General features: G+C 42.5%; 1 pseudogene; it reads right to left on the minus strand.

The window, feature by feature from the left end:
* Positions 1–133,504: 133,504 nt before the first annotated feature.
* LOC126472040 (5S ribosomal RNA) lies at positions 133,505–133,621 on the minus strand (annotated as a pseudogene).
* Positions 133,622–144,179: the final 10,558 nt, after the last annotated feature.

The following is a 144,179-nucleotide window of genomic DNA, read 5'->3' on the forward strand; positions in this document are numbered from 1 at the left end:
CCGAAGAATTTAGGACTATTTTCTGTACTGTTCCTCAAAGAACACAGTTACTTCTTCTGTAGCTGTAATTCTGTTAAGAGGGAAGTCTGCAAATTCACGTTTCTCAAATCGTCCACTGAAGTAGGCAAACAAAAGAAAATTAGCTATCGTTATTCAATGCTCATATTTCAAATTTTGCATTGCAGTTTTTCTAATCTTCCTCTCAATTATATAAGTCTATACTAAGTTTCTTCGTTCTTCCTCGCTTGCAGTACAAACAGTTGTTGTCCACAATTACTGCTTTCAAGTAGAGTACTTCAAATAGGTTTTCTTGACAGTTATTTGTTAAAAAGTTTCTTCGCTCTATCTTCTTGTAAACGCCTTAGTGGCTAGTAATTTTGATATTTTCAATTCAAATGATGGAGGTCAAATCAGAGATAACGTCCCATCGACGTTAAGATAATTAAAGAAGGCTTGGTTTCTGGAAGGTTAGCCGGCCGCTGTGGTCCAGCGGTTCTCGGCGCTTCAGTCCGGAACCACGTGGCTGCTACGGTCGCAGGTTCGAATCCTGCCTCGGGCATGGATGCGTGTGACGTCCTTAGGTTAGTTAGGTTTAAGTAGTTCTAAGTCTAGGGGACTGATGACCTCAGATGTTCAGTCCCACAGTGCTTAGAGCCATTTGAACCATTTTGTGGAAGGTTAGGGGAGGAAGTCGACTGTATCATACTCAACAGACCAACTGGACATTCGTCTACAATGATTTCGTGGAACCACAGCAAACATAAATCTCGAAGGCCGAATGGAGCATGCAGTCCTAATGAATAGTTGTCGAGTATCTTAACTTGTACACCGTCTATTTTGGTACTTCCAATTCACGGCTTTGTCAGAGACACTGACTACATGTAGGGAAGAATGTTGCATCTGGAGAAGAGTGTACCCAGGAATACATGATATTTCCTGGTTGGTGCTTTATTCTAGTGACCGATTTTGAAATTCTGTAATGGAACGCGCAGTAGAGATTACCATAAGCAGGTTCCGACACTTTCCTCTGATTTTGTTCTTTTGAGGCATAAGTTTGTGGTGTGTGCTGCGTTTGAAAGTATTACGAGTTCTACATATTTAAGTGTAGTATAATACATTAAAGCTATTTTGAGGATATTGTTAATTGGTGAATTACAAAGTTTTATGGCGAGTAAAATTCTACATATTTTTAAAACTAGTTACATAAAGTGTGGGCGAGTAAGCCATACTTCGTCAATCGTACACCATCTTGGACCTTGAAACAGGTCTTCTGCCATGGAACACGTGATATTTGCAAAATATGAGTTTCTTTAACGTATTAACAGTTTTCCCTCTCTCGAAAATGTAAATTCGGGTTTCTTTCCAGTAGTTTCTATTAAAAAAATTATTTAGTTTTTAACAGGATTTAAATGATGGGTACTTCTTAATTTGATCTCACTTATTGATTATTGGTTTATATTACAGTAATAACGTAACACATAGACTATTAAATAAGGTATTGAGAAGATTTTCTAGACTGCAGCATTTTCAAATTTGGAGAGACTATCGGTTTCTAGGTACATGACCATGTTGTACCTTGGAACAGTTTTTCACATTTTGAAAAATCTTAATTTTCTGCTGTAATTTTTGTAATTTTAGGAAAAGCTTGTGGCACACAAAAAGTGAATTCTGTCATTACAAAACAGAATCATAAAATATATTAAACTACTATTGCATGGCTGAAAAGTGTATCAAGGGAGAACACTCTCCCCTACACACAGAGGATGAAGTAACAGATATAACCAATGCTTAAGTACATACTAGTGTCCTGCAATTGCATAAACTATTATTTTAAGCATTTTGCGAAGCAGACATGTATACATACGTACGTCAGCACTTCCTGGCGCACGCGTCTGTTAGTGAACGCGTAGTATCTTTAAATGTCGTTAAAATTTACTCTGTCTGTGTGGGACAAAGAGGAAATGAAACATTAAAATTACTGGAGAATTTATTCGCTGTTACCAGAGTAGTTACCAAAATTTGGCCACATATTACAAGTGCGTTGGTGGAATATGGGTCAAAGACAGTCACGTATGACATAAATGTGTCCAATTCCAACAATACAAACGACAAGCTTTTTTTCCTTGCTTCCTTTTTAGATTTAATTTAATTTATCTCAAAAAGTATTTATAATTACATTTATAATAATAAACTCAAAAGTTAGATGTAACATATGGACGAAGAAGAAATGTAAATCTCTCTGTAGCTAAGCTACATGGCATGCTTCTTAAAAGATTAGGGATGGTAATTACACTCTTTCCACGTCTAGCAATAAACAAACTCATTTACAGCTGCGTCAGTTGTGAATTTTAAGTCAACGTTTAAGGAGTTATTCCCATCTTTTTCGACAGTTTCGCCTTTCCGGAGATAATTGCAGAAAAGTTGTACGTTGCAGGATCGATGATAGAGGATTCATTTTTATGGAAGGGTGTCACCGTGAAAGACACGAAAATAAGTGCATTACTAGCGACATCATTACAACACATCAAACATCATGAAAGGAGAACTAACAGACTGCGTCTCTGAGCTACGATTCCTATTTGTGCTCGTGGATAAACTTTGAAATTCTTGCTTATATCATACCGATCTCAATAACATAGATTTCTGTGTGTGACGTGTAAATTTTAATAAACATATATACATATAGAAGACAATTAATAATACAATAACATATTTTCTTTTAAAAGTTCCAACTATTTTTAATGTCACCAATCGGCTCCATTATTTCTGAGCCCAAGACTGTAGCACAATGTCTGCCAAAATAAGGTGCAGCTACCACTGAGGCCAGATGAAGACGGGTACTGCTCGTAGATCATATGAAACGCGTAGATGTTGGAAATGAGTTAGTAATTCTAGTATTGGCATCTTCTGTAGAAGAGTCGAGCACAACACATGTTGCGGATTACTGGCAGAGTTTCTGCAGAGACAGATACAAGAGCACCCTAAGCAGTCAGCGCCACAGGTGCCCGTCTACACTCTCTTGCCATCAGGACCACACTGCTTCTTCTTAGCCGCTGTATCCTTCCTGCCCTGTTTGTCTCGGTATTCGAATTTATTTTCCAGTCGAGCCATTTCCCGTCTCTGTTCACAACCGCATTTATCGTCTTTACGCATAATGCCCATTGACTAATCAGTGCATACAAATCCATTTCATAGACTCGTTGTCATCAGCCAATTTTTGGTTCCAAGATGACGCCTAGATTATCTCGGCGTTTCGGTATGTTAAATAAAACCGTGTTGTTCATTCAGAAACGGCACTTGCCAGTTTACTAACGTTACGACAGTAATAAGGTTAAATTCGGAATCAATTCAGTTCTTGGGTTCCGATATATATAATTATTCTAAACGTTGCGAATAAATTTCAGATGTATTCAAGAGTCGAACTCTTTGAACAAGACTTGCTCTCTTACTTGATAGTTATTTTAGTAACAATGTAAGCACTACCGTTCTAGATGATTCTACGACGCAATTCTTCTAATGTTGCTCCAAACATTGAAGAAATTTAAGATCACAGTAAGTGAGGCAGCCCAGCAAAAGTACTTGATTATTCCCATTAAAGTCGAAATAAGTATTTTCATAATAAACATATCTCATATCACCTACCGTTTTCCAGTACATGCTCACAAAATCACGAACTGATACACGACCCCCGGCTACGTCTTGAAACGATGTTATTTTTAGGTCTACTCCGTCAGAGTGAAATGACAACGCCTTCCATTTCCCAGAAGTCATCGCGACCAGGAAATAGGAGCCGATTGAACCGTAACGCAGGGAATATAAAACGGAAAAATGGCGTTTTCTGCTGTTCCCAACAATTCTCTCTCCTCGTAGAACAGCACAGACTTGCTGCAAAAGATACCATGAAATGTAAAAGAAATAATCCTTTCCAGTAACACAACTCAACAAAAATAAAAGAGACCCGAGGAAAAAATGTTTGTAAAATATCGATAAGTGATCTCTCATGCATGAAACGATAATGTTTTGTTAATTTCTTCCATTACCTCCTTTCACAGGCACATTAAACCTGTGAGAATGAGCTATGCACCTTTACTCACTTATGAAGCGTTAAATCCCATCATATCTACATAATTTCTTCTTAAAGAGTATAATGTGAACTTCTCTCGCGAGAAGAAGACGTATAATGTCAGTATTAGAAAACATGACAAAATCGTAATGTAGTTAAATACGCATGGCAAACTGACTGAATAAAAAACTTTTTCTCGTTGTTGTACATCTTTTGTCTATACGAAATCACTGTACTGAAGTTGCTGCCTGCCATGATACTATAACGCTTTGACCTCTAGTTTGCTAGAGGATGTCGCGTAAGACGCAACTTATTTCTGAAAATGTGCTATGCAAGAGAGTGTCGTCATGAAGTCAGACCTACTAGGGCGAATATTTCCAATTCAACGATAACGAACTCCTCGCTTTAACCATATAGCAACTGCTGTCGTCGAATTTCTCTTAACACAAAAAACTTAAATCCATCTAAGTAGGTTGTATCTGAGAGGTTAGCTTAGGACAGTCATTGTTGCTTGGAGTATGCAAGAGAGGACACCCACCAACCTTAGCGAAGCAGACTGCTCGAGAAGACACCAAATTCCTATCATGGCAGCTTCTTGTCAGGGCAGCAGAGGTGATAAGAAGATCCAACAAGTGTCCTCGACCAAAGACCAACGCCGCTGAGCAACATTACGATCACCAATTGTGGGTGAAGAGATCACTATGGGGTTCCAAGCCAGGAGACATCTGCTACAGAACAACTGCTGCATTTACTCGTATTTCTCACTCTGTGGCACTAGTGGGAAGCTCTATTTTACCCCTCATGAGAGAGTATAGCCATATCTTTAACCTTCTTAATTTTTCTTTTTCTATAATTTCCTAGTGCAAGTTCTTCAACTTGTAATGAATGTGCAGTGCTTCTTTTTAAAATTTTCCCATTTGTGAAGTATATGTAAGTAGTGGAGCAATGGAGTTCCAACCCCAAATTTGATATTAAATAACTTATGAAAATTGATTAATAAATTAGACCCAACCCCTGATGCTATCATGGGATTTCCCCAGCTTGCACATGGGTCCCTCCCCTTCCATCCCCACCCCAACCTTTCCCTCCTCACCGCTCCCCTCCCCTCACTGCCGTCCTCTCCCTTCCCTTCCCCCACCAATGGAAGTGGCTAGAAATTGTATTTTTAGCAGGAAATTAAAAAAATAGTGGGAAAACCAAATTTATTGGTGGGAATATCAAATTTTGTGTGTTCACCTCCAGGATTGGAGACCAACTGACCTACTTCACAACAGCACCACCAGAGGGTGCTGTTGTCCCTCCCCCACTCCACTCCCCACCTCACCCCACACCACACCACCCCTCCCCTGAACTACCTTTGCCCTACCCTACCCTACCCTACCCTACCCTACACTACTCCACCCCACCCCATCCCACCCCACCACATGCTACCCCACTCTACCCTACCCTAACCTACCCTACCCTACCCTACCCTGCCCTACCCTACCCTGCCCTTCCCACCTCTGCACTGCCCTGCCTCCACTACCCTGGCCTCCCCACCCTTCCTCTTGTCCCCACACATCCCTCTCCTCCTCACCCCTCCAGCAACCCAACATAGATTCCTCAGTTAACAAAACCTGAAACAGGGATGTTGTGAAAATCCTGTACAACACTATGCCATAGGCTACATTTCCTCTAAATATTCTGTCATCAGGTAGGAAAATATGTTCTGATCTGCCATGTTTTGCGTCACAGGATTAGAATATTAAACTCATTTTTGGCTCATGACAGAGTGCTAACAGCATGCTATACCTTTGTCACAGGATGCCTCCTCACTTTCGAACGCTCTTAAAGTAAACAAATGTCACATTAGATATGAAGTCTCTCAAGGTAACAGCACAGATAAATTGTAAATACTACGTTTATACTACATATCGCTTTATATATTCAATAAAATAGCTGACTTTATAGCGATGATCATATCTCCCTGTGTAAATTGGAGATTGAAATTCCATCAAAAGAGGTTGCCACAACGAAAAACGTCTAATTGCCACTCCAACTCTTGAATCAATTTGTGGTACTCTCGTACTCAGTGCCACCTACCCAGTGGCATGTCACCGGTATTGAATAGATAGGTCCGCAGCTCGTGGTCGTGCGGTAGCGTTCTCGCTTCCCGCGCCCGGGTTCCCGGGTTCGATTCCCGGCGGGGTCACGGATTTTCTCTGCCTCGTGATGACTGGGTGTTGTGTGATGTCCTTAGGTTAGTTAGGTTTAAGTAGTTCTGAGTTCTAGGGGACTGATGACCATAGATGTTAAGTCCCATAGTGCTCAGAGCCATTTGAACCATTTGAATAGATAGGGTAATTAATTAAATTGATCATGAGTGTCTCTTTGCATGGTGAGTAATTTTTCTTCCTGCACTCGGATTACACTCGCCAGATAAGCATTACAGACGCTTCCGTGACGTCTCTATAGGTTTCCCACAAGCTAGGTAGTCGTTTTCTCTGATACCAAAATGGGTGGTAACTGTTGTCAAACAGCTGAATACAGCCAACGCTAATTACATGTCTCAGTTGTCTTCTCATGCTGGTGAAAGTAAATCACTTAGACTTCTGATATACTGCTCCAAACTAACCATGGTGAGACAGTCGGTGTATGGAGGGTTGTAGGATGTTTCACTGTCATCTCCACCCGCACGACGCGTCCGCCACCGGATTGCATGTGAACAGCTGTCACTGGGTCGCGAATCTCCGCCTACGTGTCAAGGATGTATCGCTCCCAGCCGACAACCCACCACCCGCTGTGCAGGACAACTATTAATGATTCCAGACTCGCAAAAGTTGTCCATTCCTTCTGAGAAGGTCTGGGCGTTTAAATGTCACGGAGTTAAAATACCAAGGTGTTGAGTAACATGCTTCCCCTCATTCCTCCTGAAAACCGAAGCCTTCTGAGATTTGTTTACGAAATACGCTGGAAAGGCTGACCCAGTGACTAATAACAAAATATGCAAAGGTTTTTTTTTAAATTACCGCTACCAGTCAAATATTGTATTATTACTTATTTAGCGACATGTTTCTAGGGTTATACCTCATCTTCAGGCTAAATGGCATTACAAAAACAACTTCATAATAAGGTCATACTGATGTTACATAGCCTTTTCGTAAATGCTGTGATCATCTTTGTTCTTCTGGCGTGGCAGTCTCGTTGTGATGCGTTGAGGTGTTTCCATTTCCGTGGCTCTCTTGGTCACTGTTCACAAACTGTCACTAGCATAGCAGTAACTTGGAAATACGATCGCAAACAGCTCTGTAGTGCAGTGGACAAGATGGCTGTCGAAATACAGCTGTATTTCGACCGCCATTTTGTCTACTGCACGCCATGCAAAGGGACTCTCATAATTAATTTAATTAATTACCCTATCAATTCAATACCAATGACATGCCAACAGGCATGTGCAAGTGAAGGCGAGAGTACCATTGACATGATTCAAGAGTTGGAGTGGTAATCAAGTGCATCTGCGTTGCATCGAGATCTTTTAATGGAATTTCAGTGTCCTACGTACACAGGGAAAGATGATCATCGTAATAAAATCAGTTATGTTATTGAATTTATATAAAGTGATACGTAGTACAAACCTGATATTTACAACTTCTCTGTGTTGTTACCTTGAGAGACTTCACATGTGACGTGACATCTGTTTACTTTAAGAGAGTTCGAAAGTGAGGAGGCATCCTGTGTCGTAGGTAGCACTCTGTCATGGGACTAAAATAAGTTTAATAGTCTGGTACTGTGATGCAGGACGTGGCAGATCAGACCAGATTTTTCTGCCTGATGAGAGAATACTTAGAGAAAATGTACCCTATTCCTTAGCGTTGTATAAGGTTTTCAGAGCAAGTAACAATATTTTAGAAATGTGAAAATGGTGTATTGTCCGATTTTTTCTATCTTCGACAGTAACTCCTATAAACGGGAGGGATCTAAGTGTCACGTAAGAAATTCTATGCATATTGACAAAACAACATCCCTGTTTCACATTGTTTTAACTGAGCAGTCTATGTAAGGGGTGAGGTTGCAGTTAGTCCGAGTCGCGCTACATTGTGCTGGCAGCGGGAGTGGTCGAGCGGCCGGAAGTAGAGGTTTAAGAAGGCTGTGACGAGCGTGGTTTCTCGGCTGCCGGCTCTTCGGGTACACAATACACTCGGTAGGTGATGCTGGACTAGACTAGAGGTGAAAGTAGGTGACTGGTCAGTTTTCTTTTTCGTCTTCAGACAGCATGTACAGGTAAGTTAATGAGCGCTACATTCGTAAAATGTCTTGTACAATATATTTCCCATACTTCTGTTGGCAATTCGCAAATACGTATAAGTGTTTCATTCACAAATAACGTTGCTACAGGAGTCCTGCATGTAGGGGAAGTATGTTACAGTTGCAGTGGGATAGTGGGTCGCTGTTCTAATATTGTTCTTATCACCTATCCTTTTATTTCTCCCAGCAGTAGCTATCCACTTGCAGGTCGTCAGGAGGCCACTCCCCTGTACTTCAGTGATAGGTTGCGACACTATTACCATTATTATAACCCAACCTGGGGGTGGGGTGGGGAGGGAGGGAAGGGGAGAAGAGTGGAGAGGAGTGCAGTGGGATGGAGTGGAGTGGGGTGGGGTGGGGTGGGGTAGGGTGTGGTGGTGTGGTGTGGGATAGTGTGGGGTGGGGTTGGGTGAGATGGGATTGGGTGGGGTGAGGTAGGGTTGGGTGGTGTAAGGTGGTGTGTGGGATGGTGTGGTGTGGGGTGGGATAGGGTAGGGTGGGGTGGAGTGGTGTGGAGGAGATGGGAGGCAGGTGGAGTGGAGTGGGGGAGGGCCAGCAGCACCCTCTGGTGGTGGTATTATGAACTAGGTCAGTTGGTCTCTGATTCTAAAGGTGAATGCACAAAAGTTGATATTCCGACCAACAAATTTGAATTTCCTGTTATTATTAATGTTGTGTACATAGTTCTGCATAGTCAGTACTTACACAACTTTCCCCCTAGAGCGCGCCCTGCTAAGCACAACAGCGCAGGCGCAGCGCTCATCTATCTCCACACTACAAGATGGTGCTGCCATAGAGACGGACCGAATTCTGCTTCCGCTGATCCATGTATTAATATGTAACGCAGCCAATGAGATTGCTGCTAACGTAGAACCTTTTCTTCTTGTGGGTCACACTCGCGCAGTGATACATGAACGCGCGAGGTATTATAACGAGTGTACAGACCTTCGATTAGTCAATCTGCATTTGTTTGCACCAGTCTGCATTTGTCTGCACCAGTCTGTACCAGTCTGCATTAGTCTGTACCAGTCTGTACGAGTTCTACCTTTGTCTGTACCAGTCTATAGTCAAGTTTCAGTCTGCGCCTAATAAGATTACCATAGTCCTGTACATAGCCATGAAGATAAATGTATAGACACTTTTGTCAAGTATCAGAGATATATGTGAGAATAAGATTAACGTACCAATACCAAAGGAACTTCAGATTGTCAATTGTAAATAGCATCCAGAACCAAGTTCAGTAATTTTTATGCTTGTTATTATTTTAATAAATGTGTGTGAAAATTAATCAAGTTCTGTTTAAACTTGGTCACTGTCAATCTGCTAATCTCGCGTGCACGTGACATTTCTATCGTCTGACCTAACGGCAGAAGATAAGCACACCACGATAAGACCACGAGACATATTGCTGACACTCGCCTACTTCGTTAGAGTGACAAGTTAAATAATCTGATGGTGTGTGTACTGAAGGTCTTACAGTACGCACACCACAATTAATTTTCCACCATTTTTGATTTTCTCACTAAAATAACAGTTTCCCACCATTTTCGTGGAATGGGATGTGGTGGAGGGGAAGTGTGTGGGAGAGAAGGGGGAAATGATCCACATGCCAGCTAGGGAAAAACCATTATGTCATCAGGGGATGGGGATAATTAATTGATCAATTTGCATAATTGGTTTGATACCAACTTGATATCAAATTTGGGGTCCCAGCCCCATTGCTCTACAACTTATGTACTTGTAAATATCATTTATACTTCATTTATACTTTATATCTACTTTTTATAACCGAACAAAATCAAAGAATATTACTGTAACAGGTTAAGTTATTTTAATACCTACAATGTAAATTTGACTTTTTAATAACTTTAGAAACGTATGTAAATGTCTCACCTTTTTAGTTATATACTTCCCTCCTGCAGTACCTCTATATTCAGGAGGATGAAAACAATAATGAAAAATTATCTTTGATATTAAATCGTCTTTTCTACGTCTGTAGTGTCTGACGCCATCTCTCATTTCGAATGTCCCTACCGTATCTGGAACAGATATATTTTCACCTCCAAGGCGTAACAGCATGACGGAGCAACTACAATACCCATTTTCACCAGCATGAAACTCACTCTCCCTCTGAAAGCAAGTATTTTTATAACCATCAACTGTACACATTCAACTTTATTCTTTACCAGCATCGGTGGAAGAAAAGTAGTACATCAGATGAACAAAAAATTCACACTTCTCATACAAGACTCGTTAGCATACCAAATATAACGATGTCTTGCTGTGGTATGTAAAATACACATAAGTTAGCCAACGTTATACATCACAAAGACCGGTTGCATACGTACTAGTAGCCTTTATGCAACACATCTTTGTGATTTATGACATTGGCTAAATTATTTGAATTTTGCATACCACAGTAAGACATAGTTATATTTGGTATGCTAATTATTCTTGTATGAGAAGTATGCATCCATCTGATGTATTTTCTTCCAGCGACGATGGTAGTAAAAACTGAAACTGGTAAAGAATGAAGTTGAATGTATCAATCCCATGGCTATAAAACTGCTTTTCTTCAAATATTAAACAGCTGTAGCAAGTTACCTATACAAATTTTTTATCACTCCCACTGTCTACGCGATCATGGGCCAGGTGAGCCAGTCCCGACACAAATCTAAGTAGGTTTAGTCCGTTAGCGTGATATTCTGATCATCTTAGGTGAGCTTTTTAGAGGATTACCCACACACGCTTAGGGGAATATCGGTGTTGCTTCCCGTTTCCGCTGCAGAAACATTACACGCAAACCGTGGAAACACACACTTTGCAGACAGATGGCGTGCGCGACATTCTTCCCGTTGTATCAAGATGACGTAGGGTAGCGATCCGAGGCAGTAACTCCCAGATCCTAACTGAACAAAGGCTCGTCGGCTACGGACCCTTTGGTGCCAACAGGAAGACAGAAAAACAAAAGAAAAACACTTAAGTAAAGAAATTTACAAACGTTTCTGTGTTATTTGGTGACGTTGGAAATAATTGCTGTGTATACTTGACAAACACAAAGCATCTCTTCAGCCTATAATTAATTATAAACTGCAACCTTTCGAATCTGCAGATCACTCTACGCAGCAGTTGTTCTAAAATTGGGTCACACGATAGTAGTGGATTATGACGACATAAATGAGGTAAGAGGTGAATCTTAGAAATGCTATGTAGATGTGTAATCATGTGCATTGCATTGGTTAACAGAAACTGTGGTTCAAATGGCTCTGAGCACTATGGGACTTAACAGCTGAGGTCATCAGTTCCCTAGAACTTAGAGCTACTTAAACCTAACTAACCTAAGGACATCACACACATCCATGCCCGACGCAGGATTCGAACCTGCGACCGTAGCGGTCTCGCGGTTCCAGACTGAAGCGCCTAGAACCGCTCGGCCACTCCGACCGGCAGAAACTGTGACTGGCGAAGAGTGATGGTAATTCATTTGGTCCAATGCACAAGCAGAGTTCCATGACGTACCTGGACTCGCCATAGAGAAGACAGATTTTACGCTATTTCCTCACTAAAATAATGGCTCACTGTTCCGAAATTAACGCTCCTGCAACTTCCATCCACCTAAGATTTTATTGCTTCTTAAAAAGTATACTGCGTAATTTATATGTGTTGTTTTTAGCACGTAAAACTGTGATCAAAGTAATGGCACTCCACACATTGAAAGTCAAAATGGTTCTACTCTAAACTTGAAGACCACAAAAGAAAGAGGAGGTAAGTCCAGTTTTTGTCAGAGTCATATTTTTCTCCATTCACGTAGCTTAAGGTCTGTTTATCGCACAAATAATTAACATAAGCAGTAGGTTACTCACGTATGTTGGCCGTTCTTATATTCAAGTGAAAGGTAGAAAGGAGGCAAGTTCAGCGTCTGTTGCGGGAAAAGAAGTATATCCATAATTGTCGCACTGCATAACACTCACAGTGGAAATTTTTTATTTGCTATACCTGCAGTTACACAGTCTTAGTCTTAGACTTAAACCATGTGATCATATTCATTGCATTTGTTAGTTTTTTGGAAGCAACGTGTTTGTTGATGCAGTGTTGTTATTACTGAGTCTTGGTGATCTACAGTAGATCTTCTTTTTCTAAGCACCAAAAAGATAAAACATAACGAAAGATTTTAATATTTTTGCTCCCTCTAGGACCAAGAGCACTACTTTTTACTACTACAGGAGTAATTTATTGTCTTCACTACCTAATGAGTGAAGCATTACTATTTATGAAGTTAAGTGGTTTACAATAAGCAAGAATGTAATTTTTTGACGTCTTTTATAAACATTTAAATCACCAAGATGAACAACGTTTTTTGTTCACAAAATTTGATTCGCTTCTCTTTGCCTCTGAACGTCTTCATGTCACATAATTTCCATTGTGAGTATTTATTAATTATAAAAAAGTGCTTATAACAATTAAAATATTTACATTTACCCCTGTAAGTATGTACTAATAAAAATGAAGCAGGGTTTCGGGAACGGTAGATTGGTGTATTTTTTAATTGCTCTCTTGCAAAATATATTCACCTAGTCTAACCCCCTCCCCCCCCCCTACTTTTCTGTAGTCTTCATGTGTCTAACTTACATTTGTTTGTCAACATTAGTGAAACTCAAAGCCAGAAATTATCTCGTTACCTGTTCCCAGTATCCACGTAACACAAGCGTCTCTCTCTCCCGTGCTCGTGTGTATATGTGTGCACACGTGTCGTGAGACGCATGTGCAGCCGCACTTGGCGCAGAGTACTGAAGCGAACAAATTAACATTTCATCGCATTACCGCTGGCGCGGAAGTGTCGGGCTGGCGCGCAGCCAGGCGATATTAATAATGCGCCGGCGATTTCTCCAGATTACGGACGCGGTATGCGGCCAGTAATTAAGAAAGGGACGCCGACGCCGATGCCGACGCCGACGCCGACGCCGAGAAGGAATTAATTTTGGCGAGCGCGGCTATCAGTGCGCGCGGAATGCCGTGTCCGCGGCCGACCGACAAATATGTCGAAATGTTTGACAAGTGTCGCGCGACACGCGCTATGAAAATAAATTAGGCGCCCCCGCTGCCGCCCGCTTTTAATAAAAGCGGCTGCGCCGCGCCGCTGGGGACCGTATGCAAATGGCCGCAGCTAGCCGGGGGCAGTCCGCACACCCGCATCCGAAGTTGCGAGCAAACACTCTCTCTCTAGCTGGATTTTCACGTCGTCTGGCAACGTTGTGGTAATCACCAGATAACATCCGGAGTAGTCGACGTGAGCTGCGCTGACGACGGCTGGGACGGACTCGAAGTGAATACGAGAGGTGCTAGTAGCACGGTTACTGCAACTTGGCTGGAAGACCCTGAGGGGAAGAATCAGTTATTTCCGTAAGTTCAGTGACAGGAACTGCATCTGCCAAACTTCGGTCCACTGTCAGAATATTGCGAAACTGCAGCGTACCAGCAACAGAGAACCGCTCTAAAAGCGTGAGTGACATATGCTGCAGTATTTCTCGAGTACGTGGCTGTCTTTGTGGTGGCAATGATACAAGAAATGGGCGTTTACAGAAAAACTGGCACAAATTTTGAAAGTTTTTTAATGATATAATTAAATTCTAAGCAAGAGTTTCAATGTTGGATACATTGTATCAATACTGCGACCATCCCCTTTACAAGGTGCTTTTTTAACACTTTTATTCTCCCACTAGCTAGTATTGAAGTGATAGCAGTCTCATCGTCAGGTGGTGGGTATTTGCAGACAGTTTATACACTGAAGCGCGAAAGAAACTGGTATAAGCATGCAGAGACATCTACACAGGCAGAATACGGCGCTGCAGTCGGCAATATCTGTATATGACCAAAGGGTCTGGCGCAGTTGTTAGATAAGTTACTGCTGCTACAATGGCAGGCTATCAACATTTAAGTGAGTTTGAATGTGGTATTATAGTCAGCGCACCGGAGATGGGACACAGCATCTCCGAGGTAGCGATGAAGTGAGGATTCTCCCGTACGGAGCGATGGGACACAGCATCTCCGAGGTAGCGATGAAGTGAGGATTCTCCCGTACGACCATTTCACGAGTGTACCATGAATATCAGGAATCCGGTAAAACATCAAATGTCCGACATCACTGCGGCCGAAAGAAGATCCTGCAAGAATGGGACCAATGACGGCTGAAGAGGATCGTTCAACGTGACGGAAGTGCAACCCTTCAGCAAATTGCTACAGATTTTAATGCTGGACCGTCGACAAGTGTCAGCGTGCGAACCATTCGACGAAACATCATCGATATGGGCTTTCGGGGCCGAAGGCCCACTCATGAACCCTTGTTGATTACACAAGACAAAGCTTTACGCCTCGCCTGGGCCCGTCAACACCGACAGTGTTGACGACCGGAAACATGTTGCATGGTAGGACGAGTCTCGTTTCAAATTGTATCGAGCGGATGGACGTGTACGGGTGTGGAGACAACATCATGACTCCATGGATCCTGCATGTCAGCAGGGGACTGATCAAGCTGGTGGAGGCTCTGTGGCCGGCCGTTGTGGCCGAGCGGTTCTAGGCGCTTCAGTCTGGAACCGCGCGACTGCTGCGGTCGCAGGATCCAATCCTGCCTCGGGCATGGATGTGTGTGATGTCCTTAGGTTAGTTAGGTTTAAGTAGTTCTAAGTTCTAGGGGACTGATGATCTCAGATGTTAAGTCCCATAGTGCTCAGAGCCATTTGGAGGCTCTGTAATGCTGTGGGGCGTGTGCAGTAGGGGTCATATGGGACCCCTGATACGTCTAGATACGACTCTGACAGGTGACACGTGCGTAAGCATTGTGCAGTCTGATAGACTTGAGCAATTCCAGCAGGACCATATGATACTCCACACGTCCAGAATTGCTACAGAGTGGCTCCAGGAACACTCCTCTGAGTTTAAACACTCCCCAGACACAACGATTATTGAGCAGATCTCAAGTGCCTTGCAACACGCTGTTCAGACGTACTCTTACGGATTTATGGACAGCCCTGCAGGATTCACGGTGTCAGTTCCCTCCAGCACTACTCCAGACATTAGTCTAGTCGATGTCACGTCGTGTTGCGGCGCTTCTGCGTGTTCGAGGGGGCTCTACACGATATTAGGAACATGTACCAGTTCCATTGGCTCTTCAGTGTATTTTGTGCGAAGAACACCTTGTCGCCGGGTTCGTGTCCCTGGGACGCATGGTAGGAATGTCTACAAATTCTGCCGTTTTGTGCCAAAAATTAAAAGTTTTGTTGTTAATTTGTTACTTACGCGTTAATAACTCCCTAATTTGTAAGTATGGCACTTAAAGAATAAAACGATACATTACTCACCAGCGTAGAAAACGTTCCACTGACGTACACTTGATTTAACAGTTTCTTACAAACATTCGACTTTAGCGCTAAGAACGATAAGATACGAGATATGACAATTTGCCACATCACTTTCTTTGGTCCTTTGGTATCAGCTGTGAAAATAAATTATGTGTAGTTACGCCCATGGCCTAAATCTACCGGAATCTAGAGTGCTGATACGTGTCTTACGACAGCGGTTTCCAATATGCAAATGTCTACGTATACGTCTACATCTACGTCTGCCAGCTTAAGCTGTTCGTGATTGTTATCTATAGACATTCAGTTGAATCTACAATTTCTGGATTTGTGTTATTTATTGTTAACCGAAATTTAATGACTTTTTAAGTAGAAATATGGAGGTGTTCACACTATTTATTGTTTATTGTCAATTGTCACTATTCGCACAATACAAATGTCTCGTATAAAATATTCTGAAGTTGGTTTTGATCTACTGATAAATTTACTAAACTGTAAACGACAGCATCACTTTCAAACAATCTAAGAGGACTTCTCAGATCGTCTTCTAAATCGTTTATTTACGTTACAAATAACAGAGGGCCTGTGTCACTTCCTTGTAAAACGGCAGATATCACTTCTATTTCAGTCGACAACTTCACGTCGTTAACTACGAACTGTGACCACTCTGATAGGAGATCACGAAACCCAGCCGCGCAACATAGATGATACACCATAGGCAGGCAATTTGATTAGAAACCGGTCTGGAGGAACAGTGAGTATATTGATTGTTTTTGCCGCTGATACACTTTACACACAACGACAATCTTTTTTAGCTTTTCTGCCAGGGTCGAGACGGAGTTTCATTGTGGCAGCATTTTAAAGCATCGTGCGTTGAAGTCCGTGATAAATTTCGAGCTTCTGTAAAACATTGCCCTACCTTTAAGTTTTTGCGCAAGAGCTGCAAAGGCTATTTTTTGTAAGATCTGATCGGTTGCGAAATGGAAACCACAGTGAAACTCAAAAATGTTTTATTTGCAACATTGAGCTACACCTTCTACACAGTCGCCGCTCCGACTTAGACGTATGTCGTAGTGGTGTGCCAGCATTCCTATACCCTTGTCATAGATGGTGACCGCCTGTGCTTTCCCCACTTCTCTATGCTGGTCGTCAGCTCACAGTGTATGCCAAAACGCTGTACGCATAGCCAGCGGCTCATGTGAGCAAAGAGATGAAATTACAAGAAGCCAAGTCCGGGCTGTATGGGGGGGTGATCAAACATTTCCCATTGAAAGCGTTTCAGGAGCGCCTTTGTTCCAGCTGCAGTGTGCGGCCGAGCATTGTCATGGACAATGCCTGATGACAAAATTACTCTCAGCTTGTTCTCCATTGCCCTTCAGAGACGGTTTCTTGGAATCGCCTGATGCACTTGCTAAGCAAGATCATCGATCGACATTGTCTTCTTTCCCTGACCGCCTGCATCATGAACGGCTGCACGATTTGCTTCAGAGTTCCTGCACCACTGTTGCATTTCACTGTTACGCGACACAGTTACGTTATGTAGGCTGCATGAAATCGAGTGAAATCCATCAGTATGAAGAAATCGAATGGCAACACGCACTTCACACTTGGCGGGAGTGGAGGAAGAGGAGGAGGCGATTAGTTTTTAACGTCCCGTCTACAAGCAGGTCATCAGAGACACAGCACAAGCTCGGATTAGTGAAGGATAGAGAACGAAAGCGGCCCTCCCTTTCGAATGAACCACCCCGGTCTTTGCCTTAAGCAATTTAGGGAAATCACGGAAAACCCAAATCAAGATGGTCGGACTCTGGTTTCTACCGTCGGTCTCCCGTATGCTTGGCAGGAGACACAATTGTTCTAGGCATGTTTAATGCTCCAGTGTGCTCAGAAATGAAAAGTGCGACGTGACGCGATAGATGGGCATATTAGAGTCACCGCGCAACACATGTGCACATATCTTCATTGGATTTTCACCGAGGTTTTAATTTTGCTCCCGATCTGATATTTTCTTTTTTTTAAAAAAAAGAAGAAAAGAAAAAGAAAAATGTCCCGAAAACCCTCGTAAAAATAGCAAACTGTCGTATCTCATAACTTATCATTCGTCGTGTTTAAGTCGACTAATGAAACGTAAATCGTTCAAACAAGTGGGTCTAACAAGAGGACCGCACGGCAATCGGGTTTTTGTAATATTTTGGTATTTATGGTACGTGAAGCGCCGAACTGAAATATTAATCTCCCAAAATAGTTCGATGCAGTTCTAAGAAATTGACGAAAAAATCGACTTTGAAGTTTTTCGATCACCTTCAATATGTTAAAGAAAGGCCGATTTTTGCTCGACAGGCCATGTGGCTGTGTCTTAGAATGCTTGGCTACCACATATGAGTTTTAGGTTCGATTTCCAGCTAATGCAAATTTTTAAACAGTGGTGCCTGAGTTACTAGAAATTCCGTGAAGTTTAAAATACTGTAGCACTGGAGACTGGTAATCGTTGGTTCGAGTCTCGTTTCAGCCATCATTATTTCGTTTGTTTTGTTCTGTTCCAATGCCTAAATCATTTAAATATATTTTCCGTGCAGGTGTGTAGTGTATCGTTTTAAAGTACCACTCATACAACTTTAGGAAACAAAAGACTTGTAAGTAATGAAATAACACCACAGTACTTCATATTGTGCATAAAACTGCAGAATCTGTATACTTTCCAATTATTTCCACCAACGCCATGATCCCAGCAACCAGCTGCACCATGTACAAAGCATAAAGTGCCAATAAGTTTTCACAGGTTGAGAACGAGCCTGCTATGGCTCGAAAGGTAGCTAATGGAAAAATTAAAATGATTTTAGCAACGGATGTAAAGTGATTGGCCGCAGTATTAAAGCATCCGATATTTTGTCCACAGTCGCAGGTTCAACGTCCATAACTGACAAATGAAAAAAGACTTACAATGCTTGTAAGCAATCCCATTTATAGTACAGCTTTTTGAGGATTCTTGAAATATTTTGTAGTGAGTACGTACTGTTGTGTCTAGACAAGACAGCCTAGACACAATGAGAGGAAGCCGAAAGGCACGCGCTTAAACTCACGCAGGTTGGCGTGAGGTCTGAAACAGGATACGTAATGAATGCTATAAAGAAAAGTACGTAACTTCTGGAATAGTTAACTTTAATCCATAATTGTAGAACATCGCTCTTGATGATACATGCTTCATATAATAAATGTCAATTGAATACGGCGCCTTGCTAGGTCGTAGCAATTGACTTAGCTGAAGGCTATGCTAACTATCTTTTCGGCAAAAGAGAGAGTCTTCGTCAGTGTAGCATCGCTAGCAAAGTCGGCTGTACAACTGGGGCTAGTGCTAGTACGTCTCTCTAGACCTGCCGTGTGGTGGCGCTCGGTCTGCAATTACTGACAGTAGCGACACGCAGGTCCGGCGTATACTAATGGACCGCTACCACCTAGCAAGTGTGGTGTCTGGCGGTGACACCACACGTACCATTCCCGCAGGAACAGCGACAAGAAGACTATATTTATTACAACCCTCAACGAATGAAAAAGGACGCCACCTGGAAATTTACGGTGGCACGCAGAATGGATTTGCAGATATATTCTCGGGATTTCTTGATGCATAATGGATCAACAAAGATTAAATATTCTCGGGATAGTTTGCGTCTATCTTCAAGTGTCTGCCAGTTCAGTTTCTTCAGAGTCTCTGTGACATCGTACCACGCGTCACACATATCTTTGAATGATCTCAGTATGACCTTGGAGCCCAGACGACAGGCATCGTTCGATCCAATGTTCGCTACAATCTGCAGTTGGTTGCATCCTATTCCCTCTGTTTTGGCGTAACCACATGCACCGGAACGAAGACGAAGAAAGCAGGACCAGAGAAGGTGGTGAAACGACGTCGGCCTATGGTGGGCTGATAGGAACCGCGCCACGATAGGAGCGACATCTGCAAGAAGTGAATGTAAGTGCCGCTCCTGCCAGCCTGGCCGGACATTAGTGGAAAGTATTCGCGGAATATTAGCATGGCCTAGCTGAGAGTGCTACAAGAACTGATAGTAGTGATCCACAAACTGTGTGACAGACTTGTTTGAACACTGTGTATAGCAAGGACTCGGATTTATGTTGCATGTCGCCCATCGCTTGCGACACCTTTGTACGTTAAAGTTAAGTATTGTCAATCTGCTTTACAGAAATAAAACTGCTAATGTTAATTGCCCACTTCTGACACCAAATGTAACAGCTATAACGGCTTCTGACATCAAATGTAACAGTTGTGTTACTAAATGTGACACTTCTGTCACTCAATGTAACTGGGTTTTCTCTTTGGATGCTGTCAATTGTCAGGATGAGCATTCTAAAGCATTCTGTCAGGGTGAAAATATTAAATAAATTAACTTTTCTCTCTTAACAACATGTGGGCAGGGTGGGTTCTCCCTTGGCTCGGGTATGAGGTCGAATGAAACATCATTTTTACATCAGATAACTTTTATTGAAGATTTGTACAACTGTATCTTACGGGATGTTCTGGTTCGGAGAGCGGCAGCTGTGTCGTTTGTGAAGTCTTCTGCTGCGGCAGCGGCGGCGGCGGCGGCGGCGGCGGCGGCGTCTGATTACGCGTAGCGGTGTGTATCTCGTGTCGCCGTCTCGCCCAGTTGACTGGAGACGCGCAGCACGAGGTGGCCCGTTTAATTATTGCGAGCGAAATCGTGCATCGGATGATACCTTGGGTGCGGCGTCCCAGTGTTTCTCTTCTCTAAGCGGCCGCGTGTGTTCTGCGTCGGCCAGCGGAGCGGTGCGGCGGGAGAAGGCCAGTGTGACGGACTCGAACCACGGACTCCCGCTTGCCAGTCTTCGGCTGTCAGCTCTTCATCCCAGCTCACAGGTGACTACTGATGTGAGGCCGTCTCCTTCCCGTCCTCACGAGTCACCCGGGTATGTAAAAACCAGACTTCAAATACCTTTTAACTTCTGTCTTCTGGCGCCGCGGCTGCTGCTTGCTATTCCATTACAGCGGCGGACTTGGTGCGTCTGTGCATGATGCAGTCTCTTCTTGCATGACAGTCTTCAGCACCGAAACTGACTGAAAACTACTGCTACTCTTCTTTTCTTCCTTCGTCTCTCGTCTTCGTCTCCGTCCCTGTCTCCGTCTTCGTCTGCGTACCCGTCTTCATCTGTCTTCATCTGTCGGGCCCACCGCGTCTCGCGTATTTATTCACTTCAGTTCACTGGAGGTGAACGACTTCACGGCCATTGCCTCTTCTGTCACATTGAAAAGCTTCTCAAAGAATCTTCTTGATCTCGGTCATTGGCTCTTGGAATGTAGGCGGGGGCCTCTGATCGCATGTGACGACTGAGAAACACGTGAGCCAGTCATTGCCTCTTCCGTCACGTTGAAAAGCTTCTCGAAGAATCTTCTTAACGTCGGTCATTGACTCTTGGAATGTAGGCGAGGGCCTTTGCTGACATGCGACAACTGAGAAACACATGAGCCGGTCGGGCGATGCCCTGACGGCTGAATCGACAGCGCCCGCTTATGTGGAACTTGCTGACTTCATGCTCATTGTCTCTTCTGTTCTGCCCGCTGAATGCCAGTATGTAACTCTCTAAACTAAACCACGTTTTCCATTTATATTCTAATTTCTAGTTCACTTTGATTTCACTAATTTATTTACTTAAGTACCACTCAACAGACTATATTTATTACAACCCTCAACGAATGAAAAAGGACGCCACCTAGAAATTTACGGTGGCACGCAGAATGGATTTGCAGATATATTCTCGGGATTACTTGATGCATAATGGATCAACAAAGATTAAATATTCTCGGGATAGTTTGCGTCTATCTTCAAGTGTCTGCCAGTTCAGTTTCTTCAGAGTCTCTGTAACATCGTACCACGCGTCACACATATCTTTGAATGATCTCAGTATGACCTTGGAGCCCAGACGACAGGCATCGTTCGATCCAATGTTCTCCACAATCTGCAGTTGGTTGCATCCTATTCCCTCTGTTCCGGCGTAACCACGTGCACCGGAATGAAGACGAAGAAAGCAGGACCAGAGAAGGCAGTGAAACGACGTCGGCCTATGGTGGGCTGATAGGAACCGCGCCACGACAGGAGCGACATCTGCAAGAAGTGAATGTAAGTGCCGCTCCTGCCAGCCTGGCCGGACATTAGTGGAAAGTATTCGCGGAATATTAGCATGGCCTAGCTGAGAGTGCTACAAGAACTGATAGTAGTGATCCACAAACTGTGTGACAGACTTGTTTGAACACTGTGTATAGCAATGACTCGGATTTATGTTGCATGTCGCCCATCGCTTGCGACAGCTTTGTACGTTAAAGTTAAGTATTGTCAATCTGCTTTACAGAAATAAAACTGCTAATGTTAATTGCCTGAACTGTTGTATAGTATTCCGACAACGCAGCATCCCTTAGGCGCCCTATACGAGACGAGAGGGCAAGACCTAGCACCCTCAATGACTACCGGAATAGCCTCTTTCAATATTTTGAATGAGGCCCCCAAACATCCATGCTGAATGCACCTGGTCTTCCTTCCAACCCTGTCCTGCCACTTGCGTAAGGGGTACCTTTATTCGCCATATCTCTGAGATGCCGAAGATCAATGGACGACCATCCTTTTGCGTTTGTGTCCTCTTGACAGAGGACACAGCAGGTTTCCCAACAGGTGAAGTGAGACTTATTGGCTTAGTTTCCGTTTTAGTGAAAGGCAGCACCTCAAATGTGTCAGGTGGGTATGGGTGTGACACGCTGTGTTCTCTCTGGTCCCTGTCTGCCCTGTACAACGGTGCCTAGCCATACCACTGGCACGCCACTCACAGTCAAGTGGACAAGTAATGACAGATCCCGCACTTCCTGTTGAGGAGTCTGGATCCACAAAAGTGGCTGGCATTTGAGGTAACTTTGGCATTTTTCGTACACGATTCTCGGGAGCACTCCCAATACACCCTGTCGCAATGCATTCCAATCGTCTGAGAGTACTCAGGGCAATTTGCAGCTGCATATGAACGTCAACTGACTCATTTCGTGTTCGAGAACAGCATTTTCAGTGGGGTTGCATTGTGGGCGCTTCAGTCTGGGACTGCGCAACCGCTACGGTCGCAGGTTCGAATCCTGCCTCGGACATGGATGTGTGTGATGTCCTCGGGTTAGTTAGGTTTAAGTTTAGTTAGGTTTAAGTAGTTCTAAGTTCTAGGGGACTGATGACCTCAGATGTTAAGTCTCATAGTGCTCAGAGCCATTTGAACCATTTTTTTTTTTTTTTTTTTTTTTTTTTGCGTTGTGGATAGTGTAACGCTTTACACGATAATAAACAAGTTTAAAAGAAGCCAGCAGATTCTCTTTTAATTTCTAGATCTGTTCTTTAAGAACTGAAGCAATTACTACCCAAAACGATAATTCTATTAAGGTAACAGAAAACTTGAGACAAAAGTTATAAATTTCGAAAAGCTTTTTTGGTGTTGTAGTTCCTAATAAACTCGAAAATAGCGTTAATTTACGACAAAGGAAGATAATATATACTCCTATTGAAAGTGAAAACTGAATGTAACACGAAATGTTAGTTATAGTACGCACTACAATAAATAAATCACAAACGCCGATTTAGTACGAAATATTCGTAAACTCCTAACTTCCGAGAAATCTCAAAAGCCTACAGATATGAAAGTGTCCTGACGTTGATATACGCTGAAATTCGCGTTGAAAAATTATTTGTACGAGGATACTACTGCTAAAATTTTGTAAAGCACGAATGTTGATTAGCACAAAATACGATTCTCGCGGCACACAACGTGCAAAAATATGCAGAAGTTTACGACACTCGCACATATATGAAGTAGAAATAAAATGCTACAGACTAAATAGAGACACTCAATTACAATGAATATTACATTTCAGCAACTGGAAATTGCAGTGGAACAAGAAAAGAGCGCTTCTAGAAAGACAATAAAACAAAATTACAGGCAACGTCTGTAAATCATATCAACGTGGTTCAAGTAGACATGTAAAAATATGACACTGAAAACAGAACAGTCTGATGATACGTAAGTAGCTCAGAGCCAATCAGCAGCGCTTAAAATTACGACCTCTACCACAGCTACAGCCAATATAGATAAAAAAAACAAGCATTATACGAGTGGACACTGTTCCACAGCGCGTAAATGAGTGCATATGCTTTGAAAGACAAGATGAAATGTGCCTCATACAACAAAAATAAGCGCACGAAGTCACAAGGTCGAAATCGGCTGATTATCGGATTTACAGTAGAAACAATTCGTTTTTCGTACGCCGACGCAAGTGATAAGTTTGTCCTGCATCGATAGCAGGCAGTAGGCGTTGTGAGGGGAGGGACGTGCGCATCTGATACACAGGCAGGACGCACATTTCGTAGCGTGGCATGACGCATCTGTGCGCCCAATTTTTAATGAAGTAGCAAAACCGTTAACCGCACGGCGCAGGAACAGCAGGCCAAAGAGATTACACGCGTCAGATTAGATAAGCGCAGCCGGACACGGTACCAGGAAGCAGCCAGTGCGAGATCGATCACAGATCCCGTTCGCAGCGTCGAATCGTGTGTCACACACATATGACGGCATTCCGACTTCAAACGTCGCCTGCCGTCACATACGTGGCTTACGACACACGACACGTGTTCCCATCGCGTGCGACTGCATCAAAGCCTCTCGTCACTCTCGCGATAACTAGTCGCCCTCACCTCAAGTTCGAATCACGCTCTGGATTCCCAACGGAAGCACAGATGGCGTTTCACACAGTTTTAAATATTTCATGCACTCTGGGGCTCCACGCGGAACGCGATCTTTAGATAACAGTGAATTATCTGCAGCCTGCCAGGTGAAATGGTATCTAGGCCGGCAACTCGTGCGATAACGGGTCTCTTTCGCTACTGAGCGAGTAAGGACAGCACGCTCGTATAAATTATGCAGGTGATGGTTTCTTAGCGCCACCACCGCTCCAAAGCAACAGCGTTACGCGAGATATTGGATGTAAATGATGAGAGTTTCTTAGGTTGCGTGCCGCGATTTCCTCCTGTCTGCCTACTGAACTGCCCTAATGATCTCTGTTCAATTTTATACCGTAACATTTGAAAACAAGCGAAAATAACCATGTAATATTCTTTTATCTTCGATGTTAATTAAATAGTGTAAAAAAATTGAAAAACTAAGTTCTAAAGCTTTGTGAAACGATTCGTCTAAAAGTAAGAAATAAAATAGTTTAATGAAATGTTTACGACGCCTTTGAATGACGCTCGAAATGATTCACAACAAATATCCTCTAGCACTCCTTAAAATTCTAAGCTTCTAAGTTAAACATCGCACTCTAAATTCTCAGTCGGCACTTCATTTGCTGTGCACGATGTCGAGCAGCGTTCAAGGGCGCATCACGTGTTAATCTAAATTATTTTACTTTTTACTTATAGACAAATCATTTGTCATAACATTTGACCGTATATTTTTAAATTATTTTTAATTTAACGTTTTGTCGAAGAGTATGAAATACGATATTTTATTTTTGATATCTCCTTCTCTAATTGCTCTAAATTTAGTACATGATTCGAACTACGGTATTTTGACAGTTAAATATCATACTAACGCCGTTTCATATGCGCAAAACAGCTAGGTCTTCAAGAGATAAATTTATTGCCCCTACATTTACATAGCTTGCAGCAGTTGCTTGTGAAATATTTCAATTCTCCTTCAAATCGAAATTTTTTCTTAATTACCCTGATTACTTTCAAGCAATTAAACGTTTCTTTCCAAAACTACATATCACCATGGTTAGTTTGAATGTCCGTTTGTGCATTTACAACTCTTCGCTTGGCTATAAAAATTCAGACAAAAGTCTATTTTTTAATTTTCCGTCAAATGACTAATTATGTGTTTTTTAGTTGACCTGATTAGTTTCAAGATTTAATATCATTCTTTGGAAAACTAGACTTCACACTGGTCAATTTTATTCCCTATTTGTCCATTTTCCAATACTCATTTGGCTATGAAAATTCGGATAAATATCCACCAACTGAAAAGTGTTTCCATCGGAGAACAAAAAAAGGCTAATATAATCCTGTTTTAAAAGACTGACTGGAAAGTGAGGTCAAGCTTATTCATTCTACCCTCCTCTGCACCTTTAAAAATTTTCTCCAAAATTTTTGCACTGTATTTACTCAGATTCTTGTATAGTTCTTCGTAGAAGCTTTCAGACTCATTTTTCCCCCTTCTTCAGGTGCATATACACTTATAAAGGTGGCTTTACCCCATATCAGTTTCAGTTTTATGATGGGTGATTCCAGAATATGAAATATCCCAGTAACAAACGTTATAGGTCCGTTTGGAGAACCAATATGTAATGAAAATGGAAAATTACTAAGAGATTTTGCCACTTACAACAATTTAAAAATCACACATTCACTTTTTAAGAAAAGGGGTATACACAAATATACTTCAGTCAGCGGAGATCTTAGATCAATAATCGACTACATCTTAGTAAATGATAAGCTAGCGGGCTAAGTAAGGGATAGAAGAGTTCATAGAGGATCAGATAATTTATTACTAATCTCCAGAATAGATCTTTTTACATAATGGAAGAAAATAACCAAACAAGTAACAAACCAACAAGATCAAAGCGTTTATAAGGTATACTTGCTTGAAGAGGACAGTATCAAACACCTGTACCAAAAGAGATTAAATGAAGAACTAGCAAACTTACAAACTAAAGACAATGTAAAAGAAGACTGGCAGACTCTGAAGAATACTATATGCAGAGTAGCAGGTGAAGCTCTCGGTAAAAAGAAAAGAATATGGACAAGAAATGGCCTAAAAATTTGGAATGAGGATATAATGAAAGCTGTCAAAGAAAAACAGGTTGCATATATGGAAAACTTAAGCAACCCCACTATTGAGAACAAACAATACTATAAGGATCAAATGGTTCAAATGGCTCTGAGCACTATGGGGCTTACCTTCTGAGGTCATCAGTCCCCTAGAACTTAGAACTACTTAAACCTAACTAACCTAAGGACATATTGCACATCCATGACCGAGGCAGGATTCGAACCTGCGACCGTAGCGGTCGCGCAGTTACAGACTGTAGCGGCTAGAACCGCTCGGTCACTCTGGCCGGCAATACTATAAGGAGAAAAGAAATAACGCTAAATGCGTAGTAAGGAAAGAACATCAGGAACATTGGAATAGGTTTATTTCTAATATCGAACATGATATCCACAGAAGACAACAAATGGCATATAATGGTTTAGAAACCTTAAACACAGCAGAAAGAGAGAAGATACAAATAAATATTATTGAAGAAGAACAGTGGATAAATTATTACAGCGAATTGTGGTATTATCATACAGCACAAGAAACTGAAATTGAATAACTAGACGAGAAAGCATTACTTGAAATACAGTCTGACGAATTAACATCTGCACTACAATCACTTAAGAACTGAAAAGCAACAGGAAAAGACGGCATTAATGCTGAATTATTAAAGTATGCAGGAATGATGCTACACCAACGACTGCTACATCTCTTCAACTAATGTTGGAAGCAGAAGAGTGTTCCCAAAGACTAGAAAACAGTTAGAGTGATATCAATTTTTTTAAAAAAAGAAATAAAAGCCTAAGGAGTAATTACAGAGGAATAAGTTTACTGGACTCAGAAAACAAGATGTATGCTATGATTTAAATACAACACTTAAAAACATAGCAGAAGCGGTACTGCATGAGTAACAAATGGATTTTAGGAAAGGACGCTCCACAACAGATGCAGTTTTTATTCTACAGCAAGTAATAGAAAAACGGAGATAATATAATAAAGACACGCACATTACTTTTATTGACTTTAAAAAAGCTTTTGAGAATGTCAATAGATGGAAACATTTGGAAATGACGACGAATCGCGGGTGTCCAAAGCATCTAGTAAATGCAATAAAAAGTTTATATCAAGACACAAATATCACTCTAGATCTCGATGGTAGAACAACTAATGAGATACCAACTAACAAAGGGTTACGACAAGGCTGTTGCGTCTCTCCTACTTTGTTCAACACCTACATTAATGAAATAATACATACATGGAAATCAGAATTTCAGGCAGGCATCTACCTAGACAAGAACGTTCTTTTAAATAATTTACTATATACTGATGATGCAGTGATCCTAGCAGATCTGGAAGATGACCTTCAGGAAGGAATCTACTTACTGAAACAAATAAGTGCAAAATTTAACATGGAAATTTCAAAACAAAAAACTAAGATAATGGCCTTCATGGGGAAAGAACCAATCAGAACCAAAATAGTGATAGATCAGAAGATTTTAGAGCAAGTGAACCATTTTAATTACCTCGGATGTGAAATGACATATGGCTATAGCAGAGATATTGAAATTAAGCATAGTAAATACAACCGGGTATGTGGAACAATTAACAGAAACCTAAAAAACGTAACCAGGGAAGATACTCAAATTAAAATTTACAAAAATGTTGCAGTTCCCACACTGCTCTATGGCAGTCAAGCCTGGGTGATTGCCAAGAAGCAAGAAAGCCGGATACAAGGAACAAGAAATGAAATTTCTTAGAGGTATTAAAGGTTGCACAAGAAAAGACAGGCTAAGAAATCACGATATTAGAGAAGAAGTTTCATTGTGCGTGCCTTTCAGACTGCTAAACTTGAGTGAAATTCTTTATCGTACGTATTATCGCCAAAGGAAAGTTGTTTCAAGTTTTCAGTACTTAATAAATCGGTAGATGAATTCAGACGTGGCTGTACTTCCCGAGAAGGTAATGTCCCTAAAGTACGATCTCAAGCTGCAACCACAGATGAAAATACGTAATGTGTTAGCCAAAGATCAGTCATTAAAAATTCGTGACATAAATGCATAACGGCAGGAGGGTTACAGTAGGATTATCACGAACAACAAAAAATGAGAACGCTATCAAAAGCTTAATTCGACATTTATTGACTGCCTACTATAAGCTAATGAAAATGTATTTCTGTTTGGATATTTTTCGGTTTCGTGTTTCATCTTATTGATTACATTTTAAAGAGTATAACCATAGTTACTGACAGCTTCGGAAGTCAACAGGTCTAACTAAATTAAAATATGCATGTGAAGAAGTCTGTCTTCCAAACAGAATGAAATCATCTTCCATTCAAACATTGTGAGTCCGCAGTCGGAAAACTACAGAACTTCAAATATGGATTGCTGGTATACCCACCACATTCATATGGTTTGGTACACTCTGGCCTCCACCTCTTGTCACATTTAGAGGAATCTGTACCTGGAAAATGTTTTGAGACCAATTAGGTTTTTATAACAGCAGCCGTAGATGTATAATTTGCAGTAGTACAAAAAATATATTATTCAGATGGAACAGTCACCTCGTAAATACGCTGGACAAACTGTATTAACATAACAATTATTATCTGTTCTGAAAATTACGGTTAACCTCATTATAATATCTCAGATGTAAATACATGCACGGAAATTTAGAAAGTTTTAATAGTTATTTGTACACTAACGGAGAATAAAATCCTAACAACAAGAAATAATTAAAGTAGAATAATGAAATTTCGGGATTACATGTGTCTAGGTAACATATTTCAGTTATTAACGTTGCAAGTTCCTGGTTAATGTGAGCGTGAGAAAGGCCATTGCAAATGTAAAATGCTGGTACATTAACAACCGTGGTAGCCGCCAAATGTTGAATGCAAGCTTGTAAATGTGGATGCTTTGTGGCGTACAAGTGCTGTATATCAGTTTGTGGGATGGTGTTCCATGCCTGTTGCACTTGCTCGGCCAATGCAGGGACGGTTAATGCTGGTTGTAGGTGACGTTGGCGTTGTTATCCGATGATGTCCCATATGTGCTCGACTGGAGACAGATCTGGTGGTCGAGCATACCGAGACAACATGTCGACACACTGTGGAACACGTCTGGTTACGACAGCGGTGTGTGGGTGAGCATTATCCTGTTGGAAAACTCCCCTTGAAACGCTGTTCATGTATGGCAGCACAGCAGGTCGAATCACCAGACTGACCAGGGTACTCCTATTGTTATACGAAATCGCACCCGAGACCGTAATTCCAGGTGCAGGTTCAGTGTGTCTAAGCGGCAGGCAGGTTGTTTGCGGGCGTTCACATGGCCTCCTTCTAACGCACGGCCGTAACTAGTACGGAGGCAGAACTGGCTTTCATCAAAAAGCACAACAGACATTGCTGCAGGTGCAGTACGATTCGCCAGACCCATACGGCAAACAGTTCCTCCCAAGTCTTTCTGCAGTATCACGCAAGGAACATCCACCACCTCGAAGCCTATCACACGATCTCGTTCAGACTCCTGAGCTGTTGATAATGGAATCTTCGTCGTCTTGAAAGCATTCTTGACCAACATTAACGCTCTACATCCAACCTCAATGGAAACTAATTCTCACTATTGTTACAGCGCGTATTTAAAGCAAACCTAATTTGCCTCCTCATAGTGGCGCTACTAGCGCCTCACTTATATAGCTGGTGTGAAATCTGAATAGACGTCATGTTTCAGGTGTAGAAACATGCCTACCAGCTTTTATTTATCTTGAACAGTCCCTTGGTTTTGCGATGGTCTTTCCATCTGTGTATGTATAGTTCCTTGTCGTACGTAAGAGAGGGCCTGAAGGCCGTAATTTTGTCAGGCTAAATAAAAATAAGTAAATAAATAAACAAAAGGGAACCACACTGAAAAATTATTGCTATTTTTAGCTTAAGAACACTGTACATCACTGCCAGAGCGAGAGATTTCCACCTTGCCTACCTGCATGAACTGCTTCGCAAAAGGATCATGAACTATCCAGTAAATCGAAAGTAAATTAGGCTTTCCAAACATGTGCAAGAATAGAATATTCATTATCTATTTCTTTTTAAATTTTCTTTATGCTTAATATCCAGCAGAAATGTAAAATTGCTGTATGTTATTTCCACTGGGATGAATTCAACGCGGCATTAACAACTTTAAGACTCACCGGAAAAGCGGCGTACGTGAGTCTCTTTCAATTTTGTGACTAAATTGACAGGTGAAATTGAATTTAGTAGCTCTGAAACACGTCCGTATATTCAGGATTGCAAAGGTATTGTAGTTTCTTCCATTCCTCTCTCAATTGTAGTAAGAACGAAATTTTAAGAGAAAACAAGTTTCACATGTCGCTAACAACAAAATACCGCAGAGTATAACGGAAGGAAAATGGCATACACAGGCTCCCATGACTATGTTGTAGTCTTAAAAATTAGAAATCTGCATCTAAGGAAAACACTTGGAAACTCGACAGGGGGAAAGAAGAAAGCATTTATGTGTCTACAAAAAATAACATTGTGAATCAGCAGTCAAAGTTTATTTAGGAGATACTTTTTTATTAGAAGCTATGTCAAACGTATTCCAGTGGAGTAAAGCGAACCTGACTACCGAAAGGTCAAGGGATCCAATCCCAATCATACACGGAATATAACAGTCTGCCTCTAACCTAAGTTTCAGCTCTTAATGATGTGATGGTTCGTCCGGTACGACTCGTAGTTCGGACTCCATATCGAATTGTAGCTCCCATTCCAACGGTAGGATTACTGGGGTTGCCGAAGAGGCATCCAATCGAAAGATCTGCAGCAGGCTTTTGAGCCGTGCAGAATTATTGTTGTTGCTATAATGTCACAAATAAAATGTGTGGCGAAAATTCCAAAGTAAAACAGTTCATGAGAGACTTCTCTACCTTGAACGAGGATAGAGCAGAAAGACGATAGTGTCAAAATCAGATGGCCACACTGGGATATATATTTTAAAAAAAATACCGCCCATCCTAAAATCAAGTCCTTAGTCTCAGTCGGCCGCTGTGGCCGAGCGGTTCTAGGCGTTTCGGTCCGGAATCGCGTGACTGCTACGGTTGCAGGTTCGAGTCCTTCCTCGGGCATGGATGTGTATGATGTCCTTAGGTTAGTTATGTTTAAGTAGTTCTAAGTTCTAGGGGACTGATGATCTCAGATGGTAAGTCCCATAGTGCTCAGAGCCATTTGAAACATTTTGAACCTTAGTCTCAGTCCGTGAACAAGTCTCACGGAAAGACCAAGTTATTTGTTTAGTTCAGAATTTGCTGAGTTTTATCAGTTATACCTTAAGTTCATCAAGTACCTGTGATATCTGATATTATGAGTAGAATTTAACTCCTGACCGACCGCGTATTATCGTTGCTACAGGCAAACACTTAGTAAAATCTTTTCACTAATCAAACTTGTCATTGTAATCAAATCAGACAGTGATGTTTTCTCTCGAAACATACCTAACAATATACCCCAAAATATATGTTATAAAGCGCACTGTCTAGGAACCTGCTGCTATAATTTACATCTCAGTTTGCTATGTACACCGTTCATATTGTGCCCAAACGACAAAAACGTCATTTAAGCTACTCTTGGTTCACAATAACTGCAACTGAGTAATTTTGTAATTCTGGATCGAAATACTTCTTACAGGGTGACAATTATTGAACTGTATGAAAAGAAACGTAAATTTATTACAAACTACGACGTGCGCACGCTTTATTCAACACGCAAATGTCACTACAGATATTCAGATTTAAGTTATGACATATTCGATATCCCTGCGATCATTGGCGATGTTGTGGCGAAGACAAATAGCGAAATCCTGCATGACCCGCTGAAGTGTCATAACACTGAAGCCGTCGATGACCTCCTGAATGGCTGTTTTCAGTTTAGCAATGGTTTTGGGATTATTGCTGCACGTCTTGTCTTTAATATAGCCGCACAGAAAGGAGTCGCATGTGCTAAATTCCGAATAATATGGCGGCCAATCGAGGCCCATGCCAGTGGCCCCTGGGAACCCCAGAGCCGGAATGCGGTCCCCAAAGTGCCCCTCCACGACATCACTCTCCTGCTTCGCTACGGACGAGCTCTGTCTTGCATAAACCACATCTTGTCGAAATCAGGGTCATTTTAGACGGTGGGGATGAAATCATCTTCCAAAACCTTCACGTACCCTTCGGTAGTCACTGTGCCATCAAGGAATATCGGACCGATTATTCCGTGCGTGGACATTGCACACCACCCGTTGAGGGTGAAGAGACTTCTCGATCGCGAAATGCGCATTCTCAGTCCCCTAAACGCTCCAATTTTGCTTATTGACGAACCCATACAAATGAAAGTGGGCTTCGTCGCTAAACCAAAGCATGCATGCGCATAGTAATTCTCATAATGCCCCGCGGCCAACCGTGCAGTTTGAAAATCCTAACGTAAACCGTTCAGATGCTATGGCGATTTTATTTAATATAGTTCAGTAATTGTCATCTTGTATGTAACTATGAAATGTCTCTCGAAAATGAGAAGAATCCGAGCGATCAATTGAAATTCTTTCCTTTTCTTGGTCTTTCTTTCCACGACTTATTCCAGTGAACAACCGTAAATTTTTATTCTGCAGCTTTTATATTTTCTGTAGTGGTTAGAAAATTTTCGCAACAATGGTTACTCTGATCCGAAGTACTCACGACATACAGAAGAGGGAATTTGTTGTTTCAACCCCTCTGATTATTCATTCGCTCAGGACACCAGAACATTCCTAAAGAAGATCCCAGTAGAGGCGTTGAATCGTCGCATTTTGAAGTTTGGAGAGGAATATGACACGCCCCAATTTCCTCGAATATTTTACATTCAAAAACAGCGGCTAGTAAGAGGCCCTTCTGGAAGAATAAAAGGAAAGGTCTCTACTGCTGCTGTTATCCCATATTCTCTTACCTGTTTCAGTTCCTCTCGATACAGCTCAGACAGGGGACAGGAAGGCTTATTTAACGACCGTGGTTTGAACCACCTACGTGAAGCTTCGGCTCAGACTGCTCCTTCTTACATGCCACTGTTGTTCGTAGAAATACGGAAATATCTAACACACTACTAAAGCTCAACGAAGAGGGAGCTAGATCAGTGAAAGTAACACAGTTTGGTAATATCAACTCTTTTCTGAAAATTGTTCTTTCACAGGAGTGTCCTGTTCACATGTTATTCTCTTACGCAAGTCGGAATCCCTTTCACATCCAAACTGCACAAGTCTCCTGACTCTGTCTCTTGACCATTACCAAGATCCTCCTATCGAGGAGATAATCATGTATTTTGTGGGGTCTTGCCCACTCGTCTCGTATAGGGTGGATATGGGATGTTGCGTTCTCGGAATGCTATACAACAGTTAAAGCAAATAACATCAGTAGTTCTATTTCAAAAAAGCAGATTGACAATACTTAACTTGGAGATTTACAAAGAGTAGTCGCAAGCGATGGGCGACATGCAAACAGATACGTTCGTCGCTAAGCAAAGTCCAAACAAGCAACTGATATCGATCACTGCTAGCTGCAGTCGTAGTACTCTCTGCTAGGCCGTGCTAACACTCTGCGAATGCTGTCCACTCACGTCCGGCCGTGCTGACAGGAGCGGCGCTTATATTCACTTCGACCAGGTGTCGCTCCTATCGAGATGACGTACTGGTCAGCGTGCTGTTGGTCGATCTCACTTCACCGCCCTCTCTGGTCCTGCGATCTTCCTCTTCGTTCCGGCGCTTGTGGTTACGTCAGAAATATTTCATTTCCAAATATCGCAACGAGAAATTCACAATTAGCGTATAAAACGCAGCATGGAATTTTTACAGATAATTCTTATGAAACAATATGCTTGTCAAACATATGGTCCAATAAGAGCTTGGCCGCAGATTCATACAAATTTAAGTTATAGCACGGGCGAACGGTCTTAAACTGTACGCTAAGATGCATCGCTCGCACTATTGCGCAGCATATTTACATCTGTTCTCCGCAAACCACTTTATGGTGTGTGGTGGGCGATACTAATGGTACCACTACCTGATTCCCCTTTCCCTGTTCAACTCGTGAGTGGCGCGCGGGGGCAGTGATTACCGGTAAACCACCATATTAGCTTTGATTTCTTGGATTTTCCCGTTGTCATTTCGCGAGACGTATCTGGGAGGAAGCAGTTTGTTGCCCAACTCTTCTTGAAAATAATTCTCTCGGAATTTCAACAGTAAACCTCTCTGTGGAGCGCAACGCCTCTCTTGTAGCTTCTGTCACTACAATTTTTAAAATGTCTGTGTCACGCTCTCTCTCTCTGGCTAAACGATCTCGTCACGAAACGCGCCGTTCTTCGTTGGATCTTGTCAACCTCTTCTATCAGTCCTACATGGTAAGGAGGACGAGAAATACTAAAAAATCGTTCGAACAAATGTTCTGTAAACCCACTTCTTCCGTGGTTATGTAACTTTTTATTAAGTTTATTGGTTTGAATCTCAGCCTGGCTTCTGCTTTCTTTACTATTTGTTTTATATGGTAGTTGCACTGTAGGTCGCCCCAGATAGTTATTAATAGGTATCTTGCGGTACTTACTCTTCCCACCGACTTTGTACTATTAGTGAAAGTGTACAGTAGTGGATTTCTTCGCCTCTTTATACGCAACATGTTACATTATTTACGTTCAGGGTCAATTACTTGTCCCTTGACCATTAATCAATCCTCTGTAGGCCCTTCTCCCGTTCGATATAGTCTTCTGGCGTTGCTGTCTTCTTACAGACAAATCACATCATCTGAAAACAGCCACAAGCAGGTTCTGACGTTATCTACCGAATAACTGTACAGACTGTAACAGGTATAAGTGTAGATATTTCTACTGATGACTGAGGATGGTGTGCTGAACAACATTCCATCAGTTCAAATGGTTCAAATGGCTCTGAGCACTATGGGACTTAACATCTGAGGTCATCAGTCCCATAGAACTTAGAACTACTTAAACCTAACTAACCTAAGGACATCACACTCATCCATGCCCGAGGCAGGATTCGAACCTGCGACCGTAGGGGTCGCGCGGTTCCAGATTGAAGCGGCTAGAACCGCTCGGCCACAACGGCCGGTATTTCCATCATTAGTTACGCCATTTGCAGAATAATAAATATAGCTATTACAAGTTGTATGTTTTTAGGTTGGGTATTAACTCCAAGTACACGTGGCAAGAGCAAACCATTAATGTTTTTTTCCTCTTAGGCAGTAGATCAGGTGTTGAAGTGTACACGCAAGAACCAAGAACGGGTAATCTGTACTGACTGGCGTAGCTCATCTAATGGTGCACTTACGACTGTGCAGAGAACATGAAGTCATAAAGTTTGTGATGTGTTTGTGGACAGACTTCAATCCAGAGAAAACAACAACCAAAACACTGTTTTGTGTACATATTAAGTTACCACAAATAAAAATATTTGCGCTTATACCCGTTATACCCTGTATATACTGCAAACAGTAACGCTTCTATCACACTTCGATGGGATAAGGGTAAGGTGCTCTATTTTCAGATGGTGGCCTAGTTCCGGATAGGTGGATGTTTGTCCCCTGAACAGTGCTGCCGATGTGGAAACTAGCTGAACTTTTTTTGCTTCTGCCATTTTAGTATGCTGCGAACCGCCAAGCGCATCCGTCGCGTTCCGTGCTCGCTGTTGATTTTTTCCTTAGTTTCTGACATTTGAGTGTAATACTTTTTAGACACAGCGTAAGCACCACAGCTGCATGGTAAATAGTTTGATATTTTACTCTTACTTATTAGCGATATATCATATTAAATGGAGCTTGTGAGCAGCTTTTGAATGCAATAATTCGTTGCATATTTCGGTAGTTCAGCCATGTTTGCCAAGTGACACATGTGCCAAATTTCAGATAGTGCTAGGGTGCCTAATTTCGACATCCGACAAATGGGCCTCTTTGTAGTTTTCGCTTTTTATTCCTTTGCAGGAGATGCCTGGGAAGAAAAGAAAGTATTGGGAAGAGGAAGGCAGTGGAAGCCATTAGAAATAACGAATTGGGATTCTTAAAGGGTTACGAAGTGTTTCAAGTGCCAAAATCTACACTTCTAGATTATGCAAAGGCAGGAAACTTGGAAAATAAACTGGGCTCTATGATAGGTAGAAAATGTGTTTTTGGAAGTGATCTTGAGAAAGAACATTCCAAATATTCCCAAGTAATGGATGAGAAATTTTATGTGTTATGGAGGAGAGATATTCGAATTTTGGCATATCAGTTACCTGTCCGAACCAATCTTAAACGTCCTTTTGCTCCAGGCAAGCATTTTGTTGGTAAAACATGGTTGAGAGACTTTGTAGAATGGCATCCAATACATTATTTTAGAAAACCTGAGCTTTTCTCAATAACGCGAGCAAAGGGCTTCACCAGAAATAAAGTTTCTGCACTTTTCGATACTTTGAGACCTGAACTACAAAAAGCGAACTTCGATCCGTAAAGGGTATGCAGTGTGCACGAAACCAGTATATGTGTATTTCAGGGAACTCTGTCTAAAGTACAGGGTGTGAAAGGAAAAAAGCAAGCTGCTAGACTGCCTTCAGCAGAGAGAGGCTCCTTGATTACAGTTATTAACCTGTATGAATGCTTTAGGGCCATTCTTTCCACCACTCATCGCATTTCCACTGGTCAGAATGAAGCCAGAACGTTTGAAAGGCACATCACCAGGGACAGTAATGGCCTGCCACCTATCCGGGTGGATACAGGAGCACATTTTCACACACTGGTTGCAGTATTTTATCGGAAGTATGAAATCATCCTGCCAGGATCCAGTTGTGCTCGGTTTAGATAGCCACTACTCGCATACAAGAAATCTGGTCGTTGTTCAATTGGGAATACAGCACGGAGTAATACTGATATGTCTACCACCCCTTAATACCCATAAGCTACAGCCAGTGGACGCAATTTTCATGAAGTCATTCAAAAGTTTTTACTCGCAAGAAATTTATCTCTGGCTTGTCAACCATCTATTTCAAGCTGTGGCTATGACCGAAATTGGGGAAATATTTGGGAAAGCTTACGTGCGAGTCGCAGATATGCAAACAGCTATGAATGGTTCAAGAAATGAGGAATAATATCATTTAGCCAAAACGGTATTGATGATGCCACAGGAAATGAGTTCGAGAAAAAAAAAAAGCAGGTGAATGTGACTGCTGAGAAGATGTAGAAAATTATCCTGCAACCACTGTTCCATTTTTTCAAATGCGTCCACCGCTAGTCTTAACTCAGTCTTCTGCAACTGGAAGAGAAAAAGGAAAACCAGCAGTGTTGACATCCTCAACATATCGGAAAGAGCTTCCTGTGAAAAGTCCTCAGCCTTGTGCTCAAGACAAGCTAAAATGCAAGAGGCCAGTAGTGGGAGAACTAGGAGAAGCTTCAAAAATGGGAAAAACATAAAAGCACCCAAAAGGCCATCCAGAAGAACACAAAGTTGGCTAAGATGAATAAGCGGCAAAGAAAATGGACATGTGAGTTATCATCTTCTGAGGATTCCGAAAGTTCTGTTTCCTTTGTTTCGACAGATGATGGAGACTGCACAGATGAGGAATGCATCTATTGTTCTGTCCCATACCGGGAGGATAAATCTGGAGATGGTTGGATAGGGTGTTTAGGATGTTTGCGTTGGGTACATGAACTGTGTGCTGGGGCCGAGAAACATAGCTGGAAGACGTAAAAATGTGAAAACTGCAAATGAAAGCCTCAAAGTAGTTATAAGTGTATCAATACCGCAATAAAATTGGAAAATCTCAACATTACTTTTGTACTGTTTAAAACAATATTCCTGTAGGCATATAATCTTGAATTTTCCTTGTGAAATACCCTATCCGAAGTTAGGAACTACACTATCTGAAACTGCGCACCCTTTTAGTATAATCTCTAAAATGTAGGAATTTCTTTGACATAAAATATAAAATGCAATCTGTTGACTTTCGCTATAAGAGGTCATTATGTTTTACATACTTCAGTGATTTTCGGGACCTTTCAGCTGATTTTTAACCAATCATATCCTTAGATTTCCTTAGCTAGTCGAAAATAGAGCACCTTAACCTACTCCTCAAATTACCTTTACGTCTATCGATTTAGTTCCTTTAAGCGCTTACACGCATCACCAAGTAACTGCCTTTTTATCTCTCAAATAAACCTTTTATCATAACGTTCCGCCACATCCTCCGAAGAACGAGCTAAGCTTCTCCGTATCTCTTTATCAGGTAATCCCAACACTCTGAATTTACAAAGTAACAACGCTCGATCGCGCACCGAAGTAATAATCACGACGCTAACGGTGGACTATCGACAGTTCTACGCAACGATATGCAACTTATGGGCCACAAAGTCGTTCAGAGAGATAGTGTCTGCTACTAAATTATAAAGATACTGTGTTGTTCTGTACTCTATTCTGAAAGTGAAACGGATCTTACACATACCTGTCACTAGACACCGTTACTCTGGCACTAATATTCATCTATCTACAGCTACGTAATTACTGTGCTATTCACAATAAAGTGCCTGGAAGAGGGTTCAATGAACCACCTTCATGATCTCTCTCTATCGTTCCACTCTCGGACGGCACGCGGGAAAAACGAGCACTTAAATTTTTCTGTGCGAGCCCTGATTTCTCTTATTTTATCGTGATGGTCATTTCCCTCTATGTAGGTGGGTGCCAACAGAATGCTTTCGCAATCGGAGGAGAAAACTGGTGATTGAAATTTCATGAGAAGATCCCGTCACAACGAAAAACACCTTTGTTTTAATGATTGCCACTCCAATTCACGTCTCATGTCTGTGACACTGTCTCCCCATTTCGCGATAATGCAAAACGAGATGCCCTTCTTTGTACTTTTTCGATGTCATCCGTCAATCCCACCTGATGCGGATCACACACCGCACAGAAATACTCCAGAATAGGGCGGACAAGCGTAGTGTAAACAGTCTCTTTGGTAGACCTGTTGCACCTTCTAAGTGTTCTGCCAATGAATCGCAGTCTTTGGTTTGCTCTACACACAATATTATTTATGTGATCGTTCGAATTTAGGTTCTTTGTAATTGTAATCCCTAAGTATTTAGTTGAATTTACAGCCCTCAGATTTGTGTGACTTATCGCGTAATCGAAATTTAGCTGATTTCTTTTAGTACTCATGTGAATAACCTCACACTTTCCTTTATTCAGTGTCAACTGCGGCTTTTCTCACCATACAGATATCTAAATCATTTTGCAATTCGTTTTGGTCATCTGATGACTTCACAAGATGGTAAATGATAGCATCACCTGCAAACAGTCTAATAGGGCTACCAAGATTGTCTCCTATGTCGTTAATACAGATCAGGAACAATAGAGGGCCTATAACACTTCCTTGGGGAACGCCGGATATTACTTCTGTTTTACTCGATGTCTTTCCGTCTATTACTACGAACTGTGAGCTTTCTGACAGGAAATCACGAATCCAGTCGCACAACTTAGGCGATACTCCGTAGACACGCAGTTTGGTTAGAAGAAGCATGTGAAGAACGTTGTCGAAAGCCTTCTGGGAATCTAAAAATATGGGATCAATTTGACATCCCCTGTCGATAGCACATATTACTTCATGAGTATAAAGAGCTAGTTGTGTTTCACAAGAACGATATTTTCTGAATCCGTGCTGACTACATGTCAAATAAATCGTTTTCTTCGAGGTACTTCATAATGTTCGAATACAGTATATGGTCTAAAACCCTACTGCAAATCGACGTTAGTAATATAGGCCTATAATTCAGCGGATTACTCCTACTTCCCTTTTTGGGTATTGGTGTGACCTGAGCAATTTTCCAGTCCTTAGGTACGGATCTTTCTGTGAGCGAGTGGTTTTATGTAATTGCTAAATATGGAGCTATTTTATCAGCATACTCTGAGAGGAACCTGACTGGTATACTATCTGGACCGGAGGCCTTGCCTTTATTAAGTGGTTTAAGCTGCTTCGTTACACTAAGGTTGTCTACTTCTATGTTTCTCATCTTGGCAGTTGTTCTTGACTGGAATTCAGGAATATTTACTTCGTCTTCTTTGGTGAGGGAGTTTCGGAAAATCGTGTTTAATAACTCTGCTTTAGTGGCACTGTCACCAGTGACTTCACCGTTGTTATCGCGCAGTGAAGGTATTGATTGCGTCTTGCCACTGGTGTGCTTTATGTATGACCGGAATCTCTTTGGGTTTTCTGCCAGATTTCGAGACAGAATTTCGTTGTGGAAATTATTAAAAGCATGTCGCATTGAAGTACGCGCTATATTTCGAACTCCTGTAAAACTTTGCCAATCTCGGGGATTTTGCGTTCTTTTAAATTTGGCATGCTTTTTTCGTTGCTTGTGCAACAACGATCTGACCCGTTTTGTGAACCACGGGGAGCACTAAAATCGAAGTTTCTGTGTGGATCCCAGTCCTCTAGCCAAGCACAGTTTTTTTACCTTATAAGTACACCACTGGAGGGTCAACGAAGTTTCAGAAGATTTATTGTCACGTCGACTTTGAGGTCACCGGAGACGGAGCTCTAGTTTTTTTGCAATGGAGTGGCGCAACAACTCGGCCGTGACATTATTAAGGTAACTATCCGTACATTTGCCTCAAATAACTTGTGGAAAGCATGGAAAACATAATCTTCGAGAGTTATGCTTAATTAGCTTTAAATGAGAACAATTCATTTAAGATTTACGTTCACCTGAGGCATAACATGTTACTCACTGTGATCACAGTGACTAAATAAACGTGCTAGTGATAACTGTAAAAAAGAACAAGCATGTGTAAGAGCAGTACGTGTGTAAAATGAGTTACTGAAAAACATTACTTGTAGTCACTAATGGAATTGCTGATGAGTGTGGCAACGGGAGTTATGAACTGGACAGCAGATGCCTGTTATACTCTTGAACATCCGCTTAACAATTAGGAGAACTGTTTATTCCACTCCCGTATAAACCACATCAGTTGAAATGGCTTAGCGGAACTAGAGGATTGCCTAATGCATGCGGAGAAGTAATTGCATTGGAACGGCTGATTGCATCCTACAGGACAATAGTGCAAGATTGGCCTATCGCTTCTGCGTGGTTAGCTGGAATGTCCGCATTCTACTGCCGCAATGCCTGCTATGCGATTGGCGCGCAACTATATGCCCCCCACCGACCGCTGGAGTTAATCTACACAGCATTGACAAAACGTCACCCAGGATGTAATAGGGCAGGTACTCAATAGCCATATATTCTGTAGCTTGGGGTTACAGTATACAAGGCTTTCGAAATTGGTAGTTCAGTGTCACTCTTTGCCCACATATTTCTTTCGTCTTGACATGAACGTTCCATATCGCACAAGTAAATAATTTTTTAATCGACTGGAAAAGTAGATATCCGTAAATATCAACAACAAGAACAGACTGTAATTAAATAAATTCGGAATTACAACAATTACGTTAAGAGATGTTGCAAAAAATAGAATGTCCGAATTTCAATTCGGTTGTGGCATCTATTAAAGTGTAAACTTTTGCGCAACTATATGTGAGTCTGCGAAAACTACGAATTTTTAGGTTATAGTGTAAGGTGCAAGTTCTGTAGGTCTGGGGGCATGGTTTTGGACTTACATACAAGTATATATATATATATATATATATATATATATATATATATATATATATATATATATATATATATATACGAAATGACTGACTTTTACTACCAGCTGTGAAGCCTAACGGAGAATTGCGGAATACAAAAGAAAACGAACGTATCAAGCTACAAACTACACTAAATACAGAAGAACGGTTGGCGGGGGGGAGAGGGGGAGGAACTGCGTGTCTCACCTTTCATTTCCAGAACTACATCATCGTATAAATTATTTGTGTGTATATGGTCACATGCTCATTGCTATATACCATAGCTACTTAACTTAAATAATAAATATACAAGTATTTCTTTGATAATAATCGTGTTGTTACTCAAACCTATTTAAATTAGCCAAACAAAGCAAATCCTTAAGAATTTGTCATTCGTGTACCACATAACTGTTTTGATGCCTGAGTAATTTTCTAGTATATTTTTCAATAATCCTGAGTATTCATCTTATGGAAATCATAATTCTGGACTGAGTCCAATTTAATCCCTACCAACTTAACTCATAGTTACTGACAAACGAATTTTGTAGGCTGAAACCTAATGAAGGCTGTCATTCTAAACTGACCTTCGACCTCCTACAGCGACTTAAGTTTCATTGACATTCTTCAAACTGTCCAGCTGATCACCAGACCGTTTCCAACAGTAGTCTGCCTTGACAGCCATCAATTGTAATTTTCAGGACGCAGTAAACTCCAGCCGCTTCGTTACGACGAAGTTGCTGTGACCACTAACATGCCTGGAGCCTAGAAAGCAGCGAGCGAACTTAAATTATGGCTTAACGCCCTGCCGACATACAAGTCACTGGAGATGCAGGACAGGCTCACACTGAAGAAGGATGGAAAAGGAAGTAAGTAATGTTATTCTCAAAAGAGCCATCATGGTGTTCACTTTAATCGACTGAAGAAAATCACGGTAAATCCATATCTTGATTGCTGTGTGAGGCTTATTTTACGGATTACCAAAGTACCGGAAGAAGTTAGTCGAGTTCTACTCGTTTCGCTTGTGTAAAAGTGTATGATATTTTTTTTCTCTTTTTTTATCGTTGACTACATATGTAATATTGATCGTATAATGTGTTTATCATCAGAAGGCATGAATACTGTTATACAGCGTGGCTCCGTTATGATGTTAGAAACATTCACGAATGATGGAGAAAGGTAAATCTATCAATTTCAGGCAAGGGACCCTGGTTCGGAAACGACCAAGTCGCAAGTATAAGCGAAAATCATCCTTATACCTCTGGCAGTGGAACACATTTAGGGGAGAGTGCACGATTATCGGATACTTTTGACGTAATTTATTCCACGCTATGTTAAAATAAAATACACTTTCACATACCACAAGCATCCCAATAAAATATGTCTTACCAAGATTTTCGTTATTGATATTATTTTATTCACAAATTGTACATTATCTGATTTATGATCATTTCGGTGTTTTTAAATTGGGATTCCTATTATCGGATAGTAGTCAGGATTAAGTGCAATTCGATATAAAAAGAAACATACTTTATCTTTTAAGTACTTTTAATAGATAACATACAAAAACCTTATTTACACAACATAAAGACGTTATTAATTTGTTTACCATGCATCACTTGCTTAATTTATTACAATGGTCACATACAAATATCTTCCATCCCTTCTTGGCAACGCCAGAACACAATTCATGCGCCCAACGAAGACATTTTGTGCAACTGACCCTCTGTTCGTCACTTGTGTCTAATATGTAAGTGTGATTGCAATATAGGCACTCCTCATCCGCACCGTCTTCGTCATCAGTGGAGACGAGAGGAGCACAATCATCCTCAGATGAGGAGGAAGATGAGCAACGCCGCCTTTTTGTTTCCTTTTTCTGTCTTGTTGCAGGTGTTCTTGATGCTGCAGCTGTTGACCTTTTCAGAGATGAACGTTCTGGCTGATTTTGTGTTTGATGGACCTGGTTTAGGCCTAGGCGTATCTGTTGGGCCTTGTAATTGCAACTTTTCTTCAAGCGATTTTTTGAAAGGCGAGTTCGTGATTGTAGCAGCTTTACCAGTGGGACATGCTGTTTGTTGCATTTGTTTGGCTGACTCTTGAAGGTGGAGGCACACAGAAAAGTGAAATATTTTTAACATTTTTTTTTTCGTTTGGCTGGGCTCCAAGAGTTCAGGATCATTGTCAGTATTATTTTCGTGCCCATCGCCCAATTGGATGAAGTCCAGCTCTGAAAAAACATTTCTGTTAAGGGGGATTGTACCGCATTTTTTGAAACCACTCATTGCAATTTCAAGATTTGCGCACTTAGCATACGCCTTCCCAATCAGTTCCACGACTTGATATGCTGTAACTGCCCTGAAGGGGTGGTTAGACAACAAGGACTCTATTTCTTCGCTGTAATATGTTTTGAATAGTCTCATGAAGGCTATATCTACTGGCTGGACTTTGTGTGTTGTGTGTGGTATTAGACGCACAATTATGACACCATGTTTCCGAGCTAGTTCAATCACGTCGATGTTCCTCGTGTGGGAGAAATAACTGGGCTGTCGGTAGATGGTTTTGTAAACTGTAAGAAGTGCTTGAACCATTCTGTAAACATATGGAGCTGAATCCATCCTGAGGGGTGACAACTCGCGGTTGTTACTAGAGGACAACCGTTCAACAATTCCGCTTTCTTATTTTTAAGAGGAAAGACAATCAGCGGCTGAACAAACATGCCAGCTGCACTCATTCAAGTCACCGATGTCATGAGAGATCGTCTTTCTTGTGATGACAAACTTCCTAACTGCTTTTTGCTCTTTAAACTAATAGCTTTTGTACGTCGATTTTGAACGGCGGTTATTCCCGTTTCATCTACTTTAAACACTTTGTCAGGATTGAAATCGATCTTTCCTAGCTCAGGTTCTAGAAGGTCGAAAGAGAAATCAACGTTTTCTTTGAAAAACCTTTAGCTCTAGCCAAAGAAACGGACTACGGTCTTCTTAAACTAAGACAGGGATGACGCTTTATAAAATTTCTGAGCCCTTTTTTTCACGCTGCTCCTTTTGAGCGCGAAAACGGATGTTGGATGTCAATTCTCACAGCTAATTGGAAATCAAGTTGCCTTGCATCACATGACCGTAACCCAATACACTTTCTTTCCATTATTTTACAATAACGTACCAATTCTTCTTCCAAGTCATTTCGTAACACACAAGATTTTCTTGTTTTTTCTTTTTTTTTAACCAATCTTTCAACATTTTCAATTTTTTTCTTTACATAATCTTCTGTGGTTGATTTGGGAACGTGGTAGATTTTAGCTGCTTTCAAATACCCACATTCCTTCTCGCTAACGGCATTTACTGTTTCTAACATTGCTTGCGGATCCAATTGTTTCCTTTTCTTAATTGGTTTCGGCAGTGACATCTACGAAAGAAATATAACGTAAATAAAAAAAAGCTAATCCAAGTATCGGATATCCGGTAATTAGAGCCCTCCCACTATCGGATAAAAGGAACCCTCGCTTGAAAGAAAGACCAGCATATAACAAAGACAGTATTTAACAAATACATTATTCCGAACTATTGCTCATAAGTTGAAACTATAAGCTTTCCCACTATATATAACATAAAACCATAAACACTTACATTTAGACAATGTCTGCATGTATAGTGATCTCTGCAGAATATTTCCAAACTCCGAATTCACTCAGCCAACCACTTAGTAACGTTGTTGCTTTAATTTGTTGTGTAAGCGGTGCTGATAGACAATAAAAACGGGTTAAAAGCTGTGAGTTGTCTGGGGAAGTTAACCTTGCATTACTGAACAACTGTTTCACCAGGTATCCAGGAGTCTAGCTTACCAAATTCCCAACCAGACTAACATAAATTATAATCTTCTAATAGTCATACCACAACCAGTTATATATATATATATATATATATATATATATATATATATATATATATATATACATATGTATATGTATATAAAAGAGAATTTAAATAAAAATAAATAAATCAGTTTATATTTGGAAATTTATTTTAACATTGATCATTGAAATTTCAGCATATTACACTTGAGTCATAACTAAGCTGGTGCCTTATTTACGAATGTGAAAATGTGAGTTTGTAATCTTACGGAACACATCAAATATGGAGCCAAGATTGGGAGACTGCATACAACACTGCATTCATAAAATAACACCTGAAGAACGTTGAAACATATGCCAGAGGAAATTAACCACAACCAACCGATTCAATTTTCACCCAAAGAAATTACGGTCGTAGCGCAATCCTGTCCGTCATGTAATTACCACACACTGGTATACTAAATTCATACTAACTCTCTGTGAAATCTTCCCGAAAAGAATAGCTGAGGGCTACTTTTATGATTACAACACATGCTTCATGTGTTCAGCTTGGTTTACACAAAGAGTGTAACTCCACAATAATTTTGATAATTAAAATAAATTAGATCGAAAAGCAATTTACAAACGAAAAACCTCGAACTGGTTACTATCGGCTTACTATTAACCTGATGGGTCAAACAATTGTATAAGCACGTGGTACTGGTCTCACAAAGTACAGCCCACGTGGGTTGAACATAAAGAAAAGTTGCTATATTGAAAAATATTGTCAAGACGAGACGTTATAAACTCACGCACATTCACATTTAAGATTAATGATCTTAGTTACAGTTACTGATCAACACGTGATTCCACTTTACTCACAAAGTAGTGACAAAGCAACTACTGGAAGATATTCTGAACTTCACACTCGAAATACATTGCGTTGCAATCTAAGATAACATTAGATGTTTTAGAGCTAAACCTGAAATAAAGGTGATTAAATTTTCAGTTAGGATGAACTTAAGAAATCCATTGTCCTACGGACTTAGCAGACACGCGCTTAGCCGGAGATCTTACCACTTCAGACGCTCGCCGCGGACCGACTGCCGTGGTCGCTTCCTGAGGGTGGCTCACAAATACAAAACGGAAGTGGCCAGAGGGGCAGCTTCCTATACCAACATGACAAGGGACAGACAGGACCATAATCAGAATAGAAACCTCTCTGCTTTTAGAAAGCGTAGCTACCTGTTCCGACGTTGGTCCTACTGTTCTCTAGCAGACAGGCTTGTCTGCTACCCTCAAGCATGCAACTAGAAATACATTTGCTCATTCATCCTCTCACACAGAAGGGAAGGGGGATGACAGTATCTTATGATATACAGTATATAAAAGAAAGCGGATGTAGGTTCCGTATGAGATTGTGTGACATGAATTACATATAAACTGTGTTTTAAAGTGTAGTAGTGTGACAGATCGATCTTGTTTATGTGTAAAAGTAACACGTTCCACTACTCAGTCTCCTCCCAGATAGTCAGAAACGCCACAGTAAATTTAGAAGAGGAATTTATGCCGTAAATGACAACAGATTTAAGAAATTTACATGAAAGGAATCCAACTGAGACCTTTCATAACCCCAACGCTCCGGGAAAAGACTGTACAGGGAATTTTCTGGCCATGCTAGGACATTCCCAAGCAGGCTTCTCACACCCTACTTAAACCAAAAACGTAAAGAAAGGGCAAAAGGTCACCAGCTCCTTGCTAAAACACATTAATTTCTACAAATTTTTAAAATCTACCAATTTCAAACGGAAAAAGAACACAATCTGTGACACCTGTTTAAAAGATCGTGTAGACCTAATTCGGTCAGCAAGTAAAAACAATGGTCCCCGTGTCATTAATATGAAAACAATTTCTGGTTGTTACCCTTATGGAGTTGACCAGTATTTGCTCATTGCAAGAGCCAAATGATCACAGGAAAATTTATGACTGTTTATTGACAAGTAAAATTTATGAAAATAGCAAAGGTGCCACAGCAATTAAAAAAAGAACATGAAAATAACATCAGTATTAAAAAGCAGAACATTACAATGCACAATCCGCAAAAGCAAAAAAAATTATAAGAGAAAAAACATGTTTTACAAATTGGTTATTGCAAAAAAAATTCTATATCTTATAAAACTAATAATTTGTAGAATTAAAATAACTTTGTGGCACTAATTTAATCACTCTACTATATTTCAGTTAGTTAGCAAACAATGATCACTGTGTCATTATACTGAAACTCCAATTAATTATGTGATTGTTACACTTAAGGGGTTCCTCATTATAAATATGCCCAATGCAAAGGCTAATCGATCACTGTCCTATGAGCATGAATAGCTATCTGACTGATAAATGAAGCAATGCCACAGGAATGAATTTACGAAACAAAATATCACAAATCTAATACAACACACAAAAACAAACATTTAGAAATAAAACAGCTCTGAAAGTACAGTAGTCAACGTCTAAAAAAAAACAATAAATAAAACACCTGCAAAATACAAGAGTCAAAGTCTAAAAAAAACAATAAATAGAACACCTGCAAAATACAAGAGTCAGTCTAATAAACACCAATAAATCGAACCGCTGCAAGACACACGAGTCAGAGATTCTCTGACAGAAACACACGTATATGCATTGGACTAACAACCGTATAATCACTGTTCACTGACACACTCAGTAGTTCCACTGTTCCGAGGCACAATATAAGGGGAGGGGGGATCCTCGGCGCAGCTGTCAGTAGGGATTTTTGTCCATCTGTTGCGTGCAATCCCTCCGTCTCTGCCCTATGATGACGTTTCTCTTGGTGGCCAGTGTCACGTACATCTCGATTTGGTTCCATGTTTGTGTTGTCAAATTCGTGCGGCATCCTCGTTTGATACGCCAGGTTGATATTCCTGGGCAAGGATGACACTTAATGGCTCTTCTTTGCGCCACCCTTAGCTACCAGCGAACATCGAACTATGATTTACTGTCGCTTGACAGTGGGCATCCGCCAGGAAATGTTGATAGGCGTCGTTGAAGTCTGCCAGTTTCTCTGGACAGTATGTGTCAAAAGTCTCCACGCCCCTTGTGTTGTTACATTCTTGAGTTATCCTCAATTGGCTCGCCGGTTTGATATTCCTGGGCAAGGATGACACTTAATGGCTCTTCTTTATGCCACCCTTAGCGACCAGAGAACATCGAACCATGATTTACTGTCGCTTGACAGTGGGCATCCGTCAGGAAATGTTGATAGACGTCGTTCAAGTCTGCCATTTTCTCTGGACAGTACCTGTCAAAAGGCTCCACGCCCCTTTATCCCCTGTCTTCTGTCGTTTCACCGCGCCTGTCTCGCGACGGTCGCGTGCGTGTGGTGCATTGCCAGCAGATGGATTTCCGCGCGGTGGACCGCTCGCCCATCTCAGGTCATCGCCTCCACGAAGGGTCGCACTGGTGCGGCCGCCCATTAGCTCCAGGTGCAAGGGAAAGTGTTCGTCGCTTGCCCTTCTTTTGTTGTCGACCGCGCTCCCGAAGTGGCCCGGTTGACAGTGTGTCCTGCTGGGAAAGCCGCCAGTTTACAACTAGCCCTCCTCCTCGCTGCTCCCGCTGTCTCGTAAGATTTTAGCCGGTTCGCTTTCACGTTCTCAACTGCATTCACAGAAATTGTTCATCATAGTTATGCGATTACAAAATGTCATACATAATACCACTTAGTATTGTCTTTCACAATTTTTAAGAACAAAAGTGAGACTTAATTTTTTTAATAAAAAAGTTATATGAATCGACAATATAAAAATAAAAGTTAAATGACTTGACAATATAAAAAATAAAAGTGAAATGACTTGACAGTATAAAAATAAAAATTAAATGAACTGACAATATAATACCTAAGTCCACATCACTAATGTGGTTCACTTGCGTTTTAAGAAATCAAATGCTACTTATTAATTCACTAAAATGAATAGGATTATGCAGTGTGGGCGTATAGTTCAGGACAGCATAGGGTTCACATGTTATTTACACACACACACATGCACACCTGTTGTCTATACTACAAACTAACTACCCATAAACATGTATTACTCAAAATTCTACTTCAATCCACTACTAGTTAAGCCAACAAGCTACTTCAATGCTACTTCAACACCGTGTTTATACCACTACAACATTGTTCTAATTCGTCCTCTTGTTGACGCTCGTGGCATATGTCTTGTCACATGATAAATGTGGACAAACTTTCCTTAAACATACATAGTAAAAAGAACAATGGTTATTTACACGCCAAAACATTTATATCAGTTGACAAACCTGATAAGAGACTCGCAATTATACATTTATCATACTCATATGTTTATGCATAAAACAGTAAGACAATTTCATCTAAAATTACGTTATCACAAGAATTAATCACGCAGATGACTATGAGAAGGGTAAAATATTTTTTATCCTACAGGTTATATTACATTTTCTTACCCATTTTGCTCCAATTTCGTTCCTTCTTTAAGTTACCTTTCGCTTCCAAATCAGTTATTTCGCCTGTGGTGGTTATTCTGGATTCATTTCTCATGAATAGCAAAATTGTAGTCTCCTCTATTCTTAAACCAAGCTTTCCTTCGGTCCCATAATCAAAATTATTTAATCTTCCTCTACCTTCAAGAGGGAAATTTCCTCAGTACAAATCATATAGGCTGCAGTGCATCCTGCATCAGCGAAAACAGTAACCTGTAATGCTCACAGCATCAGCAAAACACATAAACGTCGCTTTTCTAGGACAGGTATTAACGCAGAATAATTTTTCTGGCTCTGGCTCAACATCAGTCAAGACTACAGAAAGGATCCGTATTTCCGTTCCATTCTCCATTTGCTGGAAAACTGCTCGTCATTTGACTGCCATAATACTATTTCAGGGCCACGTAAATTACCCAAACCACAACTCTTCTTTCACCTTGAAGGGAATCAATCTACTTACGAAATCCACAGGCAGCACTTTACGTACTCAGCTATAAAGAACAAAACTGACATATATCATCAATATTAACATATTAGCGTATATTGGGAAGCCATTGGTTAAACAATCGTATTATCGCATCCTGTTTTGAGGATTCCAAACTTACTCATTCCTTTCTCAGAGTTCTATTTTAAAATATTCATGCAGCACGCCTACTATAGTAAGAGATCCTCATTTATACTGACAGATATAGAATAGTAATAGATAGATAGCAGCACTGAAAGCAGAAAATCGGAAACAAGGCTACTAACAGCTGGGGACCTGGGTTTGCCAGACACATAATACCCACAGATCTGATATTCCCCTGAGTTTTGCATTAATTCAACACAGATCTTGGTTCTCTCAGGAGCGACTCTTTTCAATTTACACAAAAAAACCAAAAACAGTATTTCACTTGTTCACCAATAAACCTTTTATCTTCACATTTGAACCAACTTAAATCCTAATCGCACAAGCAAAAAAAAAAAAAAAAAAAAAAAAAAAAAAAAAAAAAAAAAAAAAAAAAAAAAAAAAAGCGTAAACATCACTTCAATCAATCACACAGAAACATCTTTATCATTATTTTTACCAACATATTATTCAAAATGCATATGTCACAAATTTAAACTAATCAATTCTTTCTCCTCACCATCCTCTCTACTCCTCACTGTCCTCTCTATATACCCTATGTACTCATTTGCCATGTCGCTCAACTGTTCCGATTGGGCGCCTTCTGCGCTGATCATTTGTCATTGGCGGTTTTGTTCATTTCCATTTTCTGGATTATGTCTAGGGTTGGCCGGCCGAATTTCAACATCATGTGGTGCTCCGCCTACAATCCTACTTCCACCGTGTTCATCGTAGTATCGATTCTGGTTGTCGTACCTGTAGCGTTCACGATCCTGTCCATGTCCTCGATCATTTACGTTGTTCCACCTGTGTTCGCGACTGTTACCCCAGTTTCTGTACATCCGGTCCCGATTATTGTTCCGTTCGCGTCGCGACGACCAGTCACGCCGTTGATTAGTACTACGGCCACGACTGCGATCGCGCTGCTGTGCCCTGTAATAACTGCGTGCCTGATTAGGTGGGCATTCTGCTGTATTATATTCCAACTCTTGGAGAAGTGTCTTAAACGTTTCGATGTCCTCTTTGCATCGTCCCGCAAGAATGACGTGGCGCAAGTGCATCGGCGATTTGGTGATGCATATCCTAATTAGTTCCGCAGGCCCATATGGGTCGTATAGAAATTGATTTGCCTGCAGCATGTGGTCTAATAGGCGTGCTGGGCTGCCGAAACCAGACTGATTCAAATTTGGCAGCATAATTATGCCATGCTTGACCCTATCTTGTGCCGCTTCCGACCAATAGGCGGACAGAAAGGCTTGTCGAAACTCCCGAGTGGAGTTACAGTGACGCGCTGCCGACCTCATGCGAATCGCCGGTTCGCCTTCCAAATAGCCACACATATATTCTATCTTATGTGAACTTGCCCAGTCGGGGGAAGACAGAACTCAAATTGCTCGAGTCATGCTCGTGGATGTATTCCTTTTTGCGAATTTCAAAATATCTCAAACTTTCTCACCGTAAGGAAATGTTTGAAATCAAATTCCCACATTTCCTCACAGCGAGGCCCTTGAATGTTTCTATTTTTCTCATGTCTGCCCCTCAAAATACATTCTTCCTTGTCGTCAAAATCTCTCTCGTGGCCGGAGTCCCTCTCTGCACTGTTTGTATGGCTATTTTTAGTACTATTGGCGAGTTCGGAATGACACCCAATGCGGCTTTCCAGATGCGCCACGCGTTCTTGTAATTCGCCTGTTACAGCTTTGTGCCGCCTGTTCACTTCAAACTGTCCCTTCTGAAATCTAAGAAGCGAACGCACTTCTTCGGTCTCTGCGACCGCTACCTGTGTAGTATTGTTATCGCTCTCTGTCACCTTCATCGTGCCTACGATGTCTGCTAATGCTGCAATCTTATCATGTATTTCTCTGTTGTCCTCCGCTCCAGTCTGATTCAATTGTTCTACTTGCTGTTTGAGTGCGTGAATCGCTTGAGTGTTGTCCGCTACTGTGTTGCAAACGGATGCGGGACAATGCGTTTCCGCCTCCTGGACCCTCGAGAGTACCTGCTGGCGTTCCCTTTGGCATTCTTCTCTCAGCGCTTGGAAATTCCTAAGTAGCTCTTCTTTGCTCTCTTTCGATTCTGCATCGCGACTCCGCTTGCCCTGTTCTAAGGCATGCAGATGGTCATCGATTTGTTCAAATGTACGGTCTAATTCTTTCATAATATCACTTTTTATTTCACTTGCAAGATTGTTTATTCTTTGTGAGATATCATCGGACACTCTCTGCGTCGACTTGTCGACTTTATTTGTCTGCTGGATTAGTTTTTCGTCTATTTGTTCGCCTAGCTCGCGGATCGATTTTTCAGATTTCTGCGTCATTTGTTCGCCTAGCTCGCGGATCGATTTTTCAGATTTCTGCGTCATTTTTTCGCCTAGCTCGCGGATCGATTTTTCAGATTTCTGCGTCATTTGTTCGCCTAGCTCTCGGATCGATTTTTCGGATGATTCTTTTTGTTCTCGGAACGATTTTTCTGATTTCTCTGCGTTTTCTTTATTTTGTTGCAATAAGGCTTTCATGAGTTGTGCCAAATCAATTTGGTTAGTTGGAGGCAAATTAATTTCTGGCTCTGATGTGAGCCCGTTCGTCCTGTTTTGCATTTCCTCTGAAGTATTCCCCAATGCATTTTCGGAACCGTCCAACGCGTTAATATTCGAAATCAAATTACCCCCTTCGTCCATGTTGCTTGAGTTGTTGGACCGCCTACTTTTAGCTTTGTTACGTGTCTGCATTAGTTCCATTTATACCCGGTACGCAACACACTAATCAGAATAAACGCATCCCCCAAAAATTACAACAGTCACACGAAAGGTACCCAACCTAGTTCGCACTTTTTCACATGCAAAACAAATTTATATCTTTGATCGAAGTCAGTGTAATTTACAAGCGAGACAAAAAAACACATGCATAGAAAACAAATAAATATATAAAACAAAACAGACAAATAACACAACGCCGCTCAACACCGCAGTGAATCTTTTGAAAGTCTGCTCAGAAACAACGCAGAAGTTGTTTGAGCGCTGTAGGGAAAAAAATTAAGATTATACAACGCTCGCAACCTAACGTTTTAGAGATTCCCGAGTCTAGCGGAATCACAGAACAGGGTCGCCATGTGTAATGTTGTTGCTTTGATTTGTTGTGAAAGCGGTGCTGATAGACAATAAAAACGGGTTAAAAGCTGTGAGTTGTCTGGGGAAGTTAACCTTGCATTACTGAACAACTGTTTCACCAGGTATCCAGGAGTCTAGCTTACCAAATTCCCAACCAGACTAACATAAATTATAATCTTCTAATAGTCATACCACAACCAGTTATATATATATATATATATATATATATATATATATATATATATATATATATATATATATATGCATATGTATATGTATATAAAAGAGAATTTAAATAAAAATAAATAAATCAGTTTATATTTGGAAATTTATTTTAACATTGATCATTGAAATTTCAGCATATTACACTTGAGTCATAACTAAGCTGGTGCCTTATTTACGAATGTGAAAATGTGAGTTTGTAATCTTACGGAACACATCAAATATGGAGCCAAGATTGGGAGACTGCATACAACACTGCATTCATAAAATAACACCTGAAGAACGTTGAAACATATGCCAGAGGAAATTAACCACAACCAACCGATTCAATTTTCACCCAAAGAAATTACAGTCGTAGCGCAATCCTGTCCGTCATGTAATTACCACACACTGGTATACTAAATTCATACTAACTCTCTGTGAAATCTTCCCGAAAAGAATAGCTGAGGGCTACTTTTATGATTACAACACATGCTTCATGTGTTCAGCTTGGTTTACACAAAGAGTGTAACTCCACAATAATTTTGATAATTAAAATAAATTAGATCGAAAAGCAATTTACAAACGAAAAACCTCGAACTGGTTACTATCGGCTTACTATTAACCTGATGGGTCAAACAATTGTATAAGCACGTGGTACTGGTCTCACAAAGTACAGCCCACGTGGGTTGAACATAAAGAAAAGTTGCTATATTGAAAAATATTGTCAAGACGAGACGTTATAAACTCACGCACATTCACATTTAAGATTAATGATCTTAGTTACAGTTACTGATCAACACGTGATTCCACTTTACTCACAAAGTAGTGACAAAGCAACTACTGGAAGATATTCTGAACTTCACACTCGAAATACATTGCGTTGCAATCTAAGATAACATTAGATGTTTTAGAGCTAAACCTGAAATAAAGGTGATTAAATTTTCAGTTAGGATGAACTTAAGAAATCCATTGTCCTACGGACTTAGCAGACACGCGCTTAGCCGGAGATCTTACCACTTCAGACGCTCGCCGCGGACCGACTGCCGTGGTCGCTTCCTGAGGGTGGCTCACAAATACAAAACGGAAGTGGCCAGAGGGGCAGCTTCCTATACCAACATGACAAGGGACAGACAGGACCATAATCAGAATAGAAACCTCTCTGCTTTTAGAAAGCGTAGCTACCTGTTCCGACGTTGGTCCTACTGTTCTCTAGCAGACAGGCTTGTCTGCTACCCTCAAGCATGCAACTAGAAATACATTTGCTCATTCATCCTCTCACGCAGAAGGGAAGGGGGATGACAGTATCTTATGATATACAGTATATAAAAGAAAGCGGATGTAGGTTCCGTATGAGATTGTGTGACATGAATTACATATAAACTGTGTTTTAAAGTGTAGTAGTGTGACAGATCGATCTTGTTTATGTGTAAAAGTAACACGTTCCACTACTCAGTCTCTTCCCAGATAGTCAGAAACTTTGTAACTTTTTCCATAAGATCGCCTTGAATAATGTCTGAATTTATTTCTTTAACAATAGTTGATAGGTATCCTGAAAATGTAAGACAGATAACTTTAATTTGCTTGTTTCTCGTTCGAAGGTCGACTTGGTTATTTGTTCAAATGGCTCTGAGCACTATGGGACTTAACTGCTGTGGTCATCAGTCCCATATAACTCAGAACTACTTAAACCTAACTAACCTAAGGACATCACACATATCCATGCCTGAGGCAGGATTCGAACCTGCGACCTTAGCCGTCTCGCGCATCCAGACTGTAGCGCCTAGAACCACTCGGCCACTCCGGCTGGCCCCATGGTTTGTTTGATTAAGTTAATACGAGGGCAGTTCAATAAGTAATGTAACACATTTTTTTTCTGAAACAGGGGTTGTTTTATTGAGCATTGAAATACACCAGGTTATTCCCCAATCTTTTAGCTACACAACACTATTTTTCAACGTAATCTCCATTCAATGCTACGGCCTTACGCCACCTTGAAATGAGGGCCTGTATGCCAGCACGGTACCATTCCACTGGTCGATGTCGGAGCCAACGTCGTACTGCATCAATAACTTCTTCATCATCCGCGTAGTGCCTCCCACGGATTGCGTCCTTCGTTGGGCCAAACTTATGGAAATCCGACGGTGCGAGATCGGGGCTGTAGGGTGCATGAGGAAGAACAGTCCACTGAAGTTTTGTGAGCTCCTCTCGGGTGCGAAGACTTGTGTGAGGTCTTGCGTTGTCATGTAGAAGGAGAAGTTCGTTCAGATTTTTGTGCCTACGAACACGCTGAAGTCATTTCTTCAATTTCTGAAGAGTAGCACAATACACTTCAGAGTTGATCGTTTGACCATGGGGAAGTACATCGTACAGAGTAACCCCTTCAGCGTCCCAGAAGACTGTAACCATGACTTTACCGGCACAGGGTATTGCTTTAAACTTTTTCTTGGTAGGGGAGTGGGTGTGGCGCCACTCCATTGATTGCCGTTTTGTTTCAGGTTCGAAGTGATGAACCCATGTTTCATCGCCTGTAACAATCTTTGACAAGAAATTGTCACCCTCAGCCACATGACGAGCAAGCAATTCCGCACAGATGGTTCTCCTTTGCTCTTCACGGTGTTCGGTTAGACAACGAGGGACCCAGCGGGAACAAACCTTTGAATATCCCAACTGGTGAACAATTGTGACAGCACTACCAACAGAGATGTCAAGTTGAGCACTGAGTTGTTTGATGGTGATCCGTCGATCATCTCGAACGAGTGTGTTCGCACGCTCCGCCATTGCAGGAGTCACAGCTGTGCACGGCCGGCCCGTACGCGGGAGATCAGACAGTCTTGCTTGACCTTGCGGCGATGATGACACACGCTTTGCCCAACGACTCACCGTGCTTTTGTCCACTGCCAGATCACCGTAGACATTCTGCAAGCGCCTATGAATATCTGAGATGCCCTGGTTTTCCGCCAAAAGAAACTCGATCACTGCCTGTTGTTTGCAACGCACATCCGTTACAGACGCCATTTTAACAGCTCCGTACAGCGCTGCCACCTGTCGGAAGTCAATGAAACTATATGAGACGAAGCGGGAATGTTTGAAAATATTCCACAAGAAATTTCCGGTTTTTTCAACCAAAATTGGCCGAGAAAAAAAAGTGTTGCATTACTTATTGAACTGCCCTCGTAGTTACGTTATCTCCGTTGAACTCATAGATGGCGAAGTGTACAGTTGATCAGTCTCTACAGCCGTATGTTATTTGAAACTCTACAATGCTGATGATGCAGTCTCATTTAGTCAGTCTAGAGTAGTAAGAGCAAGTACTGTTGAAAAAGTTTTCCTATGGCAAGGAAAGAATTCGTAATGGCAACGTAATGCTCTAAGAAACCATACCAATTATACACTGAGGGAAAAAGGTCACAACAGCAAGAAGGAGTTGTGCGAGATAGGCGTGTGTCTACACCTTAAAGATAACATCTACTCAAATTTCGTACCAGTCGTATAAGAGCGTTGCTAGTAGCACTACTAAGAGAATGCAAATCAGGTTTCCTTTAAATACGCGCTGTAACGTTAGTAAGAGTTAGTGACCATTGAGGCTGGACGAAGTGCGTTAATGTTGATCAAGACTGCTTTTAAAACAACGAAGACACCCTTATCACAAAAATGGTTCAAATGGCTCTGAGGACTATGGGACTTAACATCTGAGGTCATCAGAACTTAGAACTACTTAAACCTAACTAAGTTAAGGACATCACACACATCCATGCCCGAGGCAGGATTCGAACCTGCGACCGTAGTAGTCGCGCGGTTCCAGCCTGTAGCGCCTAGGACCGCTCGGCCACATCGGCTGGCCACACCCTTATCACAAATGGTTCAAATGGCTCTGAGCACTATGGGACTTATCATCTGTGGTCATCAGTCCCCTAGAACATAAAACTACTTAAACCTAACTAACCTAATGACATCACACACATCCATGCCCTAGGCAGGATTCGAACCTGCGGCCGTAGCAGTCGCGCGGTTCCGGACTGCGCTCCTAGAACCGCTAGACCACTGCGGCCGGCACCCTTATCACAGGTCACCAAGTTTGAACGAGGTCGTGCAGTAGGGCTACGAGAAGTTGGATGTTCCTTCCGTGATGCTGCAGAAAGACTTGGCAAGAATGTAGCCACTATACATGATTGCTGGTAGCGGTGGTCACGGGAAGGTGCGGTCGCAAGAAGTTTGGCCACGTGGTCACACCGAGAGGGAAGACCGTCATGTTTGGCATGTGGGTCTGGAGCATCGTACTGCACCTGCAGCAGCAATTCGATCAGCAGGTGGCACCACAGCGACACAACGAACTGTTACAAATCGGTTACTTCAAGGACAGCTCAGAGCTAGACTTCCTGTAACATGTACTTCACTGACCCCAAACCACCGCCATTTGCGGCTTCAGTGTGTCAAGCGAGGGCTGATTGGAGTGGGGAGTAGATCGTGTTTTCTGATGAAAACCAGTTCTGCGTCAGTGCCAGTGATGGCCGTGCCTTAGGAGGAAGCCATGTGAGCGCTTGCAACCAACCTGTCTGCGGCTTAGACAGGCTCAACACCTGGAAGTATTACCTCGGGTGCTACTTCGTATGACAGCACGAGCACCCCGACTTCAAGTGTGTATGTCAGTCTGGTGATCCGACCCGATGTGCTGAACAGCATTCCAGGGGCTATTTTCCAACAGGATAGCTCTCACCCACATAGCACTGTTGTAACCCAGCATGTTCTTAGACATGTGCTGAGACACGCTGGACCTACACCTGGAGTTATGGTCTCGGGTTCAATTTCGTATGACAGCAGGAGCACCCTGACTTCACACGTCTTATGTCAGTCTGGTGATTCGACCTTTTGTGCTGTCATTCATGAACAGCATTCGAGGGAGTGTTTTCTAACAGAATAGGTCTCGCCCACATACCATTTTTCTAACCCAACGTGTTCTACACAGTGTCGACATGTTGCTTTGGTGTTCTCGTTCACCAGTTCCGTCTCCAGTCGAGCACGTATGGGACATCATCGGACGACAACTTCAGCGTGATCCGCAATCAGCTTAACCGTACCTGTATTGACCAACCAAATACAGCAGATATGGAACTCCATCTCACATCCGGCACCTGTACGACACAATCCTTGGATGTTTGCATGTTTGCAGTCAACATTCTGGCGGCTACACCGGTTAATAAGGAACCAGCATTTCACATTAGAAATCGCTTTTCTCGGACTTACGTTAACCTGTAAACGTGCAAAGTGAATCATTTAAGTTAGTTACCTACATAGATGTACTCCCGAAATTTCATAAATTTCATTACTCTACATTAATTATTGCTTGGTGTTAGAATTTTATTTTCTGTCAGTGTACGTACGTTTTACACTTAGTTTTTGATTAAGAAATCACTTGTAAAGACGTGCTGTCTATTTTATTCGGTAAAAATATTCACACGTTTTTCCTAAAAACCGAGTATATGATAGAATTTTCTGCATTCGAAAGGAGACTTGTGCTGCATAACTGGAAAGGATCTTCCACGCTCGTTCATTCTAATGAAAATAATAGAGATTAGTAAAACAAACGATATTTAGCAGACAATTCACAAAAATTTAAAGCAAATTTCTTATCCACTTTAGATTACAGTACGAAAGTAAGATAAAGCAAGAAACAATTATGTAAATAAAAAGACTTCTTGATAAAACACGTTTTAAAAGGAACTAAAAAATATAAAATAATTTCTTCCTGCCCCATACAGATTCCCATACACAAAGTCCTGAAAATTTGCACTTGTGAAATTTTAATAGCTATGACAATACTTGTAAAACTGAAAACGAAAAACATAGGGCATGCAATCGATAACTGAACAGTTCACCGAAGTCATTACCAGTTTTATTGCACTACAAATAATATGAATCGTTGTGTGATTTTTGTCAACGACATCTACTCTCTACACTCATTATCATCTACTGCATACGCCGCACGTTTTTCGTTTTAAAGTTGACAATTACTCTCATAGCTAATAAAAATTCACAAACACAAATTTTCGGGACTATCTTTATGGGGTTAGAAATCTGTGCTGGGTTAGAAGAAATTATTTTATCTACATCTACATGACTACTCTGCAATTCATATTTAAGTGCTTGGCAGATGGTTCATCGAACCACAATCATACTATCTCTCTACCATTCCACTCCCGAACAGCGCGCGGGAAAAACGAACACCTAAACCTTTCTGTTCGAGCTCTGATTTCTCATATTTTATTTTGATGATCATTCCTACCTATGTACGTTGGGCTCAACAAAATATTTTCGCATTCGGAAGAGAAAGTTGGTGACTGAAATTTCGTAAATAGATCTCGCCGCGACGAAAAACGTCTTTGCTTTAATGACTTCCATCCGAACTCGCGTATCATATCTGCCACACTCTCTCCCCTATTACGCGGTAACACAAAACGAGCTGCCCTTTTTTGCACCCTTTCGATGTCCTCCGTCAATCCCAACTGGTAAGGATCCCACACCGTGCAGCAATATTCTAACAGAGGACGAACGAGTGTAGTGTAAGCTGTCTCTTAGTGGACTTGTTGCATCTACTAAGTGTCCTGCCAATGAAACGCAACCTTTGGCTCGCCTTCCCCACAATATTATCTATGTGCTCTTCCCAACTGAAGTTGTTCGTAGTTTTAACACCCAGGTACTTAGTTGAATTGACAGCCTTGAGAATTGTACTATTTATCGAGTAATCGAATTCCAACGGATTTCTTTTGGAACTCATGTGGATCACCTCACACTTTTCGTTATTTAGCGTCAACTGCCACCTGCCACACCATACAGCAATCGTTTCTAAATCGCTTTGCAACTGATACTGGTCTTCGGATGACCTTACTAGACAGTAAATTACAGCATCATCTGCGAACAACCTAAGAGAAACGCTCAGATTGTCACCCAGGTCATTTATATAGATCAGGAACAGCAGAGGCCCCAGGACGCTTCCCTGGGAAACACCTGATATCACTTCAGTTTTACTCGATGATTTGCCGTCTATTACTACGAACTGCGACCTTCCTGACAGGAAATCACGAATCCAGTCGCACAACTGAGACGATACCCCATAGGCTCGCAGCTTGATTAGAAGTCGCTTGTGAGGAACGGTGTCAAAAGCTTTCCGGAAATGTAGAAATACGGAATCAACTTGAGATCCCCTGTCGATAGCGGCCATTACTTCGTGCGAATAAAGAGCTAGCTGCGTTGACCAAGAAAGATGTTTTCTGAAACCATGCTGATTACGTATCAATAGATCTTTCCCTTCGGGGTGATTCATAATGTCTGAATACAGTATGTGCTCCAAAACCCTACTGCAAACCGACGTCAATGATATAGGTCTGTTGTTCGATGGATTACTCCTACTACCCTTCTTAAACACTGGTGCGACCTGCGCAATTTTCCAATCTGTAGGTACAGATCTATCGGTGAGCGAGCGGTTGTATATGATTGCTAAGTAGGGAGCTATAGTATCAGCGTAATCTGACAGGAACCTAATCGGTATACAATCTGGACCTGAAGACTTGCCCGTATGAAGCGATTTGAGTTACTTCGCAACCCCTAAGGTATCTACTTCTAAGAAACTCATGCTAGCAGCTGTTTGTGTTTCAAATTCTGGAATATTCCACTCGTCTTCCCTGGTGAAGGAATTTCGGAAAACTGCGTTCAATAACTCCGCTTTAGCGGCACAGTCGTCGGTAACAGTACCATCGGCACTGCGCAGCGAAGGTATTGACTGCGTCTTGCCGCTTGTGTACTTTACATACGACCAGAATTTCTTCGGATTTTCTACCAAATTTCGAGACAATGTTTCGTTGTGGAACCTATTAAAGGCATCTCGCATTGAAGTCCGTGCCAAATTTCGCGCGTCTGTAAATTTTAGCCAATCTTCGGGATTTCGCGTTCTTCTGAACTTCGCATGCTTTTTACGTTGCCTCTGCAACAGCGTTCGGACCTGTTTTGTGTACCATGGGGGATCAGTTCCATCTCTTACCAATTTATGAGGTATGAATCTGTCAATTGCTGTTGCTACTATATCTTTGAATCTGAGCCACATCTCGTCTACATTTGCATAGTCAGTTCGGAAGGAATGGAGATTGTCTCTTAGGAAGGCTTCTGGTGACACTTTATCCGCTTTTTTAAATAAAATTATTTTGCGTTTGTTTCTGGTGGATTTGGAAGAAACGGTATGGAGCCTAGCTACAGCGGCCTTGTGATCACTAATATCTGTATCAGTAATGATGCTCTCTATTAGCTCTGGATTGTTTGTGGCTAAGAGGTCAAGTGTGTTTTCTCAACCATTTACAATTCGCGTGGGTTCGTTGACTAACTGCTCGAAATAATTTTCGGAGAAAGCATTTAGGACAATCTCGGAAGATGTTTTCTGCCTACCACCGGTTTTGAACAAGTATTTTTGCCAACATATCGAGGGAGGGTTGAAGTCCCCACCAACTATAACCGTATGAGTGGGGTATTTATTTGTTACGAGACTCAAATTTTCTCTGAACTGTTCAGCAACTATATCATCGGAGTCTGGGGGTCGGTAGAAGGAGCCAATTATTAACTTAGTTCGGCTGTTAAGTATAACCTCCACCCATACCAATTCGCACGGAGTATCTACTTCGACTTCACTACAAGATAAGCCACTACTGACAGACACAAACACTCCACCACCAATTCTGCCTAATATATCTTTCCTGAACACCGTCTGAGACTTCGTAAAAATTTCTGCAGAACTTATTTCAGACTTAAGCCAGCTTTCTGTACCTATAACGATTTCAGCTTCTGTGCTTTCTATTAGCGCTTGAAGCTCAGGGACTTTCCCAGCACAACTACAACAATTTACAACTACAATTCCGACTGTTCCTTGATCCAAGCACGTCCTGTGTTTGCCATGCACCCTTTGAGATTGCAGCCCACTTCCCCGAGGCCTTCTAACCCAAAAAACCGCCCAGTCCACGCCACACAGCCTCCGCTTCCCGTGTAGCCGCCAGCTGAGTGTAGTGAACTCCTGACCTATTCAGCGGAACCCGAACCAGAGGTTGAAATCCCCGTGTTACCCAAGTCCGGCTCCCCACAGTGGTGCCCATTGGCAACAGCCTCAAGCTGCGCGACCGAAGTCAGCGCCGCTTGCAGCTGTGAGCGAAGGGATGCCAACTCAGCACTCATCCGAACACAGCAATCACAGTCCCTGTCCATTCTAATCGATGTTGAACAACAGTTACTGAAACACGAGTACGTGCCTAGATAACGCAAGGGAAACACGCAAAGAATGTATGAACTAACCTGTAAAAATGCCTAACGACTGCGCTACAATCTGTCTGAATTTACGATTACAGTAACCAAAACTCGAAATTACACCACCTATACGAAACTCACACGCAATTTAAGTAAGAATCTACGAAGTAAACACTAAAGCGCGATGCTACAACTCTCAAATACTATAATACGCCCGAAATTTATGAATTAAACAATGCAAGTACCCAAAAACACGTAAAGAAATTAAGAATTAAACTATGTAACAAATAAGTAAGCTAGGAGTATACGACTTGCTGCTGGCAGCTGCTTATCCAACGGCGGCAGGGAGCTTCGTAGTTCGTTTTAATAGCGTGTTATGTTAAAAAAAAATTCTAATAAATTATTTTCTTGTCATTGCCTTGTGTGTGTAAAACGTTTTAGTAAATTTCACACTTTTCGAAGAGATGACAACAGAGACATGTGGTAAATTTCAGGTTCTGTTTCTCTTCACCTGAGCCCACCAACAATTTGTTTCCGCAAACTTATATCTCGCGACGAGACTGTGAAGCTAAAATTTAGAGATATTTGAGATCCCACGAAGGCTTTTCGGCAACCGTTCTTAGCGCTGAACAGCCGCAACTGGTACAGGAAACGTGCGAAATAGCAGTGGTGCGCGAAGTACCTTCCGCCACACACCAGACAAGAAACCGAGATAATGCTGTACAGTCATCTGGTTCTGACCTATGTTGAAGGTTTCACGTCTTTAACTCATCGGGTGGTTAGATTAAAATGAATTGCAGTATTTGTACCGAGCAGACAAACAGACAAGAAAGCGACCTAATACAAGTAAACACTTGTTAAAATAGTTTACACGAGGAATTATCAGGGTGTGCTGAAAATTTGATTTTAGAGCTTCAGTAGCTTCTTACTTTCCACATTCGACGTATATTGTATAAAGTGCAAAGATAAATTCATCTTCAATTCGTAGGGAAATCTGGATGATGTGTTAGGATTCGATCTTAACGCTGCTGGAGTTCTTCGAACCTTTTGCAAGGAAGTCTCTCAGGCGACGTCTGGGCTGAAGTGCGGAGAAAGCCGGGAGTATCGGTGACAGAAGAGGCAGAGGCAGCTGCGGCTATAACGACGGTGTAACGAGAGCAGGCCGTTATTATGGACACACGACCCACGGTCAGCGCCGAGTAACGACGCGCCCCTATAGGATTTCCGATATTGTCTGCAACCTGACCACCTCTTTCACAAGCTCCTCGCTTTTATACGAAGGTAATAACGCGCAGCAAGGAAACATCTAAGTTTTCCGTAAACACTAAGACGCTAAACCGCAGTCTTTCGAGTTTCCTAAGAGACTAAAGAATTTAACACGTTTTGACTGAACTCCTAAGAAGGTATTTTTGGTGCGCGCTCCTCTGCCGCAGTGGGTAATTTCACACGTGCTGGTTTGAGCAGTTGAGCCACGTGCCTTGCTCGCTCATGAAAACATGCCTTTGTTGATCTGAGTAATGGACCAAAACTAAAGTAGATTAGGATCGAGTACAGTGCATTAAAGAGGAGAATGAAATTTCATTTTCACGTAATGCAGGTCATTTTCTGTGTGAAATATTTTGAAACGTGGTACTCACTTAGAGGAACTTCGTATTCTGCACACCAGTAAAACGTCTCTTTCCAAAGACATTTTCATACGCATTCTCATCTTCGTTGTACTTGCATAAATGTCGGAAAATGTTTCACTATCGGAAGAGACGTTTTCGGTGTTCGAGGTGGGAGTCCAGTTGATGACTCTTGTTGTGGTGAGGATACGTCCAACTGTTCCCCGAGACCGTCAGTCTGCATTTCCCGCAGTTGTTTTTAGTGTACACAACGTATGCAACGACCACCACATGACGAAAAATCTTCTGATAACGTTTTTCCATTGTGCTCCTGGCTACCTGGTAGCTTTGAAACTGGTAATCGCTCCTCTCCATACCTCCCATATTCTTGTTGTAATCGGTGACATCATTTCGCTTTTGCAGGATGCCATTCTTTCAATTTACTTTTTGGAATGCATCGCCATGGAACGTGTTAACCATCACGACGTACCTCTTGTCTTTATATTTTATCAGCATCTGCTTCTTTCTTTTGCCGTCAGGTATTCATTTTTCTTCAGTTTTTCATTTCTCGTTAACCCCTTTCTGTTTTGACACATCAAGTTTACAACGCTAGTGCTCTTACTCGTTAGCTTTGTCATCTAAACCTGGACTAGTGCCAGGTTTAGAGGTAAATACAATAACACGTTTCTAGCAAATCACGAGTAAACTCCAAACACTACGCGGTCACACGACCGATTGCGAATCTTTGATACACAGCCGAGTTGTAGGATGAATGAGAGGCTCAGACGGTTCTCCGACCGTGAACGTTGCAGATACCTCGCCCTGCGCTATGGGGTGGTGGATTTTCGGTTTCCGCTCAATAGGTCAGATGTCCACTGCACGCAGCAGGCTGCTATACTGGTAGCGTGGGCTCTGTGGAATAGAATTGGCAATTTTTTAGGTTAGAGGGTCTAGGGAAACTACAAAAAGGGCTTCACTTTCAAAGGGGGCGAGGACGAACGCAGAAACATGGTGGACATAACAGTAATCAGTATTATAATTGTTAATTATTGTAGCTGTGTTGGGAAAGCAACAGAGCTCCAAGAGCTAGTAAAAAGCACTGAATCTCAAATGAGTATAGGTATCGAAATCTGGCTAAAGCCGGAGGTAAGTTCAGACGAAATTTTTATAAAAGTGCTAACGATGTTCAGCAATGATAGATTAAATACAGTTGGTGGCGGCAGTTTATACAGTAGCAAAATTAAAGTAGATATTCCCTTTGAGTTAGAATGGCAGATAACCGGAATGAATTAATAGTTGGTTCCTTTTACCAACTCACCGCCTCAGCTGATTGAATTGCTGAACACTTCAATGAAAACTAGAGTCTCATCAAAAATAGGCACCGCACTCCTGCAACTATAGTTGGTGATGACTTCAGTCTACCCTCGATATCTTAGTGAAAATATACATTCAAAGCTAGTGGTAAGTATAAAAGATCGTCAGAAATTGTACTAGATGCTTTCTCAGAAAATTATTTTCAGCAGTTGATTCGGGAGACTACTAGAAGTATACATGGTTGCGAAAACGTACTTGACCTCATAGCAACAGATAATTATCAGCAAGTAGGGAGCATCATGACGCATGCAGGGATTAGTGACCGCAAGGTCGTTGTAGCGAGACTGAATACCGTAGCATCCAAAGCCACCAGAAATAAACCGAAAATACATCTATTTAAAAAAGTACATAAAAATTCGCATAACGCCTTCGTAAGAGACAGTCTCCACTCGTTCCCAACTAAGTATGTAAATTTAGACCAGATGTAGCTTAAATTCAAAGAAATCGCATTAGAGGCAATTGAGATATTTATAAATAATAAATTAATAGAAGATGGTACCGATCCACCATGCTACTCTAAACTGATTAGAACACTGTTGCAGGAGCAACGGAGAAAGCACGTCAAATTTAAAACCACACAAAATCATCAAGATTGGCTATATTTTATTGATCTTCAATGCAAGGTGCTTTTAATAACTTCCACAGCAAAAGTCTGCCTCGAAATCAGACAGAAAATCGAAATAGATTTTGGTTGTATGTAAAGTACACAGCGTCAAGACGCAATCAGTAATTTCACTACACTATACTAAGGATAATATTGCCAATGACAGTACCACTGAAGCGGAGATGATAAACATAGTTTTCCGAAATTCGTTCACCAAAGCAGACTAAATAAATATTCCTGAATTCGAATCGAGAACAACTGCCAATATGAATAACTTACAAGTAGATATCGGCGGTGTAGCGAAGCAGCTTAAAGCACTTAATAAAGGGAAGTCATCCCGCCCAGATAGCATACTAATAAGGTTCTTTTCAGAGTATGCTGATACAGTAGCCATATACTTAGCAATCCCATACAACCGCTCGTTCGACGGAATATTCATACGAAGAGAATGGAAAGTTGCACAGGTCACAACAATATTCAGGAAAGGAAATAGGAGTAACCTACTGAATTACTGGTCCATATCACAAACGTCGATTTGCAGAAGGATTTTGGAACATATATTGCGTTCAAACATTATGAGTTATTTCGAAGGTGACAGCCTCTCGACACACAATCAGCACGGATTCGGCAAATATCGTTCTTGTGAGACACAATTAGCCCTTTATTCGCACACGATAATGAGTGCTGTCGACAGGGGATGTAAAATGAATCCCCTATTTTCAGATTTCCATAAGGCTTTTGATACCGCTCCTCACAAGACACTTCTTACAAGTTGGGTGCCTACGGAGCATCGCTTCAGTTGTTTGCGCGACTGGATTCGTAATTTCCTGTCAGAAAGGTCATAGACGTAGTAATCGACGGAAAATCACCTATTAGAACAGAAGTGATATGTGACGTTCCCCAAGGAAGTGTTATAGGCCCTCTACTGTTCTTAATCTACATGAACGATTTAGAAGAAAATCTGAGCAGTTCTCTTAGATTGTTTTCAGATGATGCTATGATTTACCATCCAGTAAAGTCATCAGGAGAGAAAAACAAATTGTAAAATGACAGAAATCATATTGGTATGGTGCGAAAAGTGACAATTGTCTCTCAATGAGGAAAAGTGTTAGGTCATCCACATAATCAAAAAAGAAATCCGTTAAATTTCGCTTAAACGATAAATCACACAAATTTAAAGCCTTTCAATTCGTCTAAACACCTACGAATTACAATTACGAAAAACTTAAACTGGAACGATCAGGTAGATAATGTTGTGGGGAAGGCAAACCAACGACTACGTTTTATTGACAGAACGGTTTGAAAGATGCAACAGGTCTACTAAAGAGACTGCCTACATTACGCTTATTCGTCCTGTGTTATAGTATTGCTGTGATGTATGGGATCTTTGCTAGATAGAATTGATGGAGGACATCGAAAATGTTCAATGAAAGGCAGCTCCTTTTGTAGTATCGAAAAATTTTGGAAATAATATCACAGATATAATAGTTGAGTTGGAATGGCAATCATTAAAATAAAGACGTTTTTCGTTGGGGGGAGATCTTTTCAAAAAATTTCAATCATCAAATTTCTCCACTGAAGGTGAAAATATTTTACTGTCGTTAGACTACATAGGAGGAAGTGATAATCATAATAAAATAAAAGAAATCAGAGCTCGTACAGAACGACTTAAGTGTTCATTTTTCCCATATTCTATTAGAGATTGGTATTGTAGAGAAGTAGTCTGAAGATGTTTCGAAGAACCCTCTGCCAGGCGCTTAATTGTGAACTGCAGAGTAGTCATGCGGATGTAGGTGTAGATGAAGTTATTTTTTCTTTAGGATAGTAACTGCAATAATGTGTCCTTACCAGTGCAAACAATGAAAAACGTGATAATTAGCCGATAATACATATCTTGCCTGACGAGATGTACCGTTTAGTGGAGTGAGTATTAACTAATAGCATTATAGCACCTACCGTCCTGTAACTCGTTATTCCCATCAGCTATAATCTACGGAACACTAAGGGCGGATATATACGTTGAGCCCATTGAGAACTAACTGCCTGTGGGTAGATATATCCGTCATTCCCACTTACATTGTTAATGTCAGTCGGACGATAATGATTTATTCGTTTTAGTCTATCGTCGTATATTTTCTGTTTTTACCTACTGGTTACCAGTTTCGGTACACACTGTCACCCTCAGGGCATCATAAGATCAAAAAATATCACAATAAGTAGTTAAAATAATAATTTGACAAACATTTAGGTAATATTTTCTCTTTATGATGGTAAGCGTATGGTATTAAGCTCAGTCTTAAGATATAATGGTAACCCCTTACCCTAGGCACACAGTCGTCCTGCTTGCTTCCCAAGCATGTTTGTCAAAAGCTAAATATAAAAGGCAATGCCAAGCTTCAGATAGATGAAACTGAGGCCAGAGGATTAGTGTGACCATGGAACATTAGGATTTTCAATGCGTAATGCTAATATTATGATGACACTTAGTTGATTAAATTATTTATGGTCATCTCGCATTTTATAGTTATATAGACCATATTATAAAGGCTTGATATAAACATGGCTACAAAAAATTTGCAATTTTGCTTTAACGGTTTATTACAGCTTTATTCTTTGTTTTCTCCTGTGATTTCGTACCTTCATATTTTTTTATTCTTTAGATTTTTTCTGTGTGACTATTTTTTAAGAAGGAAAAAAACGCTGTGCATAGTATCACACTTATCACTGATGGCAAAATCTTATGATCCTAGGTCAACTGCAAGGCAAAAAAACCGGCCAGTAATTGAATTTTCGATAACTAAAACATGACCTGTAATAAGTCTTACTTGTCGATTGCATCAATTTAAAGGCTTCTATTTTGTACAGAGTGGTGCAACTGGATACCTCAGTACGTGACATAAGTTTCCAGACGATAAATGTAAACGTTTCCGAGAGAAAAGCGAGCAATGTGATTATCTGGCATTACGTCATTACGAAGACAAACGAAAAAAACGGGACGTTTTCTTAGGTTTTTGCTACATATTAACAGTTTTCGCATTTTATCGAGTAATGTGGCTTCCAGACCTCGCCTCATGCAAAATCTTAAGGTCCTAGGTCAACTGCAAGGCACAAAATCCGACCAATAATTGAATTTTCGATAACTAAAACATGACCTGTAATACGTCTTACTTGTCGATTGCATCAACTTAGAAGCTTCTATTTTGTGCAGAGAGACTTTCACCTATTTAAAGCGTAGCATTTTACTTTTAGTTTTGACACTTGGGAAACAAGCAGCAAGACTGCATGCCAGGAGTAAGGGGTGAGGCTTTCCTTCCATATTGATATATCAAGGTAATTGGACTGTATACGGCTCTGTTTAAAAGGATGACTCGATAAATTCGTTGGGTCGAGCCATACGTGTCTGGTTTCACTCCCTGCAGCTAAACTCGCTGCAAATAATAATATATACTGGTGATCCTGCACTCAGTAGCCTATGCTTTGGCTAGAATTGCGGATTAATAAAATAATCAGAAATATTAAATAAAAGATAAACTAATAATTAATAAAAGGATTTTATTCTAAGTCTGAAATGTTTATTCAAATAAGTAATCTCAAATAATTGGAAAATGGTCCTACAGTTAACAGTTATAATTCAGACAGAAAAATATAATCTTATTAAAACGCAATAAATCTCAGTTAAGTGCGTTACAAGATTGGTACCAGAACCCACAAACTAAATAATCATTTAAGACGAGTGAAAAACGATGAACATTTCGTGATCGCAATAGATCAAATATTACCCAGCTCAAATTAATTCAAAGTCCAGCGTGGGGATTTACACATCAACATTTGAGAGATAAAGGGTATACACTCGTGCACTGTCTACTTTTCATACCACAATGCAGCCGGAAAGAGTTAATGTTCTGAACTGGAGCACAATCAGATTTCGCGGAAGTTAATATCCTTTCGAAAGTTAAATTATTCTAGCGGCCTTTCACTGCCCAAAATCCACCCCAGATATGGTCAATATGACACGTTACTTGAGGTACGTCTGCCTTCTTCCAGATCTCGATGTAAATGTTCTGAACCCTCCGCATCACTCAAAGAGCGCCTGTCTTCACTTGACTACAGTAGTGTTTCACCACTGTATAATACACAATGGCTGAAGCCCGTCCGCGCAAAATTACATAGCTCATATGTTCTACAGATGTGCTTTGACACAGCTTGATTACTTTCCATACTAAACTAATAAATTATTACAACATTCAGTAAAAAAGTTATAAACATTCGGTCACACTCAGACGTTTTATAATAATTATAAATAATTGTTTGTTCATAAACACATAGGCCAGGATTCTTGCCCATGTATGCTCACATTAAATGACAGTAAAACCTTGTCAAATACTGGTTAAACAATCACATTGACCAGCCTGACATAAGGGCCTTTTGGAACTCTTTTCAATGGTCGTGTCAGTTAATACATGCTAAAAACTAAGTAAAAACGGTCTAGATAGCGTTTTCAGATTTTTATTCGCTAGCAACCGGTTTCGGCCATTTTCTCACACAATCTTAGTCTTTTCCGCGCCATTAGGGCTGCTGGTGGCGGCAGATGGAGCGTAGAAGTAACACACCGAGGATATCTACTTCTAAGACACTCATGTTGACAGTTGTCCTGGATTCGAATTCTGGAATATTGACTACGTCTGCTTTGGTGAACGAATTTCGGAAAACTGTGTTAATGTCTCCGCTTTAGTGGTGCTGCCAACGGTAATATTATCATTCTTATCGCTTACTGAAATTATTGATGTCAATGGTATCCTTACTTCTACGGATCTCGTACCGTCTGCCACCAGCAGCAGCCGTAACGGCGGGGAAAGGCCTGAAGATGGCCTGAGGAAAGGGCCGAAACCGTTTGCTAACAAATAAAAATCTGAAAACGCGATCGAGACTGTTTTTATTTGATTTTTCGTATTTATACCGATCGCTGCTTTGCTCCAGTTACAGAATGCTTTTCAAAATTTTAATTTAATATATGCAACTGACAACCTCCAAATTCCATTGTTTTGCCATAAATTTCTGTAAATGAAGAAATAACAATGGATTCCAAATAGCTTTAATACACCATAGAGCAGTTAAATATTTTGAACTCAGACTATTTATAAGTGCTGTACAAAACACAACCTCATGTCTAGCAACAATAAAAACTGTGAAAATGGCGGAATCTGCCGAAAACGGTCTCGCCATCTGATTTTAAAATTAAACACTAGATTGAAGTGCCGACCAAAAAAAATCGTGAGTTCCCAGGCTCTCTATCATGTAGGTACAACACTCTCTCCTACTTCGACTGATAAATTAGTTAAGAACATGGACTATACATCAAAATATACCGCCGTTTGTGTACCACCGTTGAATTAAGGACACATAACTGGTAGTGTGGTAGTGCCCCAACTCGCCCATGTGGGGGAGGGGGTCACTTTTAGTGACATGGACTCTACGAGACACCAAATTCCTAGCGGAGCTGTCCTAATCCGTGCCGGCAGGTGAGGCCGAGTGGTTCTAGGCGCTACAGTCTGGACCGCGCGACCGCTACGGTCGCAGGTTCGAGCCCTGCCTCGGGCATGGATGTGTGTGATGTCCTTAGGTTAGTTAGGTTTAAGTAGTTCTAAGATCTAGGGGACTGATAACCACAGCAGTTAAGTCCCATGGTACTCAGAGCCATTTGAACCATTTTTTGTCCTAATCCGTGACCGCCCAGTCGCCACTTACAAGCAACGGAGATGTTCGAAGATGGGTCGCAGGCGTTCGATGGTGTCCCAGAGGCGTTCAGCACCACTGTCGGTAAGCCTCCTTAGTTGCCTTATTTTCTCTCATTTTCCCTTCGTCCTCATTCCAAGAGATGTACGTTGGGAACAAACTGCTATTTCCCCGTCCTGTGTCTAATTCACGATATAATCATACAAATTGCCAACAGATGTTGTTACGATCGTGTTCTGCACGGAAGACGGCATTCCGATCAACGGACAACCACGTCAGCACTGACGTCAGCGCACCAATCAAGCGGAGTAGTGGTTGCAAAGTAGTCCCACGTCCACAATCTCTGTGTACACAGTCACAGACGGTACACTATAGTACAGAGAAGACGTCTACAGACTCTCTGCTGTGGAGAGCCATAGGAAGAATGGAAGCAGGACAGTCGCAAACTGATGTGGCCCGATGGCTTAATGTGAATCGTTCTGTTCTTACCGAAACTGTATCCCGGAGACTAGGACGGAGCTGACCACCTGTGAAATCAGAAAGATTGGAGCGTTATTTGGCTCTAAGGGCATGACCGTACCACCTTAGTACTGCGCTGCAACTAGCGTCTGACCTGTCAGCATCCCCTGAACGTATTTATCGAGGCAGACGGTGTACAGAAGGCTTCAACAGAGTGGCCTTCACTGTCGTGGAGCCGTCAACATATCACCTGGATTGTCGAAAGGTGGGCCAATGTTCTTTCCACAGATGAGTCCCGGTTTCGTCCGGAGAGTGATTCTCGACTGATTCGCAGCTGGAGGGCACGTGGAACACGATTTTGGGACCCATACAGTGTGCAAAAGGAGCGATATCGAGGAGGAACCGTAATGGTGCGGGCAGGGTTTGTGTTAACCACTCGCACACCTCTTCATGAAAGTAAGGGTGAATCTGAAAGATTTAACTGCTGTCAGGTAACGTGAAGAGATCTTGGGATCTCACGCACGGAGCCCAGACTTCGTATTGATGGACGATAATGCTCGACCTCATAGAGCACTGGTGGTTGATGTTTTTTTGGAAACGGAGGATATTGCACGCATGGTGTGGCTTGCTCTCTCTCCAGTTTTGAATCTCATACAGTATGTCTGGGATGCACTAGGGAGACGGGTTGGGTGACGTCAGCATCCACCACCCATTCTTCAAGACTTTTGAGCAGCTGTGGAGGAAGAATGGGTGTTATTGCCTCAACATGAGAGTGACGACATCATTCACAGCATGTCCCGTCGTTGTCAGGTCTGTATTGGTGCCAGAGGTGCTCACATCCCATACTGAGCACGTTAACCAGTTGTCAGAATGTGTGAGCAAACCCGTTAAGTTGGAATAAACGAAGAACATTCTTATCTACCTTTGTGATGTTGCAGTTGATTACGTTCTGTATTCTTTACATTGTCTGGTTTACTTCCACTTGTTTACACTGTTTTGTGGCAAAATAAACGCAGCCTTGCAAAATTTAGATTTGTTGCTTTAATTTTGGACACCAGTGACGTAACAAAAACTAATATGTTGCCGTAAGCTTCTAGGAGCATAGACTACCAGAATCTTAACAACAATCCTTCATGTGATACACAACGCCTATCTTGTAGCACATGCCACCTGAGTTTGTCCAGCATCTCCGTAACGCTGTCCTGTTTAATAAACGAACTCGTGACGAAATACGCCGCACATCTTCGGATTTCCTCAATTTTACATGGTAACGGTCCCAGGCTAATGTGAATTCTCAAGAATCTCTCGTCCGAGTGTTTTGTATATCACTTCTCTCGTGAATGCGTTACAGCTTCAGGGATTCTTGCAGTGAATCTCTGCCTGGAATCTGGTTTTGCCTACAGCTAGTTTTATATGCTCCTTCCATTTCAGGATGACATTTTACTGCTGTTATGGTTTTCAATGATTCACTGACAATGGTGTAATCGAACAGAAAGTGGCTCTGGTGCCTACTTAAGAGCAGTACTTTACATTTAAGTTGACGCTCAACTGCCAGTTTCTGCACCATGTGTTGTGCCTCTGCAGCTCATCTTGCAATCTGGTTACCATTTTCTAGTGCTGTATCTTCCCTACATAAAACATCATCATTTGTTAAGAGCCTCATGCCGCTCTAGACGTTATCCATCAGATAATACACATATATAGCCACCAACACAATTACAGGGTCACTTTTTTAAAAAAATGTTCAAATGTGTGTGAAATCTTATGAGACTTAACTGCTTAAGTCATCAGTCCCTAAACTTACACACTACTTAACTTAAATTATCCTAAGGGCAAACACACACACCCATGCCCGAGGGAGGACTCGAACCTCCGCCGGTACCAGCCGCTCAGTCCATGACTGCAGTGCCCTAAACCGCTAGGCTAATCTCGCGCGGGAGGTCACTTTTTCGAAATCCGTAATTGTATCCCAGCCATTGTGACGCAGAAGTTTGAAATTTGGCTCAAAGGTGTCTACAAACTTCCTATGTATTAGTCCAAAAGCGTGGCGTCCCGCGACGTAACCCTCAGGCTCGGCCACACTTCAAACAGCAAGCTGTCGACACAGGGCCAGAGCTCAGAAGTTCGTGTGAGCTGCAAGGTTGGTTAATGATGCCATGTTGACACTACATTTCACTACAAATGTGCCCAAGGCCATCATGCACGTGTCACGCAATGGTGGGATCGTCACACCCTCTCTTACCTACATTTCAGCCTTAGTCTTAACGCCTCTACGATGGATGTCAGAACTGTGATGCCCAGCATTGAAATCACGCAGTTTTCTTATTCGTGGCCGAGGAAAACATTTCAGACACACAGCCGCTCAGAACTGACATCAAAACTTTTCGGGGATGGTATAAAGACCGTTAATGAAACCACCCCTTCCCTTGGGGCACTGATTCCCACACATTTCATGGTCGACAGCGAGAATTCCCAGTGCGATAAACAACGAGATGACGTTCTTGACCACCAGTTACACTGCTGACAACCCCAGGACGAGTCTTCAGTAAGGCACTATGGGCCTGCAACAGTACCGAGCGTGGTCGCACCATTTTTGTGTGTAGCGCGACCGAAATTTTTGATCTCGGCTGCAAGATGGAAACACAACAGACCCTTCTGAACCATTCGACGAAATTTGAATGTAATTCGAAGTATCAATGGATTTTTATGCTTTATCACCGATCCTGTTTCACGCCTTCCTCTGGCGTGATCACAACAGATGCGACGTTGGCACATGAGTGAATGAAACGGCAAAGGGTCACTGTAAGAACCTTCTGTTCGGCAACTCGCTCTGTGACACCAGCCCACATTTATTGGGCACTTTTAAAATGTTCCTGTACAGAGACAGCTTTTACCGACTCCTAGACGCCAGCGTGCCAGGCCTCCGTTTTGACATACCTTAAATTTCGCTTACGGTCAGCAGACACTAGTTAAGCTACCTAAAGTCACTCAGCTGAAGTATGTCGAAATACACTGCGAAACAGAATTAAAGGATCACTTTTCCGAAACCCTGTAACTGTTTCCCGTTTCGACTCATAAGTTTCAAATGAAGTTCAAAGGTACCTCAAGCTTCCTCCGTCATGGTGCCGTAGCATGGCGTCCTGCGGGGTCGAAGACGCTTCAGACAGAAAGGTGTCGACAACGCGGGAAATAAGACAGAGCTCATAATTTCATGTGACGTGTAAAGTGGGTTAATGGTGTCACATTAGCGCCAAATTCCGTCCAAAGCCACCGTGGACGTATTACACGATGGGAGGGTAGTGACAGCTCTACTCATCCACATTTCATCCCCTTCTTTTGTCGAATCTGCGATGGAGGTCAGAACCGCGACTCTCAGCGTTGCAGTCACGCGGTTTTCTTGTGAGTGGCAGATAAAAACATTTCAGGCACACCGCCGCTCAGGATCTAAACGAAAAGGCCACAGAGAGTGCCATAAAGAGCGTCAGTGAAACCACCCCATTCCTTGGGATGACTCTCGCACATTTCACGGTCGCAGGGAGGTGAGCAAAAGTACGAAGTTCTTGACAACCTTTGGCACTGTTGACACCTGCTGGGCGATTCAACCCTTCTCAATGTACGCCACGGGGCTGCAAACCTATTGAACGTCATCTCAACCTTTTGGAGCGTAGTACGACAGCCAGTTTTGCTCTGATGTGCAGGCGTCCAAGTGCTACACGAACTCCACAAACAGAGGACGCAATTCTTGAAACCATTCACCAATAATCTCGGCGAAGTACCCGTCGTATTGAAAAGCAGCTGCAGATATCTCAAAGACTGGTTGTTGAAGTGTTTCACAATGAAGAACTGCAGTTCATATCATTAAACGTTAATTCGACACCAGCGGCTGGAAGAGCGCATGCTACGAGTATAGTTATGTGAATAGTTTTTGCACCAAGTGAAAAACAACGAACTTTTAAGAATAATGTGAGACGAGCTGATGAATCTACCTTCTCTCGTGAAGTTATTTTCAACCTGCAGAACAGCCGTGATTGGTTGGAACAAAATTCACTTGTCATTTGTTAAGATGGCTTTTAGGGACGCTTTGGCATAAAGCTGTGGACTGGATTCTTGGGGAGAGCGGTTTGGGCCCTTACCTATTGCCAGACAAGATGAATGCTCGTCTATATCGTAAGTTCCTTTTGCAATACTTTTCCTGACCCACTAGAAAACGTTCCACTTGGTGTTCGGCGGCAGCTATGATTTCAACATGGTGGTGCACCTTTGGAATGAATGTGCTTAACTATTTAAATGAAGAACTTTGGTATGACTATGCGTAACTATTTAAATGAAACATTTGCAGGGAAATGGATTGGTTGTGGAGGGCCAGAATGGATTTATTATACGTAGCGTAATGTGCAATCTAGTGTACCTTCCTGTTGCGTTTTTGTACCTTATTGTATACAGTCGATATTACTGTACCCACTATTATTTTACAAAAGTTCAAATGGCTCTGAGCACTATGGGACTTAACTTCTGAGGTCATCAGTCCCTTAGAACTTAGAACTACTTAAACCTAACGAACCTAAGGACACCACACACATCCATGCCCGAGGCAGGATTCGAACCTGCGACCGTAGCGGTAGCGCGGTTCCAGACCGTAGCTCCTAGAGCCGCTCGGCCTCCCCGGCCTGCTGTTATTTTACATTGGCTTTATTTGTGTCATGGACGAAACAAAGCGGTGATTTACGTCTGTTAGACGTTGATGTTGTGTCTTTGGTTCCCACACGCGGCATCCTTACAGCACAGGATATAACACATTGTAGAGGTGTAAATTACGTACAGCATGATGCTTTAACGGAAAAAATATGCTTGCCCGAATGCGACTCGAACATCGGCAAGCCTGCCTGTCCGTTCACCACGGCATTGTTTCGTATCACTGAGCTAGTAAGACAGCTCCGGCACAGCGCAGATTTCACGGTACCTGTTCTTGGCCAAACTGCCGGCAGTTTTAGCGTTGCTAGCGCCTCGTTTTTTAAATCACAGACGCATGACATTTCGTCTCAACAGCGAGGTAACTGTGTGGACAGGAGCAGCGTGTTCAGAAGTTGTAGCTTCCAAGCAGGCATCCTTAGCTGCTGCATCTGCTGCTTCATTCTGAATGCCCACGTACCCTGGTACCCAGTCGAATGGTACATCCTTTCCCAGCGATACGGAGGCACTAAGCAAACTCGAGTGGCAGACGCAACAAAAGAGGCTTCGCGTAAAACGGAGAAGACTGCTGTTGTAGTTCCGAGAGGGGATGTTCGAAAATTTTGTATCCCGCCTGGAAGGCGGCGCGTGGGTAGGAGCAGGAAAAGGTAATACATGGCGGTAGTGCAAATACAGTTGAAGCTTTACTATCGTATAAACACATGCAAACATCTTACATAACTTGGCAAGTGGTGCGAAGTGTCCCGGCTGTCTGGTCTTCATCAAATGGGGAGAATCTGCAGCGAAGCTCGTAGACCTCTCCAGCGCCGGCTAGAGTGCACTGTCGTCGTTGTATCATAGTGCCAACTTATGAAGCTATATCGTGGCATTCGTTGCTATCGATACAACAGAAGAAGAGTAGGATAATATATTACCTCCTGGTACTTGTGTCTCGCGAACTGATCACGACAAGAAAATAAGGGAAACTGGAGTTTTCGAGGATGTTTACCGACAGTTGTTCTTCACACATACCATTGATGGATGGAATAACGAAGGGAGGAAAAGACAGTGGTACCAAAAACACCCTGCACCACACGTTGCAGTCTGACTCGTGGAGTGTGTACTAAATGGTATTCTCTGGAACAAAAACATAACGTGCAGAACAAAACGTACCATCTCCCACACAATTATTGAAAGTATCACAACATATGGTGCAGAGTTGTGGGAACTAGCTCAGAGGCAGAAAGATCGCCTGCTGGCTGTCGAGATGGGTTTCTGGAGACAGAGTTGTGGATACTCCAGACTTGACCATATTAGAAATGATAGGATCAGAGAGGTTATGAATGTCAAAAGCACAATCCTAGACTACATAGAAAGGAAGCGCCTACTCTTGTGTGGTCACATACAGCGTATGCCAGAGACAAGATGGCGAAAACGGGTATGTCAATGGACTCCACATCAAAGAAGAAAGCGCGGTAGACTTGCGAGATGCTGGAAAGACGACGTCAATGGAGCAATGGCGGCGAGAGGTCTTAATGAAGGAGACTGGAATGACCGTGAACGATGAAGAATGGGATGCGAGAGGCGGCGGCAGCCGTAGAAACCTCGCTCATATATATACTAGTCGATGGAAGACCAGTAGCAGCTACGCCGCAGGCAATAATGATGGCAGTAAACGTAAACACTGGCGGCACTGCGACGCTCATATGGGGGAAAAAATTCAACAGCGGCCGTTCTTAGAAGTTAATATGAGAAGTTTAATTCGGCCAGATAGGAAGGGTAGGCAAACAGAGACAAAAAAAAAAAAAAAAAAGCAGTGCGGGCAAGGAGGCGGCTCAGCGCCGGGCATCGACGAAAGCCCCCGAGGCAATTCCGGGGTAACGAGGCATTCAGCGAAACACCGGCACGCATTGGCCGCGTATATGGCCGCCGCCTAATGACGGCTATTATTTTAAACGCTCAGGGGGCCGCCGCGGACGGTATTGAAAATCATAACACCGAAGCCACCGCAAGGCCGCATGACGCACGCTGGCCGGCGCAGCCCGGCCCTAATTTAAGTGAAACACTCTCGTTCTGGATGCGCGACAACGGGGGACGAAAGGGGTGGCAGCGGCTGTCCGTAATTCAGCCACCCCCGTGCGCGCTGGCCAGCGGTCAAGCGCGGCCGCTCTGCTCAAACAGCGGCGGTGCGGATAATTCGGCGGCAGCCTTTCAGCGCGAGCTGTCAGTCCGGCTGCCGCACGCGCCCCGCACGCGCCGCGCCGCCGCCCCGGCTCGTCTCGCGTGTCAACCGCCGCCGCGGCCAGCTGCCTCCCACAATACGGCCCGCTTCCCATTTGCTAAAATATTGTGCCCGACCGTCGTAACTCGATGCGCTATAAGTAATTGCCGAAGAATTCGTCCGCGCTTCTAATAGTATTGTGTGTTGAGGTTACTGCTGACAATGTACTTCTACTGTCCGAAGATTGATATCGTCAGCTGCACGAAGGTTCCGCTTACTTAATCTGCTAATACACTGCTCGACAACAACTGTTAAGGAACAATCTATACTGTACCACTACTGCGACATGAGAAGACGCGAACATCTACATACAATGGAAAACACACGGCAGAAGGCATTTATTACCAACATCAGGTACCCTATGTCCTTATACATACACGTGTCAAAAACAGTCTCTCACATTACTGGTTTTGCACTATTGGATATATACTGAACTCAGTGACTGTGGAACACGATTTTATGTATTAATAAAGTTTACCACAAAGAGGAATTCTTGTTTTTTAGGGTAACGTATTTCAATCAAATGGTTCTGAGCACTGTGGGACTTAACTTCTGAGGTCATCAGTCCCCTAGAACTTAGAACTACTTAAACCTAACTAACCTAAGGACATCACACACATCCATGCCCGAAGCAGGATTCGAACCCGCGACCGTAGCGGTCGCGCGGTTCCAGACTGACGCGCCTAGAACCGCTCGGCCACTTCGGTCGGCGTATTTCAATCGGTAAAGACGAAACTCTTATAGGATCACTTCACTGTCAAATGTTCAAATGTGTGTGAAATCTTATGGGACTTAACTACTAAGGTCATCAGTCCCTAAGCTTACACACTACTTCACCTAAATTATCCTAAGGACAAACACACACATCCATGCCCGAGGGAGGACTCGAACGTCCGCCGGGATCAGCCGCACAGTCCATGACTGCAGCGCCTTAGACCATTCGGCTAAGTTCTGTGTCCATCTTTCTGTCTGTGTGTCTGTCCGCCAGTTAACACCCCTTTTACTTAGGAGCGGGTAGACAAATCTAGTAGAATTTTATGTCACATTTTGTGGCACAGTTTAAAATTTCAATTTCTGAGTCAGTTCAATCAAAAGATACGTCAGTTTTCTGATGATCGCGAACCCACTTATCAAAACCTATACAGTACTTCCCGTTGACCTAGATTCATGAAATTTGGCAAGAAGCAAGGTTTCACAATACAAAAATCCTAAAATTGTTAATTTATAATTACGATTATGTCGTATAAAAATATTTTTTCGCATTACAAATTTATAACGGATTCTTAATCTGTCAAAAATCTCTGGAACTACTCTAGCGATCTGCTTTCAGTAGTAGGAAGAGTGATTCACGAGGAAGGCTTATTTGTTTAATTTGCAAATATTTCTTCTTAATTGGCTGAACTACAATGACGTGAAGTCCCCTGCCGCTCTGAAAATGATGTCTTTGCCATCTAGCGGTAAATGGCACTCATTGTATATACAAACATTTCCTGACAGTTTATGATTACGACATTGAAGCGTTCCACAGAACTATTCGACATTTGCCTAACAAGCTAACAAGAATAGCACTATGGCCGCCTGTACTGTTTTTGTCTCTGGAGGCTTTCGCTGAATTTTATCAGTAATCACAAAAGAGACAAGAGCAGACGAAATCAATGCATCTGGAATTCTCGATTAACACAGCATGTCAATCGAACTCCAAAAAATTGAAATATTTAAAAAGTCTATTGATTTCCAAGACCGATATCTTGCCAGAATAGATATAGATAACAGGCAAAACTCGTCGCGTCTCTTTCGATGCCCGAGATGGGTGAAGTATCTGTATACATAATTACTTATTTACATTGCGTAACTGGTTTCCAACGGGTAACGATCCAATTCGGATGGACGGAATATGCGTTTTTAGTTACGTATACCCAAAAGCTCGTACTAATAGCAACCCCCCTGCGTGAAACGTCAGAGAGTACGTTAATGTGCAACTTTGAACAAAAATGGTAGCTATGAACGACAAATACATCTAGTAGCACTGGTTTGGTATAGTTGAAGGGCGCCCATACCCCGGTGCAAGGCCCACTCACTCCCCCCCCCCCCCCCCCCAACCCGCTAGGTGTCAGGGAATGCGCAGAGATATAGGCTAATTAATGTTTTTCTTTCAAGAAAATGAGTTAAAAGTAGGTAAATATGCGGGTCTTTAGTATTGTTGGAACTGGAACTTTTTATAGCTTCTTATAAATCCTCATTCGTCTTCCAAAATACTCCACACCCAAAGGTCCAATCCCCTCCCTCCCCCCCTCCCCCCCCCCCCAATACAAATTATCGTATGGGTGCTTTTGGTTATGTTGTATAGGTAAAAGACAGCACTACGTCTCGAATGTTCACTACACCCTTAACAGATGAGCTCACCAGGAAAAATTTTAGTCAGCGTCTGGACATATCACACTAATACCGTGTAACAACGCCTCCAGTCTTCATAAGGGCCTCAATTCATCAAGGAAGAGAGTCCATAATTTGCTTCAGATATCCTGTATCTACCTAAAACCACTATTTGATGACAACACCCCAAAGAGCTGCCAAAATGCAGGGAGCTTGATTGCTGATTTTCACTCTCTGTTTCAAACAAACTAACGACTCTGCTATGGAATTAAGAAGAGGTAATTTTGCGGGACAATCGAGGTGTGATACGATGCCTGAGTGTTCATCAAACCAGCACTCTGAACACAGCTGATGTCTTCTAGTAAGGCGATAGTGCACACAGAAAACTCATCTTTCAGATGTAGAAGAAAGGGTAACATTTGGTCACCGAGAATTTCGAAAGAGACGTCCTGGCTCATGTTCACGGTAACCTGAGTGAGTGGGCCCAACTGATGTTACGAAAAACGCCCCTAAAACATCACAAAGCATCTTCTCCAGCCCGAAAAACACCCACCACACACTGTGGAATTAACACATAGTTGGGTCGTTGATGTGCTGGACGCCTTGCAACATTTGCAAAGAGGCAAAATTGCCCTCGACGGACCGCAGTACACGCCTCCACTCAGCTACTGCCCAATTCCTGCCCAATGAATACCTTCCACTGTGAGCAATGGCCATTTGCGAGGTAAATGGCTCCAAATGCCCAGTGCAGGCGATTCCCTTTGTAATGTTCGCTCGGAAACTGGTCGAGATGAACTGGCATTCACTGACAGGAGCAAATTCCTTTCGGGTTTAAAACGCATTTTAACTGACAAATGGTGACAGGGAGGATCTTTTTACGACGACTGTCCTGATGCCACGTTACGTGGCTGCGAGTGGTTCATCATTCCTTGTACACACGGTTGATAGTCCACGTTGATACATCAACACATCAGGCAACTTCATTAACAGTTTGGTCATTGGCAAGACCAAACACGATAGTTTCTTTTTGTCACCTCTCTACGTCGATCACCCTTGAAACCGTACAACCGGTCGATACATACACGCCACTTCACTGCCACAATTTATGTCAATGGTGGAGGATCAAGTGACCGCCTGGTACCAGTTCGGATCCATCTGCAGCACTCCAAAGCACTTGTAAGGTGTGTGACTATTATTTTCACCCGCGAGAATACATTCGCATTTGGAAAAATGGCCGAACGGTAGTCGTTCTCTTTTCTCGTGTAGGTACTTTTCGCTAACTATGGATTTATGCTGAACTCCATGACAGTGAAATGCAATTTTACGTGTTAGCATAGTTAACGAAACTAACGACTTTTATTTTTGTTGTTAATTGTCTATATTGTGTAGCTTGTTTCGTGTGGGTAACCATTCATCTGCACGCCAACGGCCTTGCCGCAGTCCTCACACCAGTTTCCCTCAGCTGACAGAAGGTAAGCGCTGTTGGACTCGGTTAGCATTTGGATGGGTGACCCCTGGGTCTGTCGAGCACTGTTGGTAAGCGGGCTGCACTCAGCCCTTGTGAGTCCAATTGAGGAGCTACCTTATCGAGAAGTTGCGGTTCCGGTCGCGAAAGCTGACAACAGCCGGGAGAATAGTGTGCTGACCACATGCCCCTCCATATCCGCATCCAGCGACGCCTATCGCCCGAAGATAAAGCGGTGGTCGCTCGTTGTCATTGGGCCTTCAGAGGGCTGTTCTGGAGGATAAAAAAAGGCATTAATTTGCAGATACTGTGGAAATGTGTTTTTATAAAGCCTACAGTAAAACCCGTCCTAATAGCCATTTCACTGTGTCGAAACAGATAGCGAACATTAGTTTTAATGAAATTTGTGACGAAGAAAAGCTGTGAAGGACAAATTCACTTAGTATCACGTACATGTCGTTGTTTGGTGTAATAGTACTGAAAAGAAAGATGGTAGTACTAACTTAGCGCACTGAATCTTCACGATACATTTCGCAGTCATAACGGTGAACGTGTTTCAGTCCATAACCACACATTTCTCTAAAATGTGCTACGCGATTCCACAAATCAGCAGCACAGTAGGACATTCCGCAAGAGAGTAACATAGAGTTTATACAGTATTTGAAATAAGAAACGTAAATCGGAGGTACACAGAGAAAAAGACGTATGTATACTCGAATGCACGTTGTGCGAAAACTGTTCCTGTCAGTAAGACTAAAGACTAGAAATATAATTTCGTCTGCTACATTAATGGAAACGAAATAAATTGTATTTGTCTATGGCTATTACTTTGGTAACATAATACGTATTCGATTAAAAACAAGTATACTAATGTTTCATTAAAAAATTTCTCTCAGAGGTGCGTATCACATTGTTCCAATTAATGGCATCGCTACATACTAAAGAGAACAAGAAAATCAATATTTCGAATGAGAAATATTGTGTAATTCGTTTTTTATTGGAGGTGAGGGATATAGTTGGGGAGGGGGTGTACGGTATGGAGTAGAAAGAAATGAGAGCATCTACAGACTAATGCCATTTAAGATACACAAAAAATGAATACAAATAATAGTCTCATGATCACTACGAGATATACACGATGGAGGCAGTCTTCGACTCTCATACGGTTGCACGAGATCGAGGTCCTCTTTCTTCTAAATACCCCCAAATAGTGTCGTTTAGCATTTATGTTTTATTCTGTAGAAGCGATATAGACTCTCTTCGAAGTTCGCTATCAGGACAACTTGCTAAAGAACCGACACAGCGTAGCAGTACTATGGAATAGATCGCTTAGGAGCATTGTAAGTGATTACCTTCAAGAATGCGCGGCACTTTTTTCAGAATGATCCAAAAATATCTAAGCTTTCCATTCGTATATTTTATCACTGTTTTCACGTTTTCTATTAAATTTCATATTTCTTCGTAGTAACTCAATTACAAATAAAGAAAAAAAGAAGATAATAACATCACGTATGCGATGAGGTCATTAGAGAGGGAGCATCAACTGGAATTTGGGAAGGAAACTAGCTAGCCATGCCGCTTCAAAGGATCCATGACGGTATTTACGTTAACGGATTTATGGAAGCCAGGGAAGCCAGAATTTGTCAATTTTTTTCGTCATATTCATTATGCGATATCTACGTCGGGACAAATTGTATGTTTCTTTTATTTTGTTAGCATGAGGCTGTCGGTTGCTTGAGAGCCAAAAACTGTTACCAAGACCACAGCTCATTTTTTAATATTTTGTGTCCTTTCCATTAATCCAACTTGACAACAATCGCAGACACCCAAAGGACTGGTCGAATGACAAAACATTGTAGAATACGTCCTTGGTGGGTGAATTTGAAAGTCTTAAGGATCTCCCTATAAATGTACGTCTGACATTTTGCATTACCTCGTCTTCCTTCATGCAGACGATTCACCTTAAACCACTCTGGACGGTTAATCCTAAGTAGCTGACAATTGAGACGGATTGCAGTGACTAACGATCGACCGATTGCGGAACTGTTCGTCTGTTTATGCATTTTACGTTATATTAATTTATGTTGGAGGTATCTGCTACTGGTCTGCTCAAGTTCTGGTCATCTTCAAGTCTTTCTACAGTTCCTAACACTTTTCTAACAATGTGACCTCCTCACATAAAACTGCTTTCTCTGCAAACACCGTCAGAGTTGAAATCGTTATCTAAAAGGCAGTTTGTGTACAAAGTGAATCACGGAACGTAGACGAGCCGAATACTTCACAAACAGTACTAGACCAGCAAGGAAAATGTTCCTTCGGAGCACAGAAAAGGCTAATATCCTACTGTTTTAACAGACTCTGACTAGAAGGTTGGATACCAACTTCCTAATTCTGGCCAAGCGGTTAAAGGCGCTACAGTCTGGAACCGCGCGACCGCTACGGTCGTAGGTTCGAATCCTGCCTCGGGCATGGATATGTGTGATGTCCTTAGGTTAGTTAGGTTTAAGTAGTTCTAAGTTCTAGGGGACTGATGACCTTAGAAGTTAAGTCGCATAGTGCTCTGAACCATTTGAACCTAATTCTGACCTCCTCAGTGTCTTTAAAAATTTTCCCAACGTTTTTGACATACGAACATATTCGCGTTCTTTTTAACGTGCAACTCACATATCAATCCCACAAGCTCCTCTGAATGGAGAACGAAGGAGAGTAGTGTTTAACGTCTCATTAACAACGGGACCATTAGAGAGGAGCACAAGCTCGGGTTAGGGAAAGATGGGGAAGGAAATCTGCCTTGCTCTTTCAAAGGAAGCAACCTGGTGATTTAGGGAAATCACGGGTTAATCGGAAGCGGGTTTGAACCGTCGTCCTCCCGAATGCGAGTCCATTGTGCTAACCACTACGCCACCTCGCTCGGTTTATCTAACTGCAACTCGCTCATGCACACTAGTTCATCGCAGTAAATCGCTCCTACCCGTCCACTCTCACTTACTTATTGTCACTCACCCATTCAGCCCAACTGATTGTCATTATCTCTTCACTGCCTCCTGTCTCGGAGCCACAGTCTCCTTCGTTCTGTCCTGCTACTACTGTCTCCTTCTTGCTCTCTCTTACTGCTATTCTCCCATTCATTCCTTCCCACTGCTGCTGTTACTTCTTATGATCACTATCTCTGTCTTCCTCGTTGTCGTTGTCATAGGCCCTGTTTTTCATTATCACTGACTCCCATTCCCAATTTCTCCTTCTCTTTTTTCATCTACAACTGGAATAGTCTCCTTCACTCTTTCCCTAGCATTGTTATGTCACGGCCGACAATGTTCCACTGCTACTGTGTCCTCTTTCTCTCATACGGCCATTGTCTCCTTCGCTCTTTCTATACCACAACTACTGTCTACTGTCTTCCAGTGTTTAATACTTTTTCTTCTTTTTCCCACTGCCATTGCCTCCTTCTCTCTCAGCCTAAAAGCACGAATATGTTCGCATGCCAAAATTTTTGTTAAATTTTTTAAAGGTGCTGAGGAAAGTAGAATGAGACAGCTGGTATCACAATTTTCAATCAGTCTTTTATAAAGGGAGCATATCAGCCTGTTTTGTGCTCCAGTAGGAGCATTTTTCCGCTGTTTCCTTTCTTTTCCCTGCTACAGCAGGGCATATCACTCATGTCAAAAGAACTTAATGGATCAGTAAATCTTTGATAGTTTACTTACGTGAAAACAAAGTAACCAAAACTAATTTTATACTTCTGACCGAGATTTCCGTGCACAAAAGTTTTACAAGTACTCGAGTACTTCAACATGGGTTCCCAGAACCCTTTTGATGATAACGGAGACACTTCATAACATATTTCTGCGTGGTACGTCACTTTATAAACTACGTTTACGCCACACACCGGATATGAATTGCGTATTTTATGTGTACAGGTAGGGTAACTTCGTGTGTCTGTACCTTGAAAAAGAATAATACATCAAGAAAATTTTCAAAGTTGTTTCAAATTGGTATCTTAGGAATATGTCGTAGAAATATCAGCCATTTGCTGCGTCTCGTAGTCTTGGAGCCCGGGGCTCGGTTTTATTACCCAAAACATTATTTTTTTCGGATTCTCTCAGGATCCGCCACCGAGCGAGATGGCGCAGTGGTTAGCACACTGGACTCGCACCGGGTTTCAACAATGATTTTTATTTTTTGAATGCAGCAATACGTCTTCTTCAACAGAATCCGAAACTTATTGGAAAGGGTAGTTCAGTGATACAAAGTTCGTTGATGTTGTGATAAAATTTTCGCAACAATAACTAGATAATTTTCTAGGTAAAAGTATCAAGACAAGCGGCCTCTAGAATGTTTCTTATCAGAAGACATAAATACCACTAAACGGTGCTCAGCCAGATGCTTCCACACGTTTGGCAGCGAAGATGGGATCTAATTCAACAAGGAAAAACTCTCTCCTGTGCCACGACAGGCGTAACTAGAAACTGCACAAGTTTTTTTGCCAAAACATGAGTGGCTTTGCAAGATATAGCATGAATTTGTGCTTTGTGACCTTTTTTACCATGTCCAGGGATCACCAGCATTCATAAACCTGTAGAAACGAAAGAAATAACGCCACACCATATCACATCATAGATACATATCTAGATTACTTTAAATACAACAAGGCGCTTGAGAAAGTGAACAAACACCTCAGCTTAACATGTGTTACACCGCACGCAGTGCCAGTTTGTGCCGGCCGGAGTGGCCGTGCGGTTCTAGGCGCTACAGTCTGGAACCGAGCGACCGCTACGGTCGCAGGTTCGAATCCTGCTTCGGGCATGGATGTGTGTGATGTCCTTAGGTTAGTTAGGTTTAATTAGTTCTAAGTTCTAGGCGACTGATGACCTCAGAAGTTAAGTCGCATACTGCTCAGGGCCATTTTTTTGCCAGTTTGTAGTAATTCCTAGTTTTACTGAAATCACTACACTCCGTTGTTTTTCTCCGGACTTCCCATGACTCGCTGGGTTCCCCTACTCCCATGAACTTTTCCTCTTGCATGTGCTGGACACAACGGCGTGTGTCGTCTACATGCCGAACAATGAGAAGCTTCAACGTCGTAGTAGTGCAAATCATTACTCTCGCATTTACAAGCTCTAAGTGTAGCCATCTGGTACACATTTCTCCCGAACTCTCCATGTAAAAAAATCAATTGACGTGAGGTCCGAAGAGCATGCAGGCGATATACCAGCGCCGCCACATCGAATCCATCGGACGGATCGTTTTATCACGTGTCCACTTTCGTGCCGGAAGTGCAAGACATCCACCATGCTGAAACCACATATTCAGACATTGATTATAGGTACAGAATCAGGAACTAATGGCTAATGTCCTTGAGAGAAATGGCAAGTGTGTGGTAGATTAGCACAATTTGAATTATCATTTGATTTTGTTGCGCAGTGTCTACACTGACTTCTTACATCATCCAGTACCTTGGTATCGCAAGCACCCACGGAACACGGAAACTAGCCCGTCGTTGTGGACGAGCGGTTCTAGGCGCTTCAGTCCGGAACCGCGCTGCTGCGACGGTCGCAGGTTCGAATCCTGCCTCGGGCATGAATGTGTATGATGTCCTTAGGTTAGTTAGGTTTAAGAAGTTCTAAGTCTAGGGGACTGATGACCTTAAATATTAAGTTCCATAGTTCTCAGAGCCATTTCAACCATTTTGAACACGAAAACTCAGTAAATAAAAGATAAGTCATTGAATTATTGCCTTCCTCCTCCGAACACGCTCCTCCAGCAATGTCTCTCAGTAACATCATATAAACAACATTTGAGGTGCAAATATTTCATGTGTGTCGTGGTAGAGAATCACGTGACCATGGAAGAATCAGCATATTCCGAGACGACTTAAATGGCTCTGAGCACTATGCGACTTAACGTCTGAGGTCATCAGTCGCCTAGAACTTAGAACTAATTAAACCTAACTAACCTAAGGACATCACACACATCCATGCCCGAGGCAGGATTCGAACCTGTGACCGTAGCGGTCGCTCGTTTCCATACTGTAGCGCCTAGAACTGCACGGCCACTCCGGCCGGCTTTTCCGAGACGACGATGCTAATAAAGGTAAGGTACCTCACGTTAGGAAAGTACATCCTGATTCGGATGTCAAATTTATTATTGTAGGTACACAACATCGTTCGAGGAGAAACTAACCTAAAGGAATATAATGTTCCTGTTCATTACTGAATCTCAGACTCCATTGTCTCAAACGCAAAGACACTAGAACTTAAACACAACAATAATGACTTTTCCCAGCACCAAACCGAGCTCAGTTCGAAGATAGTTTACGCCATTAACGAAAGAGAGAGAGTGACAGCTTCTTACCACCTGCCCTGGCACGTGTAATTAGAAACTTACAAAGTAATTATATTACTGCGAAAATTTCTGTCCAAATCTTAACAAAAGTCGTATGACTAAACTCTATTTTTAAAGGATTTAGAATGCCTTTAGAGACGTATATCGTCCCATTACAGAAACACAGATTTTTTTAAATATATCGGTAGGTAAAAAGGTACAAGTGCTACCAATACAAAAAAATCACAATGCAAACCTTAAGAAACGTTTTGTCACCGAACTCCTTTTTCAGGTGGGTTTTGAATGCCTTTATAAAAGGTATATCGTTTCACTAAAAAGTCACAGTTGTTTTACTTTATATGCGTGCAATAATCTGCTTGAAACTTTGTGTAGACTCATAGAAACGTTTACGAAATGTCCAGGAGCTTAAGTTACGTATAACAGAAAGATATGGCCTAACTTTCAGAAAACATTCCTCATATCAACACACCATCTTGGTTGCAGGACGAAATACTTTCCTATATGAAATGTTTCAAATGCCTTCCGTGAGCATGAATGTATGCTTCAACCCGTTGCTGCGATGAATTCCTGATGCGCTGGTGCAGCCCTGGAGAATTGCATATTGTTTTACTGCCTCTCACAATGCTGGCAGGAAGGCTCTGTACATCTTGTACCCCGCTTCCGTATGCAAGAGCTTTTAAATGCCTCCAGAAATAGATGTCCAGTGGGTTGAGGTCTGGAGAGCGTGGATGCCAATTAATTGGTCTGCCTCTACCTGCCCATCCGTGGTGCAATCCGTTGCTTAGAAACCTACGACCATTAACAATGAAATGAGGAGGAACACCATCGTACATGAAGTACGTATCTTGTCGCATTCGTAACGGCAGATGTTCTAGCAGAACAGATAGAATATTCTCTAAGGAAGCGTGGGAAGTTAGTGCGTTGCGCCTGGCTGGAAGAACACAAGGACCAACCATGCCAGCCCAACCGTTGACAGAAAACCTTTATTGATGGCGTGATTCTCGAGGGATACATGAGCGCGTCAAGGATTCAGTGCGACGGTGTATCGATTCAGGAGTCCGTGTTAATGGAGGGCATTTTGAACATGTCATTTAGAAAAGTGTTTCATATTGTAACAAACGAGTTATTGTGAACATTTCATGGAAGAAAAATTTCATGTAATGCTGCTACTTTAGTTTCTATGTGTTCATGAATAATGTGATTATGAACAGAAGTGGCAAATTAGTTCTAACATGGAAATGGTGCTGTCATGTCTCATGTCCATATACCATACTTTGTTCCTCTACGTTTAAGGAATATTTTCTGAAAGTCTGGCCACAACTTTTAATTACACCCTGCATACTATGAATAGTGAGAGTCTTCGTAGGCTTTACCGGCGTAATAATTCATGGAAGTCTCTTCGGTTTTGCTACCGGATCCGAAAATCAACTCCATCACTGGACGTGCATGAAGAGGAACATAGATTGGTGGCCTTTAATCCTTATTCTGGGGGCATATCGTTTAAGATTGGAAGAATTTTAAGGAATTTTAACACTAAGAGTGTGTTCCGTCCACCTTCCAAGATACACTATTTGATCAAAAGTATCCGGACACCCCCAAAAACATACGTATTTCATATTAAGTAAATTGTGCTGCCACCCACTGCCAGGTATTCCATATCAGCGACCTCAGTAGTCATTAGACACCGTGAGAGAGCAGAATGGGGCACTCAGTGGAACTCACGGACTTAGAACGTGGTCAGGTGATTGGGTCTCACTTGTGTCATACGTTTGTACGCGAGATTTCCACACTCCTAAACATCCATAGGTCCACTGTTCCCGATGTGATAGTGAAGTGGAAATGTGAAGCGACACGTACAGCACAAAAGCGTACATGCCGAAATCGTACGTTGACTGACATAAATGTTTGATGCAACCTGGGTGGCCAAATCATTCGCTCGAACTGTCCAGAATGTTCTTCAAACAGATCGCGAACAATTGTGGCCCGCTGACATGGCGCATTGTCATCTATAAAAACATGAAGTCCATGAATGGCTGCAACTGGTCTCCAAGTAGTTGAACACAAATATTTCCATTCAATAGTAGGTTCAGTTGGACCAGAGGACCCAGTCCACACCATAATAATACAGCCCACACCATTATGGACCCACCATGACCTTGCACAGTGCCCTGTTGACAACTTGGGTCCATGGTTTCATGGGGTATGCACAACACTCGAATCCTACCATCAGCTCTTACCAACTGAAATCAGGACTCAACTGACCAGACCACGGTTTTCCAGTTGTCTAGGGTCCAAACGATATTGTGACGAGCTCAGATGAGGCGATGCATTCGATGCTGTAATGTTAGCAAAGGCATTCGCGCCGGTCGTCTGCTGCCGCACCCCATTAACACTATACAGGGAGGTGCAAAAGTCCGAAAACACCCTGATAAAATCCAAATGGAGTAGCAGACAAGGAAACAGAGTCCCTACACACGAGGAACGGGAAGGGGGAAACTTCATAGGCTATGCCACCAACATGGCGGCCATCTTGAAAGCCGCCATCTTGGATTCAACTCCAAAATTTCAAATGGGACTGTGCTCATATGACATATCAAACAGATAGAGAATTTCAACAGAAAAACAATGCCGTTGTTATTTTAAACATAGCTTTATTCATTCTCGGGCTATAGCCAATTACTTGCGGCAGCAGTGAGACGCTCGGCAGCGTGAGTATTACGTACTGAGAAGTCATAAAATGGAGTCTGAAACGGTGCAAAGTGACTATCCTATGCCTGATATGTTACATGTGTTTAACTGTTAGGTATCATTTATTCATGCTAACGTTTTAATCAATGGTTATCTGAGGTTATTGGACGAAGAAGTGTTTCCCTCGTTGTTAAGGGAGGATGGGACATTTCCGGAATTCTTCCATCATGATGGAGCCCCACCACATTATGGGCACAATGTGCGAGCATACCTGGATCTGCAGTTCCCTCAAAAGTGGATTGGCCGTAGGGATTGGCCACCACGTTCACTAGATTTGACTCCTTTGGATTTTTATCTTCGCAGTCATGTCAAAGCAATGGTTTATCCTGTGAAAATAAGGGATTTGCAACATCTAAAGCAGCGCATTGTTGATGTGTGTGGTCAAATTCAGCTAGATGTGTTTGTCAAAGTTCATCAATACTGGGTTCGGAGGATAGAATTAACAATCCAACATAATGGACAACATATCGAGCCATTCCTATGACTGTTGGTGATCTCTCGGGACTGTAACATCGGCGTAATGCCCCTTCGGCACATAACACACATGCTGCCGAGCGTCCCACCGCTGCCACATGTAACTGGCTATAACCAGAGAATGAATAACGCTACGTCTAAAATAATAACGGCATTGTTTTTTTGGTGAAATTCTCTATCTGTTTGATATGTCACATGACCATATTCCCATTTGAAATTTTGGTCTTGAATCCAAGATGGCGGCTTTCAAGATCGCCGCCATGTTGGTGGCGTAGCCTATAAAGTTTCCCCCTTCCCGTTCCTCGTGTGTAGGGAGTCTGTTTCCTTGTTTGCTACTCCATTTGAATTTTATGAGGGTGTTTCCGGACATTTGGACCACCCTGTGTTTCGTCGCCCTGTTCTAACGGATACGTTCGTCGTACGTCCCACACTGATTTCTGGGGTTATTTCAGGCAGTGTTGCTTGTCTATTAGCACGCAAACGCCGTTGCTCTCCATTGTTAAGCGAAGGCCGTCGGCCACTGTGTTGTGTGTGGTGAGAGGTAATGCCTGAAATTTAGTATTCTCGGCACACTCTTGACACTGTGGATCTCTGAATACCGAATTCTCTAACGATTTCCGAAATGGAACGTCCCATGCGTCTAGCTCCAACCACCATTCCGCGTTGAAAGTCTGTTACTTCCCGACGTGCGGCCATAATAATATCGCAAACCTTTTCACACGAATCACCTGAGTACAAATGACAACTCCGCCAGTCCACTGTCCTTTTTTATATACGTTTGTACGCGATACTGTCTCCGTCTGTATATATACATATCCCTACCCATGACTCTTTTCACTGCAGCATATAAAAAAATGTATTGAGGACACTCATTACTAAGAAACTCTTGAAGTAAACGAACTGCCCTTTGATACCTATGTACGCGATACTACTGCCATTTGTATATTTGCATAGAACTAATAAAAAATGGTTCAAATGGCTCTAAGCACTAAAGGACTTAATATATGAGGTCATCAGTCCCCTAGACTTAGAACTATTTAAACCTAACTAACCTAAGGACAGCACTTACATCCATGCCCGAGGCAGGAGTCGAACCTGCGACCGTAGCAGCAGCACGGTTCCGGACTGTAGCGCCTAGAACCGCTCGGCCACAACGGCAGGCTAGAATGATTCCATGACTTATGACATCTCAGTGTGTAAGGAACTGTATTGAGGACACTAGTTTCTTAGAAACTCCTGAAATAAACAGCGTGTGTGAAAATCGTACCACTTATCAAGCCACGTCCAACCTAAGTCACTGTAGAAACGACTGATATGATCAAACAACTGCATTTTGTACACAACACATTATCGTCTCGCGTTAACAAATCAGCAGAATGATTTCACTATGTCGGTGAGACATAAACACGTTAAAATCGTAGAATGAGAAATAATTAATGTATAAATTAATCGCAAAACAAGTTTAGTCAAATGTCAGTGAAACATGGAAAACAGTAACGAAGTATGAACACAGAATGACAGCGGAGATATCATTATTAGATTATCTAACGGAAAACACATTAGTCAGAGCGTAATTATGGAAAAAATATGAATGGAAAATTTAGCAGTGCTTTAAAACCCATAGAATCTTAATAAAATGTAGTACATTGCCAAAGCAGATACTGTATCCGCAAACAAAGTTGACACTCGAACCGGTGACTGCCGTGAGCGACCGTAAAGGCATTTGCTACATAACAGTCGCTCCCATCAGACACCGGGCCGACTGTCAACTTTGTTTGCGCATTTAATACTATCACGCGTTCGGTGGAAAGTTTCGGAGAAAATCGCTGATGTGATCAGCAGCGGCAGGAAATACTTCAAAGGTCATAGCGTGGCGAACGTACACGTAGTTAAAGATACGACTATTGTGGAACGTATGGAATATGGTGCTGCCAACACAACGACGAGAAGTTGCTGTCAATTACAGGCTGACAATTATTGAACTATATGAAAAAGAAACGTAAATTAGTTAAAAACTACAGCGTGCACACACTTTATTCAACATGTAAACGTCACTACAGATATTCAGATTTAGGTTATGACATGGTCGATATGCCTGCCACCATTGGCGATGATGTGTGGCGCAGACGAATAGCGAAATTCTGTATGACCCGCTGAGGTGTCGGAAAATCGATGCTATCGATAACCTGCTGAATGGCTGTTTTTAACTCAGAAATGGTTTTGGGCTTATTGCTGTACACCTTGTGTTTAATATAGCCCCACAAAAAAGAGTCTCATATGTTCTGATACGTAGAATATTGGCCAGTGGAGGCCCATGCCGGGGCCGGCCGGCGTGGCCGAGCGGTTCTAGGCGCTACAGCCTGGTACCGCGCGGCTGCTACGGTCGCAAGTTCGAATCCTGCTTCGGGCATGGATGTGTGTGATGTCCTTAGGTTAGTTAGGTTTAAGTAGTTCTAAGTTCTAGGGGACTGATGACCTTCGAAGATAAGTCACATAGTGCTCAGAGCCATTTGATCCATTCAGCCCATGCCGGTGGCGTTTGGGAACCCCAGAGCCAGAATGCGATCCCCAAAGTGCTCCTCCAGGACATCAAACACTCTCCCGCTTCGAACTGGTCGAGCTCCATCTTGTATCAACCACACCTTGTTGAAATCAGCGTCACTTTGGCTAATGGGCATGAAATCATCTTCCAAAATCTTCACGTAGCGTTCGGTAGTCACTGTGCCATCAAGGAATATCGCACCGACTATTCCGTGACTGGACAGTGCACACCGCACGGCTACCCGTTGAGGGTGAAGAGACTTCTTGATCGCAAAATGCGGATTCTCAGTTTCCTAAATGCGTCAATTTTGCTTATTGACGAACTAATCTAAATGGTTCAAATGGCTCTGAGCACTATGGGAGTTAACAGCTGTGGTCATCAGTCCCCTAGAACTTAGAACTACTTAAACCTAACTAACCTAAGGACATCACACACATCCATGCCCGAGGCAGGATTCGAACCTGTGACCGTAGCAGTCGCGCGGTTCCGGACTGCGCGCCTAGAACCGCGAGACCACCGCGGCCGGCCAACTAATCTAAATGAAAGTGAACTTTGTCGCTAAACCAAATCATATGCGCATACTAATTTCCATCATGTCCCGCGGCCAACGTGCTAACGCAAACCGTCCAGGAGGTATGACGATTTCCTTCCATATAGTTCAATAATTGTTACACTGTACATGTAATGAAGCGACTACGCAGTCGCCGAGACCACGAATTCGGGATTACCGAGCGAGGTGTCGCATTGGCAATCACACCCGACACATATTCACAACGAATGAGTTAATTCGATACAGTAGTTTAGCTATTATTTTGAAAGTCTCCTTCAATGCTCCGAGCTAGTACTGCTTCTCCTCGTCTGTATTTAAATGGTTCAAATGACTCTGAGCACTATGGGACATAACATCTGAGGTCATTAGTCTCCTAGACTTAGAGCTACTTAAACCTAACTAACCTAAGGACATCATACACATCCATGCCCGAGGCAGGATTCGAACCTGCGGCCGTAGCAGCAGCGCGGTTCCGGACTGAAGCGCCTAGGACGGCCCGGCCACAACGGCTGGCTGTATTTAAATGGCATGCCACCTGCAGTAGGTCACAAAGTAATAACGCATGCACAGGACGCTGCTCTCATAGCAACTACAGATTCAACAGAACTGTAATAATGAGTTTCTCTAAATATGAAAGAGCCTAATAGATATTTTAGAGTTTTTGGAAATGAAAAGAAAACAATATACCGTTATTATTTTCTGTTTTCCGTCTTTCTTTAATTGATTTAAATTCGTGGAGGTATATCCCGTCTATGTTACTAATTGAAGGCAGTTTGTTTATTGCCATACGCGTTTCGCTTCTTTTATTTGGGAAGCATCTTCAGTGGCAATTTCCTGCGCTGTTAACTCATGCGTGTGATCCTGGAGATGCATTCGTTAGCTTTCATGCGCCCGATGGTTGATTTCTGTCTTCTTTCGCCCAAATTTGTCAGATCGCTTATATCACTAACACTTTCACATAATGTAAAGTGTAAGTGATGTATGCGATGTGACAAATTTGGGTGAAAGAACGCTAGAAATCGACCAGATGGAGCATGAAAACTAACGAATACATCTTCATGACCACACGCATGAGTTAACAGCGCTGGAAATCGCCAAAGAAGGTGCTCCCAAATAACAGAAGTGAAACGCGTATGCTAATAAACAAAATGTCTTCAGATAGTTGGATACACGGAACATACCTCCACGAAAACAATACTTATTCAGATACATACCGACCGACCTCTATAGTTAAATAATAACTCTTATAAGCTCGAAGACTCATTTACAAGATAAGTAAAGAATTTTAAATGCGTGGGTCTTCCAGCTGATAGGTGCTTTACATGGGGGTATCAAATCAATACAATTTCGTCTGAAATAATGCGTAAAACGTCTGGAACGGTTAAGGTAGACACACATTTAATGTGCCATGACCTAACCTATCCTCATTAAACTTACTGTATCATATATGTGGGTAAATGTAGCTCATGTACATACACACAATTACCCTCAGAAAATACTAAATGAACAAATTGGGCTGAAACACAAACAATACAAAGGAATATTTCTTAAAATTATCCATCAAAACAACGGATATATACAAAAAAATAATACGAAATAAATAGAGGTTTCTCTATAGCTAATACACAACAGAGTATAGATTCGAACAAAGAAAACTATAACCATATGACATCGCTGGAAAACCTGTCCACAAACAGATAGAAAGACGCCCCTACGAAAATTAAAAAGAACTTATAGCACAAAAACAACAAGAAAGAAATGTTTAATTACATTTATAATTGAATATTAAAGAATACACAGGACTATAATACACAACCTGTACCGAAATTCGTCTACGAAAATATATTACAATGACAGTATCCAGTGTTGTCATATGTACATACAAAAATCAAGTAAAATAAGTAATAACTAAGGAAATTGAGCTACGAAATTTCTAAATAACAATGAAAGTTTAAAAAATACGTTCAATTATAAAATAGAAAATATATAACGATATAGAAATAACACACAGAAAAACAAAAAGTATAAAAGTAGCATAGCAACTCTGGGAAGGAAAACAAATGGAATTAAGGTAAACTGCTTGGCTTTTGCGGATGATTTCGCAATACTTTCAGAAAACCTGACAGAAGCAGTTACTCAAATAAACATTCTGGAAAAATTAGCAAACAGAAATGGTCTCAAAATTTCAGCTGAAAAAACGAAGTTCATGAAAAATATAAAAAATGCACCACAATACATAGAAACACAAATAGGTAAAATAGAGCGAGTAAATAAATTTAAATATCTTGGAGAAGCTATACAACAGGATGGACTAGAAAAATCTGCAATAGATGTAACAATTAACAAAATGGAAAGAGCATATGGTTTGTCCAAAAATATTTACAACAAGAAATGTATATCTAGAAAAACAAAACTAAAACACTACACCACAGTGGTACGACCAGAATGTTTATATGGATCTGCATGCCTAACGATGAACTATAAGATGGACAAACTAGTGGTACTGGAAAGAAGGATCATTAGAAAAATAATGGGTGCAATGAAAACTGCAGATGGTTGGAAAATAAGAAGTAATGAGGAGATCTACAAAAATATTGAGAAAATATCTGAAGTAATGGCCAAACGAAGACTAACCTTTTTTGGACATCATCTATATTTCTGGAAGAATAAATCGACAGTAACATGGATTACAGAAGTAAGAAAAGATCTTGAAAGAAACAACATCAAAGAATCAGAAGTAGCAGAAAGAAACCGTTTTAAATACAAAATACTAAATTTGTAAGGCTTTCAAAGCAGAAGAAATAAAAAATCGGGAACAACATGGACAGAAGTAAGGAAGAGACTTCATGGGGAGAAATTGAGGGAGTACTGGAAAAATAGGAAACAACAAGAAGAGGAAGTGAATTTGTTAACGTGATCCTAGTTGGTCAATGCGATTGTAAAAAAAAAAAAAAAAAGAAAAAAGTAGCAAAGATCAATACCTACATAACATCAGTAATGAACAGAACTGCCTGTAACCTACAGTGCCGCTGGATTATATGTTAAGTAAACAGTCACGAAAATACTGATATCAAGAATATAATTTGACAATTACATAAAGTAATAAAGCAGATGAGGTGATAACCAACCATTGTTACTCTAATAACACAAAAGGAACGTAATTAACAAGTACATATACAGTGACACAACCACCGATATAGCATGTCTGTCAAAACCATCAGGCATACGCACAAATGTACTGTAATGAAATTTATTTAATAATTACCTGTAAAACTACAAATAATGTACCAAAATTATGTACCATTACTTACAGATAACTTGATGATAAGCAGTTCAGCCGAAACAGGTCTATAGAGAAACACAAGCAATCAAACTTAGTAGCGTGATTGGAAATATAATTATACAATATCCTTAAGAGACATGTATCACGCATCGAGTCCAGAAGAATATAAATTGAAAAGACAGTTATTAGATAGGGATGGTGCCAACGCGAGCATATTCAACAAAGGCACTTCACATACAGACGAAAATGTGATCTTCAGTTCAATGACTGTACTTCTGTAACTCTCCATTCTGGTCTATTGTGGCAGATCTCTTTATCTGAGCCTAACTAATGTACTTTTTTACCTTTTCGACAGCAAGTCATTTGCCAATTATTCACTGAGAAAACTGCCTATTTTTAAATACTTTTCTTGAGCAGTGTTTATGTATCTCACTGTATTTACATTTCCCGTACAGTTGTACATCAAGGGTAGATTTCTGTTTCTATTTGTATTTTGTAAATGGTATTCCATACCTTTTCATAGAAGAGTATTTCACACTCATCTTGCTTTTACACTTACTTCTGGCGGAACGGAATTTGAGCAACCACTTCATACCAATAGGGAGACGCCATACTATTGCCGCCGTTCTCTTGTTCATCGTCTTGCTTCTGTTCAGTCCGGCGCTAAATTTGAACGTTTTGGTGAGAACTATTGTGGTGTGTCTGCGGAGAAAGAATTTGTGTGATATGATGTGTGTGTCTTTGTGTGTCTGTGTGCGTGTGTGTGTGTGTGTGTGTGTGTGTGTGTGTGTGTGTGTGTGTGTGTGTTCATATGTGTGTGTGTGTGTCTGAGAGAGAGAGAGAGAGTTAGAAAAAAAGGTGGGGAGGGGTTGAGAAGCAGATACTTAAAGATATTTGAGGGTGCTCGATTACTGTGTTTGCATCAGTAAGTGTCGTTGCATAATTCATTGAGTGTTGCAGACAGTGTTCTGTTGTAAAGTGTTGTGTTTTCATTCAAGACTTTCTTTCCGTGTATCACTGCTTTTTCTATATAGTAGTTCTCCTCTATTCTGACTTTTTGGTGGGGACTATTGCTTCCTCAGAGGATCTTGAGATCAGTCTGAAGGTTGTTTGTGGCTGGTTTCTTGTATGACATGACCTACAAGAGTGGAGTGTGTTCTGTGACATTTTAAAGCTTTGAGGTGCATATTTGACCCATCTAGACAGGTTGCATGAGCTACAGGTTAAATGATAGATTCCAGCTTTGGAAAGTTTGTCTTTTGAGGTGTTCTTAGTGGTTTGCTTTTTCTGTACTGTATTTTTTGTGCAGAATGATATTTTTAGTCCTCGTTTCTTCAGAATTTTTCGGCCCTAATGCCTGATGACGTTTTTGTTACTGCATGTTAGTATGTGATATGCTGCGTTCTTTCTAAGGTTGTTTGTGTTTCCTATGTTTGTCCTGCGTCGGTGTTTCTGGCTCTTTATTGTGGATAGTAATATATGCGTGGTTTATTGTTCTTAATTTACTTTTTTGTCTTGTTCTTCAGTTTGTTTATTACTCGTGTATCGTACCCCTTCTTTCTGACTATCTGTTGTATTGTGTTTAGTTCCTATGTGTAGTTCAGTTTGGCCAGTGGAGTTCTGTTAAGCCAATGTAGCGCGTATCGGAAACTTCAGAATTGTGGGCCTCTGAGTGATTTGAATGGTTCTGAATGGTTGTACTTGTGGCTGTGGGTTTCCTGCATGTTCCGAAATTACGTTTTTTGTTGATTCTGTGTAAGGTGATGATGTCTAGGGAATTAAGTTTTAATTTTAAGTCTGCTCCTGACTGCACGGTGAATTTTATTTTGTTGTGAACTCTGTTTAGTTGTTCAATTCGGGTCTCTGTGTCGTGTATCAAACAAATGACGACGTCCATATAATGGTAACAGTATATAATTTTGTACTGTTTTGCATGTGTGTTACATTCAATACATTGTTTTCAATATGGAGCATAAATACGTTTACAAGTAGACCACTCATAGCTAGGCTTATTGGTTGGCCTTCTATTGCAAACAGAACCCGATGTTGAACGTGAGGTATTTCGTTTCTGTTATAATCATTAGGACGGTTTCAGTTTCATTTAGGTGTGCATTTGTTGTGCTCCCTTGTTTCTGCTGTTGTTATTTAATAATACTGATTGTTTTTCCTACTGACACATATGTGTAGATGTATCTGATGTCAAGCGATATAAAGTTTGCTTTTGGTAGTATATATATGTCTTCTTATCTTTTCTATACGTCCATTGTCATTTTGTAGGTTCCTATTGTTTGTGGAAGTGTACAATTTCTGTAGTAATGTACATATACGTCTCATTATAAGGTAAGATGGCACACTTTGAAGTTCATTAACACCCTAATCAGACAGTTGCGTTTGTGCACACTCTAAGACAAAAACAATATACAACAGATGATGACAGTCTCGGAAACATTGTGCTTCACAAATTGAGCAAGTCGATAACATGTTGATACACCTCTGGCCCTTATGCAAGCATTATTCGGCTTGGAATTAATTGAGTTGTTGGATGTCCTCCTCAGAAATATGCTGTCAAATTACGTTCAATTGGTACGTTAAGTCGAAAGGCCCTGCGCATAATATTACAATCATTCTTAACTGAGTAGAGATCCGACAGCCTTGCTGGCCAGTGGAGGGTCTAGCAAGCACGAAAACAAACAGTAGAAACTTTTTCCATGTGCGGGCGAAATGGTACGCTCAATATGGCTTGCCATGAAGGGAAACAAAACGTGGCGTAGAACATCGTCGACGTACCGCTGTGTTGTAAGGATGTCGTGAATGACAACCAAATGGATCCATCTATAAAAATAAATGGCATCCGAGACCATCATTCCTGATTGTTGGCCCATATGGAGGTTGGTATCCAGCCGCTGTCCAGCGCGTCTGCAGACACATATTCGCTGGTCACAGGGGCCCAGTTCGAAGTGGGACTCATTAGTGAAAACAATTCTGTTCCAGCCAGTGAGAGTCCTCGCCGATGACGTGTCTGGATGTGCCCCGGACAGCAGTGGGATATCAACCCGACTGTTGCTAGCCACATGGCCCGACAGTCAGGAGTGATTTTCTGGAGTGTTGTTTCTTTTCATAGCAGGACCCTTTAATTCTCATCCACGGCACCCTTACAGCGCGTCGGTACATCGACGATATTCTGCGCCCCGTTTTGTTGCCCTTCATGGCAAACCATCCTGGACTTACATTTCAGCAATATAATGCCCACCCGGACAAGGTAAGTGTTTCTACTGCTTGTCTTCTTGCTTGCAAAACCCCACCTTCGCCAACAAGGTTTTCGGATCCCTCCCCGATTGAGAATTTTTAGAGCATGATTTTGACCATCTAACCTGCTAATTGCCAGAATTCATGACGATGTTCCTCAGGAGGACATCCAACAAATCTGTCAATCAATGCGAAGCCGAATAACGGCTTTTACGGGGTAGCCGTGCGGTCTGAGGCTCACGCGGCTACCCTCGTCGGAGGTTCGAGTCCTCCCTCGGGCATGAGTGTATGTGTTGTCCTTAGCTTAAGTTAGTTTAATTCAGATTAAGTAGTGTGTAAGCCTAGGGACCGATGACCTTAGCAGTTTGATCCCATAGGAACTTACCACAAAAAATTACCGAATAACGGCTTGCGTAAGGGCCAGAGTTGGACCAATGTATTATTGAGTGCTCAGTTTGTGAAGTTCTTCTTCCTGAATAAATCATCCAATTATTTTCTAAAATTATAATAAACTGTCTGTCTGTACAGTTACATCATATCTACCGATTTCCGGCCCATTCGGGTAATTTCTTCTTGGTGAGTCTTTTTTTTTTCGTTCTTCTTCTTCATTCGAATGTGATTTTGCAGGACCATTTAGTTTGGCTGTCTTCGGATTGTTTTGTGTCATATACTTTGCTTGAACTTCTACGATGGTAATCTTGAGGGTTTTTAGAAGTTTTATTGGCACGTCCTGATGGGATCACTGACTAATTTAATGATGTTCTCCTCAATTAATTCTCCTGTTTGTTGGTGAATTCTGTTTCGCTACCGAGCGAGGTGGCGCAGTGGTAGCACACTGGACTCGCATTCGGAAGGACGACGGTTCAATCCCGCGTCCGGCCATCCTGATTTAGGTTTTCCGTGATTTCCCTAAATCACTCCAGGCAAATGCCGGGATGGTTCCTCTGAAAGGGCACGGTCGACTCCCTTCCCCATCCTTCCCTAATCCGATGAGACCGATGACCACGCTGTCTGGTCTCCTTCCCCAAACCAACCAACCAACCAATCTGTTTCGCTCATAGGTATCAGGGTATTTCCTTTCTCAACTCCACTGGACAAACTGATCTACACACTGGAACCGAACACAAAACACCAGATTGTCAGAGAGAATGGGCATAACATGCAAACAATAAACAAACCGAACAACAAGATAAAAAAGCAAATTAAAAGTAACAAGCCTTGAATAGATTATCAGTCAGAACAAAGAGCCAAGAATACCAACACAGGACAAACATAGGTAACCAAAACCACCTTAGAAAGAACATAGCATGGCACATACTAACATACAGGCATTAGGATCGAAAAAATTCTGAGGAAACAAGGACTACAAATATTCTGCACACATAATACAACACAGAAAAATCTAAACGCTTAGAACACCTCAAAAGACAAATTTTCCGCAGCCGGAATCTATCATTTAACGTGCAGTTCATTCCAGTCTGTCTAAATAGGCCAAATATGCAGAAATTTTAAAATTAGACGTTTTGTCGGTCTACTCATTTTTCAAGTGCCGCACTCTTTCTGACAGAATTGCAATGCCATTGGCTAAACTCATTTTTAATTTCCTCTCTCTGAACATTAAATCTTTTTTCCCAATTGAACCATAGTTTCATTCACTATTTGTTCTACATGCAGAGTCAATTACTTGGAGGAAAAGCTAAAACTCCTTCTTAACTACTGTCTCCCTTAGATGTCTTTCGACCCGTACAACTACAGTCTAGTTTCTGTGAAAGTCAAAGTGTACACAATGTAAATGACGTGTCTTTGTACAGGAACCTTCCCGACAGTCCATTTCTCTTTGTTTTAGTTATCTTAAAGTAGACAGTATTATTCTGAAAGCACGCCGAAACCTATCCACGACAGGAAATACATAAGCATTTACAACAATCTCAATATGACGGAGAGCTCTTCCCTGACATATCCTCGATCCATCCCTTAACTGGGAGGACCGCCTGTGTATCTTATCGTATCGATAACGGAATTACGCTCCTCATATAGAAATGTAAAATGAAATCGGTAAGCCCGTATGCGAGTGCAAAATTCTTTCCTCAAATTTTCATATCTGCGGCAGCAGCAGCGGCGCGGGCGGCTTTCAGATCGGCGCGCAGCGCTCCCGATTCTCTTTGAGTATTTAAGACGTAATTCTTTTCCCATTAGGCGGCACAATGCGCCGTGTAAGCCGCGGGCCCGCGATAAGCGGCTTAGGCGCAGCCAGCCGCCGCCACCAGCGACGGGCGCCACGCCGCTGCGATCCGCCCCGCCTGCCAAACACAAAAAATCTCCCCGTCTCATTTCCGTCACGCGTTTGCCGAACAGCTACGCTTGCTTAGCGGCGCTCAAACCACTGGTCACACCTCCTGCCCCAGCCTTCAATGATGTGCATGAAAATCGCGTCACCCCACTGAGACGTGTCCGCGTTACTTTATGTGCTAATGCGACTTTTAATTACATTTATGCCAAGTAACATCGTAGAAATATTTATACTGAACACCTGCAAAAATTCTTTACTGTATAACACTTCGTCATTTTCTTACATTTTCTAGAGATTTCGTAAACATCTACTCGTATATCCGTACTTCACGAGTCACCTTATCGTGTGTGGTGGAGGGCACTTCGTGTACCACTGCCTATTGTTCCCCTTTCCTGTTCTAGTTACGAGTCTTTCGAGCGAAAAACGATGTTTGTACGCCTTTATGTGAGCTCGAATCTCTGTAATTTTTCTTCCATAGTAGAGGGGGAGGGTGGGGGAGATTTATGTAGGTGGAAGCAATATATTGGTTGACTATTCTAGGAACATACAATCCAGAATTTAAAAAATAAACCACACAACATCTCTCGGATACCGTCTGCCACTGAAATTGGACGAGCACATCTGTGGTACTTTCGCCCTTATTAAATGAACCTTTGACGAAACGCACTCATCTCCTTTGGATATTCTCTATTTCCTCTATCAACTCTATCTCGTAAGAATCCTAGACTGACAAGCAATATTGAAGCACTGATAGAATAAAGGTTTTATAAGTTACCTACTTTGTGGGGGGACTGTCTTCGAATGAATATCAGTCTGGCATCTGCCTTATTTACAATTAGTTTTCAAAACAATGGCTCTCAGCACTATGGGACTTAGCATCTGAGGTCATCAGTCCCCTAGACTTAGAACTACATAAACCTAACTAACCTAAGGACATCACACACTTCCATGCCCGAGGCAGGATTCGAACCTGTGACCGTAGCAGCATCGCGGTTCCGGACTGAAGTGCCTAGATCCGCTCGGCCACAGCGGCCGGCTACAATTAGTTTTATTTGGTCGTTCCACTTTATATCGCTCCATATGCATATTCCTAGATATATTATGGATGTGACTGATGTTATGGATGAGGCGGAACTATGGGCCTCATGGAAAAGGGGTGACCTGGCTGAGTCACGCAATTTGACTCTTAGTGTGATCACGAGGTGTGGCCATTAATTGCACGCGTTGATCACGTAGGCTGACGTGAGGATCAATGAACTATACTTGACTGGAGGTATCTGGAACATCTTAGGGGATTAGAGAGTTAGTAGACAGGAATACAGTTAAATACTTAGCTTTACTTCAGCATAAGCGGTGAACGTCGATCTTGACTGTATGTGGCGCCTGGCTAGGTCGTAGCTACTGACTTAGCTGAAGTCTATGCTAACTAGCGTCTCTGCAAATGAGATCTCTGAAGCTATAACAAGGAAACCATTCATATTGAAGTCGGCTGTAGTAGTGGCCAGTGCTCTAGCTTGTCACGTAAGACCAGCCGAGTGGCGGCGCTCGGTCTGCTACCGTCGACAGTGACGACTCGCGGGTCCGATGTGTACTGACGGACAGCGGCCGATTTGAATCCTACAACCTAGCAAGTGTGATGCCTTGCGGTCACACCATAACTGATTCTGGTGGTTGTTCTACAGTTGTGTAATCTTTATTGTATTATCATATACATTCAAAGAAACAAACGTCTGTGTGTGTGTGTGTGTGTGTGTGTGTGTGTGTGTGAGTGTTCCACATATCCTCAAAACCAATACATCGGCTTCATCCAAATTTGGTACACATACTACTCATTAAATGGGGAGACGTTCGGCATGGGTAAGAACCACTCAGCTCACACAGGCACTGGTGGTGAGGTGGTAACCCCTGACATTTACTCTGACCTGCATGAAACGATTGTTATGAAGGTGCTACTGGAATGTGTTCTTGGGGTTATATGTGCAGATGGGCACAGGTAAGCAAAGGGAGACAGGGGAGAATGAGATTGACACAGAAATGGGGGAGGAGGAGATGGACAGGCATGGATGAGAGTAGGAGATTGACACACACACAGAGAGAGAGAGAGAGAGAGAGAGAGTGGACAATGATGTGTGAAGGTAGAAGTGGAAGCATGAGACTGACAGAGTGTGAGAAAGAGATGGAGAGGGGGGATGAGGGAGGGAGAGAGGAAGGGAGGGCAAGAGAGGTGGGGAGTTAATGGACAGACAGAGAGGATGGGGGAGGAGATGGACAGAGGGATGGTGGAAGAAAGATGGGGAAGAGGGCAAGGTGTAGGAGGCAGATGGAAGATGGAGAGGGGTAGTGATCAGGTGCAAAAGGAAGGTGGGAGAGGAGGAGATGGACAGGGAGAAGAGGCAATACACAGAGAGAGATGTGAGAGGGAGGAAGAGATGGACAGGTAGAAGGGTAAAAGGAGCTGGACAGAAAAAAGGGGGCTGAAGAGATGGACAGAAAGAGAGGGGGGAGGAGATAGAAAGAGATTGGAGGGGTGTGGAGACAGGCAGAGAGAATGGGGAAGAAAGAGCATGAATCATAGTGGGAGGAGGAGGAGGAGGAGGATGAGAAGGAGGAGGAGAAGGAGGTCTACAAAGACATGAGTGACGAGAAAATGTGTTACAGAAGCGCCCAACATATCAGCACCAACAATTTGCTCATGTTCGAATGCACTAAGCTCTAACATAATGCTGTAATAATTACACAGAAAACTGTTCTGGTCACAACTGACACTTCAATGCATTGAGAACATACCACTGGTGTAGTTCGTGGTCAAGTACAACAGCACAACCTGCGGGATTGACTAACATTTGCATTTATCAATTTTCGAATGACATACTGATGCCAGCCACAACTGGACATCGAAATAATTTGATGGTGTAAGCTGAAAATCTGTCTGGGCCGGGAATCGAAGTCTGATCTCCCGTTCAACGCGAGCGGTTGCCTTAACCGTCTCGGCTATCTGGACGCGCTTCCCGTCCGACAAAAATTCTCAACTTGTCACACGCTAGTAGCGTGCACTGTCGTTTAACCTACTTCCTCGCAGTGAGTACTGTATTCCCGCAAGAGGCTTTTCTTTATTTACATATATGTTTCAATTATAAAAAGAAGTTCAACAGGGCCAAAAAATGAAATAAACTGTGAAACAACACAACTGAAAAGGGGCCATGACAAGAATACCACAAGAACTGGCTGACTCAATTGATACCTTGACGACGAAATACAAGTTCAACACATAGAAGAATAAGTCGCGATACCGAGGCAGGCGCAAACACTTCCAAAATGCAGTGGCCACATATTGGTGGAAGGCGAGGGCATCCGTATTGCCTCCGCCATCTGCAATGGAATGATCATAATGGACCAACATCCAAGTAAATGTATTTGACTCTGCCCTCGGGAAGTAGGTGGAACCCAGTATGAAATAGGCCTTCATTGGTACATAACAGGTCCTGTTCCACCTGATACCAGGAGGATGCCACTGCCATTGGTAGAACAGGAAGGCAAAGATGAAACCATACCGTCTTCTATGAGGTTTGTGGTGATGCCCGTTCAACAGGTGGCGTACAGTCAATGCCTCCCCCGCGCATTAACAAAGTGTGGTAGTGAGATGCAGCCTCTGTAGAGTATCAGCTCCCAAATAACTCAGAACAGTGTAAAATTCACGCACGTATGTTAACTGGAAATTCCATCGACCAACATCGACATGCAGCTCAAGACTGCCTGGCCACAGGCAGTAAAATAACAGAGACGTGAATGTGTAGCTCGTGTGAGAGACACGATGGGCCAAACAACTAACATAGATGCTTTCCTTTGAACATCGGAAGTCGCAGACCCCCGAGGGGACGCACACGCGAAACCACCTCGTATCATAATCGAAATATGTGAGGCTTCCAAAAGAAACGAATTGACAGCTGTTTGAGTTCCTAGCCATCATCACTGGGAGGGGAAAGATGTAAGAGATATAATACGTTTTGCACAAGATGTGGGTATCCAGGATCCGAACTTTCTAAAGCAGGTTAAGGGGACGCCATTCATGTTCCAGCATTGTGTCTTGTGTCTTTTCCGTAACTGATTTACAATTAACTGCAGCCATTTGGAATAGTGAACGATCAGTTATCACTTCCGAAAGTTTATGCCTATCGACCACCATCGCCCACGAAATGACAGCATTATCAAAACCCCATGATCGCATTAACTGACGTTTGCCTTCGTTGATACCAGCACCAGATACAAGGGAAAAGGCACTCAATGTAGCCTTGAACAATGGAATCTCATTGGGAGAGCAGAGTAACATCATGATATCATCCGCGTACTTGCGCGGCAAGATCGTCTTGTTCAAGAGTGTCCATCCTTGTAACTGAGTGACGATCCTTCGAAGAAGTGACTCAAGTGGTAGAACAAACGACGACACTGAAAGCGGGCTTCCCTGAGGAAATAACCTATGGTTGTTGGTCCGGGGAATCAGTTGGCTATTAACAGCTGCCGAAGCTTGATGATGATGTTTGGTTTGTGGGGCGCTCAACTGCGCGGTCGTCAGTGTCCAGGGTTTTACACAGTCCAATTTGTTACACAGTCCAATCGAGCCACTGTCACGAATGATGATGAGTATGATGAAATGATGAGGACAATACGGACACCCAGTCCCTGGGCAGAGAAAATCCCCAACCCAGCCAGGAATGGACCCCGAGACCCCATGATCCAGAGGCAACAACGCTAGCCATTAGACCACGAGCTGCGCACCTGCCGAAGCTTGGATGCCCGTAAACAAATTACTCAAGACCTCACGCACGGTAATTATGAACCCAACGACTTCCAGTACCTGGAACAGGACGCCGTGCCGCCCGCGGTGGCCGTGCGGTTCTAGGCGCTTCAGTCCGGAACCGCGGGACTGCTACGGTCGCAGGTTCGAATCCTGCCTCGGGCATGGATGTGCTTGATGTCCTTAGGTTAGTTAGGTTTGAGTAGTTCTAAGTTCTAGGGGACTGATGACCTAAGATGTTAAGTCCCATTGTGCTCAGAGCCATTTGAACCAGGACGCCGTGGCTGACCTGGTCGAAAGCCTTGTCAAAACCAAAAACAGAGTGCCAGGAAAAGAAGCAACAGCGGACACCGAAATGACATCACGACATTCAGTTAGCGGGTTCAGAATAGTTCGGCCAACTTTGATGGTCAGCAGCAACCGACTCCAGCTATGTACACAGCTGGCTATTCACCGCTCTCGCCACCGTCTCACAATCAAAATTTAATAAGGTAAATAGGAGAAATTTATCAGTTTCTACCTGTCCAGAATTTTAAGGAATTTAAACGAGTCGGGTACATACTCCTCTCTCAACATTTCATTCAAAACCAATGTAAAAGTAGTACCCAACAAAGGCCAAAAACACACATAAAACCCTTTTGGCAGACTATCCAAACTCGGCGACTTACGAGAAGGCGATCTGACAGTAAGGTCATAGATATCGTCTCACTGAAGAACATTTAAAAACGCAGCATTACGAGCAAATGTAAATCTCCGATCTAGAGCCCGAACAAACAAATCGGGTGACATACTGACAGGAACGGGTACCTCACACAGCCCAACAGAGATTTGATCTAGAGCACTCAGTATGTCCTTCAGTGCCGCCACAACATTACTGTCCTCGGTCTTGAGAGACGTGATAGACGCATGACGACGACGAGCCTGATGTCAGATCAGATGATATAGAGAAGGAATTTCATCCGCTATCAAGGAACTCGGTTTTGATCGCATTCCTATCACTACTTTAGTCTAACAATTGCGTCCTTACACGTCTGAGTCTGCAATCCGTAGGGGAGCATGATGAGCACTTTCATGAAGATCACGTAGGACAAGATAGTAAAATTTCTGCGTCTTCCGAAATTCCCGCGCTAAATCAGAGCAAAATCTTATCTGTGTTTGTCAGAGGCTTAGTTTAGCGTGTTTAACGTGCAGGTTGAACGAAGACTACTGTCCCACACTTCCAGGATCACGTAATTTAAGTGCGCCACATTCAGCGTCCAAGGCGACCGAAACAATTAACCCATTGTCAGGTCTGATTTAAAGTGACAGTCACCGCACATTGGTCCGTGAGGATGGCGAGGAAGATATCGACAGTCAAAATGCTATCACACATCCAATCAGATAAATAAAATGCGTCAAGCCCACTGCTGTAGGCAGCAGCTGACAAGAGTCGGAAATTTACAGACCTAAACATCCTGCAGTTTCAAGGAACGAGCTAAAGCTTGGAAATACCGACAAAACTTAAAGCTGGGAGACAGATCTACAGCAAGCAACACACTGCGAACTTTTCCATAATAAATAAACCACCATCTCCTTATAAAATCGGGAACGGTAAGCAGTGCGTCTGGTATCGCACTGTGCATAATGGAGAATCAAGGTCAGGTGAAGAAAAGTACAATCCATTTTTCTACATTGTGAAGAATTTCAGTCCTTTCAATGGGAGTGCCCTCCCTAAAAAACGAAAGCAGTCCTAATACAACGTTCTGGAGCAACATAAAATTGAGGAGAGAAAAACGAGTAAATTGAACTTATAGTAAAAATTCGACATCCGCACAGCAATCATAGAAAACTTACGCAACGAAGGGAGTTGCAAATCAGATTTCAACCTATTTCAATTCTAAGAAAGAAACCTATCAGCCTGCATATTTTAACAACAATAAACAAAATTAGAGACGCTGATGAAATTAATTACGTCATAACTGTGTGCAAGGTCCACTGCTGCTGTCCACTGACGAGTCAGAGGGTGGTGGGCTTGCGGCCACCCTCCCCAACCCCTTCTGGAATCTTTATGTTTCTACTTTTTATGAGCCAATGCGCGCTCAGATTGGACGCGTTGTTTACAGCAACTGCGAGGAATTTGTATTCGGGGACGTAGGCGATTCTTAAACATTAACCAAAGAAGGTGACAATCGAGGAACCTCAGAGGCACACACCGCAGGATTGGATCCTTTCAATTCAGGTCGACGCACAAGAGCGGGGTCAGGCACAACAACGTCTGGGCCAACATGTGGGACTTCCTGGCCACCTATACCCTCCACGAAATTAACAAGCCGGCCGCGGTGGTCTAGCGGTTCTATGCGCTCAGTCCGGAACCGCGCGACTGCTACGGTCGCAGGTTCGAATCCTGCCTCGGGCACGGATGTGTGTGATGTCCTTAGGTCAGTTAGGTTTAAGTAGTTCTATGTTCTGGGGGACTGATGACTTCTGATGTTAAGTCCCATAGTGCTCACAGCCATTTGAAATTAACAAGAGACGTACGTTCTGACGTTCATGGGAGCTTGAATTTGCTGCTGTTAAATCACTGGAACACCAGAAGGCTGAGCGACTTCCCCACCCTTGGGTGGTTCCGGAGGAGTTACCTCAAATGCGGGAGGATACTACGAGAAATTATACAGACCTCAGCAGCTGTTTACGCACCATTAACACCAGGAATCAGCAATACAAGATACATCAAATGACAAAGTTACCTGAGGGAGTGGTGGGTGAGAAGTAGACGTACACTATGTGATCAAAAGTGTCGGGACACCTGACTGAAAATGACTTACAAGTTCGTGGCGCCCTCGGTTGGTAATGCTGCCTGGAATTCAATATGGTGTTGGCCCACCCTTAGCGTTGATGACAGCTTCCACTCTCGCAGGCATACGCACAATAAGGTGTTGGAATGGCAGCCCATTCTTCACGGTGTGCAGCACTCAGGAGAGGTATCGATGACGGTCAGTGATGCCTGGCACGAAGTCTGCCTTCCAAAATGCCCTGAAGGTGTTCTATAGGATTCAGGCCAGGACTCTGCGCAGGTCAGCTCATTACAGGGATTTTATTGTTGTGAAACCACTCCGCCAAGGGCCGTGCATTATGAACAGGTGCTCGACAATGTTGAAAGATGTCATCGCCATCCCCGAAATGCTCTTCAACAATGAGAAGCAAGAAAGTGCTTAAAACATCAATATAGGCCTGTGCTGTGATATTGCCACGCAAAACAACAAGGGGTGCAAGCCCCTCCATGAAAAACACGACCACACGTTAAAACCCCCGCCTCCGAATTTTACCGTTGGCATTACAAAAGCTGGCAGACGACGTTCACCGGGTAATCGTCATACCCACACGCTTTATGGGATCACCACATTGTGTACCGTGATTCGTCACTCCACACAACGTTTTTCCACTGTTCAATCGTGCAATGTTTACGGCGTCGTTTGGCATTTACCGGCGTGATGTGTGGCTTATGAGCAGCTGCTTGACCAAGAAATCCAAGTTTTCTCACCTCCCGCCTAACTGTCATAGTACTTGCAGTGGATCCTGATGCAGTTTGGAATTTCTGTGTGATGGTCTGGATAGATGTCTGCCTATCACACATTACGAACCTCTTCAACTGTCGACGGTCTCTGTCAGTTAACAGATGAGGTCGGCCTCTACGCTTTTGTGCTGTACGTGTCCCTTCACGTTTCCACTTCACTATCACATCGGATACAGTGGACCTAGGGATGTTTAGGAGTATGGAAATAACGCATACAGACGTGTGACACAAGTGACACCCAATCACCGGACCACGTTTGAAGTCCGTGATTTCCACTGAGTGCCCCATTCTCCTATTTCACGATGTCGAATGACTACTGAGGTCGCTGACATGGAGTACCTTGGTAGTAGGTGGCAGCACAATGCACTTAATATGAAAAACGTATGTTTTTGGGGATATCCGGATACTTTTTATCACATACTGTATCTGTCTCCTCAACATGGCAACAACAGTTTCAATTTCATGATCCTGCTGCGAGGGTAAAGGCGGAAATTCGGGAACAGTAAGCTGCGCGTCCCCCTGTTGTTCCATTGCATCCAGTGAAGACGACATCAACCTCGTGAGCAGTAGAAATGAAGACCAGTTAATGTCAACTCTCGACAGTGTTCAAATGAGGACTTGAATACAAATACACGTCATGGGCTATTAGATCTAAGAGAAATCAGTTCCCACTTGCCCACTATACGTTACATGAGTGCAGTAACCACAGACATGTGAATGACTGAACGGTTCCACTGTAACAGTGCAGCTGGTAAGTCGACAAGCGTTCACGTCGTATTCCCCTTACATCACCATAAGGGATCAAAGCCTCCTTAAGTAAACCGTCGTCAATTCCGGCGGGAGACAGAACACTGGGACATGTATATAACCCAGGTCTGCGTTAGCAAGAAGCTCCATATTTATGGAACCATCACGATGGTTAAAGGGAACTTGAGAAACAGACGCAAAAGCAACCTATCTACTTGTAGTAGATACAGAAGCTTTACGAAAAAGATAGTTATAAGACTCAAAATAGGCAGTATTAACCTGAGCAGATGTTACAAAAATAGCATGAACCAACCAGTCATGAATCTCCAAAGATCCGCGCTGCACGGAGCCCGTCGATTTCTCGAAACTAAAGCTGACTGTTCTTTTTCTCGGAACTTGGAACTCATGGCTGACATTATGAGCGCACTACGCCGCTACGAAAGGACACCCACAACAACTAACGCTACGGACCAAACGACGATGTGACGCACATTAACACAAAAAAAGGAAAAACTGTCCAGGTGCGCGCAACACGGCGTTGAGACAGTAAACTATCAGCCTTCCCGTTCGACGGTCGAGCACGCTTCCCGGATCAACCCAAACTTTTACGTATCGTGTTGTCCGTAACCCCTATGCTCGCACTTTGTGAATCCTGCTGTGGGAGAGAGAAATTTTTATTAGCGGCATTTTAGCCCGATAAGGCACATGTACTAGTGATTTACACAATGTCTGCATTTTATACAGTTTCTGTATATTATATTAGAGTGTTCTTAAGATGTGCATGCGTGACTGAAGGACATTTTAATGTAATATACAGATGCTGTATAAAACACAGAGATTGTGTAAATCATTGACAAGAGTCGCTGTTAGACCAAGGTTTCAATTTACTTGTGTAAGCTAATATATACCTCAATTCACTGCAAGTGTCCATAGAAATGTAATGTAAAGATTTTTGATTTATTATTTCATACATTTTACAGAATTCATGTTACTGCTAAAATGTGCTGTTCCAGAATTATTTCAATGCATAAGCTGCTTTTGACACACCTTTTTATAGTTACGGGAGTCTTCCTTCATCACAAGAAGTTGAGCTAGCTTGAAATGGTTAAACCGTCTACACCTTCGTTTCCTACGGTAAACATGTGTTCGATTAATTTAAAATTGAGAAGCCATGGAGACTTTATAGGCATTCCAACATCTCTATCACATATGTAGAAAAATCTTACTTTTTTATCATCTGTGTTACAACAATAACAAAGAGTATACCAGGAAGGCTTTGCGGTGTTATGCTCGGGATGGACTGCTCACACTCATTTTCATTGTAACTGTCGAACAATTATCGTTATGGTGTATCACAATGTAAGGAACCTGAGCAGTGAGCCATTTTGCCGAATATGTTTTCTGGTAGACGTACAGCGGTTAGTTGCTTTGAAAATACGTCCCCAGTGCTTGCAGAAGTCTGCCTATGTCTCTATGCGATATTCGAATGTTTTGAAAACGTTGCTTGAGCCTTTTGCAGTGTCCCATTTCCTCCTTCTTTAGTTACCGTACCGAAGAGAATGTTTCTGCTGATGAGGAAGAACAGTGTTAGCACACCACCATACACACTAGTAATAACGCTATTATGCAATACTACATGCAGGTCAGGATGTGTGGTCCTTCGTACAGGGTGGCGCACGAAATGTGTTACCATTTTGTTTTTGAATATAAGCTTTATTGTCAATACAATCTGAAAGGAAAATATACTACAATGAAGAGCCGTCCATGGAGATTTGTTCTAACTCAGCACATGCTCGATGTGTCCACCATTTCGTTTCCTAACTTCCTTCAAAAGAACACTGAAGTTAGTGATTACCCTACGGCACATGTCTTCCGTAATTTCACTGCAAGCTTGAAGAATAAGTCTTCTGAGCACCATTAAATCACGTGGACGTTTCGGGAAAATTTTTTCCTTTAGTTACCCCCAAAGAAAAAAGTCACATGGATTGAGGTCTGGTCTATTGGGGGGCCAATTTTGTCCGTCATTGGAGCGACCCGGAAACCTGAGTGAAATGATTCGCATGTCGGAATGCTCGTGTAAAAACTCCCACACAGTGTTGCAGTATGTGGCCTTGCTCCATCTTGCATGAACCACTGTGTGTTGAAGGGCAAGGTAGTAGCAAGAAGCTGTGGAATGAAGCTATTGCGAAGCATGTTCAAATAACGCTCGCTGTTCACAGTTTATTCAAAGAAAAAGGGTCCAAGAAGTCCGTGACTGGAAACTGCTGCCCACGCTGTTCAAATGGTTCAAATGGCTCTGAGCACTATGGGACTTAACATATATGGTCATCAGTCCCCTAGAACTTAGAACTACTTAAACCTAACTAGCCTAAGGACATCACACAACACCCAGTCATCACGAGGCAGAGAAAATCCCCGACCCCGCCGGGAATCGAACCCGGGAACCCGGGCGTGGGAAGCGAGAACGCTACCGCACGACCACGAGCTGCGGACTGCCCACGCTGTAATCCTCGGAGCATAATGTTGTCGTTCATGAAGCACTTGTGGGTTTTCAGTGGCCCAAAAGCTTACATTTTGTTTGTTAACCACACCGTCTAAATGAAAGTGCGCCTCGTCTGAAAACCAAACGTTGTTGAGAGTTTCTTCCCTATCCTCCGCCCACTGAGCAAACAGTAGTCTCTGCTGCTTGTGTTCTTCAGTGAGCTTCTGTGCACAGGTCATCTTGTATACCCATACAAGATGGGTCACTTTTAAGAATGCGTTGAACGGAGCGTCTGATATTCCCAGTTGCACTGGTGCCTTTCTACACGATTTCCCGGGCCTTCTCTGTACAGCAACTCGTACCGCTTCAATATTCTCCGGCGAACGAACAGGCTTAGGCCGAGGTCGCTTCGCTTCCAATACTGTTCCTTCCTGTACAAATTTATCGTACAACCTGTGGATGGTCTTCTTGCAAGGGACCCATGGTGTGTTAAACTGTTGTCGTAAACGCCTCTGAGTAACAACGCTTTTCGTTTCATGAAAAAGTAACACAACTGCCGATCGTTGCTGTATCGTCAATCTTCCATTGTCAGCCATTGCTGCTTACTAGTCTCCTAGCGGCAGTATCGTGAATTACACGTCATTTCGTAACTCATTTGTTTTTCCAAGCTCTGCTGGTACTGCTGTAGAGATCCCAGTGGGATATCTAAAGTGCGTCGTAAATTGTGAAAGAAACAATTGGTAACACATTTCGTGCGCCACCCTGTAGATACCACGCGCCTTGACAGAGAATCAGTTGCCTCTTTGTGCCTTGTGAGAAAGAGAATTCGACTACAGTAACCGCCGCTATAAGAACAGCGTTGTTATAGGTAACTAGACTAAGCATCATCATAATTATTATTTTACTTGTTGAGTACCCGGCACTGGGCGGGTATATAATTATTCCAATCTTTGATTTATCCAACACTCTACTAATCACTCTCTATCCATCTCTTCCTGCCCCTATCTCTGGCCATCTCATCCCTCACCTTCTGTTAATCTGCTCCTACACTCTCTGTCCATTTGCTCCTTCCTCCTATCTCCATCTACTCCCCTGTTATTGAACTCCTCCTCCCCCCTCTCTTTATCTGTCTCTTTCTCCACATTCTCTATGTCCATCCTCCTCTCCCTTCTCTTTTTGTTCAACCCCTCCTTTTTCTGTCCATCTTCTCCTCTCCTTTCTCTCTGTGCTCCCCCTTCTCTTCCCTTTCTCTCTCCATTTCCTCCTCACCTTCTGTCTGTTCATCTCCTCCTCTATATCTCTGCCTATCTCTTCCTGTCCCTGTCTCTGCCTATCTCTTCCTCTTTATTCCTCCTCTCCCCTCTCTCTGTCCATTTCCCCCTCCCTCCTATCTATGCCCATCCCGTGTTCCCCTTCGCTGTTTCTCCATCTCCACCTGCACACACCTCTCTCCACATTATCACACTGTCCCCAAAATGAGGCTGGTAGTTCTTAGTACTTATCCCCACAGTATTTCTTTCCAGACTGTAATTAATAGGTCTACCAAATTTGGTTGAAATCGTTCCAAAGGTTTAGGATGAGCTTTTTATCTATGGATTTGCAAGTGTACCCACGTATCAAATATCTTTCACATGTATTTCAAGTATTCACCTATTTGTACACATATTTCATCTGTATCTCTAGCGAATTTCACACTGTAGTTTAATGTTCAATCAGCTCAATGTTTATGACGTCATATATCCTGAACTAAGTGCTTTACAATGATAAAATTACGCAGGTACATCCAGTGGTATATACGACTACTGTCTCCGAAATACATTATAAATAGAGTTAGAAGAAAAGAAAAAATAAATTAAAATGTCATGCTTGATGCGATACTTTTTCACGCATCTCAGTATTCATATCTTCTGAACTGTGTCGTACAATGATGTATTACTCCAGGTACAATCAGCGGCATATATTGATACTGCCTGAGAAATGTTTTGCGAATAGAGTTATTAGTAAATAAGTAATAAATTAAAACATCATACATGATGCTGCAGTTTTTCCTGCATCTCCGTATTTAACGGCATATCTCCTGAACTATGTGACGTAAAATTTTTCTGGTACGTTCAGTGGAATATATGAATATTGTTTGAAGAATGTGTCACGGATCACGGTCGTAGTAGAGAAACAATAAATTAAAACGTCATGCTTAATGCTGCACTTTTACTGCATGAACAGCGAAAATGACGTAAGCGATAAATTTTTATCTCTCAATTAAAATCTTGTGTAGGTAACTGGCTACAGCTGTGATATATTTATAGAAAAGCATTTTTATTTGCCATCAGTTGCATATGTTATATTTATTCTTGACTGATTTCGGTTATTTCAACTGTCATCGTCTATTATCGTAGTTGACCTGTCATTTTATTTGTGATAAAGATGACACATATTCGTAATGCTGACATTTCTTCTTTGTATGATAAACTCAGTTATCGATATTTACTATTTATTAACTTCGTTTAAACATATTATACCATAATATGGGTCTTACTTATGCTAAACTAATACACACAACAAAAAAAGTTTTGCATCACCTCGGTTCCACGATCTGCTGAAGATAGACGTTGACTGTGGATATTGTATCACAGACAAAGTCCCTTTGACTGTTCAGAGATGTCACTAAACCCGCCCAAAGATGTAAACAACCATGCATGAGCAGCGCCTATTAGACGGAGGGGGTCCGACAGTCGATCAGTTCCAGTCATTCCACCAGGAAGGAGGTACACGGTTCGTATTGTCTGTAGTTCAGCCATGCCTAGACGGTCAATACCTCGGTTCGATCGCGTCGGCATTGCTACTTTGTGCCCGGAAGGGCTCTCAAAAAGGGAAGTGTCCAGGCGTCTCGGAGTGAAGCAAAGCGATGTTGTTCGGACATGGAGGAAATACAGAGAGACAGAAACTGTCGATGACATGTCTCGCTCAGGCCGCCCAGGGGCTACGACTACAGTGGATTACCTCTACCTATGGATTATGGCTCGGAGGAACACTGATAGTAACGCCACCGTGTTGAATAATGCTTTTCGTGCAGTCACAGGACGTCGTGTTACGACTCAAACTGTGCGCAATACGCTGCATGATGCACAACTTCACTACCGACGTCCATAGCGAGGCCCATCTTTGCAACCACGACACCATGCAGCGAGGTACAGATGGGTCCAACAACATGCCGAATGAACCGGTCAGGATTGGCATCACGTTCTCTTCACCGATGACTGTCGCATATGCCTCCAAACAGACAATCGTCGGAGACGTGTTTGAAGGCAACCCGGTAACGCTGAACTCCTTAGACACACTATCCAGCGAGTGCAGCAAGGTGGAGGTTCCCTGCTGTTTTGGGGAGGAATTATGGGGGGCCGACGAACGCCACTGGTGGTCAAAGAAGGCGCCGTAATGGCTGTACGTTACATGAATTCCATCCTCTGACGGATAGTGCAACCATATCGGCAGCTAATTGGCGAGACATTCGTCTTCAGGACGACAATTCGCGCCCCCATCGTGCACATCTTGTGACTGACTTCCTTCAGGATAACGACATCGCTCGACTAGAGTGGCCAGCGTGTTCTCGAGACATGAACCCTATCGAACATACCTGGCATAGATTTGAAGGGGCTGTTTGTGGACGACGTGACCCAACAACCACTTTGAGGGATCTACGCCGAATCGCCGTTGAGGGGTGGGACAATCTGGACCAACAGTGCCTTGATGAACTTGTGGATAGTATGCCACGACGAATACAGGCATGCATCAATGCAAGAGGACGTGCTACTGGGTATTAGAGGTACTGATGTGTACAGCAATTTGGACCAGCACCTCTGAAGGTCTCGCTCCATGGTGGTACAACATGCAATGTGTGGTTTTCAGGAGCAATAAAAATGGCGGAAATGATGTTTATGTTAATCTCTATTCCAATTTTCTGTACAGGTTGCGGAACTCTCGGAACCGAGGTGATGCAAAACTTTTTTTGATGTTTGTAGGATCTTGTGTGTTGGTAGTAACCACATGGTGCCAACACTGAAATTAGTCTTGTTAACTAGTATTCTCTCGTAACGTCACTAACGATTGTATTTCAGATCTTCTTATGTTCTTGCTCTGGGATATTAGACTCCATCTGAGGCAACATAGGCCTGAGATACTAGTCGCCTGTTAGCTGTCAGGAGTATATTTTGAAGATATTGTCAAACTCTGGTTATGTTATATTCCACGTTTTGTCATTGTTACGTTTGGTATACGGAAGTGTCTTCTATGAGAAATACGCATGTTTAAATCCACATATGTTATAATTTTGTAAGTACTGTATACGATATTGATGCTTAGAGTTACAACTCTTATATTTCAACTTTTTCGTCAGTATTTACTACATATGGTTTTTTTCTGTTTGGTTAGTCTTTCTGTTGATGATAAATGAAAGAACTGAACCCGGTCAAGAATAAATATAATATATACAGCTGATGGAAAGAAAAATGCTTTTCTACTTTTTTCATCATTTTGCAGGGATTGTCAGCGAGGAAAAAAAATCGCAAAGGTTTTTAATTACGTGTAAAGTTTGTTGAAAATCTCTAACTGCTCTTACTCTCAAATACTGAATGATTAAATATGCGTTTTTCACCTCCTCCTGGCTCTCCTTTGATAGGTAGGTGGTTCTTAACTCCATAGCGATCATTTCCACTATATGTGCACCAAGTTTAGTCAAAATCAGTCCAGTGGTTTAGGAGGAGGTGTGAAACATACTTATATCTATACATCCCTTTTTATAATATGTATGGATTACTGTCTTCCAGTCGCGTTACAAAACAAAAGTTTGTATTTACAGATAAGTGTGTACTTGTCCCTGTCCGAAAAACCACGTTTGTCAAGATATGGAAGGTCAGTATTTCCTGTCCCATAAGGCTATCGTTAAAACTCGTGATATCACCATATCAAGCAGCAACCTATGAAAACTGGCATACAGAATGATACCTGTCTGAGAACACTTGGATTCTGAAAGTGAGTGGTCCGTCAGTGGTTATATCTTTCAGCACGGAAATGTTCTAATGCATCCGTCAAAAGGTTTGAGCTAATTATTTTATTACAGTACGCTCTGAAGTTAAGGTACTCCCAACCCCAATTATTCCCCCACCCTCCATCCCCAACCCCCACCTACTGCCTCGACCATACTGCCCTAATAACGAACCATGTAACTGTTCCTTGTTTCTGCAAGACAAGACTGGATTGAAATACTGTTGAATTTTACAGAGAAAGAGGTGTAGGACGCTGCAGACGTTGAAAAAGAAAGTCAGACTACGGGTACAACTCCCGGTACTGCCAAGGATTTTTCCTTGGTGGGACTGGTGCACTCGAGCTCGCGATGCCAACTGAGGAGCTACTTAAACGGGAAGTAGCGGCTCCAAGGTCTGGCACGCCGACAACGGCAGAGGGAGCTATGTGGTGCCCTCATACCCCTCCATACCGCATCCGAATAACGTAATCGGGGGCTGGTCGCGGAGTTTTGGTTTTCAGTTTTTTCTTGTGGCAAACGTTGAATGCTCCGCGAGGCTTTCTGCGGACGGCTCTGCAGTCTATAGGAAGGCTGCAATGTCAAGAGACTATAGCAAAGCGTAGGAAGAGGATCGATAGTTGGTGCAGCGACTGGTTGTTGACCGTGACACAAGTAAATGCGTCGTACTGCACAGAAATAGGCGAAGAGATGCACTACTGTTCGATTTCACTGGAAACTGCAACTACTATTTGTGGGGTGCTACCCACTCGTCTCTTATAGGGTGCCTAAAGGATGCTGCTTTCTCTGTTAGCTATACAACGTAAAAGCAAATCACATCAATGGTTATTTATTACAATAAAGTAGATTGACAATATTTAACTTTGGGTTACAATGTCGTGTCGCAAAGTTATTGGCGACATGCAAATAATCAATGTCTTTTGCTATATAGGATGTCCATGCAAGTAATGGATATGGATTACAAGTAAGAGCTCTTCTAGCGCTCTCTTCTGGTCCGGGTCTACTAGTATCCGTTTCTACTGTCCGGCCGAGGCTGGCAGGACCGGCGCTTATATTCTCTTCCTGTAGAGGCCGCTCCTGTCGTGGTGCGGTCCTAGTCAGCGTACTGTTGACGTCGTCTCACAGCCTTCTCTGCTCTTGCGTTCTTCATCTTCGTGTAGCCGCTTGTCGTTACCCCGGAACACTATTAAATATGAAGGGTAACAGACTGGAGTCACCTAAAGTAAAATGACAACATAAAACAAACTGTACGAAAAGTACATGACAGGCTGAGACTAATTGCGATAATCTTGCGGAAATATAATTCGACCACAAAAGAAGTGGTTTACAGAATTCATGTTCGACCGATTCGTAAGTATTGCCCAACAGTATGGAACCTTATAAAGTTGGATTAACAGAAGATAGAGAGAAGATCCAATGAAGAGGGACGCGTTTGGTCATGGGCTCGTTCAATCGGCCGGCCGGGGTGGTTCAAATGGTTCAAATGGCTCTGAGCACTATGGGACTCAACAGCTGAGGTCATCAGTCCCCTAAAACTTAGAACTACTTCAACCTAACTAACCTAAGGACATCTCACACATCCATGCCCGAGGCAGGATTCGAACCTGCGACCGTAGCGGTCGCGTGGATCCAGACTGAAGCGCCTAGAACCGCTCGGCCACACCGGCCGGCCCGGTCGGGGTGGCTGAGCGGTTCTAGGCGCTACAGTTTGGAACCGCGCGACCGCTACGGTCGCAGGTTCGAATTCTGCCTCGGAAATGGATGTGTGTGATGTCCTTAGGTTAGTTAGGTTTAAGTAGTTCTAAGTTCTAGGGGACTGATGTCCTCAGAAGTTAAGTCCCATAGTGCTCAGAGTCATTTGAACCATTTTTTTAGTTCAGTCGCCACAAGAGTGTTCAATAAACTCCGGTGGCAGACGCTACAAGAGAGGCGTCCTGCGTCACAGAAAATGGTTTATTGTTGAAATTCCGAGAGTGTACGTTCCAAAAAGAAACGGGCACATATTATTTTCTCTCACATAAGTCTCGCCAAGTGATCTCGACGAGAATATCAGAGAATATAAAGCTGATACATAGTGTTGCCGTCAGACATTCTTTCCGCGCAAAATTCCAAAATTCATTAATGCGAATAGCGGAAAAAAGTAGTGCCAAGAGTACTCTCTACCACACACCGTAAGGTGACTTGCGGAGTGTAGGTGTAGACACAGATGAATTAACTAAGCTACGAAAAATCTAACTCATGGTGATCGATCCTGATCTTGTCGAACACGGTGCGTCAAGAAATAGCAGAGTCCGAAGCTTTACAACTTGTACAAAACTTCACGTGCTTAGTAGCCACAATAAGGCTCAGTAGTCGATAATTGGAATTTCCGATTATCCCGTGTGTCAGAACGGTTGGCCTCGTAACGTGCGTCGAATGGCGTGCATTTGCGCAGCACCGCCAGCGCTCATGCGTGGTGATGCGGCGCGCTGGAGATAATTGGCAGCAAGACGAGGCACGTGCCGGCCAACGTTTGTCACCCCGAGTGGGAGCGGCGAGGGGCGAAGACGTACAAACAAGAGGGGGCAGTGTTGACCTTCCCACGATGCAGTGGTCAGCCGGACACGGGCCTAGTGCAATAAACACGTGTACAGCGTCACTCTGCAGGCCAGCAATATGACACCACAACATCCGTCACTGCCACACAGCTCCTGTTGTCACTGCACGACACACTGTCAGCCATCTGACCCCACTTATGAAACTGTAGTACTAGTCAAGTTCGGCGTCCACTTGTAGACGAAAATCGTAACGCCTTTTATCTTACTAGCTATTCCTTCTTGCAATACTCTCTCGGGAAAGACCACCGTTTTGGTTCTCTTCAACCTGATAAGCCTCTAAATGCCACATTCAGCGGTTTGTGGTGTTGTATAACTCAACCAAAAGGTCTATTCAGATCTTAATACTTGTAGACATCATCACAATTTTGGAATGGATAGGGATTGTAATTGCTGCTTTGGGATACGAGCTGAGTTGGTGACCATTTGCAGACATCTCCAGGTAGGGGTGGCTTTGCTCACAAAGCTTGAGGCTGTTGCCAGTGGGCACCACTTTGGGGGACCAGATATGGTGATCCAAGGGACGTTCATATGTTCTCTAAGTTGACCATTACTGCGACTGCCCCAGTTACTGCCCACACTTACATTGAGTGGAAGGTTGGTGCAAGATGTGGTAGGCAGTGAAATACTTCTTGGCTGGTTGATCTAAAGACCTTCCCAGATCGTTCGACAAGTAAGCTTCTGGTGCTATCTGTGACTGGTAAAGTTCCTAAACCATATGCAGTCACTTTCCTCTTTCAGATGAACCCCTCAGTCTGCGAGATCTTGACATTCGCAGAGGGTGGGATGACCTGGTAATTGGGAGCTCCAGTGTTAGGTATGTAATGGGGCCCCTTAGGGGTATGCCAAGTAGGGGACAAAGTCCAGTACGCACTCTATGTGTGTACCAGGAGGAGTCATCCCAGATGTGGAATGGGTCCTTCCAGATGCCATGAAGAGCAGAGAATACAGCCAACTGCAGGTTATGGCACTTTGGAGTGAAAGAGAGTCTCTTGCTTTTGGGTGGCTGTCTGAAATAATAAAGATTACCAGTATTGCTTGTGAGATGAAGACAGAAGTAGCTGCATCCACAGGACTGACTGCAGACATTTGCTACAGGGACAACTGGAGGCTGTAAATCAGAGACTCAGACGATTCTACGACCATTTAGGCTGCAGATTCCTCGACGTGTGCTGTAGGGAAGGGAGGTTTTGGGTTCCACTCAGGGGTCAACTACACAGAAGAGGTGGCTACGTGGGTATCAAGGGCTGTGTGGAGTGCGCTGGGTGGTTTTTTAGATAAGAGGGTCTCGGGGAAGCACAGAAAGGACTTAATTTTCAAAGGGTGCAGGACGAGGGTAGACCTAGCAATAATCGATATTGTAGTTGTAAATTGACGTAGCAGCCAGAGATAAGTTCAGATAAAATTTGTACAAAGAACAAAGGGTGTTCAGATAGATTAAACACAGTTGGCGGTTGAGTGTTTATTGCTGTTGGAAGTAGTTTACGTCGTAGTTAAATTAAAGTAGATAGTTCCTTGAATTAGTATGAGTGGAGTTTGCCATTGGCAACCGGAATAAATTAACAGTTGGCTCCTGACTCAGGTAATAAAGTTGCTGAACAGTTAAAAGAAAAGTTGAGACTCATTTCAAATAGACATTCTACTTATACAACAACAGTTCGTGGGGACTTCAATCTCCCCTCGGTATGTTGGCGAAAACAGAGGTTTAAAGTCGGTGGTATGCGTACAATGTCGTCCCAAATAGTACCGAATGCTTTCTCCGACATTTGTCTCGAACTATTAGTCTAGGAGTCCACTCTACACCTACATCTACATCTACTTCGATACTCCGCAAGCCACCGTACGGTGTGTGGTGGAGGGTACCCTGTACCACTACTTGTTATTTCCCGTCTTGTTCCACTCGCAAATAGAGCGAGGGAAAAACGACTATCTGTAGGCCCCTGTATGAGCCCTAATTTATCATGTCTTATCTTCGTGGCCCTTACGAGCGATGTATGTTGGCGGCAGTAGAATCGTTTGATAGTCAGCTTCAAATGCGGATTCTCTGTATTTTCCCACTAGTGTTTCTCGAAAAGAACGTCGCCTTCCCTTCAGGGATTCCCATTTGAGTTCCCTATGCATCTCGGTAACACGTGTTGTACGAACCTACCGGTAACAAATCTAGCTGTCCACCTCTGAATTGCTTCAGTGTTTGCCTTCAACCCGACCTGGTACGAATCCCAAACACTTGAGCAGTATATGAAGGTAGTATCTGTTCCCGAAAGAACAGATACCATTGATGACCGCGCAGCTTCTCTGGAATGAAATGATAATTAAATCGACTCCCTAGCTGCAAACAGGCGCTGATGTAGATAACTGGGGACGTGTTGAAAATGTGTGCCCCGACCGGGGCTCGAACTCGGGATCTCCTGTTGTAGATTAATCTGAGGGGCAAACACCTATTAGGCGCACTACGAATGTAGTGGTGTCGACATGTTGGGAATGTAGGTCTCACGGGGAGCGTGCGAGGGATAAGTCCCTGCAGGCACACTATCCTCTGTGCCCTCGGTGGCTCAGATGGATAAAGCGTCTGTCATGTAAGGAGATCCCGGGTTCGAGTCCCGGTCGGGGCACACATTTTCAACATGTCCACAGTGATGTACATCAACGGATGTTTGCAGCTAGTGTGTCGATTAAATTATCATTTCATACTTCCCCCCGAGCAGTACTCAAGTATTGGTCGCACCAGCGTCCTATATGCGGTCTCCTTTGCAGGTGAACCACTCTTTCCTAAAATTCTCTCAATAAACCGAAGTTGACCATTCGCCGTCCCCACCACAGTTCTCACATGCTCGTTCCACCTCATATGGCTTTGCAACGTCACGCTCAGATACTTGCAAGAAACGACTTGACTGTGTCAAGCAGGACACTAGTAATACTGTATCCGAACATTACAGGTCTGTTCTTCCTACTCATCCACATTAACTTATATTTTTCCACATTTACGGCTAGCTGCCATTCCTCACACCAACTGGAAATTTTGTCTGAATCGTCTTGTATCTTCCTACAGTCATTCAGCTTCCACATCTTACCGTGCCCCATGGCATCATCAGCAAACAACCGCAGATTGCTGCCCATCCAGTCCGCCTAATAATTTATGTATATAGAGAACAACATCGGTCCTGTCACACTTCCCTGTGGCACTGCTGACGATACCCTTGTCTCTGATGAACACTAGTCGTCGAGGACAACATACTGGGTTCCATTATTTAAGAAGTCTTCGAGCCACTCGCATATCTGTGAACTTATTTCATATACTCGTACTTTCGTTAACAGCCTGTAACGTGGCACCGTGTCAAATTATTTCGTTAATCTAGAAATATGAACTATGCTTGTTGCCTTTCATCCATAGCTCTCATTATATCATGTGAGAAAAGGGCAAGATGAGTTTCGCAAGAGCCGGCCGAAGTGGCCGTGCGGTTAAAGGCGCTGCAGTCTGGAACCGCAAGACCGCTACGGTCGCAGGTTCGAATCCTGCCTCGGGCATGGATGTTTGTGATGTCATTAGGTTAGTTAGGTTTAACTACTTCTAAGTTCTAGGGGACTAATGACCTCAGCAGTTGAGTCCCATAGTGCTCAGAGCCATTTGAACCATTTTTTTGAGTTTCGCAAGAGCTTTCTAAAACGATGCTCATTCGTGGACATAAGCTTCTTATTCTCATGAAAGTTTATTATATTGGAGCTGAGAATATGTTAAAGGATTCTGCAGCAAACAGAAGTTAGGGATATTGGTCTGTAATTTTGCGGGTCCGTTCTTTTACCTTTCTTATATACGGGAGTCACATGTGCTTTTTTTCCAGTCGCTTGGTGCTTTGTGCTGGGCGAGATATTCACGATAAATATAAACTAGGTAAAGAGCCAGTGCCGTAGAATACTCTTTGTAAAATCTAACTGGGGTTCCATCTAGACCTGGTGACTTATTTGTTTTCAAATCTTTCAGCAGTTTCTCTACGCCAGGTATGTTTACTTCCATGTCGTCCATACTGGAAGTGTAAATGACTTCGGAAACATACTCGAGCTCTCAGAAACAAATAATCCTGAGTAAATACGGAATATAGAGGGATTAGCCACCACAAGGTCGTAGCAGCGAGACTGAATACCATAACATCCAAATCCACCACAGTTAAACGCAGAATATATCTGTTTAAAACAGCAGAAAAATTTCGCTTCACGCCTTGCTAAGAAGCTGTCTCCACTCCTTCCAAGCGATGCAACTGTAGATCAGATGAGGTATAAATTCAAAGAAACATGCGGTACAGTCACACTAATGGGACCACCGCCTATGTTCGACGTCAGCGGGCAGTAACCACTCACAGACGAGAGATCGCATCACACACAATGGAGGATGTACAATAAAGAGACAAAGAAACTGGTACAACTGTCTAATATCGTGCAGGGCCTCTGCGAGCATGCAGAAGTGCCGCAACTCGACTTGGCATGGACTCCACTAATGTCTGAAGTAAGGCTGGAGGCGATTGACACCATGAATCCTGCAGACCTTCGCTCTGGTGCAAACGTTCCCCGGAAAACGCCCAGAAGGGTACACGTGCACCTCCTGAGACCCGTGCAAAGATGTAGAAGGCGTCGGCTGCTGCGGCGTGGGCGGGTCTAGCTCGATCGGTAGGAAGAGAGGAAGCGGAGGAGGCGAAGGCTCCGTCTCCATGGGGTCGTCCCGTGGTGTCGAGATGACACCCTCTGGCGGCTACTGCGGTTGCGGTGTGCTCAGGATCCGTGAATCTGGGGAAAGAGATACAGAAGGATCATCGTGCACATGACAGTGACGAATTTGGTTGTGATGTCGGCGCTGTAATCCGTCTGGGCCTGAAATGATATACATGCATGTGCCAAGTCGACGAAGCATCTTGCCTCGCACCCACCGTCTGCTGCCGCTAAAAACCCTGAAAAATACAATATCATGAGGCACGAACCGATAGTTGCGGCCTTCCTTCGGCGCCAGATGCTGAGGAGAGTGGAGCAGTTTAAGCAGTGCCCGATGGCGGCGGCCGTGTAGCATTTCCGCCGGCCATTTTCCATCTCGTGGATGCGAACGATATGAGGCGAGAAACAGTTGCAGTGCTTGATCCGTTGTGTGGCGGTGCGAAGTTTGGCCATCTGTTGCTTGAAGGGCTGGACAGCGTGGCCGAGCGGTTCTAGGCACTTCAGTCTGGATCCGCGCGACCGCTACGATCGCAGGTTCGAATCATGCCTCGGGCATGGATGTGTGTGATGTCCCTAGGTTAGTTAGGTTTAAGTAGCTCAAAGTTCTAGTGGACTGATGACCTCAGATATTAAGTCCCATAGTGCTCAGAGCCATTTGAACCATTTTTTGTTGCTTGAAGGTTCTGACAAAATGTTCCGCTTCGCCGTTTGACTGTAAATGGAACGGAGCACTAGTTACATACTCTATGCCATCGCATTCGCAAAATGTTTCATACTCATTTGACGTGAACTGAGGGCCGTTGTCCGACCCTGCGCCGTCAGGCAAACCTTCGAGGCAAAATATAGAGGACAACTCCTGAACTGAGCGACGTGATGTTGTCGAGTTCATTGGCACAGCAAAAGGAAACTTGCTGTAAAAGTCTGCCACAATCAACCAACGAATGTTACAAAAAGGTCCCGCAAAGTCGATGTGCACACGTTGCCATGGTGACTGCGACTTAGTCCAAGCAGAGAATTTTTGTGGTTGAGCGGACATTTTCCGCACGTGTGTGACATCGTGACGTCATCTCTTCGATTTGTGTGTCCATACCCTGCGATGTACAGTGTCGTGCTAACTGTTTCGTAGGAACAATTTCCCAGTGTCCTTAGTGAAGTAACTGCAACACTTCTTTTTGCAAAGATCTGGGGATCAACACAAGTGATTGTCCACTGTCATTTTTGAGCAAGAATCTCACCTCGCTGTATAGCGAAGCTATGCCGACGTGCAACGTATCGGCGCTCTACAGAGTTCTTTATGCTATGCAATGAGCGAGGCCAAGATGTGAGAATATATTTTAGCAAAATGTTCAAATCTGAATCAGCTTCCGTGGCCTGTGCAAATTTCCTAAAGCTCAGAGGAAAGGAATGAAGCAATTCAGAATCGTGAGCATCGATGTGGCATGCAGCGGAAGCGTCAAAGTCTGTATCAGGGCCAATCGGAAGACGTGAAAGTGCGTCCGCATTACCATGTTAAGTTGTCGGATGATACACAATCTCGTACTGGGATTCAGATAACAACAAAGCTCATCTTTGCAATTTTTGGGTAGTTAGTACAGGATCCGGCTTCATCGGATGAAACAAGGACTTCAGTGGCTTGTGATCCGTTATTAAGTAGAATTTTTTGCCACACAAATAGTGGTGGAATTTTGTGACACCATACACAACAGCCAATGCTTTTTCCTCTATGTGTGAATAGTTACACTGAGCTTTGGACAACACTTTTGATTCGAAAGCAATAGGCCTCTCTTATGAACAATTCTGTGCGAAATCACTGCACCGATTCCGTAAGAAGAAGCGTCAACTTGCAACACAACTGATTTGTCAGGATCAAAGTAAACCAAGCATCGATCACTGAGTAATGTATCTTTAAATTTTTGAAAAGCTTCTTGACACTTATCTGTCCAAACAAAGGGTACGTTCTTGCGACCCAAGAGATGCAATGATGCTGCGATTTGTGCAGCATTCGGTATGAATATAATAGTTCATTTTCCCAAAGACGGACTGCAATTCTGTGACTTTTCAAGGATCTGACAAGACACGTATGGCTAGCAAGTGTGACGGAAGAGGATGTACACCTTGACTGTTTGTGGCATGACCAAGATACTGCAACTCCGGTTTAAGAAAAATCACACTTGTCTAGTCTACACTTTAGTCCTGCACCAGATAACACACGAAACAAAGCACTCAAATTTGCAATGCACTCTTCAGGTGTACGACCTACTACGACAATATCGTTCAAATTATTAGAACAGTTTGGTACTTGAGCAGTCAGCTGTTCAAAATACCGTTACAAAATGGTGGGTGCCGAAGCACTGCCAAAAGGCAAACGCAAATTTTAAACAAGCCCAAATGAGTATTCATAACACACACGGTTTGAGATTCTACATTTAGTGGTATTTGAAGGCAGGCGTGGCGCAAATTAATTTTTGAAATGTAGCGACCAACGTCTAATCTGTCCCTGAGATCCTCTAGGTATGGCAATGGATGAGTATCAATCACCATTTGAAGTTTGACTGTAGAGTTAAAGTCAACAAGGAGGCGAATGCGACATGCAGGTTTGGGTAGCAAAACCAGTGGACTTGCCTACTGACTAGCTTGTATGGGCACAATAGCTCCGCTATTTTACAATTCTTTAAGTTAAATAGCCACTTTGTCCCGTAATGCATTGGGAACAGATCTGGCCCGGTAAAAATTCAGCTGAGCATTGTCTCTCATAGTAATATGTGCAACGAAATTTTTAGCCTTGCATAAACCTTTAGAAAAGAGCTCAGGGTTTTCTTCCAGGAAGCTAGAGCTACACTGTCTTTTGCATTCAAATGGTTCAAATGGCTCTGAGCACTATGGGACTTAACATCTGTGGTCATCAGTCCCCTAGAACTTAGAACTACTTAAACCTAACTAACCTAAGGACATCACACACATCCATGCCCGAGGCAGGATTCGAACGTGCGACCGTAGGAGTCGCGCGGTTCCGGACTGAGCGCCTAGAACCGCTAGACCACCGCGGCCGGCGTCTTTTGCATTGAATGCAGTCAGTGACAACACATTTTCAGACGAACCAAGGCAAAATATGTTGACACAATCGCGTGGTTGTAGCACAGGAAGTTACAGTTTGTGTATGGGAGCGATACATAGCAGGCAAAGTACATTTTCAAGAATCTGAATGTCCTGTCCATTATAAGCCATCAGGTGCGTGCTGGTTTGAGACAGCTGTGGGGAGCCTAACAGTTTATATGTGTTACGACTCAGCAATGTAACAGAGGCACCTGTATCCAACTGAATTTCACACTTTTGTCACTAAAATGAAAATGAACAAAACGTTTGTTGGACTGGCATAGCACTCGAGAAATTATTTGCTTGCTGGTTTTCCTAACGCCTGAAGCAGGCTTTGAATGCACTGCATTGATTACATGCGCCTTGTCACGAAAATTATGTGAGTGGGCAGAAATCGTATGTTTGTTCTGTTGCAAACATACGGATTGCACGTTACCTTTCTTGCCATAAGCATAACGCTGTGCTTGTCTGGACTGGCAGTCTTGGCGTATGTACTGTGAATAGCACCGAGCACTCCGTATTCAGGCCACAAGTGGCCCATCGGGACCATCCGACCGCCGTGTCATCCTCAGTTGAGGACGCGGATAGGAGGGGCATGTGGTCAGCACACCGCTCTCCCGGTCGTTATGATGGTTTTTCTTTGACCGGAGCCGCTACTGTTCGGTCGAGTAGCTCCTCAATTAGCATCACGAGGCTGAGTGCACCCCGAAAAATGGCAACAGCGCATGGCGGCTGGATGGTCACCCATCCAAGTGCCAGCCACGCCCGACAGCGCTTAACTTCGGTGATCTCACGGGAACCGGTGTATCCACTGCGGCAAGGCCGTTGCCACGAATAGCACCGAGGGCATGACTTAATTCTGTTCGCTGACGTAGCCGCCTGTTCGGAGGTCTGTTTACGCAGCGTAGCATATTTGGTCTTTGCGACGCTCAATTGATGCATCATCATGAGGCATATTACAGACTTTCAACGAGGGTAAACTGTAGGTGCTCATTTGATACGTGCAACTGTGACAACAATTGCAAGTACTAGTTGTGTCTGATTCTCTATGGTGATACGACAACTCATAATGTTAATGTAAAACTTCAAAAACTTCACCTGTTGAACACAAAATTTAGTGATTGACACACGAAAGAATCATTAAATGTAATACAATCGTTGCCAGGAGGGCATCTGATAAGATTTTACATCAAGAGAATACAGGGAAAACCAGAACAGTGTGGTGGAAACAGTACAAACAGAATTTTCATCGTAGAGCTGCCATTGCCAGACCTATAAAACCTGGAATAAGCTGCTCGATACCCGGGCTGTCGACCGATAAAATCATGGGATGTTGTCCGATAAATTACTTCTGCTATTTTCATAGCGGTAGAACGTGTTTACGTATGGAGAAGTGAAAAAAAAAATCACAATCCAGAGGCACTTTTCTAACTATGGATGATTTTGGCGGGCACAACTATTGAAGCGTATGAAACCAATCAGATGATCACATACATTAAAGAGCACCGGAATTGAACCAAATATCATACTACTGAAAATTGCCAATATTGGTTATATAAGTGTGAAAATGAAATTATACGTCTTGAGTGCACTCCACAAGGTCTGTATTTGAATATCCTAGCGTCATAGTGCTCTGTGTTATAGAAGCGAAACAGAAAGTATTTCATTTAAAAACGAGCTAATTTTAATATTTTATTATATCACTGATTCTCTTTTATTTTTGAATCATCCCGATAGTACCCTAGGAATGTTGATAGTTTTACAACACACAATTTTTAAGGGACTGGGTGCTCGATTTTTCTCCAAAAATCAAATACTTATTTGAAGTCTGCACTTCACGGATTGAATAAAAACGCTTTCGAATAGTTGGCTTGATTATATTCAGATAAAATCTGTGAAAATAAAGTAAAAATGGACATTGAATGACTTTTCCTTGATTGATGGAAAATACATCGTAATACGATCGTAAAGACAGCGAGCTAAATTATTCTCTTTCGATCGGGTTTAATAAACCATCATTACGAAACATCGAAGAAAAATTTATAAAATTAAAATGACGAACAGTAAATAAATTAAATCATTTTTCTGATTTATCTGAGGACTGCCAATCTTAATCGTTCAGGACTGTTGTACTTCCAGGGATGTGAGAATCGCAGCATTCTCTTGTGAACAAAAAAAATAATTGTATAGTAATGAAAGTAAGTGCCCTTGTCATTCCTCGGATGGTTAGAAGGGCACTTAATGGAAAAGTTTACACTTCAAATACAGTTTTAATGAGTAGCGTAATGTTTCATATTGGAAATGGAAATGCCGTGTGGTTAGGGCCTTCCGTCGTGTAGACCGTTCGCCTGATACAAGTCTTTCGAGTTGACGCCACGTCGGCGATTTGCGTCTCAATGGGGATGAAATGATGATGACAAGGACACTTTTTTTTTCACTAGCTGCTTATATTTTATGACCCACCGTCTAATTTCTTATGGTGGGTCGTATATTGCCACTTAGCCGCTGTGACTGGGTCCGGGGTCCGCAGTGACTGAAAGTAACACCACACCGGCTCCCGTCCCCACTCACACCGTTGCCCGTGTCCCGCCACGTGGAGGCGGGCTCTGTTTAGATCCATTTGATATCTTTTTTTTGTGCAGCATTAGAAAAACTTATAACTAATACAAAATCAAGTAAAATATTAATAAACAAAACGAAATTAAATATTTAGAAAGAAGGAAGGAAGAGAACTGAATAGAGAAGTTATAGGTATAATATTGCCCGTCACCTGGTTGTGGGCGGCGGCCCGGGTCTTGGAATGACCCTCAAGACTCTGGCCGTTGCTCACCATGCTTTTAACATCTACCATCCTAAAAACTACCTTAACTAGAAGAGATTAGGGTACGTTAAAGCTAGAAACTAAGACTAAGACCTCCATGTCCAGCCTGCTAAACTATTTACGATGTACAATAAAGAGGTAACTGATTTTGTGCTTGGCTCAAAGTTGCTAATGAAAGGGTACTCGTGGTAAAAGTAATAAGGTAATGACGCTAACGGTTTGTGTTGAGCCTACAAGGCTCCTAGTAGAGTACATCAGGCGCAAGCACCTCCCGGCCCCGCCGACAACACGACCTGAACGGTGGTTTTCCCCGATCTACCATAGGTATCCGTCGGGTTGGGCTCAAAGGAGAGGAACCATAATTAAGATCCTTCCATCCAGGACGTGCGCCGCCTCTTACCAGGGGGGCGTAGGTCCCTTGAAGAGGTGCCCAACTTTAAGCTTCAGATGAGAAGTTCTTAGTATAGTGGAGGTTGAGGTATAGGCTGTGTAGGTTGGTTGTACAAACAGTTCATACTGAGCCAATGAGACTTACAATGATACGTGGTGTGGCGGTTAGCACCTTCCGGCCCCGCCAGCAACACAGCCTGAGCGGTGGTTTTCCCCGATCTACCATAGGTATCCGTCGGGTTGGGCTCAAAAGAGAGGGACCACAATTAAGATCCTTCCATACAGACTGTGCGCTGCCTCTTAACGGAAGGCGTAGGTCCCTTGAAGAGGTACCTAGCTTTAAGCTCTTATTGGACATGGAGATGCTGTTAACTATTTATATATATGGTGCAATCTGTTTTTAGGATTGTGTGTGACTTGTGCACCTCTTGTCGGTTGTTCCACTCTGTTCTTTGAATTTGACTTGGTTGACAACACTACACCCAGCCCCTGAGCGGAGAAAATCTCCGACCCAGCCGGGAATCGAACCAGGGCCGTTAGGAATGACACTTCGTCGCGCTGAGCACTCAGCTACCAGGGGTGGACTTCTCATATTGAACTCAGTGGAAGAGAGTAGTTATTACCCACAAATGGCTCATTTGAGGACCAATGTTTATCGGAATGTTTTTGCTTCTATTATTGGATACCTCCACCTGTATCAGTTTTCACTCTTAGTTATGATACACGCTGTGTAATGAATGATAACTAAGACTACCGGTTTTAACAAGCCTCGAAACGTTTTGACCTATGACAGTTTCTAGGGAGCAGCATTTTCGTTTTTCTTATAGCATTTCCTAGTGTGCAGTTACTTCACTACTACAGACTGTGCTTACGCTTCTGATGATGATGATATATTTCTCGTGGTAAATGCGCAAGCAAAAGCAGTTGTGTGTAGAGCGAGAGGAGCGAGCATATTCGCTGCTGGGAGCCATGTCAGTGTAGCCGGTGTTCGATCTGCTCTGCAAATGCGGCGCTATTGACACGGCGGCTAGACAAAGGCTAGCTACATCACAGCTCCCCAGGCGGCTGTCGCTTTCATCACAAACTATTGCAATTACTGCACGCGTAACTCGATACCAAATTCATTTTTACTGCGATTCGCGTTTAGGATTCGTTTACACTTCCCGTCATACATCTATGTTACTTACTCTCTGCGAAACAGTAATGAGAGTTTATGACATACGTAAACTAAAATTTCTGAAGCCCTTTAACGATGAAAATCTACAATGGAAATATAACAGACGTACGTTTGATAGTATCGTAATCGAATGACTCAGCGATACAGAATGATTCCCGGTGATTTCTTAGAGTTAAATAACACAGTACTACTGCTAATAAGTCGAACTAGCTTTACTTAAGAAACTTTGCGTAAAAAAATACGAGAAAGTAAGGAGAGTAAGAGAGTTTGGTAAGTAAGAAAGATCTCGACAAAGTCACCACTTTGTAGGTAGAAAAGCCTATGCAGACGATTGTATGGTTTAGTGGCTAACTGTCTACTTGTCAGACTAGAAATACGGTAATTTGGCTGTAATTTTGGGTGCAACATGATCCACAGTCACCTGACTGAAAACTCAGCAGGGCTACTTCTACCACTATTGCAAAAGATACAATTGATGTTAAACCTTTGACTAGGAAGCCTGATAACCCGGCCGACCTCCTACGGTTGTACTATCACACGTGTGCATTGATGAGTATTTGGACTATGACGGAAGTTTTCTCATTCTGGTGGGTTGCACTTAAGCATACATATCAGAGACTGCACAGTAATGGAAACGAAATTAAGAGAAAATTTATTTTGTTTTTATTTCTTCATTTATTTAACATTATCACATTAGGGTCTTCAGGCTTTCACTTTCATAGGAACAGCGTTTCACATATATAGTATTTCTTACACCACAGTTTCTTAAGAAATAACAATAATTTTAATACGATAAATAATAATAAAATCATATTAACACAAGTAAAATTGCTTTGAATGTATCTAATGACAATGTAACAGTACTGTCTAAGGATCAGTAATGTTAATTCTAGCGATACTATAACTGTTGTTACTACTACTACTACTACTAATAATAATAATGATAATAATAATAATAGTAAAAGTAACACACTGAAGAAAATACACCAGAAAATTCGATTCAAACAAAATCAGTTAAACCAACCTCAAAGAAGAATCGAAAAAATAACAGGCAAAAATCTCTGAAATAGCACACCAACCTTACACAAAAGGATAAAAAGTTGCCGGAAGAACGCAAAGAAGCTTACCTTAACTGTAACGGTAAGAAAACATCAAAAATTTAACAACACTTCTACGAAATCAGTACTCTGCAATTCACAATTAAGTGCCTGGCAGAGGGCTCATCGAACCACCTTCAAGCTATTTCTCTACCGTTCCACTCTCTAACAGAACATGGTAAAACTGAGCACTTAATGTTTCTGTACGAGCTCTGATTTTCGTGTTTTATTATGATTATCATTTCTCCCTGTATAGGTGGGCGCCAACAGAAGATTTTCGAAGTCGGATGAGAATGTTGGTGATTCCAATTTCCAGAGTAGATCCCGCCGCAACGAAAAACGCCTTTGTTTCAATGACTGTCACCCCACTTCATCTATCACGTCCGTGGCACTCTCTCCCCTATTTCGCTGTAGTACAAAACGAGCTGCACTTCTTCGAACTTTTTCGATGTTCTCCGTCAGTCCCATCTGATTTGGATCCCACACCACACAGCAACACTGCAGAAGAGAGTAGACAAGCGTAGTGTAAGCAGTATGTTTAGTAGACCTGTTACATTTTCTAAGTGTTCTGCCAATAAATCACGGTCTTTGGTTTGCTTTACGCACAACGCTATCTATCGTTCCAATTTAAGTTATTCGTAATTGTAATCCCTAAGTATTTAGTTGAATTTGCAGCCTTTAGATTTGTGTGATTTATCGTGTACCCGAAATTTAGCGGATTTCTTTTATTACTCATGTGAATGACTTCAACCTTTCCATTGTTTAGAGTCAACTGCCACTTTTCGCACCATACAGATGACTTGTCTAGACAATTTTCAATTGGTTTTGCATATCTGATGATTTTACAAGACGATAAATGAGTGTTTCATCTGCAAATAATCTAAGAGGGCTGCTCAGATTGTCCCCTATGTCGCTTTTGAAGATCAAGAAAAGCAGAGGGCCTATAACACTTCCTTGCGGAACGCCAGATATTACTTCTGTTTAATTCGATTCACTTTCCGTCAGTTACCACAACTCTGACCTTTCCGAGAGGAAATCACTAATCCACTCACACAACTGAAGCGATACTCCATAGGCACGCAATCTGATTAGAAGACGCTTGTGAGGAAGGTGTCTAAATCCTTCTGGAAATCTAAAAACGTGGAATCAATTTGACATCCGTGTCGATAGCACTCATTACTTCGTGAGAATGAAGAGCTAGTAGTGTTGCACAAGAACGACATTTTCTGAATCCGTGCAGACTATTTGTTAATAAATAGTTTTCAAAAAAAATGGTTCAAATGGCTCTGAGCACTATGGGACTCAACTTCTGAGGTCATCAGTCCCCTAGAACTTAGAACTACTTAAACCTAAGTAACCTAAGGACATCACACACATCCATGCCCGAGGCAGGATTCGAACCTGCGACCGTAATGGTCTCGCGGTTCCAAACTGTAGCGCCTAGAACCGCACGGCCACTCCGGCCGGCAATAAATAGTTTTCTTCGAGGTAATTTATAGTGTTCGAAGTGCATGTTCCAAAATCCTATTGTCAATCGACGTTAATGATTTGGGTCTGTAACGCAGCGAATTACTCCTACTTCCGTTCTCGGATATTGGTGTGACTTGTGCAACTTTCCAATCTTTAGCTACGGATTCTTCGAAGAGCAGGCGGTTATATATAATTGCCAAATATGGAGCTACTATATCAGCATACTCTGAAAGGAACCTGACAGGTATACAATCTCGACCGGAGGCCTTGCCTTTATTGTGTGATTTAAGCTGCTTCGTTACACCGAGGATACCTATTTCTAAATTACTCATGTTGGTAGTTGTTCTAGAATTGAATTCTGGAATATTTACTTCGTCTTCCTCGGTGAAGGAGTTTCTGAAAACCATGTTTAGTAACTCTGCTTTAGTTGTACTGTCATCAGTGACATCAACATTGTTACCGCGCAGTGAAGGCATTGATTGTGTCGTGCCGCTGGTGCATGAGATCAGAATAGTGACAAAAACAATAAGACAAAACGAGAGGAAATACATGAAGGTACAACTGGACTCCGTCGAACAAAATTGTCGCAACTACTGCACGCGAGATTTCTATATACCTTATACAGGGATATGCCGAGGATATACCTCTCAAAACTTGTGTTTCATAAAATCAGGCTTGCCTTGACCAATCAGGAATATTTTTGGGACTCCTCAACTGTCCCAAAACCCCCTCAATATTTCCTAAGGTAAACTTTACTTACAACCAACTGGCACGACTAACCTAACAAAAACAACAGAGCTTTGGGAGAAGATGTTACACCGCAGAACCGCTCAATAATCTTGGACCAAAGTCACTGGAAGCCCTCAAACAAATCGTGACAAAGATCTGGTAGACAGAAAAATTTCAAGACTGCCTCATTCTCCCTCTGCACAAAAACGGTTACAGAACGGGTATAAATAACTATCGAGTAATCTCCCTTCTTCAGTCCCACAAAAATTCTATACTTATTTCTGGAACACTCGTCATAGCGAACAGACAGCGATCCCCTGACACACAAAATGTTCAACTGCAACTGCTTGCAGAGCAGTATCTAGGGGGGGGGGGGGGGGGGGGAGAAGAACAGTGATGCGCCTTGTCGACAAACAAAACAACTCCTCCCTTGGTCCTTTCCGCTGTCAGGTTATCCTGTCGGTAGAGTGTCTAGCCCCATAGTACAGACGCATGAGACGCTTTAAAATTTGTTTGCTGCAAATGCAAGCCAAGGGCCGTTCCTGTGCTAACAGTTTTAGTTTCTCCAAATGTGTTCTGAACCCATTAATATTTCACTGTAATATGGGTGGCATCTATCATGGAGATTGCACTTTCACGCTTTCCTTCAGCCATGGAGGTGAGTCCGTAACGGGTGGAGCCTCGGTGTTGGGGCAGGAGTCCATCAGTCCAACATAACCAGGATTTTGGAACATATATTGTGTTGGAACATTATGAATTACCTCGAAGAGAACGGTCTGGTGACACACAGTCAAGATGGATTTAGAAAACATAGTGGTTGTGAAATACAACTAAATCTTTACTTACACGAAGTGTTGAGTGCTATTGACAAGTGATTTCAGACTGATGCCGTATTTCTTGATTTCCAGAAAGCTTTTGACATTGTACCTCACAAGCGGCTTGTAATCAAATTGTGTGCTTATGTAATATCGTCTCAGTTATGCGACTGGATTCGTGATTTCGTATCAGAGAGGTCATAGATGGTAGTAATTGACGGAAGTCATCAAGTGAAACAGAAGAGATTGCTATCGTTCCGCAAGGTAGTGTTACAGGCTCTCTGCTGTTCTTTATCTACTTAATACAAGCAGCTGTCTTAGGTTGTTTGCAGATATAAGAAAATAAAAGAAAATTACGAAACGGTTTAGAAAAGATATCTGTACGGTGCGAAAATTGGCAATTAGCCCTGCATAATGAAAAGTGTGAGGCCATCCACATGAGTGCTAAAAGAAATCAGTTAAACATCAGTTACACGATAGATCAATCAAATCTAAAGGCCGTAAATTGAACTAAATACCTAGAAATTACAATTACGAACAACTTAGATTGGAAATAACACGTAGAAAATGTTGTTGGGAAGGCGAACCAAAGTCTGCGATTTATTGGCAGAGCAGTTAGAAGATGCAACAGTACGACTAAAGAGACTGCCTACACTACGCTTATCCGTCCTCTTTTGGAGTACTGCTGCGCTGTGTGGGATCCTTACCAGATAGTACATCGAGAAAGTTCAAAGAAGAGTAGCACGTTTTGTATTATCGAGAAATAAGGGAGAGACTATCACAGACATGATACAGGGTTTGGGGTAGACACCATATAAACAAAGGCGTTTATAGTTCAGATAGAACTTCTCAAGAAGTTTCAATCACCAACTTTCTCCTCCGAATGTCAAAATGTGATGTTGATGACCTACATAGGGAGAAATTTATCATCATAATAAAAGAAGGTACATCAGAGCTCGCACCGAAAGATGTAAGTGTTCTTTTCTTCCGCGCACTGTCCAAGACCGGAATAATAGAGAATTATTGTTAAGATGGTCCGATGAACCCTCTAACAGGCACATCAGTGTGATTTGCAGAATATCCAAGTTAATGTTGATGTAGGTCCATCGGCTCTGTAGACGAGCCATGAGAGATGTCAACGTCGTCAGCGAGAACTTCTCAAGAAGTTTCAGTCGCCAACTTTCTCCACCGAATGCGAAAATGTACTGTTGACGCCGACCTGCATCATCATCTCCTCCCATCGCCACTGGCAGCTGATTCTTTGACTTAGACTTCGATTTTTATGCCTGGGGAGGTTTTGGAGCCACAGCCGTGGAGGTGGTAGTGGCAGCGCTGGACGGTGGACCAGCCATAACCCGTGGAGGAACAGGAAGCTCTGCAATGCTGGCAACCACAGCCTTGTCTGATGTTCTGGAGGAGGTAGGGGCTTCGAAATAACTGCAACAGCACATGTGCATTGACGAACGCAGCTATTAGTGCTAACACTAGCAACCTCCGTTTGTGTTGCAGCGTCTATCTTATGAACTGGCTGTTTAAGAATAGACACAAAGGAGGTAGCGAACTTCAGGGCCTGCATGGCCTTACAGATCTTTTTTTTGGCTGCTCCATATGAGATCCGCTTATTTGTTTTTTATTCCCTGTATCTTCCCTTCTTCAGGAATGACACAGCAGTTCCTGCTCGAGGTAGGGCGATCTCCATAGCAGTTTACCCACTTCGGAGGAGATGAACAACCAACTCCTTCCTAGGGAGCTTTACCACATTTGCCACAAGTGGCTTCTCCTTTAAATCCTAAGATGGTGTGCCCAAAGCACTGGGCGGTTCTAGGCGCTACAGTCTGGAACCGCGCGACCGCTACGGTCGCAGGGATTTCAAGCAATACAAACATAACGTTTCGCATTCGTAGCATTGTTTTCGGCTGAAAAAAAATGTGGTGCATTACTTTCTGGGAAACCCTCGTAGAACCTTTGAGAAGATTCTCGAAGCTTTTTCAATTAAGAAAGGAAGTCAGTATAATTTCCACCACTCGCTTCCTAAAACCCTGATTGGGACAGCGCCTCAGTAGACTTGGTGTTCTTTGAAACTGTTTATCGCCGATCTGTATTGTTTTTTCATTTAAAGTTATAGGCTACATGCCCAACAGATACGCTTTTTCACAACTGACACCGAATGTTTTGTCTATTCTAGCTTCGCTGCGACTGTTAATGAAACTGGAAACAGCATCATCGTCGTCGTTGCGGAATTTCGCTGAGAGTTCATCGAGCGATTCAGTAACTGGTTTAAAGGTTTTTCGGAGTGACTGCTCCCTCTTCAAATGCCCTAACCTTATCAACCGTAACTTCAGTACCTCGGTGACTGCATGCTTCGTCGACATCTCGTTGTATACGAATAGGACTTCTGTCCAGCGTGAGGCTTTATATACCCGCTCTTCTTCTTCTTATGCTACCCCCTCTTCTCGGTAACAGCTATTTCCCCTTCAGTTAAGTCGTCTATTTCCTTTTCAAATTGGGTTAACTCGTTCGTACAATGTTCCCTTCGCAGTAACATATATATCACCTTCAGTCAAGTCGTTTACTTTCTACTCGACTGCATTAACCCGATCGTTCAGTGCATTGTTCACACTTAGAAGGGTATTACAATACATCTCTATTTTCTTGCGTTCACCTCCTACTTTAGTTCGAGAGTTTGAATTTTGGCGTCTATGTACAAGTGAATATTTTGTCTATGCTCACCCATCCTATCAAACTGAGCTCCCGAATGCGTGCGAATTTATCCATGATGGTGGGTAAACTGATGTACTCATCTCTTTGCATAGCTATATACAGGGTGGTCCATTGATAGCGACCGGGACAAATATCTCACGAAATAAGCATCAAACGAAAAAAACTACA

This window comes from Schistocerca serialis, chromosome 3 (genome assembly GCF_023864345.2).
Source record: "Schistocerca serialis cubense isolate TAMUIC-IGC-003099 chromosome 3, iqSchSeri2.2, whole genome shotgun sequence".
Taxonomy (NCBI): Eukaryota; Metazoa; Arthropoda; class Insecta; order Orthoptera; family Acrididae; genus Schistocerca; species Schistocerca serialis.